Genomic DNA, 135619 nt, shown 5'->3' with positions numbered 1-135619 from the left:
AGTGAAACAAGGAAATCAATCTTGGCATACCTTGAAAGAATCAAAGCCAACCATCAACAGTAGTAAAACATCAAGAAAATCACCAATCCATCACAATCAAAACTCAAGAAAAAGAAAATTCAAGAAAGAAGCATATTACAATAATTTATCATCAGCCCACAAAAACAATGCAAGAATTTTCAAGAATGGCAAAAAGTTATCTACAAAGGGTTCAAGAAGTTGCCTACTTACTCGCCCAGTCGATCAACCGAACAAATTTCTTGAATCTTGATCTAGAAAGGCAGCACAAACGGATCAAAATCTTGAGTCCTTGCCAATATCGGAATCAAAAAAAGCCCAAGAAACGCTTGCCAGAGTTCACGATGAGAAGTAGAAGATGAGGGGATTGAAGATAGAGAGAGTGGCGATATCAAGAGAGAGAAGAAACTAGTTTTGTCTGTAAAGGGCGACACTTTTGTAAGAACTGTGAATCTGTGTGCTGTTACTTTATAGGCATGATGATAAAAATAAAAATCTTTCTGGAGTCTTGAAGAGATTCTGCCGTTTCCCAAGTCCAAATATTTGAAATTCGTTGCTAATTTTGGTAAGATAATCAGATAACTTTTCTCCATAAACACTACCCACTTTTTTAACAAATGATCACTACTCATTGCAATTTTCCTGTTACAAATCAAAAGAAAAAAATAACGCTACACTCTTGTGTTTATTTCGGGATAAATCTTTCTTTTTTCTCAAATATAATCAGTAATGCGATATCAGTTCTCAAATAATCAAAGTTGTAATAGTCATCAAACTTTAATTTTTTTTTGGCATTTTTTGTCCTTCCATTAACTTTTTCGTTAAACTTAACGGATTTTTCATTTAAAGTGAAAAAAATCGCTATTTTCTTTCCATTTTGTTGTGTTTTTTAAATTGTAATCCAATACGCTTATTCTTTCTATTTTTCTTCAATTTTCAAAAGAGAATAAACCAAAAGAAATAAATTTAAACAACAAAAATTTTTAAATAATCTTAACAAAATATTGTCAATAATAGAAAATTTGTCGATAACTTTTAAAAAAATTGTTGCTTATTATTTTTTTATTCTTTTATTTATTCTCATTTGAAGTTTGAAGAAAAATAGAAAAAGAATGTGCATTAGATTATAACTCGAAAGCACTATAAAAAAGGAGAAAATAAAGCAATTTTTTCGCTTTAAATAAAATTTCCGTTAAATTTAATAGAAAAGTAACGGAAGGACCAAAAATGTCAAAAAAATTAATAATTGAAAATTAAAATTACAACCTTAAATTGTTGTAGATTCAAAATCGCATTAATGTCTATATTCGATGATAAAAAAATACATTTATCCTGTTGTACAAACATGAAACACCACATTGCATTCTACTATAAATAAATGACGCGACGATTGTCAATTCAATTGGTAAGAACGGATCATTTTCTATTAAATAATTGCAAGTTTAATTCTTTCTACTTATGCAGTGACTTTTTTTACTAACACTTTGTAAATATCTGTATAAGCAATTTATAAGTGGAAGTCATCTAACCTTTTATATCTAAACAAAAAGAAAGGTCAACCTCCTAAGAGTTTCGAATAAATAAATATTTTTTTAATAAAGATTGGTTTTATTACCGTCTTCATCCTAATAAAGATTTAAGGGTAAACAACTGCCTTCATAAGGTTTGGTATAATTACAAGTATCCTCTCGTTGTTTGAAAAATTATAAATATTTCTCTCAAATAAAATACAGTTATGTAACCCCTAAACGGTGAAGTGAACATTATAATTTTATTCTTGTTGAATTTTTTAAAAGAATAAACAGAGTATTTGAAAAAAAAAATGTGAAAAAAAATTGAGGGTATATATAAAATTGTAATTTATAATTTTAAAAGGCATTTTAGTCAGTTTATCACAAAAATTGGACGGAAACCTAGTGGAATGGGATCGTTGTTAGACGGATATTAAAATCAGGGGAATATTTTTAATTTTTTAAAAAATGAGAAGATATTTATAATTATGCCGAATATCAGAAAAGACGGTTGTAATTTATCCAAATTTAAAGGGACTATTTTTTCTCTATTTTTATTATATATTTGTGACAGAGAATTACTAATTAAGAATGTGGGGACTAGTTTGGTGCTACCTAAATTCATGTGACATAGAGATCCTATGTGCTAAGAAACAAATCTTCAACCTACATAACTTATTCACAACTACATGTGCCTGTCCACGTGGCAGCCACACAATAAAATATTTGTAATAATTAATAAAATTACATAAGAATAATCAGACATAAATTAAAAAATAAACAAAGTTAATATTATACTAAAATAATTTAAATATATAAAAAATTTAAAAATTTTATTAGTAACAATATTCATCAAATAAGAACAAAAATATTTGTTATTAACAAAAAGATTCATCGAAATGAGTATTTTGTATTATTCTAAAAATTATTCAGAAATAAATAAAAAATTTGCCAACGATAGACGATAGTAGTTTTTTCGATAATTTGCTTATCTTTTCTCACTAAAATTATGAGAAGAAAATTGGCGAAAAATTATATATTAATAAGAGGGGCAATATGTGAAGGCCGAATATGTGGCTCTCAAGATCAAATGTGTGAAGTTTAGGACTATAAATATAAGAGGAGTTTTAATTATAGGATCAAAAAGATAATTATAATCGAATATTTGTGTTAACACAAATTTTGAGTTTGGAAAAAATAGTTAAGAGATAAAAAAATATTGACAAATAAATTTTCTCGAAGTTTAAATTGAAAGGTTACAATCTCTGCTCAAATGAAGATTGTCCCATGATTTTCTTTACTAAATTTTGATTTACGGCGTGAAAATTTATTTTGGATGTAAATGTGTAATCTCCTCCCGACTTCTAGGAGCAAACGCACGCTATCTTAAAATATGATATCAAGGTTTTGAGAGTTTGATACAAAAAAAAACGTGGAATCACGCAATTGCAAACCTTCAGTGTGGTAGATAGTTTCGGACTTGCTTATATAGCTATAAGCTAGGGCTTCGGTTTGTAGCTCATCCTTATTGGTTCAAATATCATGGGCTTTTTTATGGACCAATTTCCTAATCGGTTATAATTAAATATGCACCGATCGAATGAGTTACTTCAAAGTAAAAGAACAATTTTTTATTTTATCTTGGATATATCAATTCATTAAAATGCATAAAAGGCCCAAATTTTGGATGGATTTATTGGAAATTTATTATTTTAAAAATAGGTAAACCCTATTTTTTTATGGACTTTGATTTGAAATTGAATTATTGACCAATTTTGGGATTGATTTTTAACTTTGTTGAAAATGAATTTGCACATTAAAAAAAAATTATAAGTACACCTTCATATCAGATGAATGGAAGGGATTTGTCGGTGCTTTGCAAGAATTGTTTCCTAATGCAGAACATAGTTTTTGTGTTAGGCACCTTCACTCAAATTTTAAAATTTATGGTATTAGAGGTTTGGCCTTTAAAAATTGGTTATGGAAAGCTCTCAAGGCGACAACAGTTAATCGATTTAATCAAATGATGCAAGAATTGAATGAGTTGGAATGTTGGATGAAGGGGCTTATGCATGGTTTAATGCCAAATATTTAAAAGAATGGAGCAGATTCCACTTTTACACTTATCTTAATTGTGATATTCTGTTAAATAATACATGTGAATGCCCCAACAACAACATTATAAAAGCAAGGGACAAACCAATCTTGGCAATATCTAATGGAATATTTAATAAAAAGACTGCAAGTACATAGAGACAGGGCTTTGAAAAGATGAAAATGGACATTGTATCCTAAAATTCAAAAGATTATTGAAAAGACCAATGAAAAACTTAGTGATTGCATACCCATTAAGTTTGATGATAAGCATTATCAAGTCTCCTGTTTTGATGGAACACAATATAGTGTTGACCTTGAGAATGGGACATGTAGTTGTAGAAAATGAAATTTGAGTGGGATACCTTACAAACATGTTATAAGTGTCGTTTTCTATCAAGGAGAGGAATTTAAAAAATACACAAACCAATGTTACAGGGTGCAAACATATTTGAAAGCCTATCAACATAGCATATTGCCAATCAACGGAAGTGAAGAGTAGAAGAAGAGTGCAATCAATCCATCAGTGCCACCAAGGGCTGTGAAGAGAGTGGGCAGCCCTTCCAAATTAAGAAGACTTGAAGCTGATGAGCCAATGCTGAAAAGGAGGAAAATGAGAAGTGGTCCAATTATGAAGAAAGGTACATCCAAATGGTCCAAAATACTAACAAACATTAAACTAACGGTGGCAAACCTACATGAAAGTAACGTGCATGTGGGTCAATAAAAGATTAATTGTTAGTTTCAACATCTGTTAGTAGGAGGATTTTTTTTTTTCTTGACAACATTTTGGCCTTTTTTTTTATAATTTTTATATGGGGTTACATATAAAATTTTATAAATTATAGAATCAAATTCGAAATGACTCAGAACTGTAAGACTAATTTTATATTTTCGTCTTGTATTTTATGTAACTTTTTGTTTGAAGCTAGAAACTAAAAGTCATTGAAGATGTAGATGTACACTTTTAATTGATGTGATTATATAAATATACATAAGATCTAATAAACTAAAAATCTGAAAAGAATTAAATTCATGCACAACTTTTAATTTTGAATTTTAGGATTACGTAAAGGCAAATTCCCTATTGTAATAGGGTTTATTTTCCGTCACGCTTTCTTTATAGTTTAGATCATAAAATCACTTGGAGAAAAAAGGTAGGAATGAAATTTTTAAGGGGAAAACAAAAGCATACACACAAGTTTTGTTACACAAGAAATATTATTTTAAAAAGGTTAAATACAATTTATTCTTATGTGATATATGAAATGAGAAAAAATAATTCTGTGAAAAAAAATCTATCAAATTAACTATCGTTTGAGACTAAAAATACGTGATTATGAATTTTATGGGACTAAAAGCGACACGTGTCATAATTATGGTACCAAAACAAATTATGTCCTTATTTTATGGGGTTAAATGCAAATTACCTCCCTGTGAAAAGATAAATAGTAAATTACCCCCTTATGTTTTTCATAATAAAGCAAATAAGCCCCCCACGTGATTTCGTGTCATTCATGCGTTATTTTTAGATATTTTATTTTTTTTATTTTTAATTATAAACTTACATTTACATCCTTATTAATAGCTGTTGGATCTGTTTGAATCTAAGGCTTAAATTGAATTAACAAGATCAATGGTCTAAATTATACTAAATTTGATTAACGGTCTTGATTAAAAGCATATATTTATAATATATATAAATTACATAAAATTTAATAAAAAATATTTTTATGATATATTTTTATTAATTAAAATTATAAATGTGTATATATAGAGAGAGGTGGAGCTGGACAGAGGAAGGTGACGCCGATGACGAGGGGAGAGCGAGGGGGGGGGGGGGGGGACGACGGTCAAAGGGGGAAGTTGGGGGGGGGGGGGGGGGGGGGAGCAGTGAAGGGGAAGGCGATCGAGGAGAGGGGGAAGGTCGGGGGCTGGCGCCGACGATATATATGTGTGTAATCTATACAATATATATATATATATATATACACGTATCTAATATTAATTGATTAATTGATGATACAAGATTGGGAGATTTGGGATAGCAGAGCGAATAACAATTTTGATGACGCATGTTAACACCAGGGGCGCAAATATTACCATTTATTGCTCTAGTTGTAAACATAAATTAATTACGACTTTACAATTGTCAATAATTATATATATCAAATATTATATTAATCATGATAAAATTTTAATTTTCGCATTAATTTTGTTTGGTAGTGGTTAAGTTTTAATTTATTACGATTTTAAAATCGTTGTGATTTATAGTCTAACAAAAATTCAATTATTTTTTCAATAAATTTATATTTAAAATTTTATTGACACGTGATATGTTATAAGTACACATATACATACATGACCAAGTAGTCATGTAATTACCTTATATGTTTTGATATATCCATGTCAATGTCAAATCAGAACTAGGATTAAATTCCTTCTTGGAAGTCCTTTCCTAACTCAAACTTCCCATTTATATTTTACTTTTCCCCTACTTGAACTTCAAGTCTCATTCTACTACAAATACATAATACATACCGAACCCTATATATATAAACTCCCTAATTCTTCTCTTTTCATCACTTCACACATCTCTCTCCCCATTCCATTCTTACAAAAACTCAGAAATTGCAGACATGGGCTCTCAAGAATATACTCTTTCTGACGACATAGTATTTGACATTCTAACCCGATTGAAATCGTTGAAAACCTTGGACACATGCAAATTAGTTTGCAAGAGATGGGAAGAGATGATCTACGAGTTGAGTTTCTTGCCTCTGTTCTGTCGTAGATCAAGAATGTTGTCAGGTTTCTTCATACAGGACATGATAGATAATAAGTTCTCCATGTTTGCAGCCATTGATAGCTCCACCTCGTTCAATGTTTCCATTGCAAGATTCCCTGATGACATGAAGATCCTGGCATCATGCAATCATGGGATCTTGTGCTGTGTGAGACGAAGCGGAAAGAACTACCGTTACTACGTCTGCAAGCCCACTACTCAATAATGGCAGTCTTTGCCTAATCCAAAACTTCGTTACGAAACTGTTTCTGTAGCCGTGATGGTTTTGAAATTGGATCCTTTTCGATACAAAATTGTCAGGTTATCGCGATGCACTGAAGAGTAAGCAACCACTCTCTTTCTTGTCTCTCTAATCGAATATTGAATACGTGAATCTTGTATCTTTTTTATAACGTTTTTTCTTTTTCCCTATAGATCATTTAAGGAGTACTACACATACAGATGCGAGATATTTGATTCAAAAGCTTGGAGATGGACAGAAGTAGAAAGCATAACGGTTTGATACACGGAGCTAATAATCGACTCTGTCACTGCCAACAACGTTGTCTACTGGCTAACGAACAAAGATAATGTAATCGCCTTCCATGAAGCCAACGAGCTCCTCTACAAGTTGTCTCTACCAGAAAAAGTAGTGCAGAAGAGTGATCTCTACGAGTGCAAGCGGCTGGTGGAGTACAAAGGGAGGCTCGGGCTCACTTTCTTGATGGAAGAGGGAAGGATGGCGCTATGGCCGACGCGAGACAGCCGGACGAATGGGATGATGGAGTGGATCAGGGAGGAGAAGGAGGTGATCGTGATCGATACTGAAATCTTGAGAAGCATGTGCAGTATCCTTCTCTTGCTGGATTCTACAATGCTGGAATTGCGTTCTTGAAGGGGTTTCAAGAAGTGGTGTTCTATAAATTTGGGGAGCGTGATAGTTTGAGCAGGGTGGAGTTGGATCATAAGTTGAGACATGCACGTGATGTTTTCCAGTTCAGGTCTGATTTAGAGCCTGTAAGACTTGGAAGAGTTTCTTAGTGCATGAACGGTGTTGCAAGAAAATTACACACCATGATTGAGAAAATTAAGATTAGGAATATTTGGATTAATGTAACTAATAGATCCAACAATACAATAGTACAGTAGTATAGTCATTAGACGTTGTACGTTTGATTACCATGACTTCGAATTTTAGTAAAATTGTGTTTGTTCCTTATTTCACATGGATATATTATGAATCAATGTTGATTGACTTGTTGCACTTGATTTAATGAATTTGAAATTAAATGCAACATACACTCGTATAAAAATAATAATGTGTAAAAAAGCTTTCCTAAATAAAAACCTCTTTGATTTTTTTTAAAAAAGCAACTTTAAAACCATTAATTCGGAAGACAACGAGCTTTTCTTTTTAAAAAAAAAATTAAAGGATTGTGTTGGATTGATTTTTAGAAAAATTAATTTTCAGTGGGGAAATACAATTAATATATATAAATTGGACTTAATAGATTGAATAATGTGTGGAAGAATGTTGATGAAATAAGTATTGTTTAAGAATTCAATTTTTTATTGAAGTTTTTATAATCTATTAAATTTAATTTTTAAAATTAGAAAAAAAGAGAGGATAATATATTAGTATTTTGTTGGAGGAGCTGTCAAGACTGAAAAGTCTAGTCATCCTCTTTTTTTTCCCTCCTTCAAATCAAGGTGTTGGAATGCACGGGAAGATTTACCCCATGTGAAAAGATAAATAGTAAATTATTCTTTTATATTTTTCATAATAAAGCAAATAAGCCTCTCATGCGATTTCGTATCATTCATACATTATTTTTAGATATTTTATTTTTTTGTTTTTAATTATAAACTTACACTTAAATCCTTATTAATAGCTATTGGATCTGTCTGAATCTGAGGTTTAAATTGAATTAACAAAATCAATGGTCTACATTATACTAAAGGGGACTTGGGAAGAAAGGGTGGGGGAGGGGGTTTGGTGTTTTTCATTTTTTTTTACTATTAAAAATAAAAATATATATTATTATAAATATTACATATAATATTATTATTATATATTATATTTAGATATAAAATAATATTTTATTCGTAAAGATCAATTAAAATCACACCTAAAACGGGTGTAAATTACTTTCAGAATCAGGGGTAAATTAATTTATTCTTAAAGACACAAGGGGATAATTTGATATTTTTTTAATACAGAGTGGGTATTTTACTCATTTCCTATCATACGGGGATGGCACGCATTTTTCCCTTATTTTATTGGACTAGAAAAATATTTTATCTGGTTATCTTAATTTGGATCATTTTGAAAATTTCATAAAATATAAAATTAAATGTGTCGATCCTTTTTCAATTTTGGATCATTTTAAAAAATCCCGTAAAGTGCAGAATTAAAAATTTTAAACCCCTATTTTATGGGACTAAAAATATAATATCACCCATTTCATAGTTATGATTTGTTTATATTTTTCAAAAAATGTCACTTAGGATTTATTTCAAATTATGTAGTATATATCATGTATGCGAAATTAAGGTTACATTTACATTTAAAGTATTTTTTTTATAGTGTAAGCGTATGCATATATGAATTTAAAATAATTAAAAAAATGTGAACCGACGTAAAATATAGTTTGTACATTGCAGCAGAGAGTTACTAGCAGATGGGATTCTGTATGCATCAAGAGAATCACACTACTCTATATTCAAAGCAGCAACACCAAGAATACAACAATTTACCCCCCTATGATTTTTAAATGAATCAATTTACTTCCCTATACAGGGAGATAAATTGCTTCATTTTAAAAAATACAAGAGGATAAATTGCTATATTTTTTTTCATAAGGGGTAATGTGTTCGTATTTAATATCATAGAGGGGTAAATTGCTATTCACCAAATTCCTTTAATATTAATTGTTCAGTTTTAACTCATCATATAATTTTCCGGCTTAAATGCTTTTTAGTCCCCTTATTTGAATCCTTGGTCATTTTCTTTCTAGGGAATCATTTTGGTTTTGCATATTTTTAATTTTGCAGTTTCAGTTACTTTCTTTTCTGGAATTCCCTCTTCTTGCTGGAAAACTGCATGTGCACCTCGCCCAATCTTTTAATATTGAGAAAAAGGTACATCGGCCTTCTCTTTGACAATATCGAGTACATTGTCACTGTAAACACTATAACAATTGGGAGTCGAAACAGACACGCATCGATCTTTATATGGTATGGTTTGAACATCAAAGGTTACAAAAAAATCCAACAAGACGTCAGAAAGTGTTTGATGAGCGCTCGATACTTAAGAGATGGACTAAGAAATGCAGGAATCAGTGCACGATCATCGTGGTTGTGTTCTAAAATAAGTATATTTTTGTAATTCTTCTAAATTTATGATATTTTCTGTCACAATATTTAAATATAAAGTCTTTAATTAAAAAATTATAACATGTGAGTTGCACGTATTATATTTTAGATAGACATGGATCTCGCGACTAATTTTAAGATAAAGTGTTTTTAAATTGGAATTATACACATTATATGAATAAATAAGAGTACTTTTATGCAATAACCTGAAAGTTGTGGGGTCAGAAGTATAATTTTGCAAAAAATATATAAACGAGAGGTGTGATTCCTAGACCACGTGGAACATTTGCTCCCATTCTAACAGGATTTTCTTCAACAAAAAGGACGATCGTTTCACGTCTAAGGATCAATCCACGTACACCAACTGTGTATAATTTTTGCACGCTGCCTTCGGAGCTCAGAACCCTTAGCTGTCAACAATGGCTTCCATGGCCTTCTCCTCAGTTCTGTCAGCGCCTCTGCATAGTTTGGCGCAGGCCAAGCTGCAGTTAAACTCCAATTCTGCTTGTATGGCGTTTCTTGATTTGTCCAATAGAGCAAGTTTTGGCTCGTCGAAATCGACGTTTTTCCGAGATGGGTTCTCGAGTTTATCCCCAATTCTGTCTGGGTTTTCCTTGAAGTCTCGATCTTTTGCTACTGTTTATGCCAGGGCTGCTACTGAGAAGACGATACACGATTTTACTGTCAAGGTAACCTTTTCTTCACCATGTATCGACCTTTGTTCTCCGTATGTTTCTTGCAATTGCAGTGGTTGGTTTGATTGTGCTTTATGAAAGTGAAATTCAGTGGGAAAACAGACCTTGATAAGGAAAAAGAAAACAAAATCGGTCAGTTAGAATGGAGTAAGATTATGCACCCGTAGTTTTGCCTCCCTTTCAGGGGATTTAACTTGTTGATGCTCTTGGGCAAACCAGTGTTTCAGGATAGAGTGATTGGAAATAGTCTTGATTAGGTATAATCATGTTGAGTTGGGTTATTTCGTTTTACCGTTCACATCTGTTTCCAGAATTCAATCAATTTTTGGATTCCATTGAAATGTTTTGATAAAATTGCACCTAATTTTAGGTTCCACTATTACCAATTTGATTGAGTTTGTAAGTTCCTTAAATTATTGGTCCTACGGTGCAAAGAGATTAAAGTTGGTTTCATTTCATCATTTTCTACATTGTAAGTTCCTCAGCTGCGAAAAGTGACTGTAGCAGATCAGGTGGACACTGGTTGCCACACTTATCATAGTTATTTTTTGAACTTTTACGAGCAATTATGGAACCTTTAACATCAAAGGAAATTTGGCGTTCCCCATGTTATGAACTTCCTTTGTAAAGCAAAAGCCCAAGGAATTAACTGCCTGTCGAATATCTATGATACTGATATAAATTTGCACTCTTCAATAGGTGAACAAAAGCACGGTTTTGATCAATGTTTTCCCCTTGTTCTCTTAATTATGATACTGGTTGGAGCATTGATAAGCTACTCTTTCAACTGAACATATTTAATTTCATCTGAGAGATGATAGATTGTTTTGTCAGTTTAAAAATAGTCCTCATGGTTGTTACTGACAACAGGATATTGATGGGAAGGATGTTGCACTTAACAAATTCAAAGGAAGGGTACTTTTAATAGTAAATGTTGCTTCAAGATGGTATATCCTCTCTTCAATCTACATTGAGTTGTCTAATCACTTTATATTTTTATATGATTTTGGTTCTGGCTGTTGTTCTTGAGGCTGCAATTATTGTCGCGAAAGCAACTTGAACTGATTTAGTTAATTGATGTTGAATGCAGTGGTTTGACATCATCAAATTACTCAGAGCTCTCTCATATCTATGAGAAGTACAAAACTCAAGGTGAGATTTTGGTTAATTAATCGAATTAACAGCGTAATTAATTGTGTTCAAGTCATTCTTGAATTTCATCAAATGTACCTAAAGTTCTCTGAGAGTGTTATCTGGGGTTTAATTAAACTATAATTCAACATTAATGCAGGATTTGAAATCTTGGCGTTTCCTTGTAATCAGTTTGGCGGGCAAGAGCCAGGATCAAATTCAGAAATCAAGCAGTTTGCATGTACACGATATAAAGCAGAATTCCCAATTTTTGATAAGGTACTTCTGATTGGTTTTTCCGCTTACACTCTTTGATTACAGTGGTTTAACTCAATTACTAAGACTTAACTAGTGCAGGTTGATGTTAATGGGCCAAATACAGCTCCTGTTTATCAGTTCCTGAAGTCAAATGCTGGAGGGTTTCTCGGTGATTTGATTAAATGGAATTTTGAGAAATTCCTAGTCGACAAAAATGGTAAAGTTGTTGAAAGATATCCACCAACAACTTCCCCTTTCCAAATAGAGGTAAACCTTTTGCCATCATACTTCCTATTCCTAACATTATGTTTAATAGTAATAGAGGATCGTGATCGTCTGAATTTTATGTTTTGATTCTTGACTTCCATTTTCCACCTAAAGACAAAAGGTTTGAATGCCATTTGTAGCTTGAAGTTTCCATAGAATAACAAATGACTGGGAAGCAAAAGGAAACTTCAATAAAGAATGACTTGGAAGCAAAAAATTCAAGTCCTTTCTGGGAAATCATATACGCACCATAATTTTATTTAGCTAAGCGTCTAATCAATGGGTGAATTTCTACTATGGTGATTAGTGGTTTTATCGAATGCACCAAAAATATGTCTCTCATGGATTTCGTTCTTGCTTTAACTACGAACTCCAGAAATGGAAATGAACTCCCTTAACTCCTGTGAATTTGTAGTAAAATTTGCAATATACCCGAAAGGTTACTTCACTAATCCATCTTTTCTTGATCTTTTTTTTTTTTCCCTCTTAATCATTTACTGGATCATCATGAATTCTGCGGTATTTACTGTTCTTCGTCTTTGTTTGCCTGTTGCAGAAAGATATTAAGAAGCTTCTTGCAGCATGAATTCCACATATGTCTACTCCTCTAGGACGAGCTTTTGTATACCAGGATATGTTTTGGATTTATGCTGTCTTATATTGTACATTTTCGTCGGACATTGAATAAATGAGTGATCGGAAAACATTTGAAATTTCTGTTCTACTAGTGTATATATCTTATTTGAAGCCGGATATCAGGATATGTTGTTGATGTTCAATCCAGATTGGTTATTTTTTAGTGATCAGAATGTGTTAAGACCAGTTGGAACTAGTGCAGGGAGTATTTCCAGGAGTTGCAGCGATCCAAGATATGAGGTATTGGTTGGTCAATTGGTCACAGTAACAATTCTTATTTACTCTTAAGAAGTCTAAGATGTTGCTTTTTCACTTCAAAAAGAGAACACTTTCTGTTGAAAATCTTGCTGTTGCAACTTGCAGGAATCAATCCGAATTAATTAGTAGCTCCAGATTAGACTTTTGAATCTCATCTACTTTTTCTTCTCTCTCTCTCTAACTACATATTTCTATTTTCTCCCACTTAATGTAATAATAAAAATGATAAAAAAGAATTTATTTGTAATTTTAAAATAAAATTTTGCACCGATGTATTGCAACTGTGCTACTCAATATTAATTTATGTTAAAATAACAGTTTATTTGGATTAAATAAAGTATTACCAGCTGCCCGACCCCACTGTCAAGACCGATGCAACATATAATACAACATCAAGTTGCTAATATGTATGTCCGTTGTGCGATAATTTAGACTTGCAGATGTAAGAAGGTACATTATTCTATTACAAGTTGACGATGATGTGATCGAGGTAAAAATTAATACTCCAGCTCTTGGAATTAGACATCTCTAACTGATTTTCTTGAAGATTTTTCAAACTGCATCCTGATGGTCTACTCCAACATCCATGGTCATCCTCAACTATGTGCCCTTCAGAAATGCAACATCTCAATCCAATGGAACAAGATCAATCACAAAAACCCTTAACCAAAACAGATCAAGAACAGGAGGAGGATAACTACGACGATGGCTCAGAAAAATGCTCAAGGAGACCATGTTTTCTATCATCAACCATTCTTGAGCCATTGCAATGGCTGCAAATGCTCTCCTCCAGGCTCAACCCCACCTTTGTTCTTGGAGTCATGCTCGTCTACGGCCTCAACCAGGGCTTCTCCGGGTCATTTTTCAAGGTCGTTTCCGACTACTACTGGAAAGATGTCCAGAAGTTGCAACCATCAGCTGTGCAGCTCTTTGTAGGCCTATACTACATTCCATGGGTGATGAAACCCATCTGGGGTCTCTTGACCGATGTTTTTCCGGTGAAAGGGTATCGCCGCAGGCCATATTTTGTGATGGCTGGGATTGTCGGGGCGGTGTCCGCCTTGTCTGTGGCTGCCGGAGGTCAGTTGCCGGTGGTTCTAGCTTTGACTTGTCTGATAGGGGTGACGGCCGGGGTGGCCATTGCAGATGTGACCATAGATGCCTGCATTGCAAGAAATAGTATTGAGATTAGGTCTCTGGCAGCTGACATGCAAAGCCTTTGTGGGTTCTGTTCATCAGCTGGTGCTCTTTTAGGCTACTCCTCCAGTGGTTTTTTTGTTCATCATCTTGGAGCTCAGGTCTTTTAATATTTGTTCATCATTCATATGTTGCTTAGGAACACTAAATATATACATACATGAATGTTTTTTCACACTAAAATTTTCACATATTCTGTAGGTTGCATTGGGGATTTTAGCAATTCCACCAGCTACCCTAATTGTGCTTGGCTTTGTGATCTATGAGCTGAGAACAACTGATGACCTTCATGTCCAAAAGAACAAGGTTAGAACTAATCAAATTTCCACTTCATGTATACAAGTCACATGTATATATATTTGAAATGAAACGTACGGTAAGTTACTGATCTGAGATGAGGGAACTGAATTCGAATAATTGACGCTACTATATATAACATGAAAATCATAAACAACTACTAACTAGTTTCGTGCTGTATCGATTAGTTCATTTATAATCCTCTTTCCCCGTAAATAATTATTACAACATATATAAGAGATCTAACTAGCCACTAACTATAAGAATCTAAAAAAAAATGCATTATCGAAGCAAAGCACATGTTTGTTCTTGTTTGAAAAAGCTATGTACAGAGTTGGGATGTGGGCAGTGACTACTGGGCGAGGGGGCTTTTACCAAACCCCACATTCTTGTTGGTTCTTGATTATTAGACTTGAAGAATGTGAATACATATTCTTTTTAATATGTCCAGCCAATTTTATTTTAATTTTTTATTTTTCGTCCTATATCTTAAAGTCGAGATCATTTTGTAAAAAATTGTCCGCCCACCGTTGTAGATATTGTTATTCATGATTGATTCGATTTAAGAACATGAGAGGTAATTAGTACTGAAATTTTGACCTGTACTGTAATTTTCGGACAGACTTTTTACTTTCATTCAACAGTGTGAAAGCTGGAATTAGTGCTACTTTAATAGTTGCAACTGCTGCAAGAACTATGTCCCAATATGTAATTAAGTTCAGTTTTATGTTTGCAGTCAACAGAAAAGCTGAGAGAAGCTGTGAAGGGGATGTTGAGAACCATACAATTCCCACAGGTGTGGAAGCCTTCACTCTATATGTACTTATCTTTAGCCCTAAGCATCAGCACCCATGAAGGCCAATTCTACTGGTATACCGATCCCAAAGCCGGCCCTGCGTTCTCCAAGGTACACGTATACACCCTTGGTGAAGGAGCGATAGTCGATATGTGATGCTTGAGTTGCTGTATGGTTTAATAATTTACGTTATTTTCATTCGCTGTCCAATATCTTGATTAATAACCATGTGAAACTTCCCAATCCGTTGGTACAGGAATTTGTCGGGATGATCTACGCAATAGGTGCAATGGCCTCGATAGTTGGAGTGATCATCTACCACAAAACTCTCAGGAACTACCCTTTCAGGGCCTTGCTCTGCTTTGCACAAATCCTGTACGGCGTATCAGGGATGCTCGATCTCGTGTTTATTCTGCGATGGAACTTAGCCCTTGGAGTCCCAGATTACGTCTTTGTAGTAATGGAAGAATGCGTTTCACGGATCGTGGGCAAAGTCCGGTGGATGCCTATGATAGTCTTGAGCTCACAACTATGTCCTTTGGGCATCGAGGGCACATTCTTTGCACTCTTGATGTGCATCGACAGTCTTGGTTCGCTCACCGCCAAATGGGGTGGGGGAGTGGTTCTTCATCTCTTGAACGTAACCAGGACCGATTTCAAGAACCTGTGGCTCTCAGTGTTGATCAGAAACATACTCAGACTTTCGACGTTGGGGTTGGTTTTTCTAGTACCAAACGCCGATCCCTCTGAGGTTCTAATCCCACCGGATGTCTTGACAAAAAACAATGGTAAAAATATGGACGAGGAGGAGAGCATACAAATGGTCCCATTGAATAAGAAGCCACAAGATTGAGTTTTTTTATGTTTAAGTACTATGACATTGTTTTGTATTGTACAAAAAATTTACTTGTAGATCAATGATAAAAGCCCCTCTCATGCATATGGTACTTGTAATAAAGTTGGTATTCCATGATTATTATTTTTATTAGAATAAATTACAACGAGCTCTCTGAAATTTGTCATAATTATAAATACTTTAAAAAATTATTAATATCTCCCTAAAATTATGCTGTATAAAAATATATTTTTTAAATATATTGATATGGCGAATTTTATATCTTTAACATATATTAAATGCAAATACGACGTCAACAATAATAATTTCTTTGGTAATACCCATTAAATCCTCTACCCTAAGTTGGTATTTTATTTGATATTTTACTTTATATATGTGTGTCATATTTACTTATATATTTAATGAAATATTCTTTTACATATAATATAAGTATAAAATAAAATATTAATTTAAAATAAAATATTAATTTAAAATAAAATATCGATTTAAAATAAAAAATTTGAAACTGTTTTAATATGTCTAATTAAAACAGGAAGTTACTTATGTTAAAAAAATAAATTACATTGACACCTCACGAAGTTAGGCTAAAAACACAAACACCTCCCGTTCTTTATAAAATAACAATTATATCCCTTAAGGTTATAATTGTAATTACATTACACCTTCTAGTCGAAAGCAATATTTATACAAGCATTCTCTAAAAAAATATTACACTAACGCCCCTTGAAGGTGTAATTGCTATTTTACAAAAGATATGGGTGTTTGTATAATTTAATTTAATCTTGGGGGTGTTAATATAATTTACCCTTATTTTAAATGATAGAACCTTTTCAATACTTGTGGGCCTCATTTTGCAATTTTTGTCTCTTGTAAGGACATTGAAATAAAATTTTAGTTGATATACATTGTAAATTAAAATAGTGGTAAAAGTATTATTTTTATTTAATTATTAATAATTTCAGTTTTTTTTTCTTTTTCTGATATTGACGAGATTGCCCTCAACTCCGTAGTCCGTCATCCGCCCAGCCAAAAATAGCTTTTGTCTGACACTTTAGTCCTACTCCCTTTTTCACACACCACACGCACTGAAGGATTCTCTCTGCCGCTTGCTGCTGATCTTCTTGTTCCTTCAGAATGGTAATGCTTTCCTCTACATGAGCTTGTCTATGTAGTTTTATATGTCTATAAACACATACAAACTTCACCTTTTTTTTTTCTTTTTTCTTTTTGGTTTTTTTCTGTTTCTGGGTTCGTTAGGGTTTGCTTTCTGTGGGTCTAGAAAGAATTCCCGAACCCTTTTTTCTTTTTTTTGTTTTTGCTATTTTTTCTTTCTTATTCACTTTATTGGAAATTGAATTTCGTGTTTCATGTCCAATTAAGGCGGGCACATGATTTTTCTTAATTTATTTTTTGCTAATTTGAGCAGCCGATGATGTGAAATTATGAAATCCAAGCTCTTCAATGATTACTACGTTTTTTCTTACATGATAGACTATTACTTGTTTATCTGCTTTTTACTGTTAATAAAACATTTTGGCCCTTTTGTTTTATTGTTGTTTGAGTATTTCTACGAAAGACGGGATATTTAGTAGACCTTTTTTTATTTTCATTTTATGCAAAGTTTTATTACTAGTGCACAAGGGAGACCTGACTCTCTTTCAAGACTCTTTGGGTTCTGAGGCATTTGGTATTGTGTTATCGTTTTGAAAAAGTGAAGTTATGTTATTGCTTCAATGGGCTGTCTAGTGGAGTATAAGTATGTTGCAGCTTCAGTTGTTTGATGTTTTCTTTTGGAAAATATGATCAACATTAGATAACTTCGTGAAAAGATTTCGAGTGACACTTGTAGATAATTTATGATTTTTACTTCTGTGGTTTCTTCTATGCAGTCTAATAGGCACACTATTATTCTCATGCAAACATCTCAGCACAGAGCGACTCGTACTTTCATGGATTATGAGTCAATCAGTCAAGCAATGGATGGTATGCCGTATGCTTTTACTCCTTACAAGTCTCTGACTGTTGGATTTATGCATATTGTTGTTGTTGCATGAATGTATAAATCGTGATTCGTGGCTTTTGTTGGCTGCTTGACGTAAGCACACTAAAGCAATTATGTGTCATATGAAGTCATCTTGATGAGATGCTGGTTTTCTCGCTGTCAAACAACATAAATTGCATTTATGCGTCCTTGAGAAATTTGTTTTCTGACATCTTCTGACGACACGTGTCACGGTTTCCGCAATTTGCTTTTTGCTGAACTGGTTGTTGATTTGCTAACCATGGAATCATCCATTTCTTCGGCAGCAATGTAGTGAAGGATGTTGGAAGGATTTTAGACTATTGCGGTAGTGCTTTTGGAGGAATGAAGTTCCTATTATGTCAGAGAATCTTCTACTAAACATTAATTTCATATAGAAAATGAGATAAAGTAGACAGTTTTATCCTATGCTCATAAGTTGGTGCTTTTGAAGGACTGTAATTCATATAATGTTTCAAAAGAAATGTGAGAGAGAGGTGATATTAGAAAAAATAATAATAAGTGCTATCTGTTAACTTTTATACAGTATGAGCCATGCAAGATAACTGATATACAAACAGATAAATTTTGCTGTAGTTGTGGTTTGTTTATATTTGGATCTCCAAAGATTGCTTGAGGTGTGCTTGAGCTTCACTGGATATTCTATATTTTGGTTTGTATTTTGTTGAGTTCCAATTCACAGCTAATCCTATGAGGATACTTTCTGCATCAGGAGGAGAAGAATATACCAATACATACTTTCTTTCCCCTAATTTTCTGTCAATAATGCGCGTGTTTTGTCTCTTGAGACCGGTGCAGTTAAGGATACTAAACAATCATTACAACCAGAAAAAATCAGAAAAACTAAGTGCCTTTGAAGTAAAATGCCATCTTGCTGTCCGTACAAGGATTGGAATTCATGATGGTTCAACACTCTTATGTTTCTTGCCTCACATAAATTGTAACGGTTTCTGCAGGAATATGTGGACTATATGAACGTAAACTCAAGGAGCTAAATCCAGCCTTGAGAAATATCACATATGATATCTTGGATCTTTACAATTTCATTGACGGACTTGCTGATATGAGCGCCTTAGTGTAAACTTCATCCCTTTCTCTCTCTAAACACACATAGACTCGCAATATACATATCTTTTTAGTCCTCCAATAATAGAATTTGTTGTCTTTCCCTGTTGGTATAAGTTTCCACTGCCTATGTAATTTCAAAGGGCAATCTTGTGCCACACTTTTTTGCATCTAGGATGAATTTAATCTTTGAAATTCAGGCGGATTTCTCTCAGTTTCCTCTCCGGACATGCTATTGAGTTCCAGTAAGCTATCAATCATGCAATCTCATTGACTGTTGTCCTTTTGCAGCTATGATCACTCAATCCAGGCTTACCTACCATATGATCGACAATGGATCAAGCAGAGGACATTACAACACTTGAAGAAACTGGCTCATTAGTTTCTACCATTGAGATAAATGTCTAAATTGGGATATTGTAGTGAAGACTGGAATTTGTCTAGTTGGACCATCCACCATTCCAGTCCTCCGTTTTGAAACTTTTCTATCTCATATTTCCTTCTTGTGGAAATACAATGACGCTAGTGGCATTTGACCTCGTCTAGTATCGTGTTGCTACCTAAGCACTTTGGTAACTTTGCATCACCTCCTTGAGAGTTGCTCCTGTTGGCATCATCTCTAGCCTCAATGCATAAAGTATTGTGTATTTTTAAGCCCATGTTTCTTGAACAAGTTCACTCTGTCCCTTGGGATTGGAATGTTTATCAGTCTATCTTAGATGTTATGTTAGAGTAAATGTACTGCTTTTGAACCGTGGAAAGATGGTCATTAGTTATGCACATTTCTTGCTTTATGATAATAATTTCCTGTGTAAGAATTCTAAGCTCTCAAATTATGGAAAAATCAAGCTATTAAAGCGAATAAAATAGTGTGGATGACAAAATCACAATCGAATAGCAAGAATTGATCATAACTTTTCACATTAGGGGAGAACAAATCAGAACAAGCCTTGTGTTTTTTCTTTCTGAAGATTGATAAATAGACGAGGAATAACAGGATGTTTATTTTTGAGTATATGATAAATGGTTAGAGCCCAGTTGGATGAAATGTGAAAGAGATAAATGTGGGATAAACTCGTACTATACTATTACACTGGAAGGCCGATGAAGCCACAATCTGATGGATTATTGGCATACTGTCATTTTTTTGGTAGCAAACTATAAATATAAGGGTCAGCTCAGTCCATTCTTATGGGGCTTTGTGAACTGTCTTTAAATAATTTTAATTTTTTTCAACCAAATATATTACCTATGGTGAATTAAATTGGTTTTATTTTTTGTATAAATTTAGGAACAAAGTTGTATGACAGATTCAGGATTAACAAGTTTCTCTTAATGCAAAAGGAAAAGAATAATAAGAAATAAGAAAAAAGGTAAATCTCCTGACCCGGAATTTTAATACAGGTCGGGGGCTCCGATTCGGTTCTAGGTAAAAGGACTTTCGCCTCTCCTCGTTCTTTCGCCTCTCCTCGTTCTTGTGTTGGCTTAAGACACTCTAAACTCTCACAATCAGAAAATTTCTTCTCTCCAACAGATCCATTCCACTCTCTCCCCAGTACGCTCCCTCTCTCTCTCTCTCTCTCTCTCTCCACGGTTGCATTTATATTGTTTGTTTATCGTACTTTCTCGTGGGCTTTTAGGACAAAAACGTATTAATTTTGTAGGGGAATTAAGGGAAATAGGATAAACCAAGAAACAGGGGTTTTAGCGTCTGAAAAATCAAGTATTGAAGTTGAGTAAAGAGCCCTTTTCTTGTTTTTTGATAAATAACTCTGGTGTGTGCACATTTTTGTGTAATTGCTGCTCCGAGACTGTATTTCTGGAGCAAATTCGTAATTTTATGGGTGAACTCTTAAAGTTCTGCCTCATGTTGTAGTGTAGTTATGATTTGTAAATGCGTGGAATACTTCTTTTTTTTTTTATTTTATTCGGTTTATAACTTGGGGTTTCTTGAAGTTCTTGTTCTTTACCCCCCCCCCCCCCTGAATTCCGCTGTTATTGTATCGGCTATTATTGTTTCCTTTTAGATGTGTTTTCACAGACATTATTTTTTTGTTTTCTGCAGTTTAATAATTATATAGTAAAATGAGTTCTCGGAAGAAAACACCCTTTCAGAAGCATAGAGAAGAGGAAGAGGCGAAGAAAAAGGCATTTCCATTCTTCATTCCCTCATTTCTATCTTACTCTTGATTAGGAAGTAAAATTTTGACATTCTTTTTGTCTTAATGCTAAGCAGATTCTCATTTAACTTTATTTCTTGATATTTCCAGAGGGCAGAGGATGAAACAGCACGTTTATATCAAGAGTTTCTAGAATCATTTCAGGCTGATAATACTCCAGGGTCGAAGGCCTTTGTAAGAGGTGGAACCATTAACCCTAATGAGAAGCTGAAAAATGATTCCGAAGGTTAGTTGTGACTCAGGAATATCTTTCCATATCTTTTTTTTTTTTGTTATATCACACAAGTAAGTTAATTATTTGTTATTTGTTATGCTATGCGGATAAATGAATGATTTCTTTTTTGTTACATGGACGCATTGATAAAAATATGGGCCTTTTCTATTCATTCGCGGATGGCAGGTGGAAATTCCAAAGATGAGGGTTCTGGTTTAAAGAAAGGGAGTAGGTAATCAAATGCTTTTGTCAACTATGTTGCAACTGCTGTGAGAATTATGGTGATAACATCATCAGATGCAGACTTTGCTGCTTGGGTTTTCAAGATATACTTAGTTGATTAATACCGTATTATCGACCTCTTGCTAGTATTCGTGTTCCTAATATTAACTAAAGCTCTATTGATTTATCCGATGTACAAAGATCATTTTTTAGTCTTGTGGAGATTCTTTTGATTTATTTACAAAGTGTTTCATTCATAGCCCAAAATCCTGCAGCATCCATACAATATACTTTGTACTTGAGTCTATATGGCCACTTGACTGTTCTAACTTATAACTAAGTAATATAGTCAGACAATTACGTTGTACTTGACTGGGTTCTTGCTTATGGTCTTGTATCTTGCTTGACCTAATGTTTCTGTGTACGTGGGACATTTAGTTCTATTCTTTCTTTCTTGTCAAGAGAGAAGTGTTCGTGATTGGAAATTAAGTTGTCTCTTTGTTTTGTAGTTCGTTCTTGTGCACTGAATGTTGATTGCGGAAAGTTACAAGAGGGGATGTTTGTTTTGTTTTGATTTTTACCTTTTCTCAATCAACCTTTCAGTCGTCCTCAATAGTAGATATTTGGCTGTATTCATAAAGTACACGTGGGAATTAAAACCTTCTATAGATCAAGTAATGATCTGTGATCCTTCTCCTGGACGCACCAGACCAAGAAGCCACCCAGACCTGTTAATTTATTAGACATTCAGGTCATTTGGGGTTTTCCTTCTGTCTTATTATCTCAACACCAGGTGTGATCAATCTTGAGTTTGCACGTCTAATTTCTTATCAACTCCTTAATTATGATATTACTCGATACTTGTCAGGATGTTTTGAAGGAAAATACTAATGATAGATTTTATCATAGAGGTCCATTAAGACTTTGGTGTGAGACAGTGAATATGACACTAAGCAAGTTTTCTTTTCAAGGATAACAAGTTGGGTTTCAACATACGTACAAGTTATTTGATTTGAAAAGTAGAGTTCGCGAATGTCCTAAAACTAAAAGCATCTCTTTTTTCACATTAAGTGTTCTTGATGCGCCATCTTCTTATTATTGTAATTTGTTTTTATTTCATTTGTTGGGAAATTCTTATTGTTAGCATAGGTGTTAGATTATAGCTGAACTTCATGCAGGTATGTACCATCTTTTATCCCACCTCCAATGGCAACAAAGGGTAAAGAATATGACAAGAAGGTTAGTGCAAAGATGGCATGTTTCTTTAACTTTTCAGTAAACTAATGCGTGATTATTTTCTCAATCATGTTCCTTTTATTGGTTTACTGATCTACAGAAGGAGGAGAAGCCAAAGGAGAAAGAAAAGGGGAAGTCTCGGAACATTGATCATTTTATGGAGGAGTTGAAGCATGAACAGGAGATGAGGGAGAGGCGGAATCAAGAGCGTGACAGCTGGCGTGATACACGTCACAGTGACAATTCAACCGTAAGTGCTTTGTAAAACTGTGTTTCATCAACCAAAGCAGGACATTCTGCTGCAACTTCCTTTCCTTCCTTTGATGCCTTAATTATCTTCCTTTCCTCTTTTCTCGCCAAGATCTGGTCTTTCTGTGCTAATAAATTGTTAAGTTGCTAGCATGCAGTGCATGTGCAGTTTCCCATGTTGGCCAGTGCTTATCATTCTGTAAATAACAATGTCTTCACTTGAAAATGGTGCCTCCAATTATTCTTGTCTTGATTTTCTCAGCCATCCAGTCGGTTTGATGAGCTGCCAGATGAATTTGATCCAATGGGAAGACCTGGATCATTTGATGATGGAGATCCACAAACAACAAATCTTTATGTGGGGAACTTATCACCTCAGGTGAGGTTCTTTTTAGACGCATCATTTTCTTTTTCTCTTCTATAATCTGCTACCTTAAGGATTGAAGAACTTCGAGTCTTGTCTCTCTTTAACTGTACATTTTCTTCACTGTCAGGTTGATGAGAATTTTCTTTTGCGGACTTTTGGAAGATTTGGACCTATTGCCAGTGTCAAAATTATGTGGCCAAGAACAGAAGAGGAAAGGAGACGGCAAAGGAATTGTGGCTTTGTGGCTTTCATGAACAGGGCTGATGCGCAAGCTGCTAAGGATGAAATGCAAGGTCTGTTAAGGCTTTTCAAAAGTATATTTAGTGTTTTCCATGTTATTATTAATTTATAACTGTTATTTTTCATTAATAGTCTAGGCTATACATGAAAGCAATGTAAAACTACATAAATCTCACCTTTTCCTTTAGAATGGATAGAATTCTTCACGTTTAAAGATTGTGCATCCTTGCTTATTTCCTGTTATCTCGAGTGTTTGCTTGAGTATTACCTCGATAAATAGCATGTTTTAAGTGGATAAGATCTTCTACTAATGCAAGAATGACTCAGTTACTAAAGACATCTTTACATTCAGGAGTGGTGGTCTATGAATATGAATTGAAGATTGGATGGGGTAAGTCTGTCTCTCTTCCATCGCAAGCACTCCCTGCTCCGCCTCCTGGACATATGGCAATCAGAAGTAAGGAGGTCAGTAAGTTTTTCAAAAAACATTGTAAGATTGATGTTTCTGTACATGCCATATGTAAGAGCTTTCTTCTTATTTAATAGTGTTGTGTGATGTCACAATTAATAAACATATTAACCTAGAACTCCTTCATTTTTTCTTTTTATTATCTAATATTTTAGGCCAGCTGCGTTTTGATAATTAATGCTTTTGTCTTCTTGTCAGGGTGCTACGGTGATCTTGTCTGGCCCATCTGGTCCCCCAGTAAATTCCATTCCAAGCCAAAACTCTGAGTTGGTAGGTAATCTCATACTTACAGTTAACACACTTTATCTATCTTGGCATGCAAATATCATTGCCAGAAGCTGGAAAGTGGGGCCAATTCCTCTAACTAAAGTAAATAAGTAAGGAAGTGTGCCAAGGAATCTATACCATGTCATTTGAAGTGAATTAAAACTCACTGATCTCCATGACTGCACATTAGGACGAAAGATATTGCTGTCCAGTTCATTTAATCTTGATTTCTCATTCCATAGCCAACCACTTACGACATAACAGATCAGCAATTCCTACAATGTGAAAACAACTAGTTCAGGGATAGACAAGTATCGCCTTTGGGTTTGCATCCAGGCTATCGTGCAACAAGCTATTTAATTTGACTGCCACTTTGTGGTAGCTTAGAAATTCAGACACATGTCTATACTAGCAAAACCGATAAAAGCAGGCCAATCTGCAATTAGTAACAACTCTAATTTTCTCTCATTGATTCAATAACTCTGACTAGCATTGCTGATGCACTTGCTTTGCTTGGATGTCTAGGTTCTTACTCCGAATGTACCTGATATTAATGTTGTTCCTCCTGATGATAATCATCTTCGACATGTTATTGATACAATGGCGCTCTATGTTCTTGATGGGGGTTGTGCTTTTGAACAAGCAATAATGGAAAGGGGCCGTGGAAATCCTCTATTTAGTTTTTTGTTTGAGCTCGGCTCAAAAGAGCATACTTACTATGTGTGGAGGCTCTATTCATTTGCTCAGGTAAGCTTGTCATTTGGGAAAAAGAAGTGTGGTTTTTCTAATTCCAAGGTGCAAAATCATTTAACTCTTTTGTCTCAGTGGACATGTCAAGTTGTGAATCTGCTTTTGTGGTTGTCTTCTGAACTGTCATACGTTTGTAGATTGTTACAGTTGTATACTGAAATTGTCTCTGCTCCTAATCCTTTGTTGCAACTACTATTTTTGTTGCATGATACATAGTTGTCTTCATTTCCTGTTATTTGATGGGTTGAGACCACATATTGAAAGTTTGTAAGCAGAATCCTATTTGTGACAGATTTAATCCCCGACTCAAAGTGAATATAGTCCATTCAAATATATGCTCGGTGTTTGTAACAAGAAGCACTTTCAGCCGTAAATGTTGTTTTACTTTTTCCCTGACGATTGAGGGCCTTGCATTCCTTGTTGATGGTCCGAACAATTGCTCTTTCAAAAATACTTGGTCTGTCTCTGGCATCCCCACCAGTTCATAGGTATACATGGGAAATAAAGTTACATATCAAGTCTGAGTTAAGCTCCTTTCAGATTCAAATTAATATATTCAGTTGCTGTTACGAACTGACATAAATGCGCATACAAAGTAAAAGGGCAAATTAGAAGTTGAAGCAATTAAAGAATTGGGTGCTGTAGTTTCCTTTTCATCAATGACATAGAATTGCTCCTTTATGTTTTAAACTTGCAGTTGTAAGCAGCATATTTTGTCTCATAATCATCTGAGGAGTAACTAGCGAAACATTAATGTCAAACAAATGTGTGCATAATTGCAGGGGGATACACTTCAGCGATGGCGAACAGAGCCTTTCATCATGATCACCGGTAGTGGAAGGTAAACAAAGTTTGTTCTTGAAATGGACATAACAAACTCCCACATTCTGCTTTAAACTTGCTGCCTTGTGAGATAATCCGTATTGATTAGCTCTAGCTGGCAAATCATGTGAAGAGACATAAAACACCTTTTGTCAATGGGAAAGATATCTTGTAGAAGCTCTTTGGAGGAAATGCTTCCTCTTTCAAAATCTCAGTCAATGAACTTTTTTATTGACTCTGTTGTTATTTGTATGTAAAGATGGATACCACCTTCTTTACCAACAGCGAAAGGGGCAGACCATGAAAAGGAGGGTGGAACCACTTATGCTGCAGGCAAAAGCAAAGTAATTTCTGCTCCTTTCTTCTGTGCTGTTAGCTGGAGATACATTGCGTCCATTTTTTTTACTTGTTCTTTGATTTTGGAGTATCTTTTCATTCTCTATTTTGCTATGTTTACAGCGTGTGGAGGTGGAACGTACCTTGACAGATGCCCAAAGAGATGAATTTGAGGATATGCTGCGCGCATTAACATTAGAAAGAAGCCAAATAAAAGAAGCTATGGGTTTTGCCCTGGATAATGCTGACGCTGCAGGAGAGGTAATTCCTTAAGCTAATGTCATTAGACTATGTGCTTTTCCATATATCAAATTACTTGGCAAAGCTGATGATTATCCCAAGAAATGCAATTCATGAGCGTATAGGATGGTGATGTATGGTGCCCTCGTTTGTGAAAATGAACTTGTACTGTACTTAGGAAAGCATTTCTGTGTGAAAAAGAAATTAGATAGACATTGTTTCTTCAGAATTATATTATATATTTTGTGGTTAGAATAATATAAGGAGGTGCAACCATATTCTTTGAAAAAGCAACTCCTAGGAAAGCTATTAGTGGTTACAGATGAACAGTTTCAGTCTGATCTAACCTGTGTAGTTATATTACCTACAATTTAAAGTTTAGTTCTACTATATCTGGGGGAAAGATATATCGTGAAAAATGTACTAATGGTCACCATGTTACATATTGAACCTTGTATGTTAATATCAACAGTATGTGAAGCTTAAACATGTGGAATTCAATTAAATGACCCTAACTTCTGTCAGCTGAAACGGGTGGGGGGGTTTCGAGATCAGGGTTAGGGATGCCAAATCTTATCCCAAGCTATATATGATGTATGATTTTGTCCCCTAGTTGGTTTACTGTCTTCTCTGTTACTTCATTATTCCATTATCTCTTGGAATGATGAATTGTGCATTCCTGCATTTCAGGTGGTTGAAGTGTTAACTGAGTCCTTGACTCTTAAAGAAACTCCAATTCCAACAAAAGTTGCAAGACTCATGCTTGTTTCAGACATACTTCACAATAGCAGTGCTCCTGTGAAGAATGCCTCTGCTTATCGTACCAAATTTGAAGCAACTCTACCAGACATTATGGAAAGCTTTAATGACTTATATCGCAGTATAACTGGACGAATTACAGCAGAGGCCCTTAAGGTTAGCCGTGAATTTAAGATCTCTTTGCCTGCTTTTCCCCCCAGACTTTGCTTCTTTTCCTTCTTCAGAAGCTAAAGGATTTTCTCCTGACCTTTTGCAGGAACGTGTTCTTAAAGTTCTTCAAGTTTGGGCTGATTGGTTTCTTTTTTCGGATGCATATGTGAATGGGTTGCGTGCTACCTTTCTCCGTTCAGGTAACTCAGGTGTTACCCCTTTCCATTCTATATGCGGTGATGCCCCTGAGCTAGAGAGGAAATCTGGTACTGGAGACACACTGGACGGGCAAAGGATCAACCAAGATGCTGCATTAGCAATTGGGAAAGGAGCTGCCATGAAAGAGCTATTGAGCTTGCCCCTTCCTGAGCTGGAAAGAAGATGCAGACATAATGGGTTATCTCTTGTTGGTGGGAGAGAAATTATGGTGGCACGGCTACTTAATCTGGAAGAAGCAGAAAAACAGAGGGGTTATGAGCTGGATGATGAATTGAAATCTACACATAGCCAGTCGAACTCAGGCAGATACCCAAGTGGTCGGAAGGAAGCAAATTATGAAATGGATCCAGGGCAAATGTCAGGATATAGCAGTTACAGGGAGGACGACATGCAGTCAAAAGCTAGAGGGTCAGTATTGCTGCCCCAGTCAGATCTGTCTTTGCAGCCAGAACTCAGTTCTGGTGATGGAAAAAATGAATCCATACTGCCAGCCTCTAAGTGGGCCCGAGAGGATGATGAAAGTGATGATGAACATGAGAGAAGTACAAGGGACTTGGGATTAACTTATTCATCTTCTGGAAGCGAAAGAGCGGGTGATGACCTGTACAAAACTGAGGAGGTTGATCTTACAAATGATGCTAGTAATTCAACATATCTTGATGGTGGAATTAATGAAGAGCAGAGGTACTGGGATCCACCTTTGCAAATCTTTGTTTGATTTAGTTTTGAAAAAAAATATGGTAGTTCAAGAAGAGTCTGAACTTTTGCTGCCTATTTTGGATTCCATTCCTTAAAAAGAGTTGGGAGAATCCTCAACAGCTCTCCCTTGAGTGACTATTTTTCTTTTCGAAATCTACAAAAAATGGACTCTTTCGTTGAAAGTTTTTCTGTTAAATGTCGTCAGTAAGTTTACAAACATGACTATCTCTAGCTGCGACTGCTTTGAGCTACTATTATGCCAGTCAAACAAGAAATTGGAGTGCGGGCATGAGTCAGTTTTTGGTGCTGTTTCTAATTAATGTTTGTCATTGTTGCGTCCTGTGTTAGAAAAGCGAGCAGCGCATAGAAATTATGATTTCATCTTCTTTAATTTATGAATCCTCCCTTAAGTCTTGTGTACATAATGATATGGTGGTCGACTGTCCCGCAGACAAAAGTTGAGGCGTCTTGAAGTTGCTTTAATGGAATACCGTGAATCTCTTGAAGAAAGAGGAATAAAAAGTTTGGAGGAAATTGAGAGAAAAGTCGACATTCATCGGAGTCGGCTACAAGCTGAATATGGTTTGCTGGATTCAAGTGCAGATACTTTTGCCAGAAGTAAGATGAAGCTTTTCAAGTGTGTTATTACATGTCCATGCATATTGTTTCCCATGCAAAATGTCATTTCTCGTGGTCAATGCAGTTGAAGCAACTTAATTTTTTTGGTGTAATGATATATACATCTCATTATATCTTTTACCCCTAAATCTAGTGCTTGGATTTATTCTTTCTGTGACTGACACACAACTGCACAAGTATATTTTTGCATGTCTTGGATTTGTCTTGACAAATCTCTCCTAACTATCCTGAATTTGCCTGTTGACTCCGTTTGAGGTAATGTTTTGCAGAAAGGTCATCCTCTGAGAGGAGGGACAGACGAGACGATTCACGTGAACCTATAAAGAAACGTCGCCGTAGTAGAAGCAGAAGCGAAAGCCCTCAACGGAAACTCTCCTCCAGAGACAGAGAACGGGAAAGTGATGCAAATCGGGAGAGAGAAAGACGGCGTGACAGGGAAAGAGAGCGGGACCGCGAGAAGAGTGGGAGCAGGGAGAGAGATGATCACGACAGAGATAAGGTGAGAGAGAGAGACAGAGATAGGAGGAGGGTGAAGTGAATACATCCCAATCATATGATGTTAGCGTCAACTCTCTTCTAGTTGGAGTCGTTTGATCGTATTGTACTGATTCGTCTGCGCTAGTATGGCTACATTATGATTCTCAGCAACGTGGTTAGCCGCTAATGCTGAGTTTACGGCTTCCCTTTTCTGAAGTGCACTATCAAGTCAGACTGTAAGTCGTGCTGCATCTATGTGAGAAAATTGTGGGTGGTTCTGTCCTAGAAATATTGTAGCCAAAATGCTAAGGCACACATTAGTTGTATTTTAGTGTTTTAATCTTCATTTCATATTTGGGTGCAGCATTGACCAATATGGATTTGGCTATTCAAATTTTGGCACTTTGATATGGTCCATGCAACTTTATCTGATTCACCTTTGTGTAAGTTATTGAGTTATGCACGGTTTACGGTTCGTTTCTTTTAATTGCAGATTCGTTGTATTTTTTATATCATTTAATATATATATATACATATATAGATAACTTAGGTGTTATATTTATAAAAATGGATTGGCCCAAAAAGACTTAAACGGTCCAAAAAAAAAAAAAAAGATATCGCAACAGTCGAAAGGAGTGCGAAAACTACGCTGCCCCTAGGAGGCTCGATTTGGATGAGGGCCCAACATGCCTTCAGAAAATCCAGTTTAGTTATTGCCCTCAAGTAATACAGTTCAGAAGTGCCTCCGAAAATAAATTAACAAAATGAAGCCCAATTAGTCCATATTCGAGAGCGCTTATCTCATACGACGCCACCGAGTGGCTTAAGTGGCATTGAATTTTTGGAAACATACCTTACAGAATTAGATAAGAATCAACAGTCCGCTTGAGGATACTTGGCACCTCTATCCAGAAGTAATCAATAAATTCCAACAACTTGGACTTTAATTGGGAGAAGGTGTTTTCTTAACCACTTCTTGAAATTCTGGAGAGATATCTTTATTCCTAGTAAATACCTTCATCCACATCGGACTCCAATTGCCCTCAAGAATTGCTCTCTAACTGCCAAGAGATAAATCCCGCCTCCCCCCCTTCCTGGAATTTGGGGAATCCTCTAACCGCTCGAGACTCTCCATCAAATTTGTGGAGAATTTAGTCTCTTCTAACAACTTTGAAATCATACTTTACTAGATTCTTAATCTTTTTCAACCGACTTATGATTGACTATAAATAGAGAGTTTCTCCAGTGGGAGAAAATATATTTTTACACTTTTGAGTCTATATATTACAAGTTCCACCTTCATATTACCACTTTAGCTTAAAGAAATTTGGTACTTTCATACTTCGACCTCTCTTTCATTTGTACTAGTAAACGAAGAATAACGTTCTCAATTTCACTCATCTACACTTTTTTATATTCTTGCATTTGTTTCATTATTATTCACTCCAAGTGGATTGAGCACCAAATTTTTTTGCTCGCATCAGGTGTGCAATTTTTATATTTTTATTTTTGGGTCCAAAATTTGAGGGTGCTTTTGAAATAATTAAAATAGCAAGATATAAATGACATCGGAAAATTGTAGAACAAAAGCATTATGAATATATAATGGTTAGATAGTTCATATACAAAAATAAATATGTTTTTCCGTTAGATAAAATGCGAATAAATTTTAGAGTTGGGTTATTCACATCACATGTATTTACGTTAATTTTTTTTTTAATTCTAAAAAGAGAATATGGGGATAAAGAAAAATATATACAGTAAAATTTCTATAAATTAATAACCTTGGAACTATAAAATTTTATTAATTTAAAAAGATATTAATATATTGATAAATTAATATTTTATTAATTAAAAGAGAGAATTTTAAATTCAGCAAATTTAGTACATATGTATTGAAAATAAATGAATTTATATATGTTTCAATGATTATATTCATATATCAACCAATTCTATGTAACTAATTAAATATATTCATATATAATATCGATTCATTGTATACAATTAACTATTATATTCATGGACGCATGTATCAATTCATTGAAATTACTTAAATATACATGTTTACATTAACTCGTTACACTTAAATAACTATTATAGCCAATTAAATATATTCATATACGACGAATGAAACATATACTATACAAACCTCAATATGGAAATAAAGTAATTCATAACACCCAACCATGTCTTCTCATCTAAAAATCATGGCAGAATCATTCATGAATGATCAAATGCGTAAAGCATTACATACTTCATATTTAATATTTATAATTGTAATATTTATGAATTGTTGATTTGGAGTTTTAATGCGACCTAATATTTATAAAGGGATTTTCCGAAAGTTATTATCTAATCGAATTTGATGATTTTTTACAAAGGCCCAAATTAGAACTGAAAAATTTTATTATTTTAGATAGTGTATTAATTTATAGAGGGTATATAGCGAATACAAAAATTAACTACGACTTAATGGTCAATAACTATATATATCAATCATGATAAAATTTTAATTTTTGCATTAATTTTATTTGATAGTGGTTAATAGTATTCATTTATTACGATTTTAAAATCATTGTGATTTATAGTCTAATGAAAATTTATTATTTTCAATAAATTTATATTTAAAATTTTATTGACACGTGATATGCTATAATTACACATATACATGACCAAGTAGTCATGAAATTACAATATATACACTATTTCGAATATATCCATGTCAATGTCAAATCATAATTAGGATTAAATTTCCTTCTTGGAAGTCATTTCCTAACTCCAACTTCCCATATATATTTTAGTTTTCTCTTACTTGAACTTCAAGTCTAATTCTACTACAAATACATAATACATACCGGAACCCTATATATATAAACTTTCTAATTCTTCTCTTTTCCTCACTTCACACATCTCTCTCTCTCTGGCCATTCCATTCTTGCAAAAACTCAGAAATTGCAGATATGGACGCTCAAAAATAAACTCTTTTCGACGATATAGTATTCGACATTCTAACCCGGTTGAAATCGTTGGAAACCTTGGACACATGCAAATTAATTTGCAAGGGATGGGAAGAGATGATCTACGAGTCGAGTTTCATGCCTCTGTTCTGCCGTAGATCAAGAATGTTGTCAGGTTTCTTCATCCAGGACATGATAGAACATAAGTTCTTCTCCATGTTTGCAACCATTGATGGCTCCACCTCGCCCGATGTTTCCATTGCAAGATTCCCTGATGACATGAAGATCCTGGCATCATGCAATCATGGGATCTTGTGCTATGTGAGACGAAGCGGAAAGAACTACCGTTACTATGTCTGCAAGCCCACTACTCAACAATGGCAGTCTTTGCCTAATCCAAAACTTCATTACGAAACTGTTTCTGTAGCTGTGATGGTTTTGGGATCGGATCCTTTTCGATACAAAATTGTTAGGTTATCGCGACACGCTGAAGAGTAAGCAACCACTCTCTTTCTTGTCTCTCTAATCGAATATTGAACTACGTGAATTTTGTGTCTTTTTTATAACATTTTTTCTTTTTCCTTATAGGTCATTCAAGGAGTACTACACATACAGATGCGAGATATTTGATTCAAAAGCTTGGAGATGGACGGAAGTAGAAGGCATAACGGTTCGATACACAGAGCTAATAATCGACTTTGTCACTGCCAACAACATTGTCTATTGGCTAACAAATGAAGATAACGTAATCGCCTTCCATGAAGCCAACGAGCTCCTCTACAAGTTGTCTCTACCGGAAAAAGTAGTGCAGAAGAGTGATCTCTACGAGTGCAAGCGGTTGGTGGAGTACAAAGGGAGGCTCGGCCTCACTTTCTTGACGGAAGAGGGAAGGATGGCGCTATGGCCGACGCGAGACAGCCGGACGAACGGGATGATGGAGTGGATTAGGGAGGAGAAGGAGGTGATCGTGATTGACGCTGAAAATCTTGAGAAGCATGTGCAGTATCCTTCTCTTGCTGGATTTTACAATACTGGAATTGCGTTCTCGAAGGGGTTTCAAGAAGTGGTGTTCTATAAATTTGGGGAGCGTGATAGTTTGAGTAGGGTGGAGTTGGATTATAAGCTGAGAGATGCACGTGATGTTTTCCAGTTCAGGTCTGATTTGGAGCCTGTAAGACTTGGAAGAGTTTCTTAGTGCATGAACGATGTTGCAAGAAAATTACACACCAAGATTGAGAAAATTAAGATTATGAATATTTGGATAATGTAACTAATAGATTCAGCAATACAATAGTACAGTAGTATAGTTATTAGACGTTGTATGTTTGGTTACCATGACTTGGAATTTTAGTAAAATTGTGTTTGTTACTTATTTTATGTGGATGTACAAATAGGGACAATATTGAAAATGGAAGATGGGTTTGGGTCAGATCCAAATCCGCTAAATTCAAGATTTGAGTCAAAAGCAGTATTCTTTAAACTTATGGACAAAATTACAAATTAGTCCAAAAATTTAGGGTTATTTCAAATTTAATGCCACATTTTACGAAAATTTTAAATCAGCTCCATCTTATGTTAAAAGTTTCACAAAAGGCCAAAAATATTGCAAAAGGCCCCCTCCAGAACTAACAGTCTAGTGTTGGGGCTTTTTGTGCAAGGTCTTGACCTCTGTGACAACTTTTATCAGGATATAAGGTTAAATTGAAAATTTTATAAAGTGTGAGGTCAAGATTATAATAACTTTAAATTGTGGGATTTGTTTTGCAATTTTGGCAAACTTATCATGGGGATGGGGTACACATTGATGTATAAGCGAGCAAGAAAGTCGCAGGTGCGCTTGCTGGGCATAGTAACCAAAGTGCGACTATAGTCAACATTCGCGTTCTCAATTGTCCCTCTTCTCACTAGAGTCACCACCGTTCTCCGTCGGCGGCGTTCTTCTCCTCCTCCACATCTCGTAATGGAAGAGAAGCCTTCAACGATGAGTTCCTCTCCCACCTCCAGCAATTACACCACCAAGACCACACAAGAACTCGCCATTGAAGGCCAAAAACACCTCGAGGAAACAGTCGAATCCGCCTTCCTCATCCTCTCCGCGATGAACGACGAGCTCTGCAACCCCAACCTTTGGTCCACGACCTCCTCCGCCACTTCCGCCGCCGTCTCGGCCTCGGGTCCTCCTAACACCACTAGTGGTGGTGGGACCACCAGTATGAGTAACGGGCACCATTCCAACACCGACGTATTGTCGGACTCATCTTCTGCGTCTTCCTCCGCTTCTGCGTCTCATTCTCATCCTCAGCATCATAATAGCTTTGATATCGGTGGCGGGGCGCTTGACGAAGCTAGACTGCAGTATAAGTCCTCCGTTGCGTCATTACGGTCTGTCCTCATCGCAATTTCGAATTCCCAGAAGGTATGTTTGGTTGGTCATTAAGAGAATTTTTTAGCGTCTCTGTGAGTTGTACGTTGTGCTTTCTACTCTAATTTTGCATTAGATATTAGTAATTTGGATTTCTTTTGGTAAAATTTGGATGAATGGGTGGTATGCGTAAGATTCGGGCTCAATCAAGCTGTGTTTTCTGCATTTTGCTGATAGCCCCTGTACAGAAAATGGAGCTTAGAGTTAGCTTGTGTAGTGTCATGTACAGAAGACGACGACAATCTTGTGTTGGGTAACTAGAGCCAGAATGTGCTGGGTGCTAAAGTTCACAATTTGGATCTTTTCTTGATTTTGCAGTATGTGCAAATGTAGCAAAATTCATTCTGTTGTATTTCGTTGGTTTATTGCAAATGATAGTACTTTCAACTAAATTAGGTTAAGCTATCAGAAGGAGTTCCAACAAGTACTTCACTATCTCCAGCTGATCAAATAGAAATAGAGAAGCTTGAAGAGAAGGCCTCTATCTTAAGAAAGGTACCATTACTTAGTCTCGCAGTGTGAATATTTGAAGTGTCTAGCTTGTTGGTTTTTTCCCTTCTAGTGAAATGCATCTGTCTGTTGGAATATTTGGATTATACATGAGCTATCACCAGAGCCTCTTAGCTGCTACTGTGAATTAAAGTAGAATTAAAGTAGCCAGGGGGATTAATGTGGAAAGATATATTTATGTGCATATTATCATCTGCCACCTTCAGTCCCCCAAAATTTAAATGCTGTCACATAAGATACATTTATTTGATACCATTTAGCACATGGAGGCTGACCTTGGTAGGCAATGACAAATAATTATCATGTAGCTCTCCGTCCAGTCCAGAAGTCTCTCCAATCTTAAGGTGTTCATTGGGCATGTCCTATAATTGAAGATGTAAATCTATTATGCATGCTTTAAAGGTTGACTCCATGTTTGAATGGCTGGAGTAGAATCTTTCTTAAACACAAGTATGCATGGAGATGTGTATTCATAAGATGAAGACTAAGGCTGTAAGCCCAAGGCAAAAACTGCTGACGTCAACTTCTTCAGTTGCTGAATGTTCCAATTAATTATTTTGCATGCATTGGAACTGGCTGCCTTATTTGTGGTTCTCATTTACACATATATATATCCTTTCTCTTGGCGGACAGGGGTGGTGGGTTTGCTATCTGAGTGTAGAAGCATAATGACAGAACAAGCTACAACTTCCTTGTTTCTTAGTTTAATTGTCATGTCATAATATGTTTTGTTCCTCTATTATGTAGACTAATTAGTTTATCTGTAAATAATATTCACTCATTAGCCTTGGGATATGAATTCTTAGGAACTTGCAGTCAAGAACAAATATCTCAAGATTCTGATGGATCAGCTTCGTAATCTTCTAGCTGATATCTCTACTTGGCAAAGTCCTTGTGCAGCATGAGGGTAATTAGGTGTTTATTAATCAAGCGAAGAGAGATGTGCACAAGGTATGGAACACAGAATAACTGTTGTTTCTTTTCCAAATTCACCAGTGTCTGACAATTGATCTTTCCATTTTTCATGTCCTAGGGAGTCAAGAGTGGAACTCTTTGATGGTTGCTGAAGCAGATGGAGCATACAATGAGTATTTGACTTCTATGTGGATTAGTGTTTCATCTGGCCGTTTATACAAGTGACCTTCGATTGGATAAGGAAACATCACGAGCAACATCACTTGTAACCTTTTGTCAAGGAATTTGTCTCTTGACCGATGTTTCACGTGTTGTTAGTTTTTCCTTTCCTCATTTGATCCAGGTTGTATGGTGATCGGACAGTTACTGAAAAAATTCGATACTTATTTATTGATTTGTGTTGGAAGAACATTCCTTACGAGGAGATCTTAAAAGTTGGATGAGGCAGAAACAAGGTATGTAATGTTATTTTGAACTGAATCATTGGATGTGCAATAGATTAAGAACTCAGCTCCTGTACATTTTCTTTGAACAGAGGTAATATATTATTTATTAAGTCGCCTAGTCTGTACTCATGATGAACAGGAATCCAAATCCGAGTTATGATAGTACTTTGTCTATGTAAAGACCCACTTCAGAGATTACATTAATCAGAAAACATTCATGATGATACCAAAGAAATCATACAGTCTGGCAATTGACATTGTAGAGTAGCAAACCCAGTGTTAAAAGGAAACTCGAAGATGCTTTCTCATTGTCATACTTTAAACACAAACAGAAGATTTTGGTTGCTACTTATGTTTTGTCCAAAACCAAATGTTGTCAAAAGATCAAAACATGGAAAGAATATCTGGTCATATGTTAAACACCAATATCTGTACATTAGCTGCAAGTGTCAGCAAGATAGTGATAGGAAACCCGGATATCAGAAAGAACAAACCATTGTCTTCAAAATGCTTTTTGCAAACAACCACTTTTGACCACCTGTTTCCTATAAATTTCATTCGATCGTCCTTTCCTTCTACAAGGAATTCCCTCCCGGATCATTCAAGTGGCTTGGGGTGTGATGAAACCCCCTTTGCTGCAAGATTCAGACTCAATAATCATTGAAGCGGTTATCTTCAACTGAGTGCTCTTACATGGAATCATAACCTAGCAACAGCCGGCTATTGGGATGAAAGGGTCTGCTAGTGGCGAAAGCGGCTGGCAGCCAAGATCGTCGCTCCCTTTGTGGTAGAACACTTTTTGCACATAGAATATCAAGTAGCATTGTGAGGCTCTAACCACCTCTTCATCAACTTCAGTAATCCAAGCATCGTCGCATTTATACCACTGGTTTCTCAGACGTAAGTAAGTTACATAATGGCCAGATTCCAACATCCCTGAATGAGTAACCACAGCAAAAACCTCAAACTCAGTAGACACATCTGTTTCCTCGCCCTCAAAGGAAAAGATTCTATTTCCAAATCTTTTTCTGACTATCGAAGAGGATAAATATGGCCTCATGTCCAAGGAGAATGGAAACTGCAAATGGCGGTCAATTTTTCTTGACATTTTCCGAATTGGAGAGTGCTCGAATCGTTTTATATGCAAGCATAAAACCAGTGGGAGCTTATTGAGAGACATTTGCTTCAGTGCATCCTGCTTTTCCCTACAGTTTTCACAGTAGAGTTTCTGGTCTGATCCCAACTTCTCTGGTCTCGTGAAGAGGTCCAAGCAGCCTACGAGAGACGATGCCACTGAGGTCTCGTTTATCTTGCTTGGCTTACTGGTGAAATCAGTTGCGAATGAGCTATTGTTTAAGTCGAGGGATATGTCCACACATGGATCATAAGTTGACGATGTGAACCCACAGGATGTACATGTGACATCTGATCTCAATAGGCCTGAGAAAACCCTATGAGCAATACACTGGCAATCTCCATTTTCTGTGCAAACATAAATGCTTTGTCGATCAGTGAAACAGAATTGGTCAATGACCAAATCTATCCTTCCAGTCTTAGGAAGTGTACAAAATGATGCATAAATATCATGATTTTAATTCAATGTGACAATTCAGAACTCAAGCAAGAACACCATTTTTCCCCGAGAAAGATTAATGGAACAAAACCATCTAATATCTTCACATCACACCTCAATAACAACTTGACAATTTTAAAGAAGCAACAACAAATCTTAGCGGTCAGTTACCTTTTCCCAGACTAGCTTTCCCCAGTTTCTCATGGATCCTGTCGAGCATTGAAATGAAGAACTCGTGTGCATCTTGCTGCTCATAACTTGCAAGATTTTCTGAATGCTGCCACCAGCTGAAAATGGAGAAGGCAACGTCAATGAAAGCGATCAATGTAATAGATAAATCAATTTAGAAAGCGGCCACATGCAGTTATCTATATGCTAATCGATATTTGGCCTCCTATCTACAGGCTGCGTGGAATCTTCTTTTAGTTCCAAACCCACACACACAGACGTTCTACATTGATCCATGGCATAACAAACAGAGTGTTCAAAACTCACAGACAGAGACATCCCCAATAGATCCATCCCATGGTAAGACAAACAACAAATGCCTAACAACCAAGAAAAGCTAGATCGTAAGAAACAAATTCCATAGGACACTAACAAACCTGTAAAGAAACTTAGCAGGACTGTAGGGCGTCCGTTCGCCAGAAAAAACAGCAGAATAAATAACATCAATGTCACAAGGTAAACACAATCGATCGGCAGAGCCTTTTCTGCAGCTCTCGTTCTTATGCCTATCATTGAGAAAGTAATTCCTTAACGGAGGCGCATGAAGCAATGCTTGCAACACAGAATTCATGAAACAAGTATTGCCAAGATTATTTAGGCCCCTCAATCCCAACGGAAAACACGATTTGGACCTCTGTTTCCTCCTCAAAACCAATCTTTTCACACTTTTTGAGTCCAAATCAGCTCCAAAATCCAATCTTTTCCTCTTGCTCAACCTTAAATCACCACCCTCCACAAGCCCATTTCCATTTCTTGGCAAGCCCATCATGTGTTTACACACGACGGCCTTATCAAATTCAGGATCATACACCTGATCGCAGCACACACAGCAATAAAGCTCAGCCCTTTCCATGTCCACACAAATCTCATGACCACCATAAGATTCACTATGCAAAAGGGCATGATTTGATTCCGGAGTTGTGCAGCACGTAACCGAGGAACAGATCAAACACATAAAGAATCTACCATGGTACCCAGAGCAAAAACTGCATCTGGGCATCTCTGATTTGGACTTATCAATCATTGTTCTGCCATACGGGCTGAATTTCAATAAATCTTGGATCAAATTATAGCCCTTTAAGCCGTGTTTCAGCTTGAAATCCACAAGGTGCTTGCATGGCTTAGGGGTTGTGTAAGGACAATTTCTTGCAAACATATTAATAATAAAATTCAATCTTTAGTAATCAGAAAGGGAACTTACTAAAACTGGATAGGATTCCCAAAAAATTATTAAAAGAAAACAAATATGATCAAAATGATTAGAAAGATTTATCAGTAATCAAAAACAAACAAATAAAAAGAATGGCGAAATCAATCAACACCAAGATCAAAAAAATCGTGTTGATCTATAAGGTACTGTTGAAATCAGTTGAAAATTACATAAATCTGAACTTTCTTTTTTAATTCATAAATAACAGAAAAACAAAACAAAAGGGAACAAAGCCTCAGTGGCAGAAGAAAGGAGGAGGAGGAAGAGGACTGGAGGAGGCGCTTTGGCTTTCTTGCTCAGCAAAGACCGACTCACACTTTCTAATGTGGGACATAACATTTTTTCCCTACTTTGGTGGACAAATCACAACCGTCCATCTTTCCACTCTATGAATGAATTATTAATTTATCTAAACAAAAAAGGAAAAAAATAGATGAGACTTGAGAGTCTTCTTCTGTCTCTTTTTTTTTAGTTTCTTTTTTTCAAACCCATAAATTATGAGAGTTAAACAAAATAAAGAAATAATTGTATTTACATATGCTGATTTAGGTCATATATAATTATAAAAATTATTATTTTTATATAATTATAAAAACATCGGACAATAACAAAAAAAACGATGATCTCTGTAGTAAAATTAATATTTTTGAGAATTTATGTTTAATTTTTAGAAAGTATAGATAATTTATATAAATATTATTAATATTTTGTACATATATATGTATAGTTTTTTAAAAAATAACAGTAATTTTTATAAATACACTATAAGCTAGGGACGTATATGCAATTGTCCCTAAAATAAATAAGTAAACCTTCCCGAGCATTCCAACACCTTCATTCCAACTAATATTATCCTCTTTTTTTTTTCTAATTTTAAAAATTAAATTTAATACATTATAACTACTTCGATAAAAAATTGAATTCTTAAACAATACTTATTTCATCAGCATTCTTGGACACATTATTCAATCTATTAAGTCCAATTCATATATATTAATTGTATTTCCCCATTGAAAAATATTTTTTTTCTAGTAATCAATCCAACTCGATCCTTTAATTTTTTTAAAAAGAAAAGCTCATTGTCTTTGGTTTTAAAGTTGCTTTTTTTTAAAATTCAAAGAGTTATAATATCTTTTTTTGTATTTAGGAAAGTTTTTTTACATACGAGTATATGTTGTATTTAATCTCAAATTCATATTAAATCAAGTGCCACAAGTCAATTAATATTGATTCATAATATATCCACGTAAAATAAGGAACAAACATTCGTAGTCATGGTAACCAAACATACAACGTCTGATTACTATATTACTGTATTGCTGGATCTGTTAGTTGCATTATCCAAAATATTCCTAATCTTAATTTTCTCAATCTTGGTGTCTAATTTTATTGCAACATCATTCATGCACTAAGAAACTCTTTCAAGTCTTACAGGTTCCAAATCAGACCTGAACTGGAAAACATCACGTGCATCTCTCAGTTTATGGTCCAACTCCACCCTGCTCAAACTATCACGCTCCCCAAATTTATAGAACACCACTTCTTGAAACCCCTTCAAAAATGCAATTCCAGCATTGTAGAATCCAACAAGAGAAGGATACTGCACATACTTCTGAAGATTTTCAGTGTCGATCACGATCACCTCCTTCTCCTCCCTGATCCATTCCATCATCCCATTCGTCCGGCGGTCTCGCATCGGCCATAGCGCCATCTTTCCCTCTTTCGTCAAGAAAGTGAGGCCAAGCCTCCCTTTGTACTCCACCAGCCGCTTGCACTCATAGAGATCACTCTTCTGCATTACTTTTTCCGGTAGAGACAACTTGTAGAGGAGCTTGTTGGCTTCATGGAAGGCGATTACGTTATCTTCGTTCGTTAGCCAGTATACAACGTTATTGACAGTGACAGAGTCGATTATTAACTCCGTGTATCGAACCGTTATGCCTTCTACTTCTGTCCATCTCCAAACTTTTGAATCAAATATCTCACATCTGTATGTGTAGTACTCCTTAAACAACCTATAGAGAAAAAGAAAAAAAGTTATAAAAAAACACAAGATTCACGTAGTTCAATATTCGATTAGAAAGACAAGAAAGAGAGTGGTTGCTTACTCTTCAGCACGTCGCGATAACCTGACAATTTTGTATCGAAAAGGATCCAATCCCAAAACCATCACGGCTATAGAAACAGTTTCGTAACGAAGTTTTGGATTAGGCAAAGACTGCCATTGTTGAGTAGTGGGCTTGCAGACGTAGTAACGGTAGTTCTTTCCGCTTCGTTTCACACAACACAAGATCCCATGATTGCATGATGCCAGGATCTTCATGTCATCAGGGAATCTTGCAATGGAAACATCGGGCGAGGTGGTGCCATCAATGGTTGCAAACATGGAGAAGAACTTATGTTCTATTATGTCCTGGATGAAGAAACCTGCCAACATTCTTGATCTACGACAGAACAGAGGCATGAAAGTCGACTCGTAGATCATCTCTTCCCATCCCTTGCAAACTAATTTGCATGTGTCTAAGGTTTCCAACGATTTCAACTGGGTTAGAACGTCGAATACTATGTCGTCGGAAAGAGTATATTCTTGAGAGTCCATGTCTGCAATTCCTAAGTTTTTGCAAGAATGGAATAAGGAGAGAGAGAGAAAGATGTGTGAAGTTAGGATAAAAGAAGTATTAGGGAGTTTATATAGGGCTCGGGTATGTATTTGTAATAGAATGAGACTTGAAGTTCAAGTACGAGAAAAGTAAAATATATATGGAAAGTTTGAGTTAGGAAAGGACTTCCAAGAAGGAAATTTAAACCTAATTATGATTTGATATTGACATGTATACATTGAAAATATATAAGGCAATTACATGACTACTTGGTTATGTATGTATTTGTAGTAGAATGAGACTTGAAGTTCAAGTAAAAGAAAAGTAAAATATATATAGGAAGTTTGAGTTAGGAAAGGACTTCCAAGAAGGAAATTAATCCTAATTATGATTTGACATTGACATGTATACATTCAAAATATATAAGGTAATTAATGACTACTTGATCATGTATGTATATGTGTAATTATAGCATATCACGTGTCAATAAAATTTTAAATATAAATTTATTGGAAAAATAATTAAATTTTCATTATATCATAAATCACGATAATTTTAAAATCGTAATAAATTAATACTATTAGCCACTACCAAACAAAATTAATAATTAAAATTTTATCATGATTAATATAATATTTGATATGTATAATTATTAAACATTGTAAAGTCGTAGCTAATTTATATTCGCAATTAGAGCAATAAATGGTAACATTTGCGGCCCCATGTTAACATGCATCGTCAAAATTGTTATTCGCTCTGCTATCCCAAATCTCCCAATCTTGTATCATGAATCAATATTAGATACGTATATATATATATATATATATATATATTGTATAGCTTACACATATATATAATTAAACTTTAAGTGCTTGATAAAGAATTTTCCAATTAAAAGTTAGTAATAGAAATTGAAGGGAATAATTATAAAAAGAGAATTATATATATAATGTTTAATATATAAATTTATTGGCACGTGCATATTTACCTTAATATTTATTTTATTTTAAATAATCATATATTAGAATTATTTTACTGTTTTATAAGAGTCGCAAACAATTAGTAGGTTTTTGAAACAAATTTCTTGAGCCATTTACAAAAACATCTGATCAGGAAAGTATGTTTTGGAAAGTTATAATTTTTTAGTTTTTTTTTTTTTTTTTGAAATAAGAGTGATGAACTATTATTAATTGAAATAAATTGATTGCAACAATTCATATCGGATAGCAATATAATAACTATTACAACAATTATACTCTGATTAATAATATCCTAAATTCTCACAAAAGTGTGTTTTTTTTTTTTTTTGGGTTTCAGCAATGGAGAAAGATGAAAACGAAGAGGAGAAACATGATGAAGAAAACAGGGTTGGGAAACACTGGAAGAATGAAGAGAGAGGGCTGCACATATATAAGAGATTATGAAAGAAAGTTTTTAGTTCAGAGTTCCAAGTTGCTAAGAGTGACTAACTCGGGAGTATGACAGAAATCAGATATGGGGGTATGAAATAGAAGGAACATCAACAAAAATGAGATCAATGATTGTAGAGATTGAGTCTCAATGCAGATCAAACTCTTGATAAGGACAGAAATCAGATATGGGGGTATGAAATAGAAGGAACATCAACAAAAATGAGATCAATGATTGTAGAAATTATGTCTCAATGCAGATCAAACTCTTGATAAGGACAGAAATCAGATATGGGGGTATGAAATAGAAGGAACATCAACAAAAATGAGATCAATGATTGTAGAAATAAGTCTCAAGATCAAACTCTTGATAATGCAACGATACGCTAAACATTGTACACCGGTTAAACATACTTCTAACAGGCTTCCACTCGGAAACTACAAGTGTCGTCCATGCATCACCAAGCAAACATTAACTTCATCAAGAACATTGCCCCACATTAGAGTCAAGAAACCTTTCAGAGCCATTACTCAAACCAATTCAAGTTCTTCAACAGACTAGAGTTGAATTGAGCATCCCATCTCTCATCATCAAGTTATCTGAAACAGAACGCAACAGATGATTGAAGGACTACAATCTCCTAAAGAAACTCAAAATTTCAACTTTATCACGGCATTAGGCACATTGAGAAAACAGAGAAATATAAAGAATCAAGCAGAAAAAAGCATTGAGAAAACAGTCAAGCGCATATGTAAATAATGCACACAAAACACTGGTGCCTATGCTGTTCTTGATCCGGGAGCAGCAGGATTCAACTAATGAAACCTGAAGATTTATTCACAGTTCCACTAAAATGCCCAAAACAATCCATCTTCATCCAACCATAACATTAAACCAAAGCAGTCCCTTCCAATCAGTGAATTAGTCCCTCAAATTTTATGCAATATGTGAAGAGTTCTATTCAATAGAACAAATACCCTTGCCCACACATTAGCATGTGTTGCCCCAATCATAAAACCCAAACACATCCATCAATCAATCAATCACAAAATTTTACACATACACATCCAAGAACAACTGAAATCTTCACCAACCACAAATTTATTATTAATAAACACAAAGTATATGCAAATTCCATAAGTCAATACAAATCCACATACACACAACACACAACAACAGAACCGCACATAACGGAACACTTGTGACTGCTCCCACAAACTGATCGATTTGATTGAATCATCAATCAATCTATAAGCAGTCACTTAGGGTATCTTATCTTCTTCAACTCTCTAATCACTAGTTACAGTGCCGACGATCGGGTACTTAGCCTGGAACTTCTTTTCCCAGTCGTCAAGGACGCCGATCTCTTTCTCGGTGAGGCCATCAAGGTTAGGAACGACGTCGCTCTCCTCCTTGCTCATCTTGGCTAGGGCGCGGCTAGCATCCTTGCCTGCGAAGACGCAATAAGATCCGCCGGGGCCGTAGAAGGACTTGCCGGAGGTGACGTCGTAGATACGGCCTCTGATGGCTACGTAAATGGGCTTTGAGGGATCTGTGCCGTCGTGGGCTTTCAGCTGCTGGGGAGTGAGCTCCATTGCTACTCTTGGAACTGGATTCGAGAGAAATTGAGTGCAAATGTCGGAGAAGAGATTGAAAATTGGATATTTCTTTTGAGCCGCTCGTGGACCATAAATTCTTTTTTATTATTATTATTATTTAACTTTATTACAGATAATAATGCGAATTGACAATCAAATCATTGTTCGAATTTATTTAAATTATTATTAACAAATTTAAAATATTGTGTTTAGCTTTAATTTGATTTTTAATTTAATCGAGTTTAAATCAATTATAAATGTATCAAATTTGAGTAATTAGATATTTTTAAATATATTTTATTATTTTTTAATTTGAAAATGCTTATCTAATTCATATTAATTAATTACCCTAATACCTACACTTAATAAATAATATCGATTTTGAGAAGCTTATAACCACCAAATCTCGAATAGTGTTTTTGGTCTTTAATGTAAGATTTATGAATTGTTTTATATTTTTATTATACTAATGTTTCATAATTTATATTTTTTAATATTTCTAAAGATTGAAAATAAATTAAATAAATCCCAAAATTCTTATGTAAATTATAAAAACCTCAAAGTTCTTAGGTAAATATAATTTTTTGTAGATAGTGATTAGTCATCAATATGAGTGTATTTGTCTAAATTTATTTAAAATATCTTATAACCTCATATATATTATAAAATATGAGTATTAATGGTTAGGACTTGATTTTGCCCTACTCAAGCCCGTAAAATGTTTGATCTTATATTATAAATAAATTCGTGAAGTTTTTTGAAAATATATAAAATTCTAGTCATGACAAATTATAATTAATTTAAAAAAATTATTAAACTTTTAAAAATAAACCAACAACTTCTATTTTTCTAGTAAGAGCTAATAAACTCCTAAGACCTTGTAAGCTCTTTGTCTAAAAACTAATCAAACACAATGTCTTATAAGCTTTCAAACATATTATAAAAAGCTTATAAACTCATCCAAACATCCTCTGTTCCCAAACACATAGTTTGATATTGAAATTTTTTCTACTTAACAATTAGTAATTTTATGTTTTAAAAAAGATCCCATAACAATGATTTCTTGCTACTTTCCTAAACCATAAAAGAGAAAGAAAATCTTACAATGAAGAACAGTACAAATACAAGCAAGCTTACAATGATATATGTGAGCTCAGGGGCAAATCAGCTCCACTCTAACAAATTCATGCTACTCAAAGAAGTTGGCAAATTATTCATAATAATGTTACATGTAGATTTTGGGACGTCAGACTCAAACATATAGACTTGCATGTCCTACCCTCATAAACCAAAAGCTTCTTCTGTTTTGGGGCATATGGAATTCAAGAAAGCAGATTAGAAGAGAAAAAAAATAGCAGCAAGAACAAACAGCAAATACTATGGTTTCTAGTCTTGAATAACAGCAGCGGCGTTTGGATTTCAAAACCCTCATTCCGTTCAATCCACTGAATTTGTCAAGGTTTCCTTGGACTGGAGGCAAATCTAGTGAAGTGGAATGCCTCCACCAGAGTACTCGACCTCCTATACATGGAAAAAGTGCGTAAGTACATGGAGCAATAAGAAAGAGGATATTCAAAAACGAAGAAAGTAGGGAATTCAAATGTCGTGCAGTTTCAATGATACATGTTGCATCATTTCAAGAAAAGCCTGATATTTGACCTAACACTTATGAACTTGATTCTTGTTTCAATTTTTTTATGGCATATGAAAGAACAGAAATTGAATTTATCAACATCAAATTGATTCGTTTTACGAGACTGCATCTTTGTACACACTACACGAATAGGTGAAATGTTGGGACCATGATGTTTAGTGTGATATCAAACCTGTGGTGGAGGCAAGGATGAAACCCAGTCTGATACATGAGTTGGAAGCAGGCCCAGAGTATTAAGCTGTCAACAATAAATAGTAAATGGTGAGACTTTACAAATGCTTCATGATCCTACGTGAGGAATTACAACTATGCCCAGAGACGTCAAAGACCAACCTTCCAGATGCCGAGTCCTAAGCCTACCAAATTAAGGGCGATGAAGACTAATTTAGGTGCTAGGAGATCCACTTTGTTGTCCTTGTAAGGCTCGAAAACTGCAAATCAGAGTTATGGTTTTTAGTAAAATAAAAACTCTTGAAATAATGTGGAAACTTCCTACATACTAACATAACTCCAGAATTCGGGCAAAACATTTACTAAATTCAAGGAAATGGGACCTAAATAAAATCTGTTCTGACATAGCACCTGAAAAAACAAGCAGACAGCGCAACAAGATCCAATGAGCTAACTATGAGTTGACAAGCATATATCTTGGAAGCAGCCAAGACGTGGTGACACATACATAAGAAACACACTTGACCAACCAAAAAAATGTATCAGGACAAGCAGACAAATCATACACATGCCATGTCACATCCCTGCCAAAACATGACTTAAGCAATACTATTTCCAGCGCGTACATATAAATCGTAATTGAATATGATGCATAACCTGAAGAGTAAAAAACTGTACTTCCACATTGTAGTGTTGTAAGATGAGCTACATTTCAAGTCCAATTAAGAACCAAAAGAGCTAAAAATAATGGCTGGTATAGATCAATTAAAGAAAGGCTCCGCAACTGGCAATAGGAAATTGAGTAATTAATTTCATCAAACTAAAATGAAAATAGCCAATCACAAAGAACATGGGTCAAAGTGATTCTCACCTTTCCCAACCCCTCGAAGTGCATTAACGGGCTGCAGAAGAGCTGAAAACGTTATACCGATACTAAATAGATGAACCGTGCTTCCAGCCATCCACATCATGAAGGCCATCATGAACAAGTTCTTAAAAGGTGCTTGTGCAACTTCCCAAGCTTTCTGTTCATACCAATTAATTATCCCATTACCATGGACATAACACCATACAAGATTCAATAATTAAGTACGAACAGAAGAGGCGGGCCAAAAATAAAACTATCCATCACCCAAGAAATAAGCAGGACTGAATGAGGAGAGAAAGATATGATGCTACATTCATATGACACAGCAGATAAGCTGAAATTGCTCCACCAACCACCAGAACAATCCGCGAAAGTAAGAATACCCCATTAAATAACCGAACTACAGTAGACGAATTAGCTATCAACAAAACACAACAGACAAAGACAGGTCATCCTTTCTCTTCCAAAATTCCCCAAGAAAACCACTGAAAGAATTCCTAGTATTTGAACTTCATAAAATTACAGTACTTGGGAAATGACATTCCTTCAGAATCTAAACTGGAGATCTTATTTTTTGGGAAAAAATCTATCGACGAAAGCATGAGTTATTAATTACCTTCCTTGCATCAGTGAGAAAGTTAAAACACAGAAAAAGAAACTGAATGTTAGAGAATCAATTAAGCGAAGCCCAGATTAACAATGATTCAATTATTGTATGTGATTAATATATAGATTAGAACGCATCATACACCCTCCTCAGAGTATAATCAGATTCGTCAGAACCTATCCATAATCTAGAACGCATCACACATCCTCCCAAACACAATCAAATCAAATAATTGCTTTAAATAAAATTTTACCTGGGCTTTCCAATTCGCTTCAGCGTCCTTCTTCTGTTTACTCAGAGCTGAATCATCCTGCCACTCACAAAAGCAACTCAAATCCGAAAAAAAAAAGAAAAAGGAAAAAGAACCCATCAATAAAATCCCCTGACGCTCACACATACCTGTTCTTGAGACGCGCGAGTGAATCCCGGCGGATCAGGAATATCCCGCGACGAATGCGACGTTGAATTATCCGTGAACTCGACTGCCCATCGGCGGCCCGAGCCCATCACTGCTTTGCCCTTGTCCATATCTTCTTCTAGAAATAAATAAAAATCCAGAAAATTTCACACAATCAGGGGTGTTCTTGCGTGTTTCTGTGCTGTGGATTTTGAAGTTAATGCCGGCTGCGGTACAAGAGATCTTTTGGATTCTGAATCGAAGTCTCCTTATATTCCCTTTCGCAACCTTTCAAAACTCAAATCCATTTTTCCAAATCTTACCAAATTTACCTATCCGAACATCCAATTATTTTTATTTATTTTTCTAGATTTTAATTTCATATTTCTTTCTTTAATATATATATAATTTCAGAAATTCCTCTTTCAGGAAAAGGGGGAAAAAAGGAAAAATCACTTTGACAAACAACCAAACAGTCGGAGTGTTTGGCATTATTTTTTTCAATCAAAATTATATTTTTTATCACGTAGTTTTAGGTCATTAATATTTATTGGGCTTGTAATTTATTTTATTTATATATTTAATTTTTTTTATGAATTTAATCTCAAACATCTCATATTAGTTTTTTTTTGACAAATTTAATTATGTGTTGATAATTTCGTTCCCTTCATATTTCAATAAATCTAATATTATTTCTTGTCCTTTAAATATGAGTCGTTAAAATCAAAATTTTAAATACAGGACTAAAATTGCCAAAAAAATGACCAAATGTCAGATGTTCACAACAAATTCGTTATAAAAAGAACTAAACGTGTAAATAGAGTAAGTTACAAGACTAAAAGTACTAATAAGTTAAAGTTATAGAACAAAAAATATAATATACTTTTTCTTAAAAAATTTGTTATCATTTTTTCAGAGAGCGAAATCTTATTTCATAAACGCTTCATGTTTGTCTTTAAACTGATTTTATTAACAAAAATCGATGTTGTGAAAAAGGTTCAATCGATAAATTCTTTTCTTATCGGCTCCCGTCCTACCAAAACTAAAATTATCCCTTCCGGCAAAACACTCAAGTTTCGTAAATCTTGAAAATTTAAGTTTATCTTTTTAATTGATCTATCATTCATATAATGTATTAAAGAAAAGTTTTATGTCCGAATCATTGAATTATTCCTGAGAATAGATCAAAATCTTATGCATTGAACTACAACTCTCATCCAGCCTAATCTATTCATTGTAGCCCAATCCACTTGGAAGGGCCCAAAAGGGCCAGATTGCGAGCAGGCCCGCGACGGTCAGGTCAGCGTCAGACTTGTTTATCTTCTCTTCTTCCCCGTAAACGCGACGGAAGTTTCAGCAGAACAGTTTGCGCCACAATAATTTGTCATAATTACTACACAAACTACGAAATTCCCGCAAAAAATATAGTTGTAACGAGCCAAAAGTCTATAGAAATATCTCTTCTTGTTCTTATTACATCGTGTTCCATTGAAAAATCAGGAACCCTTCTTCTCTGTGGAGTTCGTTGAGTCTGGAAAAGATTTAAGGAAAGAAACTAGGATATGTCGAGTAGTTGTTGTTTTTGTCGTAGACCTGTTAACTTAAATCCGGTGAAATTTGTGATATCGCCGAAAAGGATGGAATTGATGAGGCCGAAGAGGGCTGGTGTAAGGGCTTCGACGGTGGAGTCTCATGGGAGCTCGAATTTCGTCCACCGCATGGAGCGTGCGTGGTTGATTTCTCAGGTACATTTTTCTATGCTAATTATTCGATGAGTTTCAGGTTTAGTGTTGGAGAGATTGTAGTGGTTTTAGTAAGGATTGAGTTTGTGGTTAATTTCTTTCGTTTTGATTAAAGGAAATGAAAATTGAAGGGGTTTCTTCGAATTGCGCAATGGGGGTGTTGGAGAAGTTCATTCTTCATCCTAGTTCTTGGTGGCTAATAATGGGGATTTTTTGATTGTCGAGTATTTCATATCCATATTGTGATGATTTGGTAAGGGATTTGTGGTTAACTATTAGTTTTGGTAGTTGAATATGAATTTTGGAGTTTTGCTGTTGAGTCACATCCTATGGATGTGGAATTACCATAGTTCATTTGCCTTGAATGGTTTTGTATCATGATTGATAGGGCCTTGACATGTGGATTTGCTCGCTTCATTTGCTTTATGTGGTTTTCGGTTGTCTTTGTTTAAACATTTGATTGTTGCTTGTTTGGTGCTGTGTTGCTACGATTCCCAAGTTTCTCATTTATGGTGTTGTCTTTGGTTTCTAGTGCAGTGAAGAGGGTATATGCATTTGTTTAAGTAAAGACTATATGAAATCATCGGAGTTATGATAAGGTTGAGGCAAGATTTTGAATCGTTGAATATTAGGAATTTGTTTGAATCCATGCTCAGTTGTGAATCCAAATGTTCTAACAGAGAATGACATTGGTGTAAAGAACATGATAATCATGCAGAATACGGGGAAAGGAAATCCTTGACCTAGGATATGAATATATAGCAAAGTCCACTGGTTTTGCATAGACATGTTATTGAATTAGGAGGAGTTTCTTAGCTTTATTGCTTAGATTTGCATCTTTTTGTTTCTCGGCTTCATGGAGATCTATTGTTAGCCAGCTGAACTAAAAACTGTTAAACATCTTTCCTGAAGCTTTTAGATGATACCTCATATGGTGTTTCTCCAAGAAATTCAGTAATAGATTTGGATGTGTTGGCGTATTCATCTGAATATATAGTTAAACTGTGTTTCTCCAAAGACACTGCAGCATTCTTGACTAAGCCACATGTTTGCAGGAGCATCTTTTGTTTACAACTTTCAGCTCTTATGGAAACTCTTGATGCATCATACTTTGCCCATAATATATAAAAGGAAAAATTACAGTGAGTTTTGTTCTGATTACAATCAGACCTGGTCAGACTTAAAAAAATTACATCTAGCACCCCTGAGGTCGATGTAATTCCGAAATTCAAGGAGGTCTGTGGGTCACTATGATTATTCCCATCTAGTACCTCTCAGGGGTCACTATGATTATTCCCATATAAACTGTGGGCATGACTGTGTGGAAGACTGCTTTCTTCGTTTGACATCAATTATTTCCGTACAAATGCAGCAACCAAGTCCTGTTGCTTGTTCGTCATGCGACTCAAAGGGGCACGTTGAATGCAAATGGTGCACCGGAACTGGTTTCTTCATTCTTGGTGATAACATGTTGTGCCAAGTCCCTTCCAGAAACACTACTTGTGTTATTTGTGCAGGAAAGGTAAACTACCATTGAGGATATTGATAGACCTTTACGGCATACATTATTTTGACTTGTGATCATTATACTAGCAACCCTTGAAGTTTAGGCATCATATTATACAAGAACACCATGATTTTGAAAACACCGATGCCCCTGTCATGTTCTGTATTACAAATTCCTCCTTGACAATCAGAGGGCTGGAGGGAATCTGTAATGTAAAACATGCATGTAAGGATATTAGTGTGGCTTTTTACATTTGATTTGTTTCTTTATAATATGCCTCAACCTTAGGGGCGTCTCCGAAAATTATACATTTGGTGATATTATTATGAAACCTACTGTCTCAATATCAAGTTGTAGCGTGTCATATAAGCTTCTCTGGACTCTTTTAGGGTTCTGCATGCTGTTCAGACTGCAAGGGAACCGGTTATCGTGCAAAGTGGCTGGGAGAGCCTCCCGTTCCCAAGTAGGAGCATCAAAGTTCTGATTACGCAACTTAACAGGCCTATCCAAGTTGCTCTTTTGAAGCTGAATTCCATGTTCTCAATTTTGGAATCGGTTTTTGATCGTCACAAAAGTGGTCGTGCTAGCAATATACACGCCTTATATGTATACAGGCAGTATAACCATTATTTGCGTTTTGCCTGTTATTACTGTAAAGGAACTACAGTTTCGTAATTTCTTTCATTAATTTGGAACAAAATACTTAATTGTTTTCAAGCAGGAGCAGAGAGTGACCACAGATTCCATGAGAGGCTGTAAAAATGCAGTTATTTCCATTTCTTTCCCCCCCCCCCCCGGGGGGGGGGGGGGGAATTCGAACTCATCACCGATCTTTGATTTAAGTTTCTTGGTATCGACTGACCTTGTAACACTGGACTCTGTGGTGTTAGGTCATTGTTTGACTATGGGGTTTCTTATGTTGTATCTAAATTAATACCCACTTTATGTTGGTCGGATTATTCATATTAGTATTTAACATAAATATGGAGTTGGTTTGGTTCAAACGACAGAAAAAAGAAAATCAAAGAGGAGGGAAAGTGAAAAGATAATAGTTTTTCTTCAAATTGTTTGTTATGGAAGAGGAGGGGAATTGAAAAGATAATAGTTTTTTTTCAAATTGTTTAGTATGATTGGAAGATGAATAAATATCAAATATTTTTATTTGTTTGGTATGAGAAAAATAGATTGAAATAAAAGAATTATTTTTTTTATTATTTTATTAAATAATTTTTCTCTTTATAATTAAAAATTAAATTAATTAATATTATACTAATATAATTTTAGTATATGAAAATTTAAAAACTTTATTAGTAAAAATATTTATCAAACAAGAACAAAAATATTTATCGTTGATTTCGGTGCAGTAGCTTTTCAATGATTTGTTATCTTTTCTTTAGCTATTATGTGCGGTGTTATCAGCGGAAAGAAAAAAATAATTGATGAAAATTTAAATGTATACATATATAGACAACAGAATACGTTTTTTTATCTTTTGGTTTTATATTTCACTTTTTCGTTTAATTTTGGATGGCAACAAAATTGGATTCCGACTGAGTTTTATATATAACGAGTTTTACTTTTTCTACGTCTTTTTGTCTAATCAAAATATTAACTATCTTATACATTCTTTTTTACTTTCATTTTTTTTATACTCTGAATTTTCTCCCCAACCAAACATACTCTTAGTGATATCAAAGATCTATTTATATTTTATATATAGCAAAAAGAGCTCTGAACACGATCCGAATAAAAGAACGTACACATATTAATTTATTTAGGAATTTCTCAATATTTTGAGGATATTTTTGTAAGGGGATTAAATACACTTTGCACTCCCAAAATTATGTATTTTGACCCATTCCCTAAAGTATGAAAAGGTAATAAATACACCCCTGACAAAATAATTTGGCATTTATAAAATAAAAATGTCCTTCTTACTTACCTATATACGTTTTTTATGCTACTTTCTAAAATATATTTTATTAAAATATCTCCCCCAAACTATTTTTAGTGATTTAAAATTTTACACATATTTTATATTTAAAATAATATTTATAATTTATAATTTTTTATAAATTTTGGAACAACAAAAATATTTATAAGCTCGATATATGCAAATATATTTTACAAAATAAATAAATTATGTTAAAAATTACATATAAATATATGTCAATACATAATGCATATAATATTATAGAAAAGAGTATGTTATATAACTTATAAATTTTTATTCAATTACATGTCCACATAATAAAAATGTATCACTTAAGAAAATTAGAATATTATATATTTATATTATAGATTTTCATATTTTACAATATATATATTTGGTGTAATATTCTAAATTAAATTTGTATTGATAATTTATGTTTTAAAAAAGATCGATATATATAACAACACAACAAAAATTATGTAATTTTTTACCAGTTGTATAAAAAATATAAACATTGTAAATTTATGGAGTTTATACAGTAACTATACTCAGTATAAAAATTATACATCTGGGGTAGTGTTTATTTTAAATAAAAAAATTTATATTAATTCAAATTATATTTAGGAGAATGATAGTAATAGATATATTTTAGAGGTGTGTAAATAATTAAGTGCATTTTTGTCATAAAAAAATAGTGTATATCATGAGGAGCTATTTTGCTACGTTTTATAATTTAGAGGTATAAATGCAATAATTCATAGTTTAGTGGTGAAAAGTGCATTTAACACTTTTTGTAATTGTAGTAACACGTATAGTTGTTCGGATCCCACAAATTACATGGACACAATTAGATTTAATTATCTAGATATTATTTACTTTTTGCAAATGTTATAAATGTGTCTAATGAATTAAGGTTCAAAATAATCATATTTCTTCGTCGCCTAAAAAATTACAAATACTCTTCCAAACGAAAAATAATTATGTAACCTCTAAACGGTGAAGTAGATATTACTACTTTACTCTTATTGATTTTTTTTTAAAAAAAGTTTGAGGGTTGGTAGAATGAATAATCTTTAGAGAATATTAGTCTAGAAAAATATTTTAAAAAATTCTAAATAGTATTTAAAATTATAATTTATAATTCAAAAATATATTTTGGTTAGTTTACTACAAAAATTGGATGAGAATCTTTCGGAGCGATAACGAAATGGGCTTGTTGTTAGACGAACATTTAAATCGGGGGATATTTGTAATTCTTAAACAACGAAGAAGTATTTGTAATTATGTCAAACCTCCGCAGAGGTAGTTGTAATCTATTTGGAATAATTACATTGTCCTCATATGAGATTTAATATAATTACATGTAAATTTTCTATGATTTAAAAAATTACGTCTCGTACCCTGACATTTTCTCTATTTAATAATTAAATCACTCTGTTAGACAATATTCACTCATATCGGCAAACAAATTGAATGAAAATTTATATTTATCGCAATTGACATATAACTAAGCAATATGAATATTTTTGTTAAGGGAGATTTGTTTAACATGTAATAAATTAATTTAAATAAATATAAATTTTTATTATTATTTTTATTGATATCAACAAATTTAATAAATTTTAACGAGACAATAATCTTAAAAACAAAACAGCCCACCTAATTTTATAAACTAACAATTTATTGAACATGTCTGAAAAGAAAGAGATGAAGCGGGTCGAGGCGTAAAATCGCGAAACTTCTGCACATCTAACCCCAAAAAAAACGCTTCTAGTTCTTTCTCTCGCGCTCGCCTCTTCTCTCACACATACACACACAGTGGTTAGTTGTGGCTATGGCGGATGAAGACGAAGAGAGGGTTGTGGAAGAGCAGCTCCACTTCCAGCTTAACGAACAGAAGGAATCTCTCGCAGCCGTCTTGGATGCCCTCTCCTCCGACCCCTCCAACCCCGAACTTCTTTCTGTACGTCACGTTAAACTATACATGCATATGGTTGTCTCTTCATTGTGAGTTTGTTGATTTAATTTTTTATGGGTATTTTTGATGATTTATTAACGAATTTGACCATCAGACATTTGTGTGGGAGTCTCAATTCTTCAATTTGATTGGGTTGTTTATTAATTTCTAATCTTTGCTAAAGGGGAACTCTAGGTGAAGCCTAAATTATTGCGCTTACTTTGTTTGTGGTGACATTGGTATATTTTGATGCAGCTCAATTCGTGATTTTAATCACTATAACCGTGCAACACCCTGACTTTTGTAAATGTTTCTGATTCTCGGTTCATGTAGAGTAGTGATTAGGATTTTGTGGAAAATTCATTATTGATCTTTGAAGCTTAAGTATTTCCTTTGACATTTTACCATTGCTTACATGGTGATGCAATCCGCTTTTTATAATTATAAAACCTAGAATTTATTGTTCCCCCATACAGTGTATATGTGCAGTATCCAGTCATTTATAAGGTTATTGTTGAGAAGTGACGAGCATCTTTCTAAAAATTTACTTTGGCTGCTTCAGTGTGATATAAATAATATGCGAATAATATTTACTAATTTTATAATAAATACTCGGTTTCTACTGTGAGAAGATAGGAAGCCACCTAAAGCTGAAAACGCATTTTGCTTACATAAATCTAATTTGGCAATGTGAATTAACAAAAAATGTAACTCTTTTTAGTCACGGAATTTTTCTGAGAGGCATGCTGCTTTCTCCAAAAAATAAGACTATTTTACAGTGCTGATTATCATTTTTATGCTTCAATATCTCCTTCAACATGATGTATGTTATGTGCTGTGTAGGTTCATGTCGAGCTTGTTCAGGCCATCAAAGATGCTGAGGAGGGGCTTTTTCAGCTGAAAAGAGCAAGGTTGCTACGAGAGGCTGACTCTGTTCTGCAAGCTTCACTGAGTTCTGATGATGTCAAGGTGGAGCCTCTGGATCCAACAGATGTTGAAGCTAAACTGCTGGTGGATGAAAGTTACTCTGTTGGATCAAAATGTAGATTCCGTCATACTGATGGACGGTGGTATAATGGCCTCATTGTTGGGTTGGAAGGTTCTGAATCTGCAAAGATATCTTTCCTTACTCCAACATCTGAAAGCATGTTGGTGGGTTAATTACTTCTTACTCTTCTTCATTTCATTACTCTTCCTCGTTTCTTTCTGCACCTGCAGTCCATCTTTTAATCGATGCAAGTCTATTCTGCGTTTTTCTCTTTCTATTTCCATCTTGTTGTCATGCTAGATGATCTACAACTGATTCTGGGAGGAGATAAGTTTTATATTTCTTCTTTGGTAATTTTGGGTGAAATATGTGGTATATCTTTGACCAGGGAAAATAGTTCCACTGTAGGTAGGTGATGTAGCAATGTTGGTGAGAAATGTGTATTTCTGTTAATATTCCAGTGTTTGATATCGATCTCTTGAAACTAGTTTGCTATTTGATGATGCAGTTCAAGACTTGTTGAGTTACCAGGACAAGCTAATCTAGTGTGGTTCTTTGGTGAATTCCCAGTCAGCTTCCTAACTGTGTTTAAACTATATATCAACTCTTTCTCTCTCGGTACATGTAGATCTTAAACTGATATCTTAATTGTGGTTGGTCAGATAATTTTGAAATATTGACAATTGAACTTCAAAACTTCTGGGAATATATTGTCCCTATGATAGTTGCGACTGAATCAAGAAACTGATTTTCCAACTATTCTAGTCCCTGTGCTACCTATTAGAATTGCAGCAACTGCAATGGCGCTCCAAATACTTAGTTAGCTATATACCTTTTTTCTGTTTTAGCTATGAACCTCAGAAGCAACTTGTGCATCCCAGTATCCTTATGGCTTGGTGTGTTTAATCTTCCGTCTCTTTGATTTTTACATGTAAGCTGGTTTTAGTAAGATACTCTCACTAATGCTAGACCAACCTAGTGCAGATGTGCAAGTTCTTTCAACAGCAACGTTGTCGGTTTGGTAGTAATTGCCGCTTATCACATGGTATGTTTCCAAGCATAACGATTTTGGAAAATAGACCTTTGAGATGGTTTCTCTAGATCCTCATATTCGTGTCTCTCTTGTTGTATTGATGCATCATGTGAGATAATGGGGCATCTTCTTGGTGTTATCGCAGCTGCTCGGAGAGCAACGAATAAATTTGTCTATTTTGAGACTTTAACCCATCTAAATATTTAGGCTTTCAGAGACACGATAAATGACTTCACCTTTCTCTTCAACCATCTCCATGTGGTCAATCAAATACATTTATGCCCATAGTTGTTTTTCTCATCCCAATGTTCCTGTTTTCAAGGTTTAATTGCCTGCATAGAAATAGTTACATACTAAGTTCTGTCAATTCTCTATTGTTTTCAGGAATTGACATCCCACTATCTTCGTTGAAGAAGTATATTCCTACGACATGGGAGCAATCACTGGTGGGTTCCAGTATCTGGGCCTGCTCGGACTCTAAGTCTGGCATCTGGCGGGAAGCTGAGCTAGAATCATGGGATGAGGAACTCAGAATCTGTGAGGTAGTTTTTCGAGATGATGGAAATTCAGCAAAGCTGGGAACTGAAGCTATTACTTTGTCTGAATATGCCCAGATGAGTGATGAAGAAGAGTCTGACATGAGCTATGAGGAATCTGATTCTAGCGACTATGAAAATGACAGCCCGCAAGGGTTGGGATTTTTAGAAAGCACAACCTTGCAGAGAGGCGTCCAGACAGAAACTGCCATTTTTGCCAAGTGGGAGAACCACACGCGAGGTATTGCTTCCAAGATGATGGCAAATATGGGTTACCGTGAAGGAATGGGTTTGGGTGCATCTGGACAGGGAATGCTGGACCCTATTTCTGTGAGGGTTCTTCCACCAAAGCAATCTCTTGATCATGCTGTCAAAACTCTTGAAAAGGAAGAAAATAAGGAGGCTCGGTTAAAGAAACGTACTAGGGGTGGCAAGAGGAAACGTGATAAGAAGTTAGCAGCAGCAGCTAGGGCTGCTGAAGAGGAAGAGGAATCAAAAGATGTTTTCTCTCTGATTAACACCCAGCTTGCTATGCACGGACAAATCCTAAACAGCAGCTCGACAAAAAAGCAGCAGAGTAAGGCAAATGGGGAGGCAAAGAAAGAGGACAGGCGAGCTCTGCTTGCTTATGAAGACGAGATAAAGAACTTGAAGTTGCAAATGGAAAAACTGGAAGAAATGGCGAACCGGAACAGGAAAGAGAAGGTGGTATACGAGGCTGCTCTTAGGAAGCTCAATGAAACTCGAAAAGCACTGGCTGATGCTGAGGAGGCTCATGCATCCACATCAAATGCAGTTGCTAGAAAAGAGAAAGAGAAGAAATGGCTCAAATTTTGAAGGTGTTAAATGAGGTGAAAGCATATGCTGTATAGTTAGATCAGCAGATAATTGTTTGTTCTGCCCATATTTATTATGAGTCACCCAATACGAATGGCGAGCTTGTTCTCAATATTACCTTCTTTAGAATAGCTAACATGCTTGTTTTGCCTTCTTATTTATCAGGACCAGGACACGAATGAAAATACAACTTGAATTGATTTGTCCCCAGCTGATGATGTTCTTGCTACTATGTTTCTTAAGTTTCTTACAATGGAAATTATTGCTACGGCAGGGTTATCAGTCGAGCAGAGATGCGCTCACCATTGTATTACATGCTGCACCCAGTGCTTTTAATGCCGAATGACTTGAGAATTTTATCACACCCCCTTTTACAGGATATGTGGTATGAAATGAAACAGGTGATGCAATATGCAGCAGATGTGACATGGAGGTGACGGTGCTGGGCCTATCTTTAACAACAGCAAAGCACAGGTGAGCAATGCATAGGCAATGTGGGCTACAAGAAAGGCACAATTCTATTTTAATTTTGTGAATCCAGCGTTTCTTACACCAACAAAGGAATCGGTCCTACACCCTACCAAGATTCCAAACACACTCATCATATACATATGTTATCTGTGTGTGTGTGTAATAAAACTCACTTGTTGATGATTAATATGAGTAATTGTGGGATACCATCCAAGTCCAACTATTAAAAGGGTATTCCACCCTTCAATTATTGAGTAGATAGTACAGCTAATTTGCCCCAAAAGACAATTATGTTGAATAAAATTATAGTATTCACTAAGATTCTTGTGGAAAAAATAGGTTCTAACGAGTTCGACTTCAACTGGACATGCGGCTTTTTGTCTCACATTATGTGAGTGTTAGTCTTATTTTATATGAGAAATAATAATATGAAGGGCGACTCAGCAAGAGCTAATCCCTTCTTTTCCTCTTTTCACTCTTCCTATTGTTCAATTTTTGTTGGTAATAATAAAGAGTGTATTTGACAAATAGACGCAATACTGATGAAACCTATACTCACCGACACAAACTACATTACTAAACTTAAGTTGGTGGAAATGGAAATGGGAAGAAATGTGAGGAATTGCTCCAAGTCTTCCATTAGTCAACCACTACTGTCCTACAATTATGCTGCTTATAAGTGGGTGTGGAATATCAATAATTCTTGTCTACTGAGGTTGAGCTATTAAATTTATATTTAATAGTCTTTATTTACTTTTTATAAAATATTAATATATTGTGTATTGAATTTTGTAATTATAATACGTGGTATAATGTACAAAGGAAAAGAATAAATAAAAAAGGGTGGGTATTTTTCCACTAAGAAGAAAAAGTGGTCCAAATTTATGAAATGGAAATTGGAGGGTACCACTCACCCAATTTCACTTGTGACCAATTAGATAAGGTCTTTCTTTTCCACTCTTTATTTGACTTCTTTCTCATTTTAAGAACCCCCCCAACCTCCCCAAATATATATATATATATATACATAAATAAATAAATAAATGTACATCAAACATCCCTTTATTCTTTACTATGAAAGCTTGATCATGATCATCCAACCCCATCTCATTTTTTGCCTCAAATATGCCATACAAAATGGATATCTCATTTTGTTTGCCTAAATTGTGACATATTTCATTAATTACATCAAAGTATTTCGTTGTTGATAAAGATTGATGTCCTAAAACTCTATTGCCACGAGGGCTTTCTTTTGATATACATTATTCTAATTATATATATTTATATATATTGGTATGTTATATTGACTGTTACTTTAGTATGACATTTTGTATTGTCGAGCATATAAAAAAAATTCATTAATTCTACTTAGAATATTATATATTTTTCATTCCACTTAAATCCCCTAATTATTATCCACTTATCATATAAAAGGAATCAATTATTAGTACAAAATTCCAACAATTAATTACAAGTGTTCTTTATAGCCATAACATTATATAATTGAAGAAAAAAAAAAAAGATAATTAGGACCATACAAAGGATGGGTGCACATAAGTTTTATGAAATTGAGAGTTACTAAAAAATTGGTCCTAATTTTGTCATATTTGATAATAATTGTTAGGTTTGTAGGATGACAAATTGGGCACATGAGATGAGTTTTTGAGTTGGAATATTGATCATATGATAACCTTTCTTGTCTACATGTGGAACTTCACCAACCTCCACCCTTTTTTATTTTTATTTTTATTTTTTGAAATAATACTCTATATGATTTTTTTAAATTATTAAATAATGATTATTTAATAGTTTACTAACAATTACTATTAAAAATAATTATTAGATACGATCTCGTTATCGTTACACATAAATTACAATAAACTCAAATTTTGATGGAATTAATTTCAATTTGAAACTCTTTTTTTCTTTTTTTGAATAAAAATTCAGTGACTTCAACTCCAATCATCATCACGAATAAAAATATATTTCAGAAACCATAAGTGATTAATTATTCAAAGAATTTGAACCTTAAACTCTTATTTCAATTGCTAAATTGTAACACAAATTTCCTCAAATTTCATAAATAAATTAAATAAGTTCCCTCCCAATTTATATTATATATATTAAGACTGAAAATCTTAAAAAAAATTATTTTTGACAGACAAAACGTAGATTAATTAAAACACTCTTACATAAACTTATTTTTTTCATAAATAACCATTTGTTTTAATGAATTAGTACTTATATCAATTGTTTTTTGTTCATATAAATTAAAATTTGATATATTTTATCAATTAATTTGATCAACTATTCATTTTGTATTCTATATAATTAATTAAATATAATATAAGATTTAGATTATACACATACATAGATTGAATGTGGTTCTTTCAGTGACGTATATTTATGGGATAATTATGCTCTCCTCTCCTGATGTTTGAAAAATTACATTTAATACTTTTAAGGTTTGTTTTCGTTTAACAAATAAGTCCCATATCAGTCAAAATTCACTAAATTTGTTGATATTAACAGAAAAACTAAATAAAAATTGATACTTACACTCGATTGACTTATTACTTATTTATTGTAGGTCAAATTATTTTTTTCGAATTAAACTAGTCTTATAACGAAAAAACATACCTCCTCACATGCATTAACGCTAAAGATGTATGAGAATAGTTTAATTATAAAAAAATTTATTTGACATACAACAAGTAAGTAATTAAATCAATTCGAGGTAAGTATAACTTTTTTTCAAATTATTTTATTAATATTAGTAAATTTGGTGAATTTTGATTAACAGAGGAACTTAATTATTAGGCGGAAGCAAACTTAAAAAATACTAGATATAACTTCACAAACCACACGAAATTTATATATAATTACACTAAATTTTAAGGAATGGGAGTGTAATTATCCTATTATTTAATTTCCAATACAAGGCAAAAGAAATAAATTAGGGATAGTGGGGTGACATGGACTTTTGAAAACAACACTATCTCTCTCTCTCTCTCTAGCTATCTCAATGTGTGTGTATATATATGTGGTGAATGGTGATGGTTGGCATGCAAGAAGGAGAAGCCCAGAATCCAGAGAATAAGCAGAAGAAGAAAAGAGAGAGTGGAGTGATTGATCAATGGCGACTACTCTGAAAAATAATAATAGTCGTAAACATAATCATCATCCCTTCTCCCTTATCATCATCAACTTGTGGTTGCTGTCGTCTTCTTCTCTTGTGGGTGCAGATGCTGATGATCAACATCTTCACCCCACCTCCAAACACATTATTCAAACCCATTACCATACTCTTCAAATCAACTCTCTCTTCCCAGCTTCTGTCTGCAGCACTAATACCACTCCATCCACAGGTAATTTTCTTCATCATGCATTTTCTCATTTATTGCAATGCATTTTTTCTTTTATTACATTCATGTATGTGTGTCAATTTTTCAGACAGTCTATGATATATATATATGTATATATGGATGGTGCAGTCACAGTGAGTTAGATTTTAGAAAAGTTATATCACTGATGAGAGTGTTGTTTCAGTACTCTGTTATAGTAATTTTTCATATATATATATATATATATATATTCCTTATAATTAATTAATACATTTTAATTATGAGGTAAAGAAAAGAAAAAGAGGAAGTATTTGGTGGGTTGTAGTTTCTTCTAATTTGGTAAATTGCTGAAATTTATGAAGAGGTGATTTCTTGAGGTCTTATCTGAATGAGATCACAACAGTGTGTGAAGACAACTGTTGTGATATCACACATTTCAAACAAACTCATTTCACATGTCTTTAATTTATTCCTTAGACTTAGATAATTTTAGTGGTGTCCAATATTGCAAGATTTCTTCAACAAGAAGCTTATCTAATTCTTTTATATTATTCCCTTACATCAACTCCTCTCTCTCTTTTCAATTATTTCCCTCAATCATTACCTTCTTTTTTTCTTGAAAAAATAAATTATAATAATATCACATATGAATTAATAATTCTAATCGGTTTCGAACGTCCTACATCGTTTAATACAATTTTTTTTCAAAAAAAATTCATAGTATAAAAGATACGGGTCACTTAAGATCAAAAAATTACAATTTTAATCCTATAAATATGGGGAAGGGACAATTTTGATCTTATACAAATTTATTTTGTTAAATTTATCTTATAATTTTAAAAATTTTCTATATAAAAAATAAAAGTAACTGAAAATGTGCAAATCTTGCGGGACTAGAAATTCCCTTTTTTGGCCAAGATTAAAAGTAAAATGAAACCATTGAATTTGGGAAAGTTTATGATTCATATTCAACAGTATGAGTAATATTTTTAGCTTTTTGGGTGGCAATAATTAATGGTAGCAGCTCTTTTAGAGTATTGGTGTAAGAGACATTCTCAAAGTGCAACACAGCTGTTTTTGACAATGAACTTTTTGCTTTGCTTCATTGCAAGAAGAAACAATAAACAAGTTGATTCTGGGGTGGGGGAGTGTTGTCTTGTAGTGCATGTGGTGTCTTTGAGTGTGTGTTTTCTGTGTGTCTTGTAGTTGAAGGATTTTGAGGTGAAGTGTAAGCCATATTTGAGGATACAGTTTCATGAAATTCAGGGGGAAAAAAAGAAGTAAGAATTACCTATTTCTAAAGAAAGAAATATCTTTCAAACTCATGAGAACATTGGATCTAGGCATGAAAAATTGTAGACATGTGAAGGACAAGACAAGAGTAGAGTCCTTGACACAGTACCAAGGAATCCTTAATCATCATCAACAAGATTCTTGGTATTAATCAAATTTCATTTCATGTCTAAACATCTTTTTCATGCTCATTTATGTTGCCCTAAATGATCAAACATGAATCAGGTTCCAGCAAGAGGCAATCAACCTTGGAAGTTTTCCATCGGCATGGTCCATGTTCTCAACTAGGTCAAGACACGGACGCCACCATCACTACACCATCCGTGAGTGAGGTCCTTTCCCATGATCAATCTAGGGTCGATTCAATCCAAGCTCAAGTCAAATCAGACTCAAGCAAAGTCAAAATCAAGAATACTAACTCGAACCCAAACAAGCTCAAGGACAAAAAAGCCAACCTCCCAGTGCAATCGGGCCGGTCACTTGGCTCGGGAAACTACATCGTGACTGTTGGCCTTGGGACCCCAACAAAAACGCTATCGCTCATATTTGACACAGGCAGTGACCTAACTTGGACTCAGTGCGAACCTTGTGCTAGATCATGCTACCAACAACAAGATCCCATTTTCAACCCTTCTGCCTCGGCGTCATACTCCAATATATCCTGCAACTCACCTCAATGCTCTCAGCTCTCAGGCGCCACAGGCAACAAGCCGGGCTGCTCCTCCACGACGTGCGTCTATGGGATACAATACGGTGATCAGTCCTTCTCAGTAGGGTTCTTTAGCAAGGATAAACTTACCATAACAGCAACTGAGGTGTTCCCAAACTTTCTATTTGGCTGTGGCCAAAACAACCAAGGGCTGTTTGGCAACACAGCAGGGCTACTAGGCCTTGGCAGAAACAGTCTATCAATAATATCCCAAACTGCACCCAAGTATGGCAAATACTTCTCCTACTGCCTCCCATCAACTTCAAGCTCAACAGGGCACTTGACACTAGGCAAAAGTGGAGTTTCAAGAAATGTTAAGTTCACCCCCTTTGCTAGCTCACAGGGGACGTCGTTCTACTTCATCGATATTCTGTCAATAAGCGTGGGCGGACGCCAACTACCAATCAGTCAATCTGTTTTCACAACTGCTGGCAGCATAATCGACTCTGGCACGGTCATAACACGGCTCCCGCCCGCGGCCTACAGCACAATGAGCGCAGAGTTCAGGAAGCAGATGGTGAAGTACAAGACTGCACCAGCCTACTCGATATTGGACACTTGCTATGACTTGAGCGGTTTAACTACTATTACCATTCCGACTATATCTTTCACGTTCGGTGGCAGTGTGAAAGTTGATCTGGCTCCATCAGGAATACTCCTGGCCGTTAGTACATCACGCGTATGCCTCGCTTTTGCAGGAAATAACAATGCCGATGATGTGGCCATCTTCGGGAACACTCAGCAGAAGACATTGGAGGTGGTGTACGATGTTGGCAGAGGGAACCTAGGATTTGGCCCTGCAGGATGTAAGTAAGTAAAATGGTGTGAGAAATTGGTACTCAGAACTGATACATGCATTTCACTTACCTAGTTTATAATGTAAGAATAAGTTAGACTGAAGGGGAAAAGGGATCAGTTAAGAAAATGTGAACTGAAATGGCTAAGAGATTTGCAGGCAAATGTATAGTGATAGCATATACAGGCTTGTGGTTGATGGTCGTAAGTAGGAAACACCACTATGTTCTACAAAGTTTGATGTCATTTCAGGTATATATATATATATATATATATATGAACTTTGCCATTAAATATGCAATTGAGATGCACTGTTAAGATACCACCCCTTGCTCCAAGAATGGAAGCAAAGTCTTATTGCGACTGGTTAAATAGGCACTACACTGTCGTTTGCATTGAGTATGCTAATGATTAATACATAACCCTCAGTTTTAAAAACTGGGGTCTGTGTCTAGCATCCACCTATATGATGTATTGTGGATCTGACATAGCATCTACCGAACCATGTCCATCCAGATTCTCTTGACCTCATCCGGATTGGAAATTCCGTATTTTTATCGTTTTTTCTTTCTGCCGTAGAAAATGATCCCATCCATAGTAAACATTTTGAGGACTGGACTTCCAGTGTCCGGTTTGCAAGAAGAATCTTTAAATTGGTTGAATGAGGACAGAATGAAGAGAATTTTATTGATTTCAAACAGAAGTAACTTGCTATTTTGTACAACATACAGTGCTTTAATCGCCTAAAATTTCTTCATAAATCAATATTATCAATCCCATCATTCATCTGATGAGATGGGTCGTTTCCTCTTGACCATGAAGCATGATTCAGTTATATAATCAAAAAGACCAATCAAATCATGCAAAAGGCCCTTCTTCTCCCCTTTTCTGACTGGGCCAAGCTCAATATTCACTGTACATCGGGGCTAAGCTGATAAAGGTGGCCAAAAAATATGGTCAACCATTATTATTCTTATTATTATTTTTTGGAAATGAGAGCGATGAATCATTTATGTCCGATATCAATATTTAAAAAAAATTATTACAACAATCACAGTTTGATTAATGATATCGAATAAACTAAATATACTCAATACCTACTATTACAGATTTACAGTAGAAATAACACCTACTATGCAGTAGAAACAACATTCCATGCATAATGTGGAGTTCGAGTCCACGACTTCTACGGTCATGGGGCTTTGGTTTCCCCAACTAAGAACTTCATTGGCTGGTCAACCATTATTATTCACATAAACTTAGCCCTTAAAAAATCTAAATTATTGTGTAAACATATATTTAACATGTACTTGACAGTATTATTATCAAATAATGTTTCAACCTGGTAATTAAAACTGATGTCTCATAAATAAGTTCAAGATAATTAGTTGCAACATTATTTCTTTGGTTCAAAAATGTAGGTAAGAGCATACCACCATGGAATCAGTACAAACTTTGGGGTTAAGAAACAATAGGGCCACTTTCTTGATTTCTTCTACCACACAGAAAGCAAAGGATTCCAACCTTCTAATTAAGCTGCCGAGAACTAGGTAAGTGGGAATTGCCTCTTTCTCTTTGTATGTGAGTGCAAAAAGGGCTGCAGCTAACGAGTAGTTTCAGTTCCACTTTAACTCAAAAAATACAGATAGGTGAAATAAACAAAGACATGTACACGGTCCTCAGGATATAGATATGACGCCTGGAAAAACTAAATAAACAAAAAGATCGGTACACATTGAAGGGGGGATTTTCATGTCAGTCTCTTGACCAAAATGTACTTCCTGGACAAGATATTAAAATATACATTTTTTGTAACATCAACAGCTTATGAGAAGGAAAGAGAAAGAGTGATGCATACGATTCCTGGCAACCAATAATATCCCTATACATACAGTTGTGCACAACCCTCAACCACATGCAGCCAATAATATCCCTATCATCTCTCACAACTCACATCCAAATACCAGAAAAGCAGTCACAGCTCAAGAAAGAAGAATCCAACGCAGAAATCTCTCTACCCAACCAACTACAACTACAGCTACAGCTACAAAATAAATAAGAATAATACAATTCTTGACTCCCTTACTTTATTTGGCCACCCATGCACTGAGGATATGCTATAAAGAACTTTACCCACATACCTCTGGTTCTTCCTCTTTCTTCATTACAATTGAATTTGATAATATGAAACTTGAGACTGCATCAAAGAAACCATCAATACGGACCACAATTAACCAACATAACCAAGACTTAGATTAATCCATACTTGGTAAAATACATGTCCTAGGACTTGGTGTTCTAATGTGTGGTTGATCCCAAAAATCACACCCTTTAAAAATATTTACTTCATAAATACATGTCGGTGCATACACATATGGTCTTGTATGATTAACAAGTAAAGGTACAAGGCGCGAGAAAACTTTTCTATAATCAATCATACACATCTTCTCTTTATAATTAACAAGTAAAGGTACAAGACGGCACAAAACTTTTCTATAATCAATCATATCAAAATTCGAGCACATGTTTGCTCCAAAAGAAAGGCAGCAGGTGAAACCGAAAAATTCCATTCTTTCTTTTTGTTTCTTCCAGAAAGAGAAGATAAGGGAGGGGCAATAATAGAAATTACCCACTGTAATATGTCCAAATTAAATTGTATATGAAGAGTCCGTGCCACAGCATGTCAATAGAACTAAAATCCCTCAACCTAATACTGACTTCTTTTTCCAACCATTACTGTAAAGAGATTTGAGCCGTGACATAATGGCAAGTAACAACAAAGCATGCTACAAGCGTTAATTAAATCCACGCCATACAACAATGTCAAGGCAGCCACCAATGATCAATATCAAACATAACTTGAGGAAATGCTAGCTTTTCCGTGTCAACAACTGCTTTTATTTATGAAATACTAACATTGCAATAAGAAATCATTATCATCTTCTAGTTCTTCTAACTTGAAGATATACCTTGGGTTATTGATTCTTCTTCTGCTGGCAATGAATGATCTAGCACGTAGCAGAATACAAAAAATTCACCACCAAAAGTGGAAATCCAAAAAAAAAAAAAAAAGAGGAAAAAAAGAAAGAAAAGTTAATTAATTTAACTTTGATGCCAACAGTAACTATCTACACCCATCACTTTTCCTTGCACAAGGATTCCACCAACTTTTCGCCGTCATCATCAAAATGAAATTTCAGAAACGTACCTCAATTAAAAAACGAAAAAAAAAATCTCTTATGAAATCTCCACTATTCATCATCCTCATTTTCACTTTCACCGCCACTGTTGATCGGTAAAACCTTATTTGACGGAGTGCCGCTATCAACAACCGTGGCAGAACTCAGCTCCATTTGGGAAATTCTCACCGCACCAAACAACTTCTCCGGCAACTCGTCCTCCGTCTGTGCTTCCACCAAAAACCCCATATCTACAATCACAGCCGACGTACACCCTAAAGTCAGCCGCAAAATGGCGTTAGCTATGGCAGAGCTGCTAATATCAACATCAATTTCCAGATAATTGGGTCCCCGATGATAGTGGCAATTCAACGTCTTGCCCAGTAGACACGCGGAATAATTCCCCACCGCCCTTTTTACAATCCAAGGTCCTTTAACGATATTATTCACCAGCTTGAGCCGGCTATTGCGAAACGCATCCGATCCATTGATGAATTGATAGAGCAAAGGATTCGAATTAATCGGCTCGTCTATTTTGCTGGAAAAATAAAACACCGCAGAGTAATGATCGCGGCCGGGGACCTGAAGATTTATCGCGACAAGGAATGTCTTGGCATTTTTCGACCTGCGCAATGCGTTCATGACGCGGTTGTCAGGCCGGGCGAGGACATGATCGAGTTTAGCGTTGGATCGGAGCCAATCAACCCCAGCCGGATTGAGTAACCAATCACCGGAAGGAATTTTGGCCTTTCCTGTCAAGTAATCAGGTCCACGGAGGGAAAATATTTCCCCCGGCGGCGACGCCCAGCCATTGGATCCAGTGTGGAGGTCCACATGTTTCAAGGATCCGCCGTTGATTACTTCTTCTCTCCAGTCCTCAATGGCAATAGCGGCGGCGGAGTGATGGTGCTTTTGCTTGTGTTTTGTGGGACACATTTTTCGTATATGTAGATTTTCTCTCTCTCCCCGACGGCTATATGAACCCCAACCGTCAGGTAACAGACCACTCTGGAGAGAGAGAGAGAGAGAGAGAGAGAGAGAGAGAGAGCGCGCGAGCGGGTGGGGCAGTGGGTTTCTCGGTTAAATGAGGAGAGGCCCGAAAAATTTTATACATTTGCCCCTGGGTTCTTAATAATTACAAAACAACACAATTTCTTTGGACTATTTGTATCTTGGGTCGCGTACTTTATTCATTTTGCTCAACTGCTAGTAATTATCTCCTTGTTATAATTTCATTACAAAAGCGCGTGGAGATTGTTCCTACTTAATGGTTTCACTGCACAATATCCTCTAAATAAAGAAAAGGGCTAATTATACTTGCCATATCCGGTGCTGTAAATATCTTCCTAATATTTAAAATTTACTAAATAGATTCAACTAACTTAACGCTATTAATAAAACCGTTAAATTTCTGTTGATGTATTCTTTATGATTGTTGAAAATGAAATTAAATTAATAAAACCGTTAAATTCCTATATTAATAAATGATAAAATGAAATTATTTAGAATCCGGTATTCCCAAATTTTACACTTGTGTTTTCTATTATTTGACATTCTAACAATGTAATGTACCAACCTAAATCCATCCCTATAATTTCTCATTACGAGCAATAATAAGTATAGATTACAAAATTTGAACCCGTGACATTTTATGCCCAAAATGCATAACCATGTTATGTTGTATCCCTTCAATTGTTCTATACCATGTTTCCTCCACTAAGAAACACAATCTTTTTGTCCAATAAGTTCCCCGGGGAAGAAACCGCAGCACTTCTTCATGATCCTAACAGCCTATTTGTTTTCCAGTTTTCAGTTTGTAGAACAGTAATTAAAAAAGAAAAAAAAATCTATTTATGCATATGATTATTAAAAATATATTGACTTGATATGATCATTCAATATAAAATATAATATTATTAATTAATCTAAACACATGTTCATTTCACCCAAAATCTTATACAAGTATCAAAAAACCATATTTTCCTGTGAAAGGCTATAAGTTCCCTAGACGGCAACGAGGACACTTCTTCTCCCTTGTAAGTTATTTTGTCCCTACCAACCATATATACTAAACCTATTTTTCAGATAATACATATACACATAAATAAGGGATATGTGACGATCATATGTGCATCCGATGCACAAAGCAAAACATTTAAGTGTAGTATAAATTTAACTATCGTGTCGGTTACGTTTTGGAGGTAAATGTGGACCTCGGGATCATGTGCCAAAAACCTAACCTGATTTGTAGGTCCAAGATTATCAACTTCACGTTCAAGCACAACACGTAACCAGTCTCCTTTTTCATCCCTCCATTTTTTCTGAATTCTTGTAGTTACAAGTAAAAGAGATTAAATGCTACAAATGACATATTCTTCTAAGAAAATATAGAGGATCTGTCACTAGAAGGGAAGAAAACCACATAATATAAGATGCATAAAATCTCCCACAGAGACCTACCTGAGGAATAGAATCAAGCTAGCTTTCAATGATTCAATCCATGACCATCCAAGTTTATATACCTCATATATTGGACAATATATCGGGCGCAGGTAGAGGCTTCTCTCAAGTCTTCTCCCAGTTACACTTCTTACTTCCTTTTGGAATTCTATTACCATTAAGTAATTGCGTACCTAGGTCATTTGAGTTATCGATTTAATATTATCCATCCAATGTTTGAAGGGCCTTCTCCCTCAGAAAACTTGGAGAAGTTTTTCTAGAACTTGCTAATATATTTTCCAATACCAGACCCAACACTGTGAGATCTCCGCTCTCTTAAGATCTGCTGCCTGTTAAGACTTTTTAGGGAGACAAAGAGGAACTGTATCCCGATAGCCAGATAATAGTTCATCCTTGGTCACAGCCCAATTTTAAACGAGTAAATTTTTCTTGCCAACCAATCTAAGTCAGTTAACCACACACACATCATCACAACCATGACAACATGACATACGCTATCAGAGCTGTGATGAAGCCAAACAACACCTATTATCCTCAACACTTCTAAGGGCAAGTTGTCTGAACCACAAATGGATGTCTCATCACTTTCTCAAGTCTAGGAATGATGCAGCTGAGTGAACAAATGACCATCTTCTCCAACAGTCAATTTCAAACAGCAGTTTCTAATTATCCCAGCAGCGACCTAATTACATGGCAAAGAAGGATTATCAGCCTAATCGTGACCAGTGCGTTCGTTATAGTGCAGTCAAGCATAAGAGTAAGAATCAATAGAAATAAAGTCCTCAGCCAACAGAATAAACATCATATGGCTGTAACTGCCAAATCTCAAACATCAAAATAACCACGAAAGACAGGCTTCTCCATGGACTGCACAAATATTGAGTAGCTGTGGGCAAACACACTCCAACATAGAATACATCAGCATACTTGTCTCTGATAAGATCATATTTTCTAGGAGTAAAAGACTGTCTAGAAAATTGATATATATGAGATAAAAGCATTTGGTAGGATCAAATAAGGCAGAAATACTGATCTTACTAGACCATGAACAAAAGTGGAGTTGAAAGCTATACAAGTATCCTATTGCCATGATATCATAGAAATGAATATATCCATACGTGAGGCAACAAAATTTAAGCTCTCATGTCAATTGATATGCATCAGTAAAAGGTTTATTTTCACTTCTCGTGGAGGGATCTGCCGTAGACATTTTCTGAAGAACAAGTCATGTTAAGACGGAACCAGGTTGAAATATCAGTTACAGATACAGGGGTACGCATAGAATATGTAGTGCTTTTGCTCAACTCCTGGCACATTCAAATATAAGTATTTCACATGACAAAACCTATTTTCAGAATGTTTTTTTTAGCATTTACAGAACTGTTACAATCATTACAGCTACCAAGAACAGATAAAATTTTGTTCCACATTCATCGATACACCACACTTGAATCCTCAAAAAGCAATGCCTTTGAAAAGGAGTGAACACAACCTCCTCCAGGTGAACATGCATGACACCTCACTAAACATGAACATATCAGCAAAGAATTGCCTGAGACATAAGAAGGTGATCATAATGTCAGTCCAGTTTCAATGATCATGATGGGAAGACATAATAAATGAACCAAGGAAACACGGCCAGAAACCAGCTAAACAGCCTTCAAACATGGCCAAGTAAGGATTTGAGCTGCTTTACAGTTCTAACTCTCTCCACAATTCTCTCCCATAATTCCCAGTGCAATAGCAGATAGCCTGAATGTCCAAGATGCTTTAACAACATTCTATATCTTAGATAAGGTAGAAGCGAATTATTTAAAAGCTAGTTCTACAGATTAAGGAGATCGATAAACAATATTCCAACTCAAGCTATAATCAAACTCATGTACACAAAAGTAATATACGATTGCATTTGGTCAGAGATTTCAAATCATACCCCATTTGATGTTCTTTCTCTTTTCCCTTTAACGCTCAGCTTTCACTAACCATCCAACTCTAACAACCTATAATCAAACTATGGGAAATCCCAGCTCAGCTTAAGAAAAGCACGCAGCAAATCAATGAACAAATCACAACACAACATAAAACGTTGAAGGACCAATACACAAACTGATTCCAGAAGAAACTAAATAGATACAAATATGCAGCAATAATCCAACGGTGGAAACAAATACCGCATCCAATTCCTCGTACCTCCTATTTCCGCAAATTGAACCGATTCTACTGCTTCCTTCGTCTAGTGTCTTTTACTTCTTTGTGGCTGCTTATCAGTTGCCAATCTGTAAATCCAGTAAACCTACACGATGCAAAAACCAATTCACATTAACACGAGAGGCCCAAAATTGATTAAAATCTCTTCTGATCTCAGATGTTAGATGCAGACCAAAGCGAGGACGTGAGCGACAATGAGAAGAACAACCAAGAGAGGAACGAGTTCGAGAAACCATGGCCGAATCGATGCTTGCTTGGGATTCGCCATTTGGTTTGCTCAACTCTTGTATTTTACAGTTATACAGTCTTAAACCCTTCCTTCTTTTGTCTCTGTTGAGTGTTTGGGGGACGTTTTATTTGTGTTAATTTCACTTTGCACCCCCATAAACAAGGAAATTACTAATTCAAACCCTACATAAATAAAAACCCACATTTTCTACCTTCATAAATTATTAGTTTGGCAGATCCCACGCCAATCTAAAGGGATGAATAAAACTTCATTTTCAGGCAACCAAATAGGGGCAAAATTGTCCATGTCCCCATTAAAATGGACTCACATGACTTGCACATGATTTTAAATCTCAATTTCATTATTGTATCACATAATTTATAATACTACGAAAAAATCATATTCTTGTAACAAAAAGGGCAAACGTGGGGGCGATAGGCGAGCTCCGAAGGTGGCGAGGTGGGGGTTTGGGGGTCGACAGGGTGAAGGGGTAGAATGACGACGGGTTTCGTTTGGATGAATATTAATAGTAATAATAAACGATGAATAAACAATATAAAATAATAATAAAAAGCATGTAAACATAAATGTAAATAAATAAAGTATGAAAATTGAAAACTAACGACACTAAAATTATGTGTTAACATTTTTTTCTTTTTTTTTTTTTTCCTTCAACCCTTAACATAATTTTTTATTCACTCATACCAAAATCAAACTAATTTTACTCGAATTCCGCGATCTCAAGAGTAGACCTTTTGGCTAAATGCTAACTCCACTAAGATCGTGTATTGGGTTCCGGAGAATGAAACAATAACGTGAAACTCGTCGAGTGTGTCCCTGACAACGATCCTCCGACGTTCAAGTTAGTGGTGATCGAGGTAAAAATGTGCGATTAAGAGAAGATAGATCGAAAAAGTGATGATTCAGTTACCTCAAAATATAGCGTCTTGGGGTATTTATAGGACCCATGTGGATACTGTTGTATGGGTCACATATCAGCATCCTCAATCGGATGGCTCTCGTGCGGGGTCTTCATGCATGATCCGGATCCGGGTCCTGGGTTATTCGGCCCGCTTTCTAAGAGTGCGTGAATCTGAAGTCGTGCAATGACTAAATTATCCTTCATTAAGGGTATTTTAAGTATTTCGTATAAAAAGTGGGTTTTACCCAATCATTACAAACTAATATAAATTCCAAAATGTAAGTAATAAAAATCATTTTAGCCATATCATATGAGATCAAGAAAACAAATTAAAAAAAAATCCAAAATTAAATCTGACTTGAATAATTCAGGAAGTTGGGGTGTAGCACAAAGTTATATAATATTTTATGCTTATGGTAATATTTTTAAAATGCACGTAATGATGTTAACAACTTTATATTATATTTAATAAAATATTTGAAAATTTAAATCCTTTATATTATATAATTTATAATTTGATAGCACATATATAAAATTTATATTAATATTTATTTTATTCAAAATAATATATAATTTTATGAACAATAAATCTTGAAACTATAATTTTATTGAAAGTAATTTTAGCAATATAAATCAATAATTTATTTCCAAGCTATTAGGGATAGCTAAAATCATGGGCAATGGGGGAATGTCTAGTCACATACTTATAAAAATGAGTTTTCTCAAAGGAATGGGTATTTCAATTCTTAAATTATACTAGTACGTGTTGGAATGAGTTCAGAAATGATCGTTCAATTTCTAGCTTAGTTTGGCCAAGCTTATAAGCTCCTAAAACATCTTATAAAATGTTAAAAGAGCTTATAAATTCCGATAAAGAAGGTGTTTGGCTAAGCTTATAAGCTCCTAAAACATCTTATAAAATATTACAGAGCTTATAAACTCCGATAAAGTATTTGACTAATGTTTTTTTAAAAAATCTTATAAGATTTTAAAATAAGATGTTTTGGATCTTATAAGTTTTTTCGAAAAAATTAACTTTCCTAATTTTTTCTATAATTTTTTTGTAAGATCCTATAAGTTATATAAAATTTTTATATAGCATAAGCCAAAAATATCCCGATTCATACACTCACACAAGCTCCTCTCTCTCTCTCTCACACACACACAGACACACACTCTTTCTCTGTCTAGGATTTTTAAATTTTTTTTACTATTTAATTTTTCTAATATTTGAAAAAGAGAAAATACTCAATTATTTAATAGTAAATTATTATAATTAAATAAAAATAAGATTGGGATTGATATTATATTTACTGAAAAATATAACTTCAAGATATTATAAATTATAAGATTAGAAATAATCATTGCATTAATAAAGTAGCATAGACTATATCTAAATTAATATTCAACTAGGATGAATGTACATATATATTATTTTATTAAAAAATTAAGGTAATAATTCATTATTTTTTTATTGTAAAAAGATTTTATTTTGAATTAAGCTAATGTTATTATTTATAAAAGCGTTTTAAAAATTCTAAAGCAAAATATATATAAAAAAATAACAACTTATTTGGATTCTAATAGTATCATCAATTTTAGTCATTTTACTAATAAAAAACCTTATTTATGCCAAGTACCCGAAAACATCTTATAAATTTTAAAATCTTATTTTATTCAAATATTTTAAAAAATTATTATTAAAATAAGATATAATATCTTATAAACTTCTAAAATATTTTAGTCAAGCACATTGTTAGAGCTTATAAACTCTCAAACATATTGTGCTATCAAACAAGTTATGAGATGCACCCTCTCAATCACCTCGAATCTAATGTTACGAGCAAGGAATTGGGTATAAAAGTGTGAGGGTTGATCCATTTGAGGTTATTCGTAGGTGTCACCAACTCCAAAACGTGTCAATCTTTCAAGCTTAGCAGCTCTTGTTTTCCTACGCCTTTGGGTGCTTCAGTTTTCTGCCGCATTCCAATTCAAGAAAATGCAGCTATATTGTACGCTCACACCCACAACTCACAGCCGACTTCATCATCACCGCTTTCAACCTGAAGGCACTGCTTAATAAACGAAAACATTCCTAGAATCTCCGTACACGCATTTTCACGAACACGTTGCATCCGGTGTCAAATGGGATTACATCAGAATTCATAGGTGCCCCCGAATTTATTCTCCATCTTCTGTTCCCATGAGGAGCGTGGCCGCTTGTCTCAAACGCCAGAGTCTCCCTGTTCGCTCCACGAGTAATTTCCTATTTGTTTTGGAGCGTGGTTAATTGATTCTTTTTTTTTTCATCTTTGTTGTCTGTGTTGCTTGTTGGTCCACTGTTTTCAAATAAATTGTGATTAATGTGATTGAGAGGGATTTTTCCCAAGATTTTTCTACTGTCTCGATGTTGCGATCCCGTTTGGTCAGTGTTTGTATGGTGTCTCCGCTAATATGTTTTTGTTGGAACTTTTGCAGTTTTATGGAATGGAAATTATGGTGAGGCCATCCGGTGGAGGCTGATGCTACTGGGAGGGCCCAAAAATCTTATCAGAAGAGTGCATGATGATGTTGTTTTTTCGCGGTTTTTGCAACCAAAATTGTGAGACTACTTTGCTTAGTTAAAGTGTTTATATTATTGCATTTTCATATTGAGAATAGAATTTACTGACTGATGATTGATGATGATACTGAGTACTGTTTTATTCTTTAGAGTGTTTTGGACAACCTTATGCAAGAATCTATCCCATATTTTGTGGCGTCTCTGGTCTTGTTGGGTGTCGACTCTGTTTGATTGATGATACATTTTACAATTCTGTTTCCTTTTTATAAAATATGTAGTACTGTGGGAGTAACTACTAATACATATATCCCTCTGTTGATTTCTTTTGGTACCCAGAAATCATTAATGTTATGTGATTACCATCATTTACTGAGGCCACATTATTTCAGGTGTTGCAATCATTTTTATCTTTATACAAACTAGATATTCCTCTTTAATCTTTTTCTCGTCTTGTTGAACTTGCAGTTTCTCTAGTGGCTACTCCAGCGTTCATGGTGAAAGACCTTCTGCTGAGTATGCAAAGCTGAGGAAAGAGTCGCTTGAAAGTCAATTTGGACGTGCGCTTGGTTCTAGAAGTGTTTCCGTATTATACCGTTTTGGGCCATTCCTGGCTTTGTATAGAGCTGCAATTATTTCATTCCATGTGTTGAAGCTAACCATTTGGCGCCTCTTCGTTCATGATATGAAAAAGCGTTCTGTTAAGGTTAGTTATAGCATCCCTAGCTAGTAGAATGTTGTAAATTCACTCTCTGAAATGTGTCCTGAATTCAGCAACTTACCCACTTAATCCAAGGAGAAGTTCAAAATGGAGTATGTCTTTGAAATGGTTATTTCATTGCTTGAAAAAATTCAGAAAAACATGAACTACTAATTTTGAAGGTAGGATATACTAGTTGTACAGTGGAGAATATAAAAAGGTACCATGCTATGATAAGTGGCTGAAAATTTGGTGCTACATATTGAATTTAGTGGCTATGTCCTACTTGATGTATTTTGTCTTATGTCATGCATATGAGTTTATATTTATCCAGTAAGTCAAATAACTGTGCACCAATAGGTTATTTGTATTATTTTTTAACCTAGTTAGGGTGAAAAGGCTTGTATTGAAGATGAGATATTTAGTAGAAGTACAAAATGGATAGATCTTGGACCAAATTCAGTCTCTATTTTTTATTCGTTACTGTCTTTTATTGCTTGTATTTATCTCACAATTGCATAATGTGCTTTAACACGTTGCAGTTTCGAGAAACTCTCATTCAATTGGGGCCTTTCTATGTCAAGGTAAGTTATGTTTCATGTTCTGAATATATGGTTTCTATAAGGCTGGCAGTTTTACTGAATGAAGGCATATTGTCTTGATGGTTTACTGGTTTTTGCTGTTCCTTGTTGTGCTTTGACCATTAAGTAATGCACATGAGACCCATCTGGATTGTGGAGCTGGTATACGTAATCAAGGGGCATTAGTTTAACTTACTACTTTTCTGATTCACAGCTTGGACAAGCTTTGAGCACAAGACCAGACATACTGCCAGCCGTGTATTGCCAAGAACTTGCTAAATTACAGGTTTGCTTGCTCTTCCAATTTCTTATTTATTTATTTATTTTAATATGTTCAGGCTAAGAAATTTCCTCAATTAGATTAAACCTTGTGAATGCTTTTCTCCTAGTGCTTTGTATATTAAAATTGAAGTTGTTGTATCAATGCCAGGACCGTATACCTCCATTTTCAACAGATGTTGCAATTAAATCCATTGAGTCCCAGTTGGGGATGCCTATAGCAGAGATATTTGCTGATATTAGTGATGAGCCTATTGCTGCAGCATCGCTGGGCCAAGTCTACAAAGGTCAGAAAACCGAGATTTGTATTGCAAACTTATAGCAGTTATGTTCAGCACAAATCAGTCTATGTTGGTGGGTATTTCTTTCTTCTCTGTGTCCAAGGGTAGGATGGGGTCCGGTGGGTAGAGTAAGAGGCCCTTTTGGCATGGGCCTGCCTGGGGTGAATTAGCAGTGCATCAAATTCAACTAAATGTTTGTTTGCTGCTTCAAGTTTTGCAGCTCACCTGCATTCTGGAGAGCTGGTAGCTGTCAAAGTTCAGAGGCCTGGGATGTCCTATGCATTGACCCTTGATGCCCTTTTATTTAATATGATTGGAGGCCAGCTGAAGCGATTCGCCAAAGCACGTAAGGATCTGTTAGTAGCAGTAAATGAGATGGTGAGCCTCATGTTATGGTCTCCAATATGGTCGCCCTTAGTATTTCACATATGCTCTAAGAAAGAATCACATGCACCTTAATTGGCATTGTCCTCGCACCTAGACATTTCATGAAATTAGTATATCATTAATTCAGGCTTGTTGACAGCTGTAAGATGCAGATTCTTTTCTCTAACTGATTGGTTATTGGATGCCAGTATCTTGTTGAGTCTTGTACATGCTGTGACCTTGGGGGAGTTTCTTCCAGTTGGTCCACTTCATAGTCAGAATGGTTACCTCATAATTGATCACATTTTGTAATGAGTTTAGATTTTGCTTGAATGGACAGGTGAGACATATGTTCGAGGAGATTGACTACATCCTGGAGGGTCAAAATGCTGAGCGCTTTGCTGCTCTCTATGGCTGCCGCTCCTGTAAGTTTTTCCAAATTTCGGACAGTTTAATCTTTGGTTTCTTATTTGGTGGTTGTATTGTTAAATCCGTTGGGCAGAGAAGTTCCACCTTCCTTGCATGTGATGTGGCATAGACATTTCACATTGCAATACACATAACAAGGAAAGATGTTGAACCAGCCCAACAATTTGATTGTCTAGTCACCATAGAAAAAGTCAAATCAGAGAATCGTTGTGAAGGCTGTGAAGGCAAAGAGCATATGATTCAATGTGGCCTCTCATGCAAGCTCAATAATTCTCAGCTTTGATCCTACACTGGAGAGCTTCTCGGATAGGATTGAAGAACACTGTTGATGTATCCAAGTCATTATCAAACAGGAGAACTAAAGTAGATTGTGGTTCTCAAATATAAGTTTGCTAAAACTACTTCGTCATACTCACATGGATAATGTTTTTCCTCCATATCTAGATTAGTTGTCTGACTGAAGCTGTTGCATCACCGCAGAAAGCAAGGAAGAAGCTCATATTTCTACCTGTTATCAATTAATGTGACTTCAATCCCTAATATGTTTATTCAGTTTTGGCTGCTATATCCACTCCAGAGATTATTTTATCTGGAAATGGAACAGCCTTTCATTACTTCTTTACATGATCCTCTCTTTGTGGTAAGGTGTTCATATCTAGTTTACTTAAGTTTTGCTGTTGGGTTCTCATGTAATATGGAAGCATACTCAAAAGATAAGACTACAGCACCTCGGAAAGTTGGTGGTGTCAAAGTTCCCAAGATATACTGGAATCTAACCCGCAAAGGTGTGCTGACAATGGAATGGCTAGATGGAATCAAACTTACAGATAAAATTCGACTAGCAGAGGCTTCTTTAAACCGGAAGCAATTGATTGATGAGGTAATAAAAGAGCCAGGGCCATTAACTAGTGCTCTTTCTTTTGCAACTAAGGTGTCTGATATTGCTTCTTGCTCTATGCTCCAGCCTACATTTACTGTTGGATCCTTCTGCTGATTTTGTTGCTATATTATGCTTTTGTAATTGTTATAATTAGGGTTTGTATTGCTCTTTGAGGCAACTACTGGAGGTGGGATTTTTTCATGCTGATCCTCATCCTGGAAATCTTGTTGCCACTGAGGATGGCTCCCTTGCTTATTTTGACTTTGGAATGATGGGTGATATTCCACGCCACTATCGTGTGGGACTTATTAGAGTGGTGAGCAAATTTTAAACGACGTTTGGTTTTGTTTTCATTCTCAATTTCAGTTTCCAATATTTCAAAGTGAGTTTTTATCTTTTGTATCGGATTTTGTCTGAGAAATGAAAGTATATTTGGATTAGTATGTTTTATGGGTTTTGTACGAAATGACATGATAGGATGAAAATGTGTTAATTATTATTGTTATTGTTATTGTTATGTGATAGTTTTTTGTAAGAAAAAATGTGATAGAATGAAAAAGTGTTTTGACTTGGGATGTTTTGGTGATAGTTATTTTGTTCGAAAAGGCATGATGTTATGTGATAGTTTTTTTTGTAAAAAAAAAAAAACGTGATAGAAGAGACTCTGGAATTTATTGTCCAATCCTACAAAAAAAAAAGGCGGAACATGATCTCACAATTTGAAATAGTATAGGATCAAAAATGGGCTTTTGGAAATGAAACAAAACAATGGCCACGAGATGATATTGTGTTTTACTAATTTTGGATGATGCTCTGGACCAGCTGGTGCACTTTGTCAATCGGGACTCTCTAGGGTTGGCAAATGACTTCCTGTCTCTGGGATTTATACCTGAAGGTGTCGACATACAGTCTGTGTCAGATGCTTTGCAAACATCCTTTGGCGATGGAACAAGATCGTCTCAAGATTTCCAGGTCAGAAACTATCTATTCATAAAAGGTTTGAGAAGTGTGACATCGAAGTGCTTTGCAGATTAAACTTTGTGTTATTGATTCCACTCCAATGGTCTACTTGGCCTCACTCAATATCATACTTGAACCTTTTTGTTATATTCCTCTGCATTCAGGGTATAATGAACCAGTTATATGATGTTATGTATGAATTCAATTTTTCTCTTCCTCCGGATTATGCCCTGGTGATAAGAGCCCTCGGATCACTTGAAGGAACAGCAAAGGTCTTGGATCCTGATTTCAAAGTGGTTGAGAGTGCATATCCTTTCGTCATCGGTAGGCTATTGATGGACCCAAGCCCTGATATGAGGAAAATCTTGGGGCAACTTCTGATCCGGAATGATGGCTCTATAAGATGGAATCGGCTAGAAAAACTGGTTGGTATTCTCCATTTCTTCTCTCTTTCTCGCACTCCTCGAAGGCTCTTTATAATTTCAAAGATCAGGCTGTAGAAAGTATCCAAATTTTTAGATTTTAGGTTAGAAAATACATGAAAGATGTAGCAGCTGGTACATTCTTGTTAATCCTTGACTTGGAAGTCTCCAAAGCAACTGAGGTGGAGATGGTCAATTTTCATTCTAAAGTAGAGCTAACCTCAAATAGGTTTGCCCTGACCATGAAGGGTTAGCATTTGATGCTTCCGTCTTGCATTTTAGTGCCATCTGAAGTGTCCTTTTTGCATGTCAGTCCTTGTGACATATATAAGCCTAAGAAAAAAAATGGTAAACTACATCACTTTATGAGGTTTTGTCTATTCATAAATACATCTTTGATAAATTTAAAATTATAATTGTTTTTCTTGAAGTTTGCAAAAAATTCTAATTCAAATGAAAATGTAAAAATACATAATTCACTTGCTCTTTTCCAAAATTTGGCGAATGACCAAAAATAGATAATAATACATATCGCTAATTTTATTTATTTTCTCCAATAACCTTTACCTACCAGATAATTTGTCCATTATGAAAAAAGAAAGTTACTGGTTACCAAAAAATCTCATATATAGAGCTAAGGAGTGTGGTTCCAGTTACGTCATTTGATGGTTTTAAACTGGCGCTAAATTTTATCTTTCTGGATAGGCTCTTTTAAATTGTAAGGATAGGCAGCACATGGGCCACCCACCGCCTCACCCTCCCCTCTTACATTTTAAAACACAACACACACACACACACCAAACACAAACACACGCACACAAACACAAATAAACACATTTTGGTAAATTGCAATTTTTCTCTCGGCGGAAAAAAAAACAGAGGTACGAAATTTATATTAATTTATATAATATATATAATTATATTATTTAATTAGTGCGTTTATTAAATGTTGTTTATATTGACCGATATACTATTTAATCGGAGTATTTTACTAGTTTGGCTACTTAAATTAGTGTTAAATTAAATATCACATTTGATATAAAAATGATATAGTCTATTAATTAAATTATTAGATTTGTTAGATTTAAGTATTACTATAGTTAATTTACGCAATTCCATCGGTATTATTAACCAAATATTTAATTCTATATATTGGTGTTTAATTAAATTATACAATGCGAGGAATTGATAGAAAATTCATAAAAATATTCCGAAAATTATATTTAAGAAATATTATGTTATTAATATCGGAAAATGAGGTTTTTAATGATAATCTAACCTAGGGATGTTATTAAAAACGATAGTTATAAATATATAAGAGGTTTGATTAAATGAATTCTTATGAGTTAGTTGATAAATTAAATATATACTTGCGAGGTTTAGAAAGTGTAGTTATTTAAGAGAAAATGGAACAGAGGTTTGGACTTCAATATAATGAAATGTTAAAAGGATTACTACACCCATCTTGATTCCCTTGTTCGTAGTAGTTGAAAGCTTGGATACATGTCAAGCAGTCTAAAAGTTATGTAGAAGGATTACTAATGCTTAATGAAATGTCGTTTATAAGGCCAATGTCAGTCTACTTCCTCAATATATTGTATGTCGTGATCTCTACAGTTTTCTTGCCATTATGTTGTCTTTTGCATTGCTTGTCTTGGGGTATAAAGCTTGTTATTGGTTTATAAACATATCCTTTAATGCTGAATTTATCTGTCAAGTTTTCCCAAACACTTTAACTGTTCGTCTATGTTTTTTCACTTTCAGATAGTAGCAATATCTGAACAAGCTTCTGGAACTAATGGGACTTCTTCGGAACCTCAAGAAGATTCAAATCCACTGGGATGGAAGTCGTTCAATATGCGTGCTGTTGTAGCTGCTACCGAGGATCTTTTCCAATTCATTCTATCGAGGAAAGGTTCAAGGGTCCGGGTTTTCCTTATCAGGGACATACTTAAGGCGGCTGATACTTTTCTTGAACAGGAAGTAGTTTCTTGCTTTTCTGATGAAAAAGTTGAAGGGGCAAAGCCGGAATCCGAGGTTTGTCTTCATATAAAATGCTTTAAGAAATTCATAAGGACTTTAGTTGTTTTATGTCCTAAATTCTATCAATTTTTTAGCACCTTGTTTTGAGGAGCTTTGTTATGAATTTCTTTATTTTAAGACTGAATTGGTGATTCGGATGCAGCCGGGGTTTGTTGGATACTTATGGGATGATAATGAGTCACCTAAACCCCTCTGTTCTTTTACGTCAGCTAGTTGGTACCCTGGTTATGCAAGCCTGTTGAGTAACTTGTCATTTGTGGGAGGACACTGATTCCCTATCTTAGTGAGTCGTCAGGGGAAGTTTAGATTCAGTGACCTGGGTCTCCGTAAAGCACAGGGTTGGCAGAGAGGGAGTAATTTTCAATGAAATCCTACCTTTTTAACCTAGCATAAAAAAAGTCTGATCTCCATATTAGTATGTATTTTATGACTAGGAAGCTAAATATCAACGCCACATATGCATAGGTATATCCTGGTCGCTTGTTGAGATTATCATACTAGTAAAACACGAATGGTCCTTTGATGTTTCTTGTAAGACCACTGCTGTGTGTGTGCGCGCGTTTGTGTTTGTAATTGTGCATTTAGTGTAATTCATATGCCCGCGTGATGTAACAATGGTTCCCGCTCTTTTCTGTAAACTGATTATTTTGATGTGTATTGGCGGCAGGGTGAGGCTATGCTATCGAGAGTGGTTAACGGGGTTCAATCTCTTAGAGAAGCAGTGATGTTAGCACCAGATGCATGGACAGCCATGACCATCCGGCTAGCATTAAAACCTGAGTTTCAAAAGTTTGCATTTGATGTAGTATCAGCACTGTTGGCACACTCTCGCCACAAACTGCCCGATACCTTGTGGGTTTGTATATCAAAGATAATTCGTAATGTAGCCAACAACCCTCCTCAAAATTTATAGCATCACTCTCTCTCTCTCTCTCTCTCTCTCTCTCTCTCTCTCTCTCTCTCTCTCTCTCTCTCTCTCTCTCTAATTAATTATTCCTTTTAGAAAAAATTGCAATTTTGGTCTCACATGATAGAGTGCGCTACACTTTTGATCCCACAGTTTACGAGCGTAGCAAATTTGATCCTATTCTATAAGACAAAAGATTGTACCATTTTTAATTCATAGGATAAAAAATTGCGACACATTTGGTTTCATGAAATGAAAAATTGTAATATTTTTTGGTTTATCCATAGAACTAAATATGCTAAACTCGTAATCTAGAAGACCAAGTGCAAGTCGTAATGAGTGATTTTGATCTATTCTCAATATTGATAGAGTTGAAATGTTGGGTTTAATTTTTTAATAGCATGAGTATGGTTTAAATCCAAATTTTCTACACCAATTTGATTCCTAGGATCATGTGAAAGAAAAATTAGAAGGTCACTATTTATGTTGGTTCCTTTCCAAATATTTTTCCTTTTCTTTTCCCCCTCCAATTAGAAGATGATGATATTGGTCGTGTAGGTATCGATCATGTCATGATGTGATAAATACAGTCATCGATGTTGGTAATAAGGCGGAAGGGGCCGCCACAGCTGTCCGCGCTGCCAACTGCTGCTGGAGATACGTTTCAAATTAATTTTGAACCATCTAAAGGCCCGTGGCATTCTTGTTTACATGCTTATATTTTCCCAAGTGTTTAAAATTCTGGTAAGGTGATTGTGTACTGGTTGATACTATCGAGAGCTAATTGATTTTTATTTTGGAGTTATTATCGACCCTTAAAATTTATGCAATTACAACTTTAGAACAACAATAAGCGTCGTAATTCTATGTTGATGATGCAACTTTCTAATCTAAAACTTTATTTGATTACTTCATTACTTTCATATTTTGATAAATTTACTGCATTGATAGCTTATATCATAAGATATATGTTGGATAAAAAATAAACACAAATCACACGATAGTCACAACAACTGCCATGCCATGCATGCAAGTATTTGACCGACTCTTCCCCAATCAATAATTTAGTAATTAGTTCTGCAAAAGGAGAATCCATATTGTTGTTTTTAAGGTGTGATCAAATTCATTTGGTTGAAAGGAGCAAATGGAATTTAGCCCTCTAAAATTAACTGTTTACTCCAAATAAATAGCAAGAAAATGCGAAAAGTGAACAGTTTGGTGATTATTGGCGACGGGTTGATGCAAAGCTATTTCTTTCGTTGAAACTACTGCTCCAATAATTTCCTATTATTACAAAACTCCTTTCCCCCTTTCTTTCTCCATCTTGTCTTTTTTCCATTTTCTTCTCTCTTGCAAGTTCCTCTCTCTCTCTCTCTCCCCCCCATGGCCTTCTCTTCCTCTGGTCCTTCCTTGAGGTCTCTCCATATCTATCTCTTTCTTTGCATAATACATATGTGTGTTTATATATATATGTTCATGCTTTCTTTTCCTTGTTTCTTGGATGACTGAAAATGAAATGGAGGTTTCGTGAATTTATGTTGTGATCAAGGTTGGATATTTGAAGGCAAGATGGAAAATTATAAAAAAAAGCTTAGACTTTTATAATGATTCATGATGTTAATAACAAGGTAGACATGCACACACACACACAAGTATGATAACTTGCGTTTTTCTTTTTTTTTTTCTTTCTAATTATGTTGTGATATCAGTAATGATGGTTGTTCCGTCTGAAGATTTCATTTTTAAGGGTTGTTATGTATCCACATGCAAATTAGATCTATTCTTGAAGTTTGATGTGTTTTCCTCCTTTTCTTTCTTTTTCTTTTTTTTGTTTTTGATTTGTTTTTGGATATTGGCAGGTTGGATTGGAGAACTCCGTGATTGGAATTGAGGTTACCTCAGATGGTTGTGATGGTGTATTATTCCCCACTTTGAACAATAAACATATTCCCATTTTGGGTTATGAAGATTTCTTAACAAAGAAGAAGAGGAAGAGAATAGGGTGGTATTTTTTATTTTATTGATTAGGAAAAGTCAGAATTGAGGCATAGTTACAATAAAAGAATTTGGGACAGATTGGTGAGATGGGTTTTCTGAATTTGGTGTGGCCACAATCTCCAAGCCATGTCCGTGTCAATGGGCCGGTCACCGGTGGTGGCCTTAGGTGATCCTCCAGCCCCCTGTTTTGCTGTAGGGATATGTTTAAACATCTTCTTGTTTCACGTTTTCTTCTCTCTCTTCCTCTTGAGCATGTAATCTATGCATTGTGATCATTGTGATTTAAGATATTCGTTTGTGGTGTTTGTTTCATTTTAAGGTGTTGTTTATGTTATGTGACTGACAATGAGGTTTCTTGATTAGCTTTTTCAGCCGTTATTAATGCGTCGAATCAATGTTAATGAGTAAAGAAGGAACAGTACAATAAATGCTAAGCCTAACTCGACGCTTTCATGCTTCTTTTCTCTCTTTCTGCTTGGCTGTTTTCATATCTAAGCTGTGGCTGAAGTTGTTTTAATTGATTCTGTTGTTGCTGTTATGTGAAAATGCTTCATTCGCTGTGTACAAAAATTATGTATTTCCAGAGTCTGTGTGGTGAATAACTTGATCATCAGTCTTGATTTCCTGTTAGGTAGGTGTGATTGGTTCGTGGCTTGATCTTCTGGAGTATGTATGGGATTTATATGGTTGGTTGGTCAAGAATAAAAAATTGTGATGTTTTATTGGGCTGACTGTTGATACATAAATCTAGAAAAGAAATAGGTTTTGCTTTCAATTGTTAGAGTTGTCCTACAGACCCAAATTGCTTACGCATAATCCTTGAGTTAAAGTGTGGACTATTTTCGTTGTAATCCACCTTTGACTACCCATCTTCATGATTCAAAACGCTTCACAAATTTGCCGTTTGTTCTGTCATGCATACAACAATTGCATTTTGATAGAAACTATTGTTTAGCCTTCTCCATTCGAGGAATCTGAATTTGCCCATCTGAACATCTGGTTTGTTTTCATCCTAGAAATAGGCATCAATGTTCCATATTGAGGAGACACGGTCCATGCAAGCTTATTTAATTTGAAAACAATAAAAAGAATAAAATCATGTCCAGCGAAGTAGAAGCTCATCACTGTCTAAGATAAGAACCTCTCATCAGGGCAGTTTCTGTGATGATTAACATAGGTAACTTTAAAGTTGAAGCAAAAATAACGAAAAATAGTGCTCTCTAATTTCTTGTCATTTATTAATGCTGTATCATTTTTTGGCTTGTCGCCTCACCTGAAGGTGATCTGGTAGTTTAGTGTAACAGAACGCATCTTTGGTTATCTTATGAGGTCAAATAGTGTGTCTGAAATTCATAACCTTAAGACAAGTCACCCTTATTGTGGTAATGGTGTTGAAGTGTACGACATGGATAATTTGATTTTAACCATCTAAAACATCTTCAGATTTGGAGGTTGGTCTCCTCTTTTATCTCTTACTTAGATCACTTTGATCTTTGTTGTATTGTAAAGAAAATATTGTATGTGATGTGCTCTAATTTCTGGTGTATATAATTTCCTCCATGCAGTCAGAATGGAAAGTTCACCTATGGATATGCAAGTTCTCAGGGTAAAAGGTCTTCGATGGAGGATTACTATGAAACGAGGATTGATGGTGTAGATGGAGAGATGGTTGGTCTCTTTGGAGTCTTTGACGGTCTCTCTCTCTCTCTCTCTCTCTCACACACACACACACACAAACACACGCACACAGACGCTCACACATGTATACTTGGAGTCGGAAAAGAAGCAGATCTTTTGTTCTTTGCATATAACAGAGTTGGTATGGAATGGATTACAAGGTTTCTTAAAGATTATCGTGATCTTTTGTTGCATGATGCTAGAGTATTTCTGGTTTTTCATGCTTTTATCTGGTATAAAACATCATGCTATATCAGAGGTGGTTCCGTATTATGTTTCTGCCTTAAATGTAACTCAGGTCATGGCGGAGCTCAAGCTGCAGAATATGTTAAAAGAAACCTTTTCAGTAATCTGGTCAGGCACCCTAAGTTTCTTTCTGATATCAAATCAGCTATAGGTATGTCCCTTGTGATGCCTAGTTTGATGTACTCTCGTTGCATTGTTCAGCTTGCTTTTCGACCTACTTTTCTCCTTCTAACAGTCGTGGTCCTTTCAGTTGATACATTCAGCCATACGGACTCAGAATTCCTGAAGAACGAAAGCGATCAGAACAAGGATGCCGGGTCGACTGCTTCCACTGCTATCCTTCTCGGTGACCGTTTGTTGGTCGCAAATGTTGGGGACTCAAGAGCTGTTATTTGCAGGGGTGGTGACGGTAAGATTTCAAAACGTTTGCTTTCGACCAATCTCATTCCAATATTTTGTTTGAGTTGTATCAGTCTTTTGAGGTGCTGCACGCATTTGCAAGAACTGTCGTTGACGGAACATTTTTTGCAGCTATTGCCGTCTCTCGAGATCACAAACCAAATCATACAGATGAGAGACAGAGAATTGAGAATGCTGGAGGTTTTGTGATGTGGGCAGGTAAATGAATCCATGTATAACTTTTTTGTCATTGATTTCTTGTTGAAGGGACGATTTTCTTGTTTACTTGCGGTTGGGCTATTCTCTATAGGAACTTGGAGAGTCGGTGGAGTGCTAGCTGTATCTCGTGCATTTGGTGATAAACTGCTGAAGCGGTACGTGGTTTCTGATCCAGAAATTCAGGTGAGTTCCAAGACTTGCTTCTGAGAAACCGTTAGAGAACCATGAGAAACTATCGCATCATCATGAGAAATTTCTTGATATTAAACGCAGGAGGAAAAAGTCGATGGCACCCTTGAGTTTCTCATCCTTGCAAGTGATGGACTTTGGGACGTCGTAACAAATGAGGTGCCTTATCTTTGTCTTTGATTTAATGCAAATCTTGTATGCCCTCCGATCCTAGAATGTTAGTGAAATTTGATGTTTCCCAGGAAGCTGTGTCTATGATTAAGCCAATCCCAGAACCAGAAGAAGCAGCAAGAAGGCTGCTGCAGGAAGCACATGAGAGGGGCAGCGCTGATAATATCACAGTCGTCGTTGTCCGGTTTGTCACAGAAGAAGAAGAATCATCCAACGCTCCTGTCCGAGAGCCGTCATCTGCTTCTCAACTTCACGAAGGACATACATGCAAACAGAGCCAGTAAAAAGGTGGTGCTTTACTAATATATAAAAACAGACATAAGTGCTGCTGTGATTCTTGAAAAAGTTCTATGTTTACAGCCAAGCAGGATGTAACTTTATATTTCATTTCCATCTTGATGTATATATATATGTATATATATATATATTTTATACATGACAATACAAGTATGTATATATATGAAATTGTAAGAAGACTTGTTTGTAAGAGAGGTTTGTTTTCTCTTGTACCTGATACTTCATCTTCTTGCCATATAACATTTATATATATCTATATTTACCAAATGTTGAGGAGGAGTTCCATATTTTGGTACAGATACTTTTACTTGGGGAGATAATATGTCATAGTATATATAGAAAGATTTCAATCTAAAACGTTTGTAACTTTTATAAGTTGTTCTTGAAAAGAAATGCACAGAATTTTCAAGATTTAATTTCTTCCATTGTGATGAGTAATTATGAAACATCCTTCAGTAATAATTAACACAAGTAAAAATGTTTGCAACTTTTGCTGGATTGACAAAATTTATAGGTAGAAATTTCAAATTCTTTCCATATGAATCATACAAAATTATTTTCCCAAGTACTTTAATTCAATTCCAACTTCTTCCATCCCGGGAAATTGGAACATCTTCTGCACAAGAACAAGGTATCACATTTAACAAGCCTGACGCCCTACAGGAACATCAGTTTTGAGCACACGTAGAATATTGAAAGAGAGGTGGGAGGAAGACAAAAAACATATATAGCAAAAACTATCAAAACAGCCCTTGCAATGAACTGGAGTTACAAATTACTATATGGGGATGGGAGTCAGCCCAGTGAACTGATGATTACAACCTCTTTCAGCTTGAGGGATCAAAATATTCAAGAAAGCCAAGGAAAAAGAAGAAAAGCAAGAAATACATAGGGAATGGAGTTGAACTCCAGATCAACTCAAACTGGTTTCTTAGCAGAATTCACTCATATCCCATGAGTACATAAAATTTAACTCAGTTTATTGCGAATTTCCTAAGCAGAAGCCGATAGACTACCGCCCCTCAAAGCAAGGACCAGATGAAGAACAGAGCCACCCTCAATGTTGTAGTCTTTGGCAGTTTTGTCGTCTGCGAGCTGCTTGCCAGCATAAATAAGCCTACAAGGTGAAAGTCTCAATGTCGTTGCATAAATGAAACTAATATCGACTGTGTATTTCTACAAAGTCTACAAACTGAAGAATATCATGGCATTACGATATTTCTTGGCATTCACAAGTTTGAAACATATTGATATACAGGAATATGCAACCATCATGACATATTTAAAAAAGTCAAGAACCAGACACTGTTCTTGTCACATGTCTCTCTTTTCGTTTGGGTTTTCTATCACTACACTCGGAGATAGAAGTAGAGGTCAGGAGGAGATGAGAGGAAGAGGAACCAATCAATTCACCCAGGATTCTGAAGGTCGTAAAATTTTGGGGAGACAGAATTCTCAAGTAAAATGGAAAAATGAGTTGGAACACAGGGAGTGTCTGGAAATCAGTAGATGAAACTTGACATATGGGTAAAACACAATGAAGGGCACTGGCGACACCCGACTACAAAAGATCAATAAGAGATTTTAGCCATTGCCAGTTTTCCAGTTAAGAATTAAATCAATAGAATCCAGTAGCGCATGCAGCATTGGAAGTAAAGAGGAATTCCAAATATTAGACAGTATGCAAATATCTTAGAAGACATATCACAAACCTTTGCTGCACTGGAGGAATTCCTTCTTTCTCCTCAACCCGTTCCTTAATTCTGTCAATGGTATCAGTTGGCTCGATATCAATTTCAATTTCTTTTCCTGTAAGGGTCTTGACCTTGATCATTGTCCCTCCCCTGAGTCTCAAAACAAGGTGAAGTGTTGATTCTTTTTGAATATTGTAATCTGCAAGGGTTCTGCCATCTTCCAACTGTTTACCAGCAAAAATGAGCCTCTGCTGGTCAGGAGGTATACCTTCTTTGTCCTGGAGAGCAGTAATTATCATGTTAGTTTAAAGTGTGTAGGATAAGTTGATAACAGGTAAGAGAAGGGACGGAAAAATGATGACAAGTTGCGAACCCAGTAGCAAATAGAATATAATGCGTAATCTCAAAAATCTTGCCACCAGCATGTAGAGAGCTGAAACAAATTTTGCTAATTTGAGATGTTCAGTTTTCGCAAAAGCAATAGTTCCGAGCGAGTACCCAAGTAAAAGATGCATCAACTATTCATGAGCCAATGCACTTTGCAAAAGAGCATCCAACTGAAGGAATCCCAACCACAAACATGAAGCTTATGACTTCTCAAAGCATGTCTGCACACTCAAAACCTAAGTACTTATCACGATAAATAAACTTCAAAAGCAGTGATAAAATATTCGAGTTAATTTCAAAAGTCTATTTTCATATTTCAATCTGGAATGAGTTAAATCATAAAGCACCTTCTAACTAATAAAAAAGCTGGATTTCCTCTTGTGTCACTGGGGCAAAGTGGGCGAATGAAATGACCATATACGTAGAGTTGAAGTTCAACCAACATAAAGAACTCGGAATTGTTCCCAACCAAATACACATATATAATATATGTGCGTATATATACATAAATCATGAAAGCTGCATTATTTCCCAAATACAAGTTCAATTTTCATGAGTAATTGTTTCAAATATGCAACTCAATTCACCCACCCATCCATCCATCCCCCAACCAAAAAAAAGACAGAAAGAAGAGTGAAAGCAAGCAATAGTAGAGACTCTTAATATGTTATTTGCAAGTTACATGAAGACTCCTCCCCCAAACTTTCAAGCCCTTCCACGCCCCACCAACAAACCCAAAATCCTGATTAACTACTGAAATTTATATAAAAGCCTTACCGATTAAATCAATCAGAGTTTTTAATTTATAAGGCAAGTTAATAATCCCAAACCAATGAAAATTTTCGTTCAATCACCTTCAGCTTATAACTAAACAACAGAAATTCAAGCTTGCTGCATATACACCAAATATCATTTAACAACATCCCAACGGGCAGGAATCTGATCAAGAAAAACAAAATAATAAACATAAGAATTCCAAACCCTAGTTCCATCCACTGCGTAAATCGATAACCACAATCCACAAAAATGGAATAACCCGAAACTCCTAAATCTCCCCCCAAGCACAACAAACTCCACAGAGATACAACAGGTAAAAACCCAAACCCAAAACCAAAACCAAAACAAATAACAATCACTACCCAAAATTAGAACAAAAAGGCAGAAAATAAAAAGGGGAGGGCAAACTGGGACCTGAATCTTGGTCTTGACATTGTCGATGGTGTCGCTGCTCTCGACCTCGAGCGTGATTGTTTTTCCAGTAAGGGTTTTAACGAAGATCTGCATCTTTTTTGTTTTTTATTTCTTTTTTTCTGCTTGATTTCTACGTCGCTGGCTCAAATTCTTGGCTCGAAAAGTGTTGCAGAAATGAAGAATACGATCCGATACGCTAACGAATTGAGGACCTGACGGTATTTATGGGCGAAAACTGGCCATCATCATTCTCTTGCTATTGGGCTCTTCAATTCTTGACCCCACAGCCCCCTTTTTTTCCCAATGAAATTCATGTTGCATAACAATTAAATATTAAGTAAATTATAAAAAAAAATCAAAATTTATCATAATTACAAATATTTTTTTTATTATTTAAAAAAATTATCAATACCGTTTAATTTTAGTCTCAGTTAAACTTTTACTTATTTTTCATGTTGAACTAACCAATTATATAAAAAGGATAAAATTGAGAATTCCAAACCAACGTTCAAAAATTACATAATTTTATCTAATATTATAAATTATTGATAATTTTTCAAACAATAATGAAATATTCATATATCGGACTAGCTCATAATTTACCCTTATATTAAATTACATGAAAAAATATTTAAATATTTTATCCTCTCGTTTTAATTGTAATGACGATTATTCTTTTTTACGCTATTTAAAAACAACATTATAATTTCTAGAAATTTATTGTTAGCAAAAATGGTCCTCCCATCTACCAATTTGTATTAAAATGAAATTTTATAATAAAAAGGGAACAAAAAAGAGTAATTTTATTGAATTATTTATCCAAAATATGAGGGCTAATCATTAAAAATGGCTATTATTATTATTATTATTATTTTTTGTGTGGGGGAATGAACTTTTGGAAAGTGTTGGTGAGTTGAATATTGTAATTTGAAGGGAGGAGAGGAGATAAAGAGGAATGAGAATATTTTCAAAGCCAAATATCCCAAAATGATAATATTTTATTTTAACAATTTTTAGAATATTGATGACAAATGTCTCCCATTATTATTTTTCTAAGAAACATAAATTCGAAATTAAATACTTTTAATTAAAATGCATAATTTACTTATTTAAGAATATTCGAATTCCACTTTTCCAATAGTATAATAAACATGAAAATTTGATGGCATGTCAAATATGTTTGATTTTATTTCCTTGTTTTTAATTATTTATGCGATCTTGATTATTTTGAGGTTATTTTTAAATAGGATTGTCGTTGGTGATTTTGTAAAATAATTTTTTAAATCATTATTTTTAAAATAAAAATCAAAGGTACGACTTTCAAAACGGTTTGATGATTTTTAATATTTTAAAAAAATAAAACATTAAAACTAACAATAAAAAAAAATAATAAAATACGTATTTTTATTTAGCAAGTAAGGAAGGCCAATATTATGCACCAAAAACTATCAATACTTAATACAACTTTACGTAAATTAAAATACAAAAACATATATAGTAATCCAATAAATGTCAAGGATCAGTTATGAACATATCAGATATATTATCGAAAAAAACATATCAGATTTAATTACATCCTCTAGACAATGGAATTGAGACTATGTAGATACTAGACGTCGAGACCGACTTTATTCATTTATGGTATCTTATTAGAATTTTATTATTCTATTTTATGGAATATAGATATATTGCTCGAGATATGTAATATATAATGAGAATATTTTCAATTGATATAACAATTTAAATATGTGACTGATGCAGACGACTATTTTGAGTGGCTTATAAGCCCCAAGATCTCTTCTCCTTAGCAATGCACATTTCCTTATATACCAGTCTCAAACCTCTTGTATGGGGGCTGATGATATTCTATGTTAGTTACATACGAGGAGTTTGAATGGCTTATAAGCCTTAATGCTTCTTCTCCCTAGTGAGGCATTTTTTCAGGACAAAACTATCAGACTTATATAAAATTAAAGCGAATAATATTTCAGGCAGCAAAAATACTGACCGAGCCGCAAACTGTACCACTGATTGACATAGATAAAACAAATGTATATGTAATAATTAATAATATTTTTAAAGCAAAATATTTAAAAGAAATGGAATATATTTGGTTATATTCGGGAAGTCATCCATCCCGGGTAATTGGGCCGTACCTTCAACCATCCGGGCCGAAGTTGTTATGGGCCACATATATCATCTCATTGGGGTATATATGGGTTTCGTATTGGGCCATATACCTTAGTTTTTTGTCTTTTTAAAAAAAAAAAAAAATACAGTGATCGTAGATAGGGATAATTTTGAATTAAAAATCACGACGAAAAAGAGAATTGATGTCAACTAAATCAATTGATTTTAGGTTTTGAGTTATGTCATAGTCGAACAACTTTAATATTGGGACAAAGTCATAACCAAATTTTGTAACGTAAAGATACGAGCCGAGTGTTGTCATAGCAATTACGTGAAAATTTGGATCTTTATTATGATATTTAGTATAACTAAACGTAGTTCAAGACTTATATTGGTTGAATTTTGTGACTATGAGTTGTCAACATCTATTTCTGCCACTGTTTTCTCATTTTTCCGACCAGAAGCGAGAAAAATAAAATTAAGTTATTGGGTGGGAGCAGAGACAGTGGATGGAAAAATAATCCCAAAAATCTAATATTTTCATGTATTTTTTTCTTAATTACAAATTGAATTTTAATTTTTTAATCATAAAATTATATTTTAAACTCGACTCAACTGTTAAATCAATTGAAATCGAATAAATTTTTAATTGATCAAACTTAATAATTGCGTATATTTTTTTTTATTAGATAAAATCTAATGAAACCTGAATCTTATACACACACAAAAGAAAAAAAAGGTATACAAATCTGATTTATTACGATCAACAAAACCAAATTAAATAAACTACAGAAAAATATGCAGAGGTCATAAGATTTTATTTTATTTTTTAAACTTTTTTTTGTTTTTTTATATTTCCTGAAAAATATAAGAAATAATTGATGCTTTACACGTCAAGATCAGGTACACGTGGAGGGACATGAAAAAGTCCTGCAAAATCGTATTAAAATAATAATGGGGCCCGAGTTTGATGTGAAGTGCGACTTTCGGTGTGTGTGGTTCAAAGGATATGGGAAATCCGGCCAGCCAATGCGCTTTCAGATCTTGATACACTCTGCCCCACACCTTTATCCACCACCCGCTCCTATTTTATATTTTTTTACGTAGTAGACTTTATGTTATATATATAAAAAACAATATTTTATTATTTACCTAAACTAATTATATAAATATGATATACTTTTCATATTAATTATTATATCCAAATGATTCGATCCAACTAAATTTCATATCAGATTAAGAAAAAAAAATTGTCTATTAAGACACTTGACAAAATAATCGAAACCTCTTATTGAGTTTGAACTGTTTTAATAAACCATAATAAAATGAGGAAATTCTATTTCAAATTGAGTTTGGTCAAATTTGAGTCAATTATAGTATAATATATTGACTATGTTATTAGTGTACAATTTAAAAAAATGATGAAATACATTATATTTATTGTATAATTGATTTGATTCTGTCAAACTTGATTTTAGTAACTATTAGATGGTCGGGAGAAATGCATGAGAATCATGTAAGTAAAGCAAATGAACAAGAAAACTGCATGGTTCTCTATAATAACTATCCAGCTATATATTGCAGCAGCTCAACATATACTGAACCTTCTTCGGACACAGCTGAATCAACAAAGCTCATCCCTTCTTACAACATCAAAACTCTCCATCATATTGAACATCGAGAACGGGACGTTAACGCTACAGAATCGATGATATAAAAACGATGCATCGATCAAAAAACCATACTCATAATACCCTAAAACGGTACATATATACACGAAGACACACGTAGAGACAACATACACTGATTAGATGATCTTGTTGACAACAAGAAGGCCACAGGCCGTCGCCCAGGCTCACAAAATCTAGTTAATACAGTTGATCAAAAAGTCGGGACAACACCGTACGACGCATCACCAGATATTAGGGAATCAACTTCAAGCTCCGACCGCTTAGCAAACCTCCCTTTGATTCTCGGCCTCGTTTCTGCATAGGCCTTTCTTGAGGCGTACCGTATTGTTTTCTCAAACTTTCTGTTCTTCCTTTTCTCTCTGTACCTCAACACCCTCGCTTCTCTGTCGACCCCGGAGACGGGGGTGGGGATAGCTTCGGTCTTTACAAAGGTGTCGGATACATCGGCCATGGCATTGTGGTCCGGGACGACTCCAACATCCAAAGATGAACAAGATACCTGTCATAGTTTTTTGTAAATTAGTCAAGTTGTTGGCAATATACATGGTACATAGGGCTAAGGTTGTTGATTGCTAAGCTCATCTTGAGTTCATTACACACTTCATTGATCAGGAGTCAATATAAATATGAGAAAACTCTTATTCAAATCAGACTTGATCGAACTACTTTTTTTAAATTATACATCAATCACACAATAAGTATACTACACTTGTCATATAATTGATTTTGATATGATCAAAACCAATTCAGACTGGAGTGTTCAACAAACAAGATAGGTAAGCAACCATATTTCTTGCATCGAAGAATGAAGAAAAAGTCTAAATTCAAATTAACGGTCAAATATGTATTCCTTACGATATAACATATTTCTTTGCATACATATCCATTTCAAAGTACTACTTCATCGTATACTTTTATATATATATATACACATCATTCGTATAAAGTATACGTTCCTTCGTATTTATATGTATTAGTGACGTGTGTTAACCAATGAAGTCGACTCAATTAGCAAAAGCCAAGATCTTGACTAAAAAATCATGGGCCCGAATCCCACCATCATGTGAGTATTAGTCTATTTTCATAATAGCTATTAGTCTACTATAGAACTAGTTATGAATTAATTATATATATATTTGATATTAATAATTATTATATATTAATTATTAATAATTAAAATTTATAATATAATTGTAATCGATCCACACAAAGAGATTATTGGCAAGTAGAATACAAGATGAATCCCTCTATCCTCAATTATTCCTTTTATTTTTTTTTTTTCTTATTTGACAATAAAGAAAAGAGCATTAAATTCAATTTAGAGTAGCACAATTACTTTACTCAACAAACTTTGACTTTTAGCTGATCAAATTAATTATTTGGATCCAATTGTTGTAGCAAGTTCTTTGGCAAAATTAATTACCTAATAACTATGAAAATTATCAAGAAAATAATAATAATAATAATAATGGGAAGGGAATTAGGAAGGATCAAGAAATCATACACTTTGGCTAATGGACTGTGAGGTGAAGTTATACATGAAAGGCTTGGATCCCGGATAGTCCACATCATAAGTGGGAAACCCGTCGACGACCGGACCTGGGTACTGACCCGACCCGTACTCGTTCTTGTTCTGAACCGGAACTACTCTGTCGGAAGAGTACTCTTTCTTCTCATGACTATTTGGCTTCTGCTCTCCGGATATCAGATCAAGGTCCAGATACGGATCCATGTCGCTGAACAAATACTCAGCAGATTTGTATTCGGGTGACCCGGCGTCCTCATCCAACTTATTGTTCGGGTCGGGGAGGAGCCACGATGCAGCCTCGGCTTCCTCCGCTGCCGCAGCGGAGGAGGAGGACTTAGTGGCGGAAGCGGAGTCGTAGAAAGGGACGATAGGGAGGCGTTCGTGGCGGCGGGCGAGCGGATTCGCGGAGTGAATGTCGCGGTCGCAAGTGGGGCAGAGGGCGGCGGCGTCGGCCTTGCAGGTTACGGCGGCGGGGGCCTGCTCGCAGACCTCGCAAACCCAGACGCGGGCGTGGCGGGATGCGAGCTTGTTGGCGGCGTGGACTTTAGAGTCGCAGGGCAGGCAGAGGAAGGCGGAGTCGGCGCGGCAGAAGACGGTGGCGGGGGCCGTCTTGCAGGAGTCGCACAGCTTCGCCGTCAAGCTCCAGCTCTCGCCCCCCATATTTTTTATTCTCTCTGTACACAATTTTGATGGATTTGTTTGTATCACGTTTGTGTAGTTGGTGGGGGGGAGAGAGAGAGAGAGAGAGAGAGAAATGGTGTGATAGTTTTGAAGACTGACTGTAGAGTAATGGTAATGTTGTAGGCGCCGGAAGATTAAACAAGGAAATAGGAATAGATCCCCTGGTTCGGACAAGGTAGCCAACTGGGGGTATGGGAGATCTGCAGGGGAACCACTGACGGATCGACACGTGGTGAAGCCTTAGCCAGATAAAAAGCTGAAGATTTTTTTTTATTTTTTTAATGGGGGATAATTAAAAGGTTGATGAGGAATGAGGAATTCTCCGTTTTTTTTTTTAAGAAAAGAATGAATTAAAAGAGAATAAAAATAAAGGGAATGAATGGGAATTGTGTAGAAATTTACATATAGATTTTCTCTAATTTTTCGTCTAATAAATAAGTTCATATATTAGTTCAAATATATTGAATTTGTTGATAGTAATAAAAAAAATTGAATTGGAAATTGATAATTAACCTCAATTATTTTGTTAATAACGATGAAAATATACCTCATCATATTCGTTAATGCGTGAAGATGTATAAGAGTAATTTGATCATAAAAAGATTTATTTGATCTGTAATAAATCCATTAGGGGTAAGAATAGATTTTTTTTTTTTTGAACTTTTTGTTAATATCAGCAAATTTGGTGAATTTTAACTAATGAAAAGACTTATTTGTTAAACTAAAGCAAAGTTAAAAAATATTAGATGTAATTCTCCAAACTACAGAAAGTTTATATATTACTGTACCGAACATCACAAGAGTATAATTATCCTTAAATTTTATATATGTAACAGAAGAAGTAAAAGCGGAATTTACAAGGAGAGATTATTATTATAATGGTAGTTTGAGAAAGCATAACATCAAAAGGAGAAAAAAAAAAAGACAAGGGTTGATTATGAGGTAGGGGTCCAATGTCCAATCCAATATTGGTTGTGAATTTATTTATTTAGGGATAGAGATGGCTCTTGAGGTGTGGTAAAGCCATCATAGGAATTGGCAGCTCAGCTGAGACCCCCTCTATACCTCACATTCATCTCATCTTCTCATTCTCATACCCCAAATATTATTAATTCAATCCCTCACCCTCCAATTTCTTTTACTAAAATAAGGCAGTTTTAATTGATTTTTCACATAAACATGAATTGAGAGGTGTGTTCATTAAGTAAGAATATAAATCAAACTGGAAGCTGAGTGCTTTACTACTCTTGAAGGATCTTATCCTATTCAGTCAGTCCATCATTGTTACAGTCGCAAGAAACATTTCTCAGAATGTATGTGTGTATGTTTGCATGTATCATCAATCATAGGGGTGGACCACCTCATATCAACTTGGGATTTATCACCAACCCAATTAATCCAATCATATAAAAACATACCCCATCCTCCACTTCAGTGTGGCAGTTATCCCACTAATAGGGCACGCACACTTCAAACTTTTCTATAATGTATATTCAAAGTATAATTAGTAAATTATACTTTTCTTGTCATTATTTTAAATTTGATTCCAACTCAATTTGATCTAAAACTTTTCGATATTATATCTTAATTTTTTTTTTTTATATTTGACATATAATCTTGCCATAAGAAGTACTACTTCTTTACTTTCAATCTTAGGAAACTATATACATAAAATTATTTTCTTTATTGATAAATAAATTATTCACGACTATATACTAGTTTGAGAACCCAACAACATAGGAAGAAAAACAAGAAAATCTTAGCTGTAAATACATACTTTCTTCTCTTATCGGGGTAACCCATCGAGTTTGTACGGGTTAGATTTCTATGCCCAAACCCGACTCGATTTAGCATAATCGGGTTTTGAGATTACCAAACCCGCAAAAACCCACCAACCCGTTTACACCAAACCTGATGAGGTCGGGACCTAATTACCCAGATCCAAAATCCAACCCCTAATCAATCATCATCATGTTATTAGTTCCATCAGTCTCTTACAAATGCAATTTACTGAAACAGACATGAGGGAGAGGAGGTTCGTCTACAAAGCTGATCACGGTTTCTGGGGAACAGTTCTTGGCAAGGAACAGATTTATTTGTGGTACTATCTCATCTAAAGCAGCAGAAATACCATCATGGTTTCAGAAAAGTTCATAAATGGAACTGGTATGATATGCTAAGAGTCGGGACTCGTCAAAATGCAATCTGTTTAGATGTTTAAAAACAAACGATCACTTCCAATAGCCCAGAATCCACATATTCATTGTTTCCAATAAGCTCACTAGGATCTGCAATGGTGCAGGCAGTGGCTGCTCAACCATCGGAAGAGGATGCAAGAGACTTGGCACTGCAGCTTGGGTTAATGTAAGAACCACCAATAACGGTATATGGCTACAAAACTAGCCATGGGTTCAACATCATTTCCTCTATAAAAAAAGAAAAGGTAACCTTAAACGAGATATTTACAATATTTATATTGATTCAATTGCAAAAAACTAGCTATTCAAAGTTATCTGATGTTATAAGTGCATAAAAAATGGAACTTACCATGAGTGACGACTAATTGTTAAGGAGGCAAACCAGAATACCAGGCCTATTTGACACCAGGAGGGCCCTCAAATACCAATGAGAACAAACAAGCATAAGCTTGCCAACCAAACATCCCAAATTAGTGTGTTCAAGAACACCCATGCTCGTTGCACTTGTATCATCTTTCAACTTTGGAAATGTTGAAACTCCAAACTATGTATGAGCACCTTTTTGTGATGATAGTTACGTCTCCAACTTCCCCATCAAGTTTCTGTTCATTAACCAGGGGGGGAAAAAAAAGAGAGAAAACGTTAGTCGTGAAACTGTTTATGTGCTTAATAAGACCTGATGCCTTTTTCCTAAGGTTAACAAAAGAAATCCTTTTGGTTTTCAGTTCAAAGCAGAAAAATTATTTACCCAAGCCAGTATAGTTGATATGTCACATAACTATAGCTGCCAGCACTCTTGCGATCAGACTTTGAACACGAAATATATTCATGTGGAACACCATGAGGTAGCAATTCTCATCACTGGATCAAAAACATTAATGCATTCTCCTTTCCGTTTCTGTTGAATTACCAGGAGTTCCAAGTGATAATATGTAGGGAAACTGGGAAACCATCTTTCACAGGCACTTCCATGATTTCTCCCCGCTTGTGACAGCACCTACCTTAGGTTGGAGAAGTTTTATCCCCTGGCCATATAATTGAACCAGAATAATGTAAGAATGTAATACAGTAAAAACATAGCAAAAGTGCATTTTCAAAAGGCTGTAAGTTTCTGGAGCATTGCAACACTGTGTAACCTACAAAAGTTGGTTCTTAATGAACTGAAACTTTGCTAGCCATTCATCACAAAGAGGAGAAATAACAAAGAAAAGATATGGAAAGAACAAGCATCAGATGAAAGAAAGTAAAAACATTAGCAATTAAGGTAGACAAACTGCAGAATAACAAAGAGAAATACCTCGAGGAGCGGACCCCAGCCATAGCAGACAGTAAAAAGCTGGATCGCAGAAATGTGATATCATATTTCGACATGATTGGATACATGATTTTCAGTCATAGACTGCTCAAGTACCCATTCTTGACCAGATTAGATAAAGGTCAAACACTTTATCTAGCTCCCGCATCTTGAAGTATTTCTTCATGAGTACTAGAAATGGCACATGATCAATTGGTAAGCCCGAACTCTGTACCTTGAAAAAGAGCTCTTGTGCCTCTTCCATTTTGTTCCGCATGCAGTAACACTTCAGTAATTCAGTATAAGTTACTATATCTGGATTACACCCTCTCCTCAGCATTTCATCATGTAGCTGGAGTGCAGAATTTATGTGACCAAAATTACAAGCAGCACCAATCAACAAATTGTATGTGACCAAATCAGGGAAAATACCATTTAAGATCATCTCTTTCTTCAGATAATGAGCCTTATCAATATTCCCATTTCTTATTTGTGTGTGAATCAGGGCATTGTATGTGTAAATGTTGGGCAGAACACCAAATTCAGTCATTTGATTTTTCACAGAGAATGCTTTTTCTACATCCCCACATTTCCCATAGGCATCAATTATTACATTCCAAATAAGAGGTTTGGGTATTAGTGAATCCTCCAACATGTGGGAAAGAAAATGATTTGCTCTAAGTGCATCCCCATTTATACACAAACCTTGGATAATCATTTTGTAAGTGATGTGATCAGGAGGAACACCCATCCTTGACATAACACTGAAAACATAACAAGCCTCATTAGTCCTGCCTGACTTGCAAAGATTGCTAATAAGAGTATTGTAGGTGAAAATATCTGGAAGGTGACCGCTTTTAAACATCTCGCACAAGGATTTATATACAAGGTTTATGTCCCCAGTCAGACAGAAACCATGAATCATAACATTGTATGCGACAACATCCACCTCAATACCCCTTTGGAATACATCATTCCAACAAGTAAGAGCTTCAGCCATGTTTCCAGTCTTGAAATAACCATCCATAAGTATAGTTGAAGTGATTAAATCCGACGTCTTGCCATCACTGCCGTCCTCCAATATTTTCTCAAGCAGCTTTCTTGCATCCTCCAACAAGCCCTTCTGGCAAAGGGTATGTACAAGAATATTACAGGAGACTCTATTTGGCCTTATTCCATGGTCAGCCATGGTAGAAAAGAGATCTAGAGCCTTATCTACTTTATTGACAAGGCAATAACCACTCATCAAAGTGTTGTATGTAGCACATGTAGGAGAAGGACCATGGTGTAACATCTCCTTAACAAGCCACTCTGCCCTCCCCAGGTCACCACTTTTGCAAAGTCCATTTAAAAGGTAATTGTGAGTGAGGACATCAGGAATTCTAAGCTGTTGAACCATTGTCCTCCAGAGCCATAAAGCTGTTCCTAACTTACCTTCCAAGCACAAAGCTTTTATCATAGTTATATCACTGCTGTACTTTGTTTCCAAGATGGCATCACTACTACCAGTATGGCCCCAAGCTATGCTTTCCCTGCCATTTTTCAATTTGAATACATATGCAAAAAACATTTATGAGAGCCATTATATCCTGATGGATTTCAAATTTTGAACATTTCTTTACACGACTTACATAAGACATCTTAATTTCACAGATAGAACTTTCCAACCATGTAGTCTTATTATCTACTTCAACTAAAAATGAGAAAAAAATGATTGAGCTGCAATGCATGTTAAACCAATAATTAAATCCATTGACACAACAGCTCTACATAAATCGCCAATCAATTAAACTCAACAGAACAATCTTACTATCTACTTCAACTAAAAATGAGAAAAAAATCATTGAGCTGCAATGCATGTTAAACCAATAATCAAATTCATTGACACAACAACTCTACATAAATCGCCAATCAATTAAACTCTCAACAGAACAAACCTCATAGTTTTTAAGCGATCCAAACTACCCTTTAACATTGCGTCCAATGCGTTGAAAACTGCGCCCCTCGGCTCTCCTTCCCCATCTGAAATTTCCTTCTTCTCATTTCGATCGCAACTTATACTCCTAAAAATCAGGCACAAGACATGAAACCAAATACGTACTATTCTATGCATTTCCAATGACAGTGAGTAATAATAAATCAACAAAATGCTCTTACCTGGAGTCTATTAAGTCCAAGCCAGATTTGGAGCAAAAAAACTGGGCAAAATAGAGGGAAATTTGATCCTTCAACGAGTCTAGGGCTTGGAAGCTCCCGTTCAATATTCGGAGAAGCAAATAGGATTCTTGCGCAGGTAGTAAAAGCTGAGATTCAAATATTACAACAAAAAGGGGTTAGAATGAAAACTTTTGCAGTCTCATAGAAAGAAATCATGAAACTTACGGATTGCATTGGTGGCGGTGGAGCGACGCCTTATAGTGTGGCGGCGGCACGGCTCGGCGACGGCGGCGCTCTAAGCTGCAGTCAGAGTATAGATGAAAGGGGGTTCGGTCCCCAATGATGCAAGACATTCAATTACCAAACCGGTTTCCGGAGAACTAGAACTCGGCTCGGTCGATAAAGCCCAATAGCAACTGAATTTATTGGGCCTAGCCCATATTTAGTTGGGCTACATTCTCACTTAAATTTTAATCCAATCTAGCCCAAATCCAAAATTGCAGCATGAATTTATAAATTTTTTTAAAAATAACATGTTTAAATCTGTGATATTTTGAAAAATAGTATAGGAGACTTGATAATTCTTTCAGTAAATTATATTTGAAATTTTAAAATATATAAAATGTCCTATCTATAAGGTTGCTCATTTAAAAATAAAATAAAAAATAAGTATAATTAGGAATATTTTAGACAACCCATCTATGATGTTTGGACACGGACATGGACGCAACGACATGGATACGATACGACAAGCACATGACAACATGAAAAATATAAAAGAATTAGGTTACGAAAGAGCACTTATACGATTATATATAATATATAAATTTATTATATATATTCTCAAGTTCGCATAAAATTAAAATATGCAGTATAAAGAAAATCAAGATAAAATACAATAAGAAAATCATGTTTTTACCAATCGGCGCTTCAAAATATACATAATTAATTTATTTCAAAAAATAGGCCATAAAAAAATTTTAGTATTCAAATTAGTTAAATCATCATGACCATCTCTCAAATTTTTAGTAATTTCATCCCAAACTTTTAGTTTGAGATGGGTGAATTAAGTTCAAAATTCTTTTTTTTTTAGAGACAACCCGAAATTTTCTGAAATTATAAAAAAAATTCCAAAACGTGTCAAACACTCCAACAGGTGTGTCTGACACGATGTCCTTTATATATATATATATATATATATATATGAATAAGCAGATATCGTGTATAATAGGTGTCCAAAGTGTATCTATATTCAATACATATCTAATAATACTATATTAAATAATTTTTTAAAATATTCGTACATTATAGTAATCTATGCATTTTGTCTATCGAAATAATTACTTTTAAGATACTGGGCCTTAGTAAATAGTAATAGAAAAGATATTTCAAGGACAAATAGTTACTCCCACCTTGCAATTCTTGTGGAATTTAGTTCATGGAGTATTTTTGGAAACAAATTAAAATATTGAAATTTTTGTTTAGATTAAGTTGAATATAAAAACCGTGTAAGCCCAAAAAATTCAAAATGATTCTGAAGGAAGAAAGAGATTGCAAGAGCCCAAAAGAATGCAGCGTAAGGAGCCCTAGGAGGTCCAATCCAATAAAAGATCCATGATAGTTCTAAAAAGCCCAATTCAAATAGAACTTCCAAAAAGTTAGGTAAAATGTACTCTAAAAAAAAAGAATCAACCTAAACATATTGAAGCGGCCTAGATCAGATGCTCAAATCCAAGAAAGCTCTGCAGGCTCATGAGGAAGTTTTGTACCTTGTATTCCCCTATTCAAAGTAGAAACCATATTATGTGGCGTCTATGCATGTCTTAGGTGACATTCACATAGAACTTCTAAAGCCACAATTCTATAAAATTAGATATAGACCAATCACCTCAGTAGGGTAATGTGATAACTTGAGCCAAAAGTAACAACTAAATCCTAAAGTTCTGGGATTCCGACTTAGGGAATGTATCTTTTCAACCATTTTAGTGAAAATCCGAGACAACGTCCCTATTTGCAAAAGATATCCTCATCCATAACGGACTCCAACAGCTAGAAAATAACCCTCCACCAAATCCATGGAGGTTTAGCTTTATCCAACTACTATGAGATGACACTCTATCGAATTCGTGGGAGATTCAATCTTGTCCGGTTGAGGGGAGTCTATAAATTAATAACTCCCCCGATGGAAAAAGACAACTTTAGCTAGAATTATGGCTTTAATTTCTTATTTAAAGTATTACATTTCAGACTTCATTTCATTCTCTCACCTGTACACAAAAACAAAGACTTACACTCTCAATTTCACCCATTTATTCCTATTATTTTATTTTATTATTTTATATTCCAATTGAACAAAACACCATTATTTGCTCCCTTTAATATCAAACTAGCAATTTAATTTCATCTATTATATGATGGGTATACAAATTAATCAATTAACAAATACAATCACACATACCACATATACTTAATTGAATGTGATCAAATTCATTTAAATTAATTTTTTCTTACACACATAATTTTCTTTTGTGAAAAATATGACAAAACTAACCTCACGCACTGCACCAAAAATACTAAATACATTAATATATACGAAGCCATGAATCAAGAATATGAGTACTTTCCGTCATGTTTTCAGTAATTTATTCTCCTCTCTTGCCTAAGCATTCTCCTAACTTGTAAAAACCACACAAATCAATCAAAATTTATAATAAAAAATTCAATCTGCAAACACAAAATCTTCGAACTTATATTGAAATTATCGCCAACTAACTACCATGTTCATGTTATTCGACTTAATTAGTGATTTAAAAAGTATATTTCATTATTCACACGACAAATATAATATATCTTTCATACTATAATTGATCACTTTTCTTCGTACTGATCACACCGATGCTTTGTCATGTACGTAATTTAAATCAAATGAGCATTAACGTCCAAGAATGAAGTCACCCCATTGAACTAATAATTTCATCTCTCAGCAGAAAAAAATTTACATTTTCGGATCACAAAATTGAACAAAAAGTGATCCAAAAGAAGAAGAGATGAGAGTGATTTTCAGGTCCGGATTTGTTCTTGTGATGCTCATTCTCCATTAATCACCTCTCTTTCAGTCTCATTTTCTTCCCTTTTTCTCTCTAATTTACTGTTAATTTTTCCACTGCTGTTTGAAATGGGAGTGGCTAAGAAAGTTGGCTTCACTTCTCCGGCCATGATGACCAGAACCTTCTCCTCGAAAGCCGGCGGAGCTTTGGCGTCTGAGCTGCTCTCGCCTTTCTCGCCGCCTTCAACGTCCCTATCCCCGCTGTCCTCTCTGCCGTTCACCTGGTCGGAGAGCTTCCAGTAAGAGCATGCGAGGATGAGGAGGGCAAAGGCTATCAGCCCTAGCATCGCCGCAAGGCCTCCGAAGAGGTAAGGAACAGGGGAGTGCCAGGGGGAGCGTTGGGTGGTGGCGGGCGGCGAGAAAGCCTCCTTGGCGGCCGCCGCAGCGGCGGTGGTTTGAGGAGTTGCCATTTTGGATACTTGAGCGGAGTGGAAAAAGGTGCGGCTGATTCTCATTTCTGGTTAGTTTGGAGTGGCGGACAGTGAGAAGAGCTTTTTCGGTGTTTTGGGTTTTGAGGAGAGAGAGAGAAGAGTGGTTGTGTATTTATAGATAAAAATGGCGGGTCGGGTGGGGTGGGGTCGGGCGGGGGCTGTTATGCTTAGGTCACTCATGGGGTTGGGTTGTGCCAATCTCGTGAAGGATTTTCTGTCACACATTTGTAACATACATTTGTTACATCCCATGTATGATATAAATTTTTATTTTTTTAAATAATTAGTTATTATGGCACGTTATTTTTTACGTATATAATAAATAATTTTTAAAATATATTATAAATAAAAATAAAATATATAACCTAATATATCACATTTTAAAAAAAATCAATTTATGGGTATTATCAATATAACAAAAGAATAGTTGCAGTATTGTCACAAATCGCTATTTATAAATGATTTTTTTTTATATTAGTATAAATAACACAATTTGATTAAATTCTTTTAATTTCAAAAACAACAAGTGTCGATCATGTAATGATGAGACAACAATGTGTGATAAACTATATGACCCCGTTGCAACATAGTCAGATACTCACGTGTTATTCAATATTAGGAGTTTTTTTAGTGTAAATTACATTAGTACCCCTTAAGTTAGTCTAAACACGCAAACACTCACTATCTTTTATAACTTTATAGTTACACCTTTGAGGTTATAGTTGTAATTACAAGTATCTATATTCGGTCATAAAACTTTATACAAACATCCCCTGACGTATATTACACTAATACCTCCTAAGAGAGTGTATATGTAATTTTTATTAAAAAAAAGAAAAGGGTGGTGTTTATGTATATTTTAATATCACATATTCATGTGACATATGTTATTTTTTAAAAAAAATATATAAATAAGTTAAATTAATAATTTGTAAACAAGATTGTATACCATATACGTAGGAGTGGATGTGATATGAAAATATAATAATTAAAAAACTCTAATACTATTATCAACCAGCATAATAGTTTAGTAATTAATTAATTTCAGAAAAAGTGAATATGAATCATTACTTTCTATGTATTAGGTCCTTTGGCAATATATATACTTTATTAATTAGGCTGGAATAACACATGCTGCTTTCTGCATTGGACATATATATAGAGAGAGTTAACTATACATAAATCCTCTTTAAAAATATAAAATTATATTTATTTTTATGCAAATTCTAATGGAAAAGGATAAAGTGTAAACGTTGAGATGGTTAGTTGACATAAAAAAAAAAAAAAGTTAAACGTCAAAGTGTAAAAATAGTTATAGTTCGGATGGCAAAATATAATTATAATAAATAGGGATAATTTTATTTACGTTTCTTGATCTGTGATCTATATACACAAATTATTCGTGTCTTTTGCATAGTTACACAAACCATCCTTTGACAGTAAAAAAATATAAGTAACTGTAATGATGTTGAAGTATTTTAGGGGTGTATGTGTAATTTTACAATATATATATATTTTGTGTAAATAACGTCGATGAGTTCTATGGGTGTAGTGTAATTTTTCAAAAAGTATGAGTGAATTTGTATGGATGGACAATAAATCAAATAATATAAATATAATTATCCCTAATAAATAAAATTCACTTGTTATATAATATATAGAATCATAATCGGCGGAAATCCAATATTCTAACATGGTTTTAGTTGGGAATGATTCATGTGTTAGAATGGAGAATGCCTAACATAATATAACCGAACCAGAATCATGTGTCATTTCCAAAGGCTAACAACGTTTGTTTTATCATATAAAAGAGTGTCAGGAACATATGATGTCCTTTCCCATACCACCAAAATTCCAAATTAAAAGGAATCATACTCGAATTTTAGATACAAATAATAATAATAATATTCTTCCTCTAAGGTGTTGGCTAATATTCCAAGCCCTCAATAGTGTGTATATATATATATCTAGAAGGAGGAATATTTTGTGTATTTTTATTTTTATTTTTATTTTTTCTTTTTATAAAAGATCAAGAGACAGAAGCAACCATCAACTTTTATTAGAAATTTTTATACACACTGTGAACTATCTTATTTGAGTAATAGTAGTGAACTTGTGGCAATACCTTCAGAAGAGGTATAAATCGGACTAGAATTATTTCTTGTGATCAGGTTATGAACTACCAACTCGGTTGTAATGAAACTGTTTACACCAGTTAAAAATAAGTACTTGTCAATTTTTTGTTAAAAATATGTCGAAAAGAGTATTTTTTTATTGGTCGATTCTATTTTTCAACTACTTAAATTAAATTGATTTAAACCAAAAAATTATAAGCAATCTCAAACAACTTCATCAATTTAATATAAAATCGTAAACACTAAACTTTTTTTTTTTTTTTCAAATACTTCAATTTTAATTTTTCTCACTTCTTTTTTATTTTCAAACATTCTTAATTTTGAATGCACTTAAAAACTCACATTTTTTTAATAATTTAATTTTATTATAAAAGTAGAAGTTATTTCAAATAAGTGATATGTCTTTTTGCATAAAAAGAGAAGCCAATGAATGGAGAGGCCCCAGCAACAGGGAGAAGGCGCTCAAACCTAGCAATAGTGTGATTGGATGTGTGCATCATGAAAAGAGAGCACAATGATTAAGCCTGGGATGAAATGTAATTGTGGGCAAAGTCACCAGCAAAGCTTTTGGCTTTTATTTTTAGCTTTGCACCATCATTTGCTTTATCACTTCATCTCATTAATTGTGCCCCATGCAAAAATTACCAAATTCCAAAAATAAAAAAATAAAACATCTCAATACTTTTTAGAGATGGCATGAATCTTGCTGCTGCGTTACCTGATAACATGATTAGTACAATATGTACAGATTATTATATTTTTTTTTTTTAGATTTGATATAATTATATTTAATATTTTATAGTTTGGAAAATTGTATCTAACACACTCTAGAGATTTGCTTCCATCCAATAAATAAGTTATCCCATTAGTTAAAATTTACTTAATTTGCTGATATTAACAAAAAAATTGAATGAAAATTTATATTTAACCTTGATTGAGTTAAAACTTACTTATTGCAGGTTAAATAATTTGTTTCGAACTAAACTATCCTTATAATGATGAAGATATACCTCCTCACATGCATTAACGCGTGAGACATAAGAAGATAATTTAATCATAAAAAAATTTATTTAACTTGCTATAAGTCAATAATAAGACAATTAGGGGTAAATATAATTTTTTTTTGTTAATATCAACAAATTCGATAAATTTTGACTAATAAATGAACTTATTTGTTAGACGGAAGCAAACCTCAAGAGTGCTAGATATAATTTTTCAAATTACAAAAAATCTACGTGTAATTATATAAAATCTCAAGAGAGGAGAGTGTAATTATCCCTAATATTTATAAATTTAATTTTTCAAACGAATGAAGTATATTAGGAATGAGGATCATCAAAACTTGCAATTATAACTCTCACAGTTTATTTCCAAGAAACATAGAATCCTATGACCAAAAAAATCCAAATGAATATTGCTAGAGAATTGGTACCGGAACATAGCCCACCACCTGTTCTTGCACGGCCCCAATCTATTTTTATTCGTTGGCCCTCGATATTAGGGGTATTTGTGTAATTGGCATAAATGTATACTAGAAACAGCATAAACAAAAATATTTGTGTATCCATCTATATCTATACTATTGACAAAGTATCAGCCTTCTATTCTTATCATTTTGGCAAACTTTCATGTGATGTTACAAAAATGCCTTTATTGTTTTGTCTATGTAATAACTCCCACTTCCCTGTACCATATTTTAAAATGAATCATTTCTCTATATCTATACAAAAATAAAAATTAAATTATTTATAAATTTCTATATATTTTTATACAGACACTGAATGTACTCCGTACGGCCAGCAACAATAATAAAACTTAGATGCATGAAATGAGGGCAAGAGAAGTGAAGGGACAGGCATGTCTTGGACCATATCCAGATATAGTGTATCATTTTCTTTTTCTGGGCCCAACGATTTCATCACCTTCCACTAAGTTCAAAAAGCTTCTACTTTTTATAATAACAATAATTATTAATAAAATATAACAGTAGTAGCAGTAGCAATGATAATAATAATAATTAAAAATCACTACATAATATAAATATATAAAAGTAGTGGGAGAAGTACATGGATGAGAGCCAATGTATACAACATTATCATGAATATACCCGTAGCAAATTAGAGATAAAAGCCTCTATGCACTACTCGAAATATTTATTTTAGATCACATAAATTAAGATGAGAATAATTTAGATCGTATCTCCAAATTATAAAACAACAGGCATATTTGGATAGTGGCTGCAGCACTTGGATTTGGGCCAAAATTATGATTTCCTTTCCTTTTAGTAATAAATAAATAGTTAGATTGAATCATATTTATAGTTATTAATCAAAGTAAACGACAAATAGTGTTTTTCGTCCTATATTTTAGTATTAGCATACTTTTTATCTCATTATTTAGAAAATTCTCATTAATGATCTCATAAGCGACAAAATTTCTCACTTTTAGTCCTTTTGTCGGACTCTGTTAGTATACTGACATAAAAGGCACGTGACCGTTATCCAAAATACCACATGCTTAGCACGTGTCAAAATGCTAATGAAAATGCTAAAAGTGAAACTTTTTTTTTTAATTTATATAAAATAATTAATGAGAATCTCATAACTAATAGAACAAAAAGTATATTGACTCTAAAATATGGGACAAAAATACCATTTTTCCTCAAAGTAAATAAAGTGAAACCTCAATCTTTATTGAAAAAAATATTATCAGCAGGCCACCTTCAGTTTATAATACACAACAGAAAATCATAATTCTTATGCTTTACCCCATGTGTAGATAAGGAAGCACCAAAACGTTGGGCACCCACATTAACCCAACCATTTGCTTCACGTCTACGAGGCTGCACTTAGGCTTTTTTTTTTTGAAGGGGAAAAAAAAGTTATCTTTTTTGTAAAAAAAAAAAAGTTGGACTGATTAGAAATACTTTTTAGTCCCTAATTTGTTTGATATTCAAAAAACAACCACAACAACTTTATAGTTCAAAGTATTTTGGGATAAAAACAAAAAAAGATACTCTCTTTATTTGCTTTACTCGTCATTGTTAAGTTTTTTGGCTTTATCTCCTCAATCAGTATGCAACTTTGTGTACTCATGCTGGACTCAATTATTGAATGCTTTAGAGCTATAATTGCTACTATTTGTTAAGGGGTAATTACCAAAATCACTTAGATTTAAATGATTTTGCAATAAGATTAATTTCCCTAAGTACCTGGGGTATTAGGCAGATCAACTCCCATAGCCTTGAAGTAGGATTTCTCTGCAACAGCCAACCGATGCTGCAGCATAGGCCCATCGTTTCTATACTGGTCCGGTCCGTACCTAAGGCAGAAGTAGAAGATTGAACTTCACAATAAAAGTGAAAACATGTTTATTTATACATATTCTAAGAATGTTTTGATATGATGTTCATATCAATCGTTACTTTTTTATATATTTACATATATAAGTTCTTCCAATCATTAATTTTATGAATTAGTCATTTTTTTCATAATACTTTGATTTGACATCACTAACAATTCTAAATCGATAAATAAATACAACTATCAATTTTATTTAAATAAAAAATGTATTCGATTTAACACCACTAACAATATAAAATAAAACTATGATTTTCACCAAATAAAAAGATATATTGATTTAACACCACTAACAACATAAAACACAATCTTGTCGACTAGTCCAAACATATTTTTATTTTCACATAAAAAACATATACAAAACTGAAAATAATTGGAAAATTAAAATAAAACCAAACTGGCCTTACACTTAGTTTGGATATACCTATTCGTGGAGATCATGGCCCCCAGTGTTTTCCCGTGACGCATGGCGCTCTGTCTGGCATATGATTCAGGCACTGATACGTTTCCCTAATTTTCTAGTTGCTAGCAGAGAAAAGAAAAGGAAAGAACACAAAGAATGTCCAAGAAACGGCTAGGGGAGAAATGTTGTTACTTTGAAACTCAGACCTGCATGTTGGTAGTGAATCTTAACTATTAGTAATATTGCTGCAGAATGACTGGGGGCTCGATTTTGCTCTTGTGATGCTTGTTGAGGTCAGTTTTCACTTCTAGGCAATGAAAGCCGTTCACTTGACGTAAACACTTCCTTTGGTCTTATTTCATCTTGTTAAAAGCAGCCCAAAAAATTCTTCATACTTAGAAAAACACATATACATAATCATGCGATCTATACACGCTGCGCAGGTTCGCAAATGAGTATCTGTACACCAGCCTGGTCTTTCCTCTGTGTTCCTGTATGTAGTAGTAATTAGATATGAGTAAACATCCAGGATCATCAATTAAGCAATAGGACTAGTGCACATTAAAAGAATTGACATCTACATTGACATTTGTTTTAGTATAGGCTTATTACAGATAAACCTCTCTATTTATAAAATTACATTGCACCTCATGCAGTCATTTATTCATTACATGCTCCCTCTGGCTGTGCGACTTTTAGGGGAGAATTTGTAATGTGAAACATGATTGCAAGGATGGTGGTGTAATTTTTCAACAGTGAAGCGGTTTTTTGTGATATGCCTACTCAGGGGTTTGGTAAAAGGCTTTGTTGTTCATACCTGTGAACTTCTGTTTCCTCTCGCCTTTCTCATCATTCCTCTAGCTGGGGATAAACCAGGCAGTGAAATGTATGATCATGCTTGTTCACGGGAAGGGTATCACCTGAACACCTTGACAAGCAAGATACAAGCTGTTTCTACTTGCTCCACCGCAACAAAATTCTTGACCCCTAAGTCTTCATCCCAGATAAATGTATGATCATAGGATAACATGATGTCTGGGTGCAAAAAACGCTTGCCGTACCACCTAGCAAGAAGAGCAATACATTTTATGTTTTCCATCACAAATAGGTGGTGGATGGAGTTACTCATAGATAATTTTTCATTATAGTCACCATTTAGTTTGCTTCCACACACTCGCATGGATAGCCCGTTTCAATCATACAAATTCATCCAGCACACTTGTCCAACCTCGTAGTGAAACAATTTAATCATAAAGTTGTCTGCCAATGGTACAATTTTGTCAAGCAATTACAAAGCATACTAACGGAGTAGCACAAATAAATACCTACTTGGAAGGGAGGAAACAGAGAAGTTCAGTCGTTACCTTCTTTATGGTAGCATCGGTGTTGTCATACTGATAAGGTGAAAAGATGTTTTGGTTTAACAATTACATCATGCAATGCCCAATCTATTACTGAAACTGACAGAAACTTGGTACATAGTTACATTGGAAAGACGAAGTTAGAGAGAACAATCACAGGAACTCTGCAACCCTTCAGATTTAAGACCATTTAAAGAGGAATGCATGTACATGAACTTCCTTCTCAGCAATATCAATCACGTAGAGTTCAAGTTTGAAGACCTTCATAAGCCTTGTCTATGCCATTTGTATTAGACAGATACTATGAATTTACTAGCAAAGCCGAGTGCTTAATCTTTTCCTGGCCTAGTGTTGCGAGCAAATGAAAGTTAAGACAAGAATATCATATAACAATTTAGGAAGTGCACACACCTCATTAGGAAAACCCCATAATCTGCGGATGTACATATCAGACTCAGCCACAACAATACTGGTGGTAATCTCTGTGCACCCCAAGGATTAGTTGCTAGCCAGATCTGCATATAATCACTTAGAATTAAGAAACAGTATGAACTAAGCAGGTGATATCCTTCAGTCACTCGCTAAGCATTCAAAATAGATTGAGATCTTCATTATAGCATATAGCAAATGACACACTATCATTCAGCAAGTGCAGGGGTAGTAGTACGGAAAGGAGTCCAGAGATCCTTGTTCTGGCTAAAAGAGTCAGCACCGAAATTAGGTAGGTGAAACCACTAACAATGACTTAGGTGGGATATGAATATTACAGGCAGGGAAACAAAAATCCTTGATTTCTCAAGCACCGAATTATTAAATATTCTTCATCACACGCAGATGAATCATCGGCGACCCTGCTGAATACTAGTTTCTATATCTAAAAACTAACTCTACAATGTAAATGATCAAATAACAGACTGCATTATAGTTGAATACTTATAAGATACAAATTAAACTACTGTGCACCGTAACGCAGTTTCTCCTAATGCTCCTTCTTCAATCAGAATTGTACTACGTATTCCTGAAAGAAGCCTATTCTTCTCCTAATGCAGCCATGAGCTCATGTGGCGAAGGTCCCCAAATTGGTAGGTTGGTGAGCTGTTGCTTCAATCTTTCCTCGTGCGCACTGCACAATGCTTCAGCTGCATCACATAAACTCAAGACATCCCGAATTATAGCCTCCTGCCCATCAGCCTACGAATTTGAAATATAAATGGAATAAAAAATCAAACTCAATTTTCGTTGTTTTTCTTTATCTGGGATTTTGATGATATATAATTCCAATAAGACACTAACAGCAGGTACATCTGGAGCTCCTGAAGTAGTTTTGGAGCAGCACCTGAGAGAAGAGATCGTCAACGATTCTCCGGCAGGTGGAATTCTGCTCTGAACTCGAAGCTGCTTCAGAGAACGTTGTGGGATACAGCTTCAGCAATCGCGTCTGTGCATTCTCCTCCACTTTCTTCAAGGTGTTCGACAAAAGTTCCCACCGGCTAATCTCTTTTAAATACTTTTCCCGCAGCTTCAGAAGAGCCCTCTTTTTCCATTCACGACGGTGCTTCTTCTCAAGCTCCGGATGGCCGGAGGATGAAGTGGCGTTGGGGAACATGCGGCGGCGCTTCTTGCGCTTGTGAACCAATCCATCGTCGTTTACTAGTTCCCACTCGTCGGGTCTTCATAGCCTGCCGCACTGCCCATGGAGAGTGGCGTTTGATGTGCCGTAAACGAACAGATTCAGGGGAGATTGAGCGGCAAAGCCCGAAATCAATTTCAAAGTAGCACGACGTCTTCAAATGGACTTTTTAGATATTCTCATTTCGACCCCCCAAATTTGTCAAAAACATCAATCCCCGCTCCTGCCTAAGACCGAAAATAATTTAAGTAATGTATTATTATTCAAATTTATTTGAATTATTATCGAATTTTAAAAATTATATTTAAATTTAATTTAATTGATTTAATCGAGTTCAAATGAATTTTAATTAAATAAAAAACGACTCGAGTTCGAATAATTTAATATTTTTAAATATATTTTATTAAATTAAAAGAATTGAGCTCGAGCCAAGTTCTAAAATTTACCAAACAAAAAAAATTTCAAGTCTGGTTTATTATATTTAACACATTAATTTCAAACGAGTTTTTTATCAATTGATTTCAATCATGTATCAAACAGTTTAAATATTTTTCGGACCCTACATATGCCATGTCAATTACACTATCGTTAGTTCTAAAAACTGAACTATGCCCCTTTTTATACTTTGATATTTATTTATTTTTTTCAACTTATCATCTCAGCTATACGAAATTTTCACTTTATCATATATGAGGGTTTTTTTTGTTGATTTTTCTGGAGGAAAAAAGTCACATGTTGTGCATACATAAAAAGTATCACATCACATAATTCTTAAATATCACATGTGCACTGTATGTGATTTTTTTTTTTTTTACAATAACTTGATGAAAAAATATTTATAAATGGCTTAGTGCAAAAATACATAAAATTGACACGAAAAAAAAATTAGAAAAGCAAAATATTAAAAACACTAATATATTATTTAAAATAAAAGATCGGTGTTATGGTGCAAGTCCACTTATACAATATGAAGTAAAGTAAAATTTGTGGTATTTAATTCAAGTAAAAATTATATTATAAGGGGTTTTATGCCTCATTCTTCAGCATTTCCTTATTTATATTCTAATTTTAGAAGATATTTTTTATTAAATATTTTGCTATGTTTTTTATTTAATTTTTTCCCAAAACTTATTCATTCATGTGATATTTTATTTTAAATTTTCGAGAATTTCGTTAAATTCACAATAATTATATTTATATGTCAGTAATCGAATTATAATCTAAATGAATATCAAATGATAATTTTTTTTTAATATATGAGGAAGGGATATTAAATTGCATTTTGAAACTCCAGTCAATAAATAAATACTAATTCAATAATTCAATTTAGTTATAAAAAAAATTATTTAATTTATGATAAATTAGTATTAAATTATTCGAGAGTAAAATTAATTTTTATTTAATTAATAAAAAATCTATTTTATTAAAAGAAAATAAATATTAGAGGTATTAATGTAATTTCTTAAATCATAAAGGAATTATGTGTAATTATATTAAATTTTATGGGAGAATTATGTAATTATCCAAAATATATATTTGACAGCCGTGCACAAGTACATGGCCCACCTTGAGATGTTATAGCTTGACGTGGCAAGGCCTAATTCGCTTCCGCACCCTAAAATACGTAGCAGACCGGACCCCGGTTCACTCACGTGACAGCGAAACCGCAGAGCGGTCCAAACAAAACCCATTCCAATTTTATTCACACTCCATATAGTTTGTAGTGAAAAACCCCAAATCAAATCCCTAGATCCCAATTCAACACGAAATTTTCATCTTCCGGAGCAAGCCAAACAGAAGTTGATTACGCCAATTCTGTGTAGAAACGCTTAAATTCATCAGAAGAGTGCAATTTGGTGTAATTCTGATTAATGGAGGCCGAACTCAAAGGTTTGCTGAGTGATCTTCAGAGTCTCAAGGATTCTTTGCCTGATCCATCCCATCAAATTTCGGTTGGTAAGGTAAGCGGTGATTTCTGCATTGCTTTTTCTTGTTTCTGTGATTCGTTTCTGGTTTGATCTGTGATGGTGGTTTTTGAATGCTGCTCTTGTGGTAAATATAACTGGCATCAGAATTTTGAGTTTTGGAAATTTTCTTTTACTTATAACGAATTAAGGGTAGTGGGTATAGTGTGTCATGATAATTTTGAGCCGTTGGCTTTGGGGAGGATGTTGGAGAAAGGCGAAGAAGTAGTTTCTCTTCTTGATTATACCGAAGGGAAGAGAAGAAACAGGGAAAATTGGATAAAAGGAGAAAAAGGGTAATGCAGAGTTTGAACGTTAGCTGCTCCTTTTTAGCTTGATGTTTAAATATATTAGACAACAGGATTATGCTATCTTGTCAATGGTTCTCAATGAAATTCACCAATTCATTTGTTGAAATGCTACACAATTTTTGTAGATGAAGTATATAATTTTGAGTTAAGTTCGAAATCAAACTTACCCTGCATCCTCTTTATAGTTCTCTCTTTCTTGTTTCTTATGCTCTATCTGGTCGAACAAAATTTGTAGGAAGAAGGTACAAAAGAATTGGATTTTAGTAGCTCTAACTGGTGAGAAAATGTGGGAATAAACTAAAGTTAGGATTTTTATTTGAAGATATCATTCTCTGACAGGCACAAGTTGATGTTATCAGGTTAAAGTAAACAATTCCTAAATCGTAATAGTAATAATGGCAGCAATTATGGGTGTATTTGTATAAATTAAATGTTACTTTGCATGTTCTTAATATGCGCCATTTGTTTTTGCAGATACAAGCACGTCTTGAGCATCTTAAATTGGGAAATGCACAGCGTTCCAAAATTAAGGTTATTGTTTTCGCTAATCTCTGTCTTAATTTTACGAGATTCAAGATATTGACATTTGTTATATTGCCATTTTGGTAAATTGCAACGCAGGATATGAGTGCCGAGGTGGTTGATAGCAACCCTTACAGTAGACTTATGGCACTTCAAAGGATGGGCATTGTGGACAACTATGAAAGAATTCGGGAATTTTCAGTTGCCATAGTTGTCTGTATCTAACTTTCTCTTCAGAAATACCTGTTGTTTAAACATTATTGCCTAATTATAGTTCGTCTCACCATACACATACTTATTAGTGATTGTTTCTATACGGATTGTGCCCTGTTCTGATGCTTCTTGAATGAGAAGAATTACTTGTATCTTATTGCTACAATGCTTTGCTATTGCAGCGCTGACTTGTTTTCCATATCTAATTATGTTAGTTTGGGTCATGTCTTTCAGCTTCTTGGTCTTTGTTCAATCCATGAATTGTATTATTATTTAGGCCGTTTGTTAATATCCTAGTGCAGGCGTGCAGTTATATGCATGTTCATGATAGTAAAGGATACTGGTTCTCATATAATACTTTTGCTGTACAGGGTATAGGTGGCGTTGGCAGTGTTGCAGCTGAAATGCTAACAAGGTGTGGCATCGGTCGCCTTTTGTTGTACGACTATGATAAAGTGGAGTTAGCTAACATGAATAGGCTTTTTTTCCGTCCAGAGCAGGTGCTTTTGTTGTATATTGTCTAACTTTGTGTCAAACTGTTAAGATATGTTGTTATCTACAAGTTGGGTCTGGCTTATGATACTGTGGATCTAATGGTCATTCAAAAGTATTATGACATTCATGTTGTCGATTTTGGGAATTCCCCCTAAAAAATGCCTAAGAAGAACATGGTGGGAGATAGAGCAAACTTAACTTTCCTTTTTTGGTTTGAAAACAAAGAGAAAAGTGTGTTGATTAAGAAAAAAGAATTTAATATTTTCTCGAACTTCTCCGAACTCCACCAGTATAATGCCAAATTGGTGTCATAAATGTTTTTTATTTGACTCTTCTTCATCTTTCTCCCTCCCACAACCATAATGTAGTGACATTTTATCTCCCTTTCAAGGTTGGCATGACCAAGACAGATGCTGCTGTCCAAACTCTCTCAGACATAAACCCTGATGTTGTGCTAGAGGTAAAGTATCAGTGATAAATGTTAGGCTACCACTACTCTCTTTCAACTTCCCCTCTTGTCCAATATACACAGTACATTTGGGTGTTTTTTTTGTTTGCTACTCATCAGTTGATTTTGTTTCTCAGAGCTATACATTGAACATCACAACAGTACAAGGCTTTGAGATCTTTATGTCAAGTCTTAAGAATAAATCATTCCGTCCAGATAAAGAAGGCACAGGAGTTGATCTTGTTTTAAGCTGTGTAGATAATTACGAAGCAAGGATGGTAGTAAATCAGGTTGGAGCAAAGATCTTCTTATCAGAAAAGCTTTATGTCTATTAACCATCCTTTTGGTTCAATGCCTTGTCGGATCTAGATATAGACGAATCTAAGTGAACTGGGAAGATGAGATCTGCTATTTCCATGCCGTCTTTCTTTGACATATGATTAATTTTGCAGGCTTGCAATGAGTTGAACCAAACGTGGATGGAGTCTGGTAAGTAAATGTTGCTGTCAGTTTACATTTCTGCAAAAAAATTGGTTTAATTTAATCCTATAAATCAGTGTCCTTGTCCAAGCATTAGGTTATTGGAAGAAATTACACTTCCTTTTTCCAATCTCCAACTGTTCAGAAGTTGGAGCATGCTTCATCATCAATGTTGAGTAAAACATTAAGATTGTGACAAGAATAACTGTTTAAGATCCATGTTTTGAAAATAATAAGGAGGCACTATACCTGTCCTTGTTTCCATGAAAATAATCACCACTGTTATAGTTGCTTCAATTTTCCCAATATAAAGATTAACCCTGTCTGGTTATGTTAAGAACTTTACCCTATATTAATTAGTTTGAAGCTACCTCAACATTTGGTTCATGAAAGGTCCCTTGAAGTCCTGTAAAATGCCATGGCTATTTTAATTATTCAATACCCCATTTCTCTGAAAGTCAAGGAATTACTGATGCTGATCTCATTATTTTGTCTATTTGTCACATAAAAAGGCTGTGCGTTTGAGTTGGGTCTGCACATACAAGATTATATAAGGTTATTGGTTTGCTAATCTATGCATGGAATTGATGTTGAGACATTTTGTGCAGGTGTATCTGAGAATGCTGTTTCTGGTCATATACAGTTGTTGGTTCCTGGTGAAACTGCTTGTTTTGCATGTGCGCCTCCCTTGGTGGGTTCACTATTTAAAAAATTGTTACCTTTCAAAATACAATTGTAGTATCCTTGCAAAGTAAATAAGTACAGGTGATCTTCTAATTGGGTCAGTTTTTATAGCTCTAGCACTTAATCCTGCCTCACTGCTAATAGTTTTATGCTGCACTGAGACTTGAGTGCATCAAAATCTTCCAAATATCCAGAGGTTTATCGGCCAACATTATTCTGTTTTTGTGATCGAACTGAATGCTGCTTGTCTATTGGGTCCCTCTGGTGTAAATACAAATAATTCGTTGATTAATGATATTTTCAATCTTAGGTCGTAGCATCAGGGGTTGATGAACGTACTCTAAAGCGTGAAGGGGTTTGTGCTGCGTCTTTGCCAACTACCATGGTAATTTTTCTTTTTTCTTCATTCAACCATATTGTATCTCTGTTTCACTGCTATTTTGTTCCTGAACGTCTTTCGACTTGAAGGGTGTTGTTGCGGGGCTTCTTGTTCAAAACACTCTTAAATATTTGCTGAAGTTTGGAAATGTCACACCCTATTTGGTAAGTCTTGGAATGCTCCTCCCTCTCGCTCTTGCTCTCTCTCTCTCTCACACACGCACACACAACATGTACATTCTCCACTCAGTCGATGTGGCACAGTAATGGTTGAATGTTTCCTTTAAATATTTGTAATCTATAGTGCTTACTATTCTTTTACTGTAAGAAATTGTCTTATCTACTTCCTTAGATTATAGATCTGTAGTGCAACTACCATCTGAGCAATATGTGAAGATTCTTCTCCATAAGTTAACTCCACAAGTACTTAATGAAGCAGCATTAAAAGGTCAAATTGGCATAGCCACATTCTCATACAATGTGCTTTATATTCTGCTCAATATATATTAGCACATCCCTTACTGGTCATATCCAAATGTTTGAAGGAAAAAATGCGATACTTGCCTGCTTATCCATGAGTTATTATATTTGTCCCAATTCTTGTTGGTACCTTTAAAAGCGAGATTGGCTTTCCTGATTTTAGGGTTACAATGCCCTCAAAGACTACTTTCCGACAATGGAAATGAAGCCAAACCCTCAATGTTCTAATGCTGCTTGTTTGGAGAGACAGGTAAACATAACCAAATAGAATCTTTTCAATAGTTTGTTATTCAAATCCTCAGACTATTCAAATAACTTTTGTGGAGTATATACTATGGTGCAGAAAGAATACATTCTTGCAAAGCCAGCCAGGGATGCTGCTGCTAGAGCCAAGATGGAAGCTGAAGCATTCGTAGAACCTGAGTGCCTCCATGCAGATAACGAGTGGAATATAAGGTAACAGGTTTAGCTATCTTTAGTTCAGGGTATCGACATTTTAAACTGGTAATTGGAAGCCTTGTCAAATTATTTCTGCTTATTCGTTCATTTACTTTCCACAGATGAGTTGTAATATATCTATTATCTAAGTTGCGGCTGCTATATCATCTTTGTCCGTGGGACTTCTACCACTAACTTGTAATCTTTATTGTGGTCCAGTGTTGTTGATGATAGTGATGTACAAGACTCAAGTGCCAGTTCAGGTTATTATTCTCCTTTCATGCCGTAAGATCATCTTCATCCTTTTCCACAAATAATTCTATTTGACTGTTTTTCGTTCATGAATCTTTTCCTTTAGGAGCTCTGCCGGAGGGCCTCGTTCATGAGCTTCCTAGTGCAGATGAATTTCAGAAGCCACCCGCTTCGGCAGAAACCACGGCCACCCCCATTGATGATCTTGAAGATCTCAGAAAGCAGCTCGAGGCCCTTAATGCCGCCTAGGTTGCAACTGATAAAATAAAATTAACTTTCGAGGACCATGATATTGATTGATGATGAGTTGTCGAATACTCTGAGTTTAAATTTGAGCTCTTTTTGTTGCCTTTTTCTTCATAGTCTAAACACAGTTTTGCCTAGACACACACCCTTTGGGCCAGAATGGGATCCCTGTTTGAGGTGAACATACAGTGTACTTCATGTACTTTATATGATATCAGATAATTTAATTTCGAGAATTACAAATTACAGTCCCTGACCAGTGGACAACCTATCTCTGCCTGCATCTTATTTGTTTATTTATTTACTTTTAAAAATTGATAACATCTGGCTTTCAATCTCTATCAAATTGATACATTAAACAAAACATTCTTTAGAAAAATAGAAAATGATAACCAAACAACGTTTTGTTAATATCAAATTAATTCTTAAATTGATCTATCAAATGACAGTACTTTGGAATTTAATCCAAATTCATCCCACCAAACACACTTGGATTTGCACATTATTATCATCTTACATGCTTAAAATCGCAAGAATTAGATTATCATCTTGCATTAATACTGCAAATACAACCCTAAAACACCATGATTGGAGAGACAACAAGAAGAGCCCAGGCGAACGGTGAAGATCTTGCTACTATACAGATCCTAAACATTAGACACACTAACGGTCGAGACTGAGACAAGAAAAAGAGGCTATACAGACACTGATGCCAAAACTTTCCTAACTCATCATTCATTTTCTGTACAAATATGCACACATTTTTACAGGTGCACTGATGGTAGATACTGTTGTAGACATTGTTTCAAGTTTTGAAATGTAACAGGCTTTGATACAAATGAGTCCATCCCATTTGCATAACATTCATCTGCACTTTCTGACAATGCATTTGCTGTCATCTGCAAGTGTGTCAAATCCGGCATCGTTAAGGAACAAAAGTTAGAAAGGGATGCTCCAAATCTTAACATTATTTTAAGTTTTGATGAATAAACTTTCAACCTGAGAATGTTGTTCAAATCAAGAAGAAACATTGGAGAGAAACACTTACTGCTATGATAGGAGTCCTCTTTCTTGGTTTTTCTAGCTGTGAATTTGATGCAGAATGTGGAGGTGGCAACTGCATCTCTATTCCAGCCTTAATAGCATCTTCCCAACTACCAGTTTCCTCGAACGATCGGATCAATCTCGTTGCTTGAAGACCATCCATCACCGGCATGCACACATCCTGCAAATACATATTGTCCACTTTTCAGTTTCTTCTGAACCAATAATGCTGAAAGTTTTCATGTGAAGTCTTTTAGCTTCTTAAGACAGATTTGCTTCGAGAAACAGATGTAATAACTGCTTTTGGAATTGGAAAGCAGAAATTTTAAAAAAAAATATTCTATTCATACCATTAGAATGAGGTGATAACTTTTGCATTGAACTGCACGGACAGCTTCTTCTCCATTACAGACGATGTCTATGTCATGACCCAACTGCTTCATCATTGATTTTGTTACCATCACATTAATCTTGTTATCTTCCACAAGAAGGATCTTTGGTTTCAGCTCAGCTTTTGGGATCTCAGAACTGTTGCTAGAAGAGCATTCAGAACTTCTTTCCGTTTGAGCCTTTTCTTGATGCCTAACTTGTGCCTCTGAAGTTCCATCAAGATTGTTGCTTGCTCTTGAGGAACTCGTTGGGTGAGCATAAGGATGGAAACGGCCATTCGCTTCGGGATGACTCTTCTCTTGTTTTGCAGCTAAATTTAGGTCATCGGAGCCCGAGCAGCGAGTCGGAGAAATCTCTGGCTCAGATGATGCCTCCATAGCATGATCAGCTGTGCTGGGATCTTCTTCTGAACTGGTCTCTTTATATGTGATGTTACTAGAAGGAGACAGCGAGTCCTCTAACAACCCATTACATTTATGTGAGGCATTGAATCCATAACTGTTCACCGATAGCTTTTGGATCCTCCCAGAGCTTTGAGATGAAAACAAAGAACCCAAAGTGCGTGGTTGGAAAATGAAAACACCTGAATGTAAATCATCATCATTTCCATCACCGAGAACATCTTGGCGGTCCATGTCTGAGAGTTCATCAGGATCATCAGTACTATCAGAGATCAATGACACCTTGTAAGGTAGTACAAATGTAAAAGTCGACCCGTGATGCTCGACACTTGAGACAGAAAGATGGCCGCCCATGAGCTCAACCTGTTCACATTACAGAAATTTGTAAAGATTCAAGATAACTGTATCCTAGTCTCCACTCCTTTTCAGGATGATAGATGAATTAACATGTTGAGAAAACAGAAGTAAACTACTTATGGGCAGGCAACAAAATCATCAAAGTTAGCATCCAGCTTAACATGATAATCCAATGATTCTTCGTAAGAACTATCAAACATTTTCAAGAGGAGAGAATCAAATTGAAAGTCTCAAGATTGGTTCCTACCAGTTGTTTACAGATTGCAAGGCCTAGTCCTGTCCCACCATACTTTCGAGCAGTATCTGCACCAACTTGCATGTATTTCTTAAATAAAGTGGGTATAGCATTTTCTGTTGCACAAAGTTTGAAACAGGTCATAATGTATCAGTCTTCCGTTCAATGAAAGTTAGAATGGCTAATAACCATATAAGCATACACATTCATCAGGCAGAAGACCGAGGAATAGAGTATAATACCAGGTATTCCAATCCCTGTGTCATAAACATCACAGCGAATCCAAACGACTCGTTCTTCTGGGGAGAGATGAGTCTCTTTGTCTTCGTCCATTGGAGCCCCGTTTTGTATCTGGGCCACATCATTAAGTTTGTAGTTTTCACGAGTACCACATGCATCTGCATGCCCACTGCCATTTTGATCAGCTTTGTTTTGCGACATTGACAAGGTATTCCTTGTATTGGCTGAAACGGTTGACTGATCTTGAGAAACTGTCTCTGAATCTTGTCTGGTCATTGTGGATGGCTCTGACACCACATAGAGATTTATTCCGACCTTGCCTTCATGAGTAAACTTGATGGCATTGCTGTAAAAACACTAAAAGGTTAAAAAAGAATTCTACTGATATATAGTAAAATTTAGAACTTGATATCAAAATCCTCGGGAAATATTTTGGAAACTGTCATAGGGTGAAACATAAAAATAAAAATGAGAAATAAGCACTGTAATCTTAGATAGATACATCGGTTTGATGATCTTTGTGTAATTTCAAGTACCATATGTGGCATGGATTCATCTAATAGAATATATGCATATTGCAACTAAGTTTTAGCTTTAAAAGTACCTGACCAAGTTGGTCAGAATCTGTCGAATCCTAAGGACATCTCCAATAACCTGAAATTGAAGAAGTGTCATATATCATGTACAATTGGCTTCTCCATTCTCGATGGTTGTATATCCAAGAACGCCTATTGAATGTTGATTGAGGAAGTATCATTAAGGTTAGTTACCTCCACAGGAACATCATCTGCTACATGACCTTCTAACGTTAGTAGTTTCTGTAGTGATGCTGCTGCTGTCTGAAGTACGTGCTTTACTACCTCTCTTGGTCTAAACTTAGTTGCTTCCAGTTTCATAACTCCTAAAAAAGATGATAATTACCCCGTCAGATTTAGATACCTCTTTATATTCACCATACAAAACTATCAGTAATGATGAAAAAATTAAACCCTTATGTCATAAGGTTCATTGCCGCACCTGACTCCACCTTGGAGAGATCGAGGATGTCATTTATCAGTTGAAGAACCAAATCACCAGAAGACAACATCACATTCAACAGCTGCCTTTGTTCTTTGTCAAGATTAGTGGTGGAAAGAATCTCGGCCATGCTTACAACTCCAGATAGAGGAGATCTTATCTCATGAGACATTGTTGCTAGCATTTGTTTTGCTCGCATCGATTCCTCTGCAGAACAATACTGATCAGAAACAATCGACCAACTTGATCAATAGCTGATCCAGGTTTATATCGAGCTGACTAACCTGTTATGTGGATTGTTTTGTTTAGCTCTGTCTCCTTGGCCTTCTGTACAGCCATTTCCTCTCTAAGCTTTGCCATCTTCTCTCGCTTTCTGACCTGCGATATTACATATACAAGAATGTGAAACTGTTAGGACTGTAAGGGAAAGCTGCTACCAACATAGAATGTCAGATAACTCACAGGAGGGCTAAGGAAAGAGTAACCTCACCTGATCAGTTACTTCCATCCCCATGTAATTTACGCCAATTGTCTCCCCTGTCTTGCTGAAAACAGGTTCAACATAAATTAAAAAGGTTTTTGAACCAAACAGCTCTGTTTCAAATGTGATCTCCCTCTTTGCCGGCAATCCTCGTTCGAGAACCTCTCTTTTGAAGTCTTGAGATTCCTTTACGCCAGCACCGCTGAAGATCTCCACATCAGTTTTGCCTATGATATCCTGTAAAATCAGTTATTTTGAGGAATGATGGTGCCAGATTCTCCTAGCAAAGCTTTGGATAAAAAGATTAACTTTGTTTAGTAGTTGACAGCCAATAAGTAAAAACATATCGAAGTTGCAGATTAAAGCGCATCGGACCAAGCTAAACTAAACTATCAGTGTAACTACCTGCTCACCCAAACTCGGGAAATGATTAAAGATGAACCGGTACCGCAGTTCTTTATCCTGAAAAATATGGAAAACTGTTCAATCATAAACCAAATAGCAATAACTTGAAATGTAAAGCAGCACTGGAAGTTTATGAATTGTTTAGCCATCATAATACAAACTTGTAAAAGTTAATCAATTATATCCAGCATAATTGAAAAGCGCACTCGACTATACCTGGTGACCTATAACAACTGGTGCATTTTGGAGGACAAAATGTAAGAAATTATCTGCTCTCGTCAAAACCTGCGACAACTCTTCCACAGGAGAGGATTGCCTTTCAAGATTTTCTATACTTTCTTGCAACTTCTCCATTAATATTTGCTCTCGTTGGAGACTTGCCTCCAAAAGCTTCTCTAAATGCATGGCTCGCTGCTTCCAGTATATTACGCTGTCATACTCGGCATCTATTTCTACTTTTTCGCCTTGGAAGATCACATCATTCTTTCTTCTAGGAGCGTCTTGATATAAATATTTCAGATTCTCATCAAGAATAGAAATCGGGCGCTTATCACCACCATATCCATCCTGTTCAAACCGATGTTCTTCCAAAATCTCCAACTTCTTGAGCTCAACTTCTTGCTGTTGCTTGCTAAGGTTCTCGAGCTCCTCTTTGAGAAGACGTACTGCATTTGCCTGCTTATATTCCCAGTTCCTGACCAACTTGGCCAATTGCCAGTTACCCTTGTCGCTATAATTTGTAAGCTCCATAAGACGCTTAAAATCTACTATATTAGGCTCTTTCTTGATTGTAACCTCCTCCAACATATCCTGATCTGCTCCCGGCCTTTCAACATTGAATTGCCTCCCGGCTTCGTTTATGTCTTCTGGCCACATAGAAGAGAGGACAATGTCCATATCTTCGGGCTGTTCGGTTTCCATCTCACAACCCATTCGTTGTACAGTTATATGGTTTTGTGCAGACAACCCCTTTTCTTCTACCATTTTAACGACACCACACTATTGGGAATTGTCATCTGAAAGTTAGACACTGACCGTGCTTATACAAAATTATGATGTCCTCAACGTCGTTTGGATGGATGATATTGAAGTCTGCATAGAAACCGCGGTAGAGCATAAATAAAACACCATAAATAGAAAATGAGAAGTGCATAAGCAGAGTATCAAAAATGAGTACAGGAGCTGTAAAAAAAAATTAGCAGCATTGACTACTTAAAACACTGAAGAATTAGGAACACAACTTTCCAACAGAGTTTGGTGAAATCCCTCCATATGGAAGAATGAAAATTCGGAAAAAACATTGAATTCCTTGGTAAAACCGCAGTTGATGGGGCCTGAACAGACCCCATGATCTGGCTAATAAAGCCATCCAAACACCAGAAAAGGTTTGATACTTCCATTTCAAGCAGGAGGGAACAAAACTAAGTTGTGCAAGAATTTGACTTACCATATGACCAAACTGCATGAATTAAAATCATGAAGATTAATCATTCCTTTGTGGTTCAATATTTAGCAGGGAAGAGACCAGAGGACAAATAAAGACTCAAGGCAAGAATTGGCGGATTTGATTGCTACTGCCTCCATTACAACATATAAAATTCAGAATTACATATGATCACATCATCAGTCATTATTGGAACAGTATTCTTCGCTGACTCATAAATTTCAATGACTTCACCTCTCCCAGCAAACAAACAGGCAAAAGGGAAACAAGAAAATACTTTCACTCCAAAGAAAGGTGCAAAAGCCAGAGATTCATTGACCTAAATTCAACAAGCAGAGGACCTTTTTGGTGAAAAACCATGCATCGCCAATCAAATTAAGATAAAAACAGAAAGGCCCATTTCCAAAAACCAATCAAAGAGCCCCAAAAAGCTGACCTCTCGATGAATCCAAGAATTCTTGAATGCTGCTGGTGCTCTGTCTCTCTCTCTTCTTCAACAAGAACGAGAGGCTAAGGTCACCTCAAGGCCTAAAAACTTTTCACTGTAGATCTGAAGGAATCTCTTTGGATGAGTGCTCAGTCAAAGATAAAAAAATTACAAAAAGCCAAGTTTTTGGAGCACATACAAAATGTAGAGAGAGAAGCAGAGGTGAGGTGGAGTGACGAAGAGGAGGGCATGTGCTGTAGGAAATAAACAAAAGAAGAAATGAAAACCCAAGAAAATGTGTGAGTATGTGTGTGAGAGAGATATAGGAAACTCAAGAAGAAGCCATGTGCGGTTGAGGTGAAAAATAATGCAAAGAAAATGGTTGCTTGGGGGTTTCTTTTATATCTGTACTGCAAATTCCATAATTTTCACTCTCTCTGCCTCTCTCTTTCACAACGTGTTTACTATGCGTAGTACGTGTTCTTGGCTGGATTCATGGTACGTATGCATTTTTGCTGAAAGCTTCCCTACCCGCTCCCAATGTTGAAGAACGTAACTTTTTTTAATCCTCGTGCTGCGTTTACTTCACAATCTCCATGCCTCCATACATATATATAACTGTATGTATATATATATAACAATTGAAATGATTCATTCATCAACACATTTGTACGCTGGAGTAGTGTGTGAGAGAGAAAGATATATATATATATCATATATATATAGAGAGAGAGAGAGAGTATATTTAAATGGGGGAGGGAGGTTATTCCCCGCCGCCATTCACGAGGTAAGAGACGGACATGGACGGCGCGTGTCAATGAGTCTACTACAGCATTTGACTTATTATATTTGATGCAATAAGATTATTAACTGTTTTAAAACTGCCTCTAATTTACTATCTTTTGTAACGATGTCTTATGTAATTACACATAAATTTTTGATTATTTGAAAAATTATATTTGGCATTTTTAAATTTATTTTTATTAATTAAAATTCATCGAATTTATTAATAGTATAAAAACTCTAATTTACTCCAAATTCATATGTTAATACATGTAATGAAGGTATATCTTTACTGTTATAAGGATTGTTTAGTTTGAAAAATTTATTTGACCTACAATAAATCAGTAATACGTAAATCAAGGGTAAATATCAAGTTTTATTTAATTTTTTATTAATATCAACAAATTCAGTGAATTTTGACTAACTAGTAGACTTATTTATGAGACAAAAACAAACTTTAGGGGTAATAAATTTAATTTTTTAAATTAAAGAGGATTTACATGTATTTACACTAAAACTCCAGAAAAAGGAGTGTAATTATCCTTTTATATAATATATAAATTATATCATTAAATTTCGATTTTCTTTCTTTTCACATAATATGAATTTCAAATTCAATTTTGATGCTATATATATAAAAATATCAAACTATAAAAAAGCTAAGTCATAAATGTGGATTTATAATTTTCACTTTTAGAGTAATTTCTTATTTGTTTAGATGTATTAATCAACGTAAAAAAAAATTAAAAACTAGTAAAAGTTATATTGATGCAATCATTAGGCAATCTATTTAAAAAGTATAATTTTATAAAATATTAATTTATGATAAAAAATCTCGAATATATTATCAATCGAACGTTACTATATCCAGAATATGGGATAGAATCATTTCAAAGACATTTGATGAGACTAAACGTATGTTCTAATATATATATATATATATATATATATATATATACACATTAAAAAGAAAAAGAAAACAAATACATTTTCGAAGTAAAAACATGATTTAATATTTTGATCAAAGAATACTTAATTACGAATTTTTTATTTTAAATTATAATATATTTTATATTTACATAATATGTGTATAATTTTTTAAATAAACATAAATAGTATAATTTTATAATTAATAATTATTGAAGTGTATATACATATATTTATATTATTATAAAATAAAATCTTTTACCGTATCAATTTTTTAATACTTAAAAAATCATTTATTCCCTTCAAAATAAATTTGGTTGGAATAGTAATTTCAAATAATCTCACGATTTTTAAATTTTTTTTCTCTTACCACTTCATGTTTATCTTTGCAAACTTCTCCATATTTATTTTTTTTAAATTTTTATATTTTTAATAAACTTATAATTACATATTTTTTCTCTGTCACCTCACTCCACGATTTTTTCTTCTCATAAACCTTTTTTCTTTCTTATTATAATTTTTTTTTCTCATCATCTTACGTCATACTCTTTTTTATATATACTTGCCGGGAACGGATACAACGATAACTAATATATTAATAAAAAGTGTTTTGGATCCTTCCACTCAGGTGCGAAGCTAACCCCTGTCGAGCCCCGATGACCAAGAGGACTTAGCTTAAAGTATTATGGAGCATTAGTTGATGTTGATGAAATAATTGTAGTTAATAAGTAGTTTAATTTGAATGTCTCGTTGTGATTTTTTTTAAAATAATATAAAAAAAATAGTTTCTAATTGCAAGAATTCCTTCTATACGAACAACTTCGAACAGTATTGACGTAACAACTATTAGTACCGAGAAGTTTGTAGCCTTTTGATTGTTTAGTCATAGTTGTAAGAATTAATTGTATTTGAAATAATTTGGTTTGACGATTGCATAACTAATTATAATTTTTTTATTATGATAGAATTAATTTAGAATAATTGATTTTAAAAGAAGTGGTTGTAGCGTTTAGAGCATTTTAGTCCCAGAAGATAAGGGGTTCAATATTTTCAGTTTTTTGCTTTACGGACTTTTCGAAATAGTCTTAAAATTGAGAAAATTCGACACATTTAGTTTTATGCTTTACGAAATTTTTAAAATAGTCCTAAAATTAGAAAAACTCGACATATTTAGCTTCATAAATTCTGTAGAATAGAGGACTAAAATTGGCACAAGAAAAAATACACTTTATACCACGATATTTTATATTTAATTTGTAAAGCAATTGTGTACTGTTTGAATTTTTTGTTGAATTAATATTTATTTGAATTAATTGATTAAATTGTGATAGGACTTAGTCATTTTTCTGATTTCGCCACTGCTACCACTTGTTATGGACCTCGTGATTGTAGCCATGTGGGCCTTTTTATTGCTTATGAACGTTGTAACACCTCCATAAAAAATAATTATAATTATAATAATAATTAATTTTATTTTTTATTATCAAAAGTAAAAAATTATAATAATTATTTCACGTAACATGATGAATTTATTGTAATCTCAAATTATAATAATGTGAGTTTACTGATTTAATATATTTATTTTTCGTGAAAAATTAAGGAAAACAGGTATTAAGAGGGGTGGCAATCGTAAGCTTATTATTATTATTATTATTATTATTATTATTATTATTATTATATTATTATTATTATTATTATATTATTATTATTATTATTATTATTATTATTATTATTATTATTATTATTATTATTATTATTATTATTATTATTATTATTATTATAACAACTAAATATCTGGTGCACGTAAATTTTAGGGTAAAATACACTTTGCTCCCCTAAATTATTCTTGATGTAACATTTACCCCTTAAACTAACAAATATAACACTTATCCCTTAAAATTAAATTTTTGGCAATATTGCTCTTATTATATATCTATATAGTTCAAAGAATTTCTTTTTTTTTTTTAATAATTTGTATTTTAAGTTTAATTAAAAAAATTAATTTGAAAAACTATCTTTTAATTATAATAAAGTAAAATATAATCAGTGAATT

The 135619-nt window shown here is 34.7% G+C and overlaps 24 protein-coding genes, 1 long non-coding RNA gene and 1 pseudogene across 49 annotated transcripts in view; 13 read left to right on the top strand and 13 right to left on the bottom strand.

Moving 5' to 3' along the window:
* The window catches only part of LOC105164559 (putative protein phosphatase 2C 60), a 7467-nt gene extending 6926 nt beyond the window's left edge, over positions 1-541 (bottom strand). For 2 of the 3 annotated variants that reach the window (XM_011083272.3, XM_020697264.2), the window contains exon 1: positions 232-541. The gene's annotated coding sequence lies outside the window, so the exon portion shown is untranslated. Of the gene's footprint in view, positions 1-227 lie in introns of all 3 variants that reach the window. The other variant, XM_088884007.1, reaches the window with a different exon arrangement.
* A 5721-nt stretch (positions 542-6262) lies between these two features.
* LOC148789305 (uncharacterized) lies at positions 6263-7449 on the top strand (annotated as a pseudogene).
* Positions 7450-10063: 2614 nt separating this feature from the next.
* On the top strand, positions 10064-12937 carry LOC105164488 (phospholipid hydroperoxide glutathione peroxidase 1, chloroplastic). The gene is made up of 6 exons (XM_011083169.3): positions 10064-10472; positions 11349-11425; positions 11569-11630; positions 11770-11888; positions 11967-12134; positions 12691-12937. The coding sequence occupies exons 1-6, from the start codon at positions 10203-10205 to the stop codon at positions 12718-12720; spliced, it is 726 nt and encodes a 241-aa protein (XP_011081471.1). The 5' UTR covers positions 10064-10202; the 3' UTR covers positions 12721-12937.
* Positions 12938-13085: 148 nt separating this feature from the next.
* Positions 13086-16258, top strand: LOC105164417 (Major facilitator superfamily protein). Of its 2 annotated transcripts, XM_088884404.1 has the most exons (5): positions 13086-13518; positions 13644-14326; positions 14427-14531; positions 15259-15429; positions 15575-16258. In XM_088884404.1, exons 2-5 carry the CDS (start codon positions 13646-13648, stop codon positions 16169-16171), a joined length of 1554 nt encoding a protein of 517 aa, XP_088740530.1. In that variant the 5' UTR covers positions 13086-13518; positions 13644-13645; the 3' UTR covers positions 16172-16258. The 2 variants fall into 2 exon arrangements, with proteins under 2 accessions (XP_088740530.1, XP_011081396.1); XM_011083094.3 differs by having other exon boundaries at positions 13086-14326.
* An 895-nt stretch (positions 16259-17153) lies between these two features.
* Positions 17154-20083, top strand: LOC105164272 (enhancer of rudimentary protein). Of its 2 annotated transcripts, XM_011082994.3 has the most exons (4): positions 17154-17311; positions 18064-18157; positions 19172-19292; positions 19572-20083. In XM_011082994.3, exons 1-4 carry the CDS (start codon positions 17309-17311, stop codon positions 19660-19662), a joined length of 309 nt encoding a protein of 102 aa, XP_011081296.1. In that variant the 5' UTR covers positions 17154-17308; the 3' UTR covers positions 19663-20083. The 2 variants fall into 2 exon arrangements, with proteins under 2 accessions (XP_011081296.1, XP_088740540.1); XM_088884414.1 differs by lacking the exon at positions 17154-17311 and having other exon boundaries at positions 18058-18157.
* A 596-nt stretch (positions 20084-20679) lies between these two features.
* On the top strand, positions 20680-30262 carry LOC105164128 (protein RRC1). Its single transcript, XM_011082745.3, has 18 exons — positions 20680-20835; positions 21346-21428; positions 21551-21686; positions 21861-21906; positions 23075-23135; positions 23233-23382; positions 23644-23760; positions 23876-24041; positions 24341-24453; positions 24656-24727; positions 25250-25471; positions 26257-26315; positions 26556-26640; positions 26756-26893; positions 27563-27787; positions 27888-28684; positions 29151-29317; positions 29608-30262. Exons 2-18 carry the CDS (start codon positions 21366-21368, stop codon positions 29874-29876), a joined length of 2886 nt encoding a protein of 961 aa, XP_011081047.2. The 5' UTR covers positions 20680-20835; positions 21346-21365; the 3' UTR covers positions 29877-30262.
* A 2537-nt stretch (positions 30263-32799) lies between these two features.
* LOC148789304 (F-box protein At5g49610-like) lies at positions 32800-33967 on the top strand (the record flags this gene model as incomplete). The annotated part of the gene is made up of 2 exons (XM_088879183.1): positions 32800-33266; positions 33361-33967. Coding segments are annotated over 2 exons (1074 nt in total), but the record flags the coding sequence as incomplete, so codon positions are not given.
* Positions 33968-34596: 629 nt separating this feature from the next.
* On the top strand, positions 34597-37099 carry LOC105164042 (mediator of RNA polymerase II transcription subunit). 2 transcript variants are annotated; one of them, XM_011082629.3, is made up of 4 exons: positions 34597-35188; positions 35591-35689; positions 36511-36655; positions 36738-37099. In XM_011082629.3, exons 1-3 carry the CDS (start codon positions 34733-34735, stop codon positions 36607-36609), a joined length of 654 nt encoding a protein of 217 aa, XP_011080931.1. In that variant the 5' UTR covers positions 34597-34732; the 3' UTR covers positions 36610-36655; positions 36738-37099. The 2 variants fall into 2 exon arrangements, with proteins under 2 accessions (XP_011080931.1, XP_020549690.1); XM_020694031.2 differs by lacking the exon at positions 35591-35689.
* Positions 37100-37344: 245 nt separating this feature from the next.
* UBP22 (ubiquitin-specific protease 22) lies at positions 37345-40390 on the bottom strand. Its single transcript, XM_011082527.3, has 3 exons — positions 39244-40390; positions 38810-38925; positions 37345-38547 (listed from the first exon to the last, which is right to left on the bottom strand). The coding sequence occupies exons 1-3, from the start codon at positions 40020-40022 to the stop codon at positions 37772-37774; spliced, it is 1671 nt and encodes a 556-aa protein (XP_011080829.3). The 5' UTR covers positions 40023-40390; the 3' UTR covers positions 37345-37771.
* Positions 40391-41296: 906 nt separating this feature from the next.
* On the bottom strand, positions 41297-42680 carry LOC105155952 (F-box protein At5g49610). The gene is made up of 2 exons (XM_011071945.3): positions 42185-42680; positions 41297-42091 (listed from the first exon to the last, which is right to left on the bottom strand). The coding sequence occupies exons 1-2, from the start codon at positions 42673-42675 to the stop codon at positions 41485-41487; spliced, it is 1098 nt and encodes a 365-aa protein (XP_011070247.1). The 5' UTR covers positions 42676-42680; the 3' UTR covers positions 41297-41484.
* Positions 42681-45171: 2491 nt separating this feature from the next.
* MAPR2 (membrane-associated progesterone binding protein 2) lies at positions 45172-45761 on the bottom strand. The gene has a single exon (XM_011082421.3). It carries the CDS (start codon positions 45679-45681, stop codon positions 45376-45378), a length of 306 nt encoding a protein of 101 aa, XP_011080723.1. The 5' UTR covers positions 45682-45761; the 3' UTR covers positions 45172-45375.
* A 1045-nt stretch (positions 45762-46806) lies between these two features.
* Positions 46807-49732, bottom strand: LOC105163791 (ER membrane protein complex subunit-like protein). Its single transcript, XM_011082302.3, has 6 exons — positions 49384-49732; positions 49238-49294; positions 48381-48534; positions 47672-47769; positions 47511-47576; positions 46807-47205 (listed from the first exon to the last, which is right to left on the bottom strand). Exons 1-6 carry the CDS (start codon positions 49510-49512, stop codon positions 47167-47169), a joined length of 543 nt encoding a protein of 180 aa, XP_011080604.1. The 5' UTR covers positions 49513-49732; the 3' UTR covers positions 46807-47166.
* A 976-nt stretch (positions 49733-50708) lies between these two features.
* Positions 50709-53379, top strand: LOC105163702 (DnaJ/Hsp40 cysteine-rich domain superfamily protein). The gene is made up of 3 exons (XM_011082178.3): positions 50709-51126; positions 52496-52645; positions 53020-53379. Exons 1-3 carry the CDS (start codon positions 50944-50946, stop codon positions 53095-53097), a joined length of 411 nt encoding a protein of 136 aa, XP_011080480.1. The 5' UTR covers positions 50709-50943; the 3' UTR covers positions 53098-53379.
* A 2877-nt stretch (positions 53380-56256) lies between these two features.
* Positions 56257-60204, top strand: LOC105163504 (zinc finger (CCCH-type) family protein / D111/G-patch domain-containing protein). 3 transcript variants are annotated; one of them, XM_011082065.3, is made up of 5 exons: positions 56257-56526; positions 57364-57672; positions 58493-58553; positions 58926-59083; positions 59156-60204. In XM_011082065.3, the coding sequence occupies exons 1-5, from the start codon at positions 56398-56400 to the stop codon at positions 59912-59914; spliced, it is 1416 nt and encodes a 471-aa protein (XP_011080367.1). In that variant the 5' UTR covers positions 56257-56397; the 3' UTR covers positions 59915-60204. The 3 variants fall into 3 exon arrangements, with proteins under 3 accessions (XP_011080367.1, XP_011080294.1, XP_011080213.1); XM_011081992.3 differs by having other exon boundaries at positions 58926-59928; positions 60080-60204; XM_011081911.3 differs by having other exon boundaries at positions 58926-60204.
* Positions 60205-63431: 3227 nt separating this feature from the next.
* Positions 63432-66820, top strand: LOC105163422 (aspartyl protease family protein At5g10770). Its single transcript, XM_011081790.3, has 2 exons — positions 63432-63753; positions 65248-66820. Exons 1-2 carry the CDS (start codon positions 63522-63524, stop codon positions 66543-66545), a joined length of 1530 nt encoding a protein of 509 aa, XP_011080092.1. The 5' UTR covers positions 63432-63521; the 3' UTR covers positions 66546-66820.
* Positions 66821-69602: 2782 nt separating this feature from the next.
* LOC105163332 (protein ENHANCED DISEASE RESISTANCE 2-like) lies at positions 69603-70835 on the bottom strand. Its single transcript, XM_011081679.3, has one exon. The coding sequence runs from the start codon at positions 70639-70641 to the stop codon at positions 69778-69780; it is 864 nt and encodes a 287-aa protein (XP_011079981.1). The 5' UTR covers positions 70642-70835; the 3' UTR covers positions 69603-69777.
* Positions 70836-72512: 1677 nt separating this feature from the next.
* On the bottom strand, positions 72513-74734 carry LOC105163192 (uncharacterized). 7 transcript variants are annotated; one of them, XR_002288098.2, is made up of 4 exons: positions 74546-74730; positions 74356-74458; positions 74099-74176; positions 72513-72847 (listed from the first exon to the last, which is right to left on the bottom strand). It is a non-coding gene; the product is annotated as an uncharacterized LOC105163192 (long non-coding RNA). The 7 variants fall into 7 exon arrangements; XR_002288103.2 differs by having other exon boundaries at positions 74099-74165; XR_847895.3 differs by lacking the exon at positions 72513-72847 and adding an exon at positions 73452-73717 and having other exon boundaries at positions 74099-74165.
* Positions 74735-77330: 2596 nt separating this feature from the next.
* On the top strand, positions 77331-85958 carry LOC105163105 (Protein kinase superfamily protein). The gene is made up of 14 exons (XM_011081370.3): positions 77331-77782; positions 78003-78126; positions 78553-78790; positions 79327-79368; positions 79580-79651; positions 79796-79931; positions 80146-80303; positions 80632-80716; positions 81422-81600; positions 81755-81916; positions 82423-82572; positions 82725-82985; positions 84747-85019; positions 85693-85958. The coding sequence occupies exons 1-14, from the start codon at positions 77728-77730 to the stop codon at positions 85936-85938; spliced, it is 2181 nt and encodes a 726-aa protein (XP_011079672.1). The 5' UTR covers positions 77331-77727; the 3' UTR covers positions 85939-85958.
* Positions 85959-87190: 1232 nt separating this feature from the next.
* LOC105162751 (putative protein phosphatase 2C 59) lies at positions 87191-91347 on the top strand. 3 transcript variants are annotated; one of them, XM_011081251.3, is made up of 9 exons: positions 87191-87347; positions 87792-88096; positions 89496-89623; positions 89906-90004; positions 90104-90262; positions 90385-90471; positions 90563-90654; positions 90745-90819; positions 90903-91347. In XM_011081251.3, exons 2-9 carry the CDS (start codon positions 88017-88019, stop codon positions 91113-91115), a joined length of 933 nt encoding a protein of 310 aa, XP_011079553.1. In that variant the 5' UTR covers positions 87191-87347; positions 87792-88016; the 3' UTR covers positions 91116-91347. The 3 variants fall into 3 exon arrangements, with proteins under 3 accessions (XP_011079553.1, XP_088735832.1, XP_088735833.1); XM_088879706.1 differs by having other exon boundaries at positions 89906-90262; XM_088879707.1 differs by lacking the exon at positions 87191-87347 and adding an exon at positions 87440-87560 and having other exon boundaries at positions 89906-90262.
* A 491-nt stretch (positions 91348-91838) lies between these two features.
* Positions 91839-94646, bottom strand: LOC105162672 (ubiquitin-NEDD8-like protein RUB2). The gene is made up of 3 exons (XM_011080797.3): positions 94401-94646; positions 92841-93100; positions 91839-92245 (listed from the first exon to the last, which is right to left on the bottom strand). Exons 1-3 carry the CDS (start codon positions 94491-94493, stop codon positions 92122-92124), a joined length of 477 nt encoding a protein of 158 aa, XP_011079099.1. The 5' UTR covers positions 94494-94646; the 3' UTR covers positions 91839-92121.
* Positions 94647-98060: 3414 nt separating this feature from the next.
* LOC105162584 (zinc finger protein CONSTANS-LIKE 3) lies at positions 98061-100566 on the bottom strand. The gene is made up of 2 exons (XM_011080686.3): positions 99726-100566; positions 98061-98720 (listed from the first exon to the last, which is right to left on the bottom strand). Exons 1-2 carry the CDS (start codon positions 100407-100409, stop codon positions 98412-98414), a joined length of 993 nt encoding a protein of 330 aa, XP_011078988.2. The 5' UTR covers positions 100410-100566; the 3' UTR covers positions 98061-98411.
* Positions 100567-102167: 1601 nt separating this feature from the next.
* On the bottom strand, positions 102168-106456 carry LOC105162440 (Tetratricopeptide repeat (TPR)-like superfamily protein). Of its 2 annotated transcripts, XM_020697605.2 has the most exons (7): positions 106305-106456; positions 106080-106225; positions 105860-105985; positions 103926-105454; positions 103377-103653; positions 102978-103230; positions 102168-102856 (listed from the first exon to the last, which is right to left on the bottom strand). In XM_020697605.2, the coding sequence occupies exons 1-4, from the start codon at positions 106311-106313 to the stop codon at positions 104032-104034; spliced, it is 1704 nt and encodes a 567-aa protein (XP_020553264.1). In that variant the 5' UTR covers positions 106314-106456; the 3' UTR covers positions 102168-102856; positions 102978-103230; positions 103377-103653; positions 103926-104031. The 2 variants fall into 2 exon arrangements, with proteins under 2 accessions (XP_020553264.1, XP_011078871.1); XM_011080569.3 differs by lacking the exons at positions 102168-102856; positions 102978-103230; positions 103377-103653 and having other exon boundaries at positions 104132-104274; positions 104628-105454.
* A 2561-nt stretch (positions 106457-109017) lies between these two features.
* Positions 109018-109710, bottom strand: LOC105162361 (protein GLUTAMINE DUMPER 5-like). The gene has a single exon (XM_011080379.3). It carries the CDS (start codon positions 109638-109640, stop codon positions 109167-109169), a length of 474 nt encoding a protein of 157 aa, XP_011078681.2. The 5' UTR covers positions 109641-109710; the 3' UTR covers positions 109018-109166.
* Positions 109711-113765: 4055 nt separating this feature from the next.
* Positions 113766-118748, bottom strand: LOC105162280 (uncharacterized). 7 transcript variants are annotated; one of them, XR_016066230.1, is made up of 7 exons: positions 118211-118748; positions 117838-118065; positions 116878-117389; positions 116666-116773; positions 116331-116577; positions 115535-116004; positions 113766-115072 (listed from the first exon to the last, which is right to left on the bottom strand). XR_016066230.1 is itself a non-coding variant. In XM_011080317.3 (2 exons), exons 1-2 carry the CDS (start codon positions 118478-118480, stop codon positions 117904-117906), a joined length of 432 nt encoding a protein of 143 aa, XP_011078619.2. In that variant the 5' UTR covers positions 118481-118748; the 3' UTR covers positions 117774-117903. The 7 variants fall into 7 exon arrangements, 1 of the variants encoding a protein (XP_011078619.2); XR_016066229.1 differs by having other exon boundaries at positions 116666-117389; XR_016066231.1 differs by having other exon boundaries at positions 116331-116973; positions 117286-117389.
* Positions 118749-120204: 1456 nt separating this feature from the next.
* LOC105162200 (NAD(P)-binding Rossmann-fold superfamily protein) lies at positions 120205-125658 on the top strand. Of its 2 annotated transcripts, XM_011080213.3 has the most exons (14): positions 120207-120465; positions 121254-121310; positions 121401-121514; positions 121886-122014; positions 122401-122469; positions 122595-122747; positions 122910-122946; positions 123546-123628; positions 123932-124006; positions 124090-124164; positions 124643-124729; positions 124823-124935; positions 125137-125180; positions 125276-125658. In XM_011080213.3, the coding sequence occupies exons 1-14, from the start codon at positions 120376-120378 to the stop codon at positions 125416-125418; spliced, it is 1269 nt and encodes a 422-aa protein (XP_011078515.2). In that variant the 5' UTR covers positions 120207-120375; the 3' UTR covers positions 125419-125658. The 2 variants fall into 2 exon arrangements, with proteins under 2 accessions (XP_088738367.1, XP_011078515.2); XM_088882241.1 differs by lacking the exon at positions 125276-125658 and having other exon boundaries at positions 120205-120465; positions 125040-125177.
* Positions 125659-125874: 216 nt separating this feature from the next.
* LOC105162005 (histidine kinase 5) lies at positions 125875-132550 on the bottom strand. Of its 2 annotated transcripts, none has more exons than XM_011079940.3 (13): positions 131866-132550; positions 130202-131077; positions 129986-130042; positions 129590-129817; positions 129384-129477; positions 129100-129306; positions 128853-128983; positions 128687-128736; positions 128085-128428; positions 127855-127958; positions 126810-127613; positions 126464-126640; positions 125875-126314 (listed from the first exon to the last, which is right to left on the bottom strand). In XM_011079940.3, exons 2-13 carry the CDS (start codon positions 130967-130969, stop codon positions 126180-126182), a joined length of 3099 nt encoding a protein of 1032 aa, XP_011078242.2. In that variant the 5' UTR covers positions 130970-131077; positions 131866-132550; the 3' UTR covers positions 125875-126179. The 2 variants fall into 2 exon arrangements, with proteins under 2 accessions (XP_011078242.2, XP_011078407.2); XM_011080105.3 differs by lacking the exon at positions 131866-132550 and adding an exon at positions 131433-131703.
* Between the last annotated feature and the right edge of the window lie 3069 nt (positions 132551-135619).

Source organism: Sesamum indicum, linkage group LG1, assembly GCF_026168435.1.
Source record: "Sesamum indicum cultivar Baizhima isolate 11 linkage group LG1, ASM2616843v1, whole genome shotgun sequence".
Classification (NCBI taxonomy): Eukaryota; Viridiplantae; Streptophyta; class Magnoliopsida; order Lamiales; family Pedaliaceae; genus Sesamum; species Sesamum indicum.
The sequence above is the reverse complement of the archived record's forward strand: the minus strand, read 5'-3'. Positions and strand labels throughout refer to the sequence as shown.

What these genes read in the sequence shown, in the direction of transcription:
- LOC105163702 (XM_011082178.3), top strand. Translation starts at nt 50,944, where the DNA reads ATGTCGAGTAGTTGTTGTTTTTGTCGTAGACCTGTTAACTTAAATCCG. An exon ending in GTGCGTGGTTGATTTCTCAG is followed by an intron (nt 51,127 to 52,495) that starts GTACATTTTTCT and finishes GTACAAATGCAG; the next exon opens with CAACCAAGTCCTGTTGCTTG. An exon ending in GTGTTATTTGTGCAGGAAAG is followed by an intron (nt 52,646 to 53,019) that starts GTAAACTACCAT and finishes GGACTCTTTTAG; the next exon opens with GGTTCTGCATGCTGTTCAGA.
- LOC105162361 (XM_011080379.3), bottom strand. Translation starts at nt 109,640, where the DNA reads ATGAGAATCAGCCGCACCTTTTTCCACTCCGCTCAAGTATCCAAAATG.
- LOC105162672 (XM_011080797.3), bottom strand. Translation starts at nt 94,493, where the DNA reads ATGCAGATCTTCGTTAAAACCCTTACTGGAAAAACAATCACGCTCGAG. An exon ending in ATGTCAAGACCAAGATTCAG is followed by an intron (nt 93,101 to 94,400) that starts GTCCCAGTTTGC and finishes ACTGCTCTCCAG; the next exon opens with GACAAAGAAGGTATACCTCC. An exon ending in ATTCCTCCAGTGCAGCAAAG is followed by an intron (nt 92,246 to 92,840) that starts GTTTGTGATATG and finishes TTCACCTTGTAG; the next exon opens with GCTTATTTATGCTGGCAAGC.
- LOC105163332 (XM_011081679.3), bottom strand. Translation starts at nt 70,641, where the DNA reads ATGTGTCCCACAAAACACAAGCAAAAGCACCATCACTCCGCCGCCGCT.
- LOC105162280 (XM_011080317.3), bottom strand. Translation starts at nt 118,480, where the DNA reads ATGTTCCCCAACGCCACTTCATCCTCCGGCCATCCGGAGCTTGAGAAG. An exon ending in TTGACGATCTCTTCTCTCAG is followed by an intron (nt 118,066 to 118,210) that starts GTGCTGCTCCAA and finishes TCAAATTCGTAG; the next exon opens with GCTGATGGGCAGGAGGCTAT.
- LOC105163791 (XM_011082302.3), bottom strand. Translation starts at nt 49,512, where the DNA reads ATGGACAAGGGCAAAGCAGTGATGGGCTCGGGCCGCCGATGGGCAGTC. An exon ending in CTCGCGCGTCTCAAGAACAG is followed by an intron (nt 49,295 to 49,383) that starts GTATGTGTGAGC and finishes TGTGAGTGGCAG; the next exon opens with GATGATTCAGCTCTGAGTAA. An exon ending in TAGGACTCGGCATCTGGAAG is followed by an intron (nt 47,577 to 47,671) that starts GTTGGTCTTTGA and finishes TATTGTTGACAG; the next exon opens with CTTAATACTCTGGGCCTGCT.
- LOC105163504 (XM_011081992.3), top strand. Translation starts at nt 56,398, where the DNA reads ATGGCGGATGAAGACGAAGAGAGGGTTGTGGAAGAGCAGCTCCACTTC. An exon ending in CCAACCCCGAACTTCTTTCT is followed by an intron (nt 56,527 to 57,363) that starts GTACGTCACGTT and finishes TGTGCTGTGTAG; the next exon opens with GTTCATGTCGAGCTTGTTCA. An exon ending in CAACATCTGAAAGCATGTTG is followed by an intron (nt 57,673 to 58,492) that starts GTGGGTTAATTA and finishes AACCTAGTGCAG; the next exon opens with ATGTGCAAGTTCTTTCAACA.
- LOC105163105 (XM_011081370.3), top strand. Translation starts at nt 77,728, where the DNA reads ATGAGGAGCGTGGCCGCTTGTCTCAAACGCCAGAGTCTCCCTGTTCGC. An exon ending in CGGTTTTTGCAACCAAAATT is followed by an intron (nt 78,127 to 78,552) that starts GTGAGACTACTT and finishes TTGAACTTGCAG; the next exon opens with TTTCTCTAGTGGCTACTCCA. An exon ending in GGAAGCAATTGATTGATGAG is followed by an intron (nt 81,601 to 81,754) that starts GTAATAAAAGAG and finishes TGTTATAATTAG; the next exon opens with GGTTTGTATTGCTCTTTGAG.
- UBP22 (XM_011082527.3), bottom strand. Translation starts at nt 40,022, where the DNA reads ATGTTTGCAAGAAATTGTCCTTACACAACCCCTAAGCCATGCAAGCAC. An exon ending in CCTGCTAAGTTTCTTTACAG is followed by an intron (nt 38,926 to 39,243) that starts GTTTGTTAGTGT and finishes CTCCATTTTCAG; the next exon opens with CTGGTGGCAGCATTCAGAAA. An exon ending in GAAAGCTAGTCTGGGAAAAG is followed by an intron (nt 38,548 to 38,809) that starts GTAACTGACCGC and finishes ATGTTTGCACAG; the next exon opens with AAAATGGAGATTGCCAGTGT.
- LOC105162005 (XM_011079940.3), bottom strand. Translation starts at nt 130,969, where the DNA reads ATGGTAGAAGAAAAGGGGTTGTCTGCACAAAACCATATAACTGTACAA. An exon ending in CAGATGATGTTCCTGTGGAG is followed by an intron (nt 128,737 to 128,852) that starts GTAACTAACCTT and finishes CTTCAATTTCAG; the next exon opens with GTTATTGGAGATGTCCTTAG. An exon ending in TTGCAATCTGTAAACAACTG is followed by an intron (nt 127,614 to 127,854) that starts GTAGGAACCAAT and finishes TAATGTGAACAG; the next exon opens with GTTGAGCTCATGGGCGGCCA.
- LOC105164042 (XM_011082629.3), top strand. Translation starts at nt 34,733, where the DNA reads ATGGAAGAGAAGCCTTCAACGATGAGTTCCTCTCCCACCTCCAGCAAT. An exon ending in CAATTTCGAATTCCCAGAAG is followed by an intron (nt 35,189 to 35,590) that starts GTATGTTTGGTT and finishes CAACTAAATTAG; the next exon opens with GTTAAGCTATCAGAAGGAGT. An exon ending in AGGCCTCTATCTTAAGAAAG is followed by an intron (nt 35,690 to 36,510) that starts GTACCATTACTT and finishes ATGAATTCTTAG; the next exon opens with GAACTTGCAGTCAAGAACAA.
- LOC105164272 (XM_088884414.1), top strand. Translation starts at nt 18,058, where the DNA reads ATGCAGTCTAATAGGCACACTATTATTCTCATGCAAACATCTCAGCAC. An exon ending in AATCAGTCAAGCAATGGATG is followed by an intron (nt 18,158 to 19,171) that starts GTATGCCGTATG and finishes CGGTTTCTGCAG; the next exon opens with GAATATGTGGACTATATGAA. An exon ending in GCTGATATGAGCGCCTTAGT is followed by an intron (nt 19,293 to 19,571) that starts GTAAACTTCATC and finishes GTCCTTTTGCAG; the next exon opens with CTATGATCACTCAATCCAGG.
- LOC105163422 (XM_011081790.3), top strand. Translation starts at nt 63,522, where the DNA reads ATGGCGACTACTCTGAAAAATAATAATAGTCGTAAACATAATCATCAT. An exon ending in TAATACCACTCCATCCACAG is followed by an intron (nt 63,754 to 65,247) that starts GTAATTTTCTTC and finishes AACATGAATCAG; the next exon opens with GTTCCAGCAAGAGGCAATCA.
- LOC105164417 (XM_011083094.3), top strand. Translation starts at nt 13,631, where the DNA reads ATGTGCCCTTCAGAAATGCAACATCTCAATCCAATGGAACAAGATCAA. An exon ending in TTCATGTCCAAAAGAACAAG is followed by an intron (nt 14,532 to 15,258) that starts GTTAGAACTAAT and finishes TTATGTTTGCAG; the next exon opens with TCAACAGAAAAGCTGAGAGA. An exon ending in CCGGCCCTGCGTTCTCCAAG is followed by an intron (nt 15,430 to 15,574) that starts GTACACGTATAC and finishes CCGTTGGTACAG; the next exon opens with GAATTTGTCGGGATGATCTA.
- LOC105164128 (XM_011082745.3), top strand. Translation starts at nt 21,366, where the DNA reads ATGAGTTCTCGGAAGAAAACACCCTTTCAGAAGCATAGAGAAGAGGAA. An exon ending in AGGAAGAGGCGAAGAAAAAG is followed by an intron (nt 21,429 to 21,550) that starts GCATTTCCATTC and finishes TGATATTTCCAG; the next exon opens with AGGGCAGAGGATGAAACAGC. An exon ending in ATGCTGACGCTGCAGGAGAG is followed by an intron (nt 26,894 to 27,562) that starts GTAATTCCTTAA and finishes CCTGCATTTCAG; the next exon opens with GTGGTTGAAGTGTTAACTGA.
- MAPR2 (XM_011082421.3), bottom strand. Translation starts at nt 45,681, where the DNA reads ATGGAGCTCACTCCCCAGCAGCTGAAAGCCCACGACGGCACAGATCCC.
- LOC105162440 (XM_020697605.2), bottom strand. An exon ending in TTGGACTTAATAGACTCCAG is followed by an intron (nt 105,986 to 106,079) that starts GTAAGAGCATTT and finishes CCTGATTTTTAG; the next exon opens with GAGTATAAGTTGCGATCGAA. An exon ending in GATCGCTTAAAAACTATGAG is followed by an intron (nt 105,455 to 105,859) that starts GTTTGTTCTGTT and finishes GAAAAATGGCAG; the next exon opens with GGAAAGCATAGCTTGGGGCC.
- LOC105162584 (XM_011080686.3), bottom strand. Translation starts at nt 100,409, where the DNA reads ATGGGGGGCGAGAGCTGGAGCTTGACGGCGAAGCTGTGCGACTCCTGC. An exon ending in CACAGTCCATTAGCCAAAGT is followed by an intron (nt 98,721 to 99,725) that starts GTATGATTTCTT and finishes AAACTATGACAG; the next exon opens with GTATCTTGTTCATCTTTGGA.
- LOC105155952 (XM_011071945.3), bottom strand. Translation starts at nt 42,675, where the DNA reads ATGGACTCTCAAGAATATACTCTTTCCGACGACATAGTATTCGACGTT. An exon ending in TTATCGCGACGTGCTGAAGA is followed by an intron (nt 42,092 to 42,184) that starts GTAAGCAACCAC and finishes TTTTCTCTATAG; the next exon opens with GTTGTTTAAGGAGTACTACA.
- LOC105162751 (XM_088879706.1), top strand. Translation starts at nt 88,017, where the DNA reads ATGGGTTTTCTGAATTTGGTGTGGCCACAATCTCCAAGCCATGTCCGT. An exon ending in TCTCTTTGGAGTCTTTGACG is followed by an intron (nt 89,624 to 89,905) that starts GTCTCTCTCTCT and finishes AATGTAACTCAG; the next exon opens with GTCATGGCGGAGCTCAAGCT. An exon ending in TATTTGCAGGGGTGGTGACG is followed by an intron (nt 90,263 to 90,384) that starts GTAAGATTTCAA and finishes CATTTTTTGCAG; the next exon opens with CTATTGCCGTCTCTCGAGAT.
- LOC105164488 (XM_011083169.3), top strand. Translation starts at nt 10,203, where the DNA reads ATGGCTTCCATGGCCTTCTCCTCAGTTCTGTCAGCGCCTCTGCATAGT. An exon ending in GTAAATGTTGCTTCAAGATG is followed by an intron (nt 11,426 to 11,568) that starts GTATATCCTCTC and finishes TGTTGAATGCAG; the next exon opens with TGGTTTGACATCATCAAATT. An exon ending in AATTCCCAATTTTTGATAAG is followed by an intron (nt 11,889 to 11,966) that starts GTACTTCTGATT and finishes TAACTAGTGCAG; the next exon opens with GTTGATGTTAATGGGCCAAA.
- LOC105162200 (XM_011080213.3), top strand. Translation starts at nt 120,376, where the DNA reads ATGGAGGCCGAACTCAAAGGTTTGCTGAGTGATCTTCAGAGTCTCAAG. An exon ending in GATAACGAGTGGAATATAAG is followed by an intron (nt 124,936 to 125,136) that starts GTAACAGGTTTA and finishes ATTGTGGTCCAG; the next exon opens with TGTTGTTGATGATAGTGATG. An exon ending in AGACTCAAGTGCCAGTTCAG is followed by an intron (nt 125,181 to 125,275) that starts GTTATTATTCTC and finishes CTTTTCCTTTAG; the next exon opens with GAGCTCTGCCGGAGGGCCTC.